The sequence below is a fragment of the Hibiscus syriacus genome, unplaced genomic scaffold (assembly GCF_006381635.1).
Source record: "Hibiscus syriacus cultivar Baekdansim isolate YM2019G1 unplaced genomic scaffold, ASM638163v2 tig00002338_pilon, whole genome shotgun sequence".
Lineage (NCBI taxonomy): Eukaryota > Viridiplantae > Streptophyta > Magnoliopsida > Malvales > Malvaceae > Hibiscus > Hibiscus syriacus.
Genome location: NW_024061926.1, coordinates 411,430 through 555,608, shown reverse-complemented (window position 1 = coordinate 555,608; position 144,179 = coordinate 411,430). Strand labels below are relative to the sequence as shown.

General features: G+C 34.1%; 2 protein-coding genes across 3 annotated transcripts; one reads left to right on the top strand and one right to left on the bottom strand.

The window, feature by feature from the left end:
* Window positions 1-27,328: 27,328 nt before the first annotated feature.
* On the bottom strand, window positions 27,329-27,889 carry LOC120144851. Its single transcript, XM_039158812.1, has one exon. The coding sequence runs from the start codon at window positions 27,887-27,889 to the stop codon at window positions 27,329-27,331; it is 561 nt and encodes a 186-aa protein (XP_039014743.1).
* Window positions 27,890-45,373: 17,484 nt separating this feature from the next.
* LOC120145086 (homeobox-leucine zipper protein HDG5-like) lies at window positions 45,374-134,531 on the top strand. 2 transcript variants are annotated; one of them, XM_039158995.1, is made up of 12 exons: window positions 45,374-45,520; window positions 45,601-45,770; window positions 45,866-45,983; window positions 46,330-46,512; window positions 46,585-47,028; window positions 47,128-47,226; window positions 47,307-47,525; window positions 47,609-47,777; window positions 47,858-48,126; window positions 48,202-48,297; window positions 48,366-48,848; window positions 48,879-48,998. In XM_039158995.1, exons 1-11 carry the CDS (start codon window positions 45,389-45,391, stop codon window positions 48,810-48,812), a joined length of 2,346 nt encoding a protein of 781 aa, XP_039014926.1. In that variant the 5' UTR covers window positions 45,374-45,388; the 3' UTR covers window positions 48,813-48,848; window positions 48,879-48,998. The 2 variants fall into 2 exon arrangements, with proteins under 2 accessions (XP_039014926.1, XP_039014921.1); XM_039158990.1 differs by lacking the exons at window positions 45,601-45,770; window positions 45,866-45,983; window positions 46,330-46,512; ... (6 more) ...; window positions 48,366-48,848; window positions 48,879-48,998 and adding exons at window positions 131,084-131,253; window positions 131,404-131,521; window positions 131,844-132,026; ... (5 more) ...; window positions 133,758-133,853; window positions 133,931-134,531.
* Window positions 134,532-144,179: the final 9,648 nt, after the last annotated feature.

The following is a 144,179-nucleotide window of genomic DNA, read 5'->3' as shown; positions in this document are numbered from 1 at the left end:
AGCCGCCTTTACTTTTTAAGTCTGAACATTTATTTGACAACAGTTATTTAAGGAAACTCCAAAAAAGCATGCAAAGCCTTAGGATATTTTTCCTTATAAAAAACCCGCCGTAGCCGCCAAAAAAAAAGAAGAAGGCAAGGAAGAAGAGAGAAGAGATTTATCCCAGGCGTGAGTAAGCAACTGCAGTTCTTCTTCACTGTCTACCCACCGACTTTCCTTGGTGTTCTTCATAGCCAGACTTTAGCAGAGCGATGATCAGGCATCGAGAGAGGGTGATCACCAAGGCAGGCGTAGTGCTGATAAGAATCGTCGCGACAGAGCCTCTGATTTTGGGAGTCGTTCTTCCTTTGTTTTAACTCTTTATCTATTCGGGGTTGTACTAAATGTTGAATTTTGGATGATCTTTGATAGCACCATGAATGTCTTACTTGGTGTTAAACTTTGTTTTGCCTGAACAATATTTTTATGTTCTATGAATGTTGAATTATGTTTGCTTATGACTGTTTTGTTCATGGTTTAAATATTTTACCTTACATGTAAGAGCATCGAGAGATCGCCTGGGGTATTGGTAAAACATGTATTGGCAATATAAGAGCATCAAGAGATAGCCTTTTATCTAGATAGTGATTCTTAGATTCGAGAGAATTAAGATAGATCCACGTGAGCAATAGAATGAATCTGGGATGGTGAAGTTCTAATTTGTTACCTTAGAGATAAGGAGTGAGTTTAAATCGACTAAAAGGGATAGACGCTAGTGTAGGATAGACAATGCCTATAGTTTACGCTGAGAGGTATTGCTACAACAACAGTTTGACAAACCAAGGGTTGTAGTTAACGCTGAGGAGTATTTCCATAGCAACCGTCTAAGAATACATAGTAATCTTGTCGGGCAGCTTGAGTGAGTCATAATAATTTATTCTAGACTTAGAAATAATTGTTGACAATGCAAGGATTTAGCATCAGTGCTCTGTGATATGTCTGAATATGTGAGGTTGTTTGCATTATATTTAAAGTAGCACTTGTCTTATTTTGTTTTATTATTCTACATATTTATTTTGCCTCGACTAAACTTTCTTGAACTCATTAAATCACTTCTTTGTTTTATTAATATTAGTTCTTAAGTTGAAAACTTAATAGGACTTAGTTTGTGACATTAGTTCTAGTTATGGTGAAAATATATTTCTCGATCAATCCCTGTGGAGATGATACTCACTTACCCTATATTACTTGAATCGATTGTGTATACTTGCACATATTTGCTTTCCTTAGCGTAGACATTTACAAGCGATCACACTCCCTTGTGACATTGTCAGCAACCCGTCAAGAAAATGATCACCCTATTCGAAGAGGCACATATCCCAATGCAGAGCAAGTGCTACCAGTCAAGAAGAAGATGATCGCCTCATTCGGAAGAGGCACATATCTCAGATCATATAAAAATGCAAGATATCTCTGTTAGAAGGATTGATCACTTCTTAAGTATCCATGGCAACACAAAGAGAAGCCCTCAAGTTACTCGACAACACTATTGTATAATGACACCAGTATGAGAACATTCAAGATTAAGAAATTTGGGGCAAGAAAATAGCCACGAGTACTCATATTGGGGCATTACCAAAACTAGACCTCGTGGGGATTTTAAGATCTATATCGATTAGACATTGAGAATGAGCCTTACAACTTGAAATATTGGGGCATTTTAAAGGCCTTTACCAGTATGAAATAATGTTGAGGCACTGTTGAAAGCTCATATCAGCAAGAAATAAATATTGGGGCATGTTGAAGGTCTGTATTATGTTGGGGTGTTTTGAAAGCCCATTTCAGTAAGAAGAATTAATATTGGGGCGTTTTGAAGGCCCGTTTCAGCCAAAGTATTAATGTGAGGCATTTTTGAAAGCCCATATCATCCTGTGGAAAGATCATTGAATTGGGAAAATATTTCCAATGAGACAGAAAGGTATAAAGAATAAAAATGGTAAAATATTGATAATAAAGTTCACCATATACAATCATTTTGTCCATCATACAGTTGCATTATTCTGGTGATTTTATATGCATTAATGCTGGTAAATCAAAGCATCCCACTTTAATTTCCACTGAGTTTTGGTGTCCTTGTAATACCATACAAAAGCTCTGAACACCATGCAAAGAGCTTCACTGGTTGAAAAATCTAGGCAGAAGAAGCAAGAAAGGATGAATGTGTTGTCAAATGTTTTATGAACTAGTAACCAGATGCTGAACCAATGTTGTGATCATGTAGTGTTTCCATTTTTTACCCAAGATGAAGGTTGTCTTCTATAAAAAGTTAGAAATGGTGAATATTTCTTTCTATGTAAAGGGAACTAGAATTTTAACAAGAAGAAACTGGTAGAGCCAACTAAGGTTGAAAGATGAGTTGTTGTTAATTGTCTTAACATGATATGATACAAATAGTCTTGTTCGAGATCTGATTAGATGTGGAGACATGAAAGGAATTAGGATAGATCCTATCTTAGATGTGTTTCAAGAGTCAGATTAGAACGTACGTTTTTCTCTCAATAGAGTAGATCATCCTTTCAAAGATAAGAACTTTATTGGATTTCCACACAAGTTCAAGTAAAGAATGCCAATCTTATCAGGGACGAGAATTTGCTGGGGCAAGAAGGAATTGACACAGCTCAAGAGTGCACATTAATGCAAATAAGGAAAAAAAATGAAAATCACTTTTGCAGCCATCCCTTCACAGATCAATGAAAAATGCATTTATACATAATACATGTCATTGCACCATACATCATTTCATACATACATGATAGAGTTTTTCTCTCTCATAATAATGTATGCAAAATCTGTTTTGAGAACTTTTTGTCTATCTTAAGATGATTTCCTAGAAACTTCAATTGTGGCTTTCTGGGGACATTTTTTTATATATATAGGAAACTCAAAATTCTTTCCTATAGTCAATACTTGATTTTCTCGTGAAGAGAAGTCAGTTTTTATTTCTGACTCCCCAGTAGAGTCAATCCTTGACTTCCTCGTGACGAGAAGTTAACTTTTGTTATTCCTGACTCCTAGTAGAGTTAATCTGTTGGGATCTTGAAGAAGCTTAATTAAATAATTGAAAAAGTGAAAAGGGGTTAATTGGCAATAATTTTGATAAGGGAGTAAGGAGAGCAAAAGATAGAAAGATATGACATAATGATTAAAAGTGGTTCGACTTATCAACCAAGTCTACATCCACTACCTTAGCTCCTCACTAAGGATTTTCTAACAAATTCACTAATTTGTTCTTTCTTTTTAAAGGATCAAGAGATAACCTTTACAACTCCCTATCTTTTCAATTGACTATGATAGAACCAAAAACCCTTTTACAAGGAAAAAAAATGTAAACAAGAAAACCCATACAAGGTAGGTGTTTACAAATTTAAGCTTACTAAAACATAATATTTACAAGAGAATAGAAAAATAAGAATGGAAAACTCTTCTCTTGTGTTTGATTGCTTGGATAGGTGTTCTAGCCCTTCTTCAAGTGTCCTCAACTTGTATTTATGTGTTGGAATGTTGTTGTGGTCGTTTCTAGCCGTTATAAGTGGTTTGGAGCTATTGGGGATCAATTTCCGTGCAAAATAAAGTTGCCCAGACCAAGGGGTATCGACACTCCTAAAGGGAATATTGATACTACCTTTGTTAATATTTAAATCAACTAGCCATTAATAGTCATTGGGGCTTGATGGTATCGATACTATGCTTATGGTATCGATACTACTATACATAGTAGTATCGGTACCCCTTTGGGTATCGTCTCATTCCAAGCTTTAAGGACTTTGAATTACTTTTGAAAACTTTGAAAACTTTTGAATAGATTCAATTCAAGTCCAAAAACATTTTTCCCTAATTGTTATATCAAAATATAGTTCAACAATCTCCCCTTTTTTGATATAACAAAACATTTGAAAATTTGTTTTTGGTAAAACTCCCCTTTAATAAAATGTTTAAATAAAAAGATACCAATTGTTGGAAAATATGTGAAAAAGTTCAGCTCCCCCTTTTTCATTAAGAAATTGAATTTTTCAAACCCATACTTCTCCCTCTTTTTGTTAAATAAAAAAGAATTCAACTTTAAAATTAAAAAATAACTTTGGAGAGTAAGTAGTAATATTTACATTAAAAACCATTTGAAAAATCAAATATCCCCCTCAAAAAGTGCATTCCAAACAAAATTTAACTTTAAAAGCTTGACACTTGAACAAAATTGAATTTCAACAAAGAATAACAAAAATATTAGTAACACTTTAAATTCAATTTATCCAAGTCTAAAATACTTTATGAAATATTCAAATGTTGAAATTAAGTGCATATGCATAAAAGCCTTAAAAAATGTCATGCATTTGAAGAATTTGATTTCAATTGTTAGAGAGATATCTTTAACATTTAAAACACATGCTTAAACATTTAAATTTAGGTAAAAAATTTAAAATTTGTAAAATCAAAGCATTTAAAAAAATTGATATCAATTGTTAGATGGATATCATTTGCATTAAAATCAATTTTGAGCAAAATTCATTATGATGAACTAAAAATTATGAAAATCATAAAAAAAACTAAAATGTTCATCATAAAGCTTTTTCAACATACTTGAGATGAAAAACAAAAACATAATCATTTAAGATCAAAAATGCATGCATGCATAAACAAAATAATCAACCAAATAACCAAAATCAAAAACAATAAGCTTAAAGGTTACTCATTCCTTTTCAAGTGTGGGTAGAGCATCTTGATTTCTTCATTCTCATCACCATTGCTCTCACACACCTAAAAGAGACATTTATTTGGATTTTGGTATCCAAATTGCTTTGGATCATTGGACATTAGTTTCAATGCCCCTTGTTCCCTTAGGAACCTATACTTGTTTAATTTTAAAAGATTTCCTTTTCTTTATGGGACAAGTATGTTCCAAATGACCATAAAAATTGCAATGTGAGCATTTTGCCATTTTTAAACATAATGAGTTGTTTTGAGAAATTAATTCTTTTTCTTTTGTTAAGCTTTCAAGCTTAATTTTCAAATCAAAATTTTCTTTTTCCAAATCATTGATTTTGACTTTTGAAAATTCTAATTTTTTTTTCAAAATTTCATTTTGATTTTCAAAATCAAATTTGGCTTTCAAAATAAATCATTTTCAACTTTAAATTTTGAAATTAATTTCTTATATTTGGAATTCATGGTCTCGAATTTCAAATACAACTCATTATAGGCATCTTGTAACTCATCAAAAGAACATGAATTAAATTCCTTTGAGTTAGAAGATACCTCGGAATCTTCTTCGATGACCATGAGGCATAGGTTGGCTACTTCATCATCATCATTGGAGTCATCTTCATCACTCCAAGCTGCCACAAATGTATTCTTCTTATATGATCCATTCTTCTTTAGGAGAGGGCATCCATACTTGACATGTTCATTTCTTTGACAATTGAAGCACACCGAATAACCCTTCTTCTTGGTTGATTAATGCTTCACTTCCTTGGAAGAGATGAATATCTTGAACGTTTTGAAGAGTTTGGCCATCTTTTCTTCTTCATCATCGTCTTCATCCACCTCTTCACTTGAATCTTAATCGCTCACATTGTTTTGCTTCTCTTCATCTACTTACTCTTCCTTCACCGTCAACTCATGAGTGAGAAGAGAACTAATAAATTTGTTCGAGAGTGAGAGACTTTAGGTCTTTAGCTTCGATAATCGTCATCTTCTTCGATTGTCAAGACTTTGGAAGAGAGTAGATCATCTTCCTCACTAGCTTCTCATTAGGGATTATTTCTCCAAATCCCTTGAGATCGTTGACAATCACGAAAAATCTATCTGTCATAGGTTTGATGTCTTCATCGGGTTTCATCTTGAAATTCTCTTAGCTATAGTTGAGAAGACTTATCTTTGTTTCCCCCACTTCATCGGTTCCTTCATGGGTAACTTGGAGCTTGTCCTATATCTTTTTGGCATTGGAACAAGAGGAGACTCTTCCATATTCATCCAGGCCTAATGCACAAAAAAGAATGCGCATAGCCTTAGCATTGAGTTGGAACTTCTTATTCTCTCCATCACTCCAATCGTTCATCTCACCGGTTAGAATGGTATAACCTTTCATGATAGAGTTCTAAGCTTCTAGATCATTAGCTTGAATAAAGAGCTTCATCATATTCTTCCAATAGGCATAATTTGCTCCATTGAAGAATGGTGGCTTGTTGAGCGGTTGTGAATATTCAACATAGTAGGCACCGGAGGTTGAAGCCATCTCTTTGTCAGTTGTGTATGGAATTGGTAGAGCTCTTCGAGGAACGACTCAAGGTGGTTAAACCTTCTAAAGAGTTAGCTTCTGATACCAATTATTGAGATCTTAAAGAGGCTCAATTGAACAGTGAAAAAGTGCAAAGGGGTTAATTGACAATAATTTTGATAAGGGAGTAAGGCGATCAAAAGATAGAAAGATACGGCACAATGATTTAAAGTGGTTTGACTTATCAACCAAGACTACATCCACTACCTTAGCTCCTCACTAAGGATTTTCTAACAAATTCACAAATTTGTTCTTTCTTTTTAAAGGATCAAGAGATAACCTGTTGAAAACATTTTGATGTTTCAATATAACAAATTAAGATAAATGAATTTTAAGATTTTACAATTGATTTTCTAAGTATATTCGATATAATTATCCGAATATCAAAATATTACTCAGAGTCTTTCAAAGTTCAAATTAAATCCTTACTAAAGTGTAAAATTGTGTTTTTTACTTAAAATATTTTTTGAAACAATTTTTCACAAAGTATTTCGAACAAAAAACGAGCCAAAAATCAATTTTATGAAGGAATGTACCGATGCACTCATTTGATGCATCGATGCACACCCATTTCGAATGCAATTTATGCACCGATGCACAACCATGCATCGATGCACTCTGGATTTTATTAAAACATCGAATTGATTTTGTGCACCGATGCACAAGTCATGCATCGATGCACCCCGGCTATTTTTGAAACATCGAAGCAAATTTGTGCACTGATACACAATCTATTGTACTGATGCACTAAGTCTTCCAATGGTCGAAATATTTGAATTTTACATATAGTGTACCGATGCACAAAGCCTATGCATCGATGCATCATACGCTCCCAATTGTTTTATTAATTGTTTTCACACACTAACGGCTCTATTGACTCCACTAATGATCCCCTACGCTCAGAAATGATCCAAGGAGTATTTAAACAAGCTTAGGAGCCATTGATCAATAACAATTATCAAGAATCAAGAGAGAATCAAAGAGAAAGCATCAAACCTCAAGTTTGAGCATTTTCAAGCCTATTCCATTCAATAATCATTTTTTATTTCAAGAACACTTGTTGTGCTCAATTGTATTATTCTTGAGTGTTCTTTCTTTGTTCTAGAATTGTGCAAACATCTTTCCTTGTGAGGATTTTCTTGTAAGTTTGCAAAATTTGTATTGTTCTCTTTGGGAGAGAGTGTTCTCAAGAATTTGGGGTATAATTCTTGAGGGATTTGTAAGGTTACTCTATGTCCTAAAAAATTAAAAAATTAGTGAATTTGTGGAAAATCCTTAGTGAGGATAGCTAAGGTTGTGGACGTAGACTTTGGTTGAGAAAGTCGAACCACTCTAAATCGCTGTGCAAATATTTTTAATTTTCTGCAAAAGCTTCCACCGAAATTTTTATTGCCAATTCACCCCCTCTTGGCCAATTCCTTCGATCGATTAACTCAACAATTGGTATCAGAGCCTCACTCATTTGAAGGTTTAATCGCCTCTTGAGTCGATTTGGGAAGATTTACATCGATAATCAAGTCATTAATGGCATCTACTTCAAACCATGACTTCGGTCTTGATTCATTGCCCGTCAACAAGCCTCCTTTCTTCAATGGAGATAATTATGCTTATTGGAAGAATAGAATGATGTATTTCATTCAAACAATTGACATGGGAGCATGGAATATCATAGAAGACATATATTTTAAACCTTCCACTCATCCAAGATTGTGGAGTGAAGGAGAGACAAGAATGTTCCAGCTGAACCCAAAGATATCCATATTATATTTTGTGCTCTTGGATCGGATGAATACGGGAGAGTATCATCTTGTACAACTGCCAAGGAAATATGGGATAAACTACAAGTCACTCATGAAGGCATAAACGAGGTAAAAAAATCCAAAATTAGTCTTCTAACTCATAGTTATAAAAATTTCAGGATGAAACCGGATGAAGATAACAAAGCTATGATGGATAGATTTTCCTCGATTGTCAATGGTCTCAAATCATTTGGAGAGATCATTCCAAATGAGAAGCTTATGAGAAAGTTAGTTTACTCTCTTCCAAAATCTTGGCAATCAAAGAAGACGGCGATCATCGAGGCTAAAAATTTAAAATTCTGAACTCTCGATGAGCTAATTGGTTCTCTTCTCACTCATGAAATGATGCTTCAAGATGAGGTAGACCTCTAAAAGACAGACGAGATAAAGAAAGAGACAGAGAAGAAGAAAAAAGTGGGAGTTGCTCTCAAATCCACAAAAGATGAGAGTGATTCAGATGAAGATGACGTGACTAGGAGATGGCATTATTTTCCAAACGGTTCAAAAAATTGATGAGACCCAACCGAGGAAGAAAACTCAAACAAAATCAAGGCTTCAAAAATGAACCGAATGAGAAAGACCCTATTATTTGCTATGAGTACAAAAAGCCAGGGCATGTCAAATATGATTGCCCTCTATTGAAGAAAAAGGGTCAATCAAAGAAGAAGCACAAGGCTCATGTGGCTACATGGAGCGATGAAAAAGGTTCCGATGAAGAGGAACAAGAAGTTGCAAACTTTTGCTTGATGGCCATCGGGGAAAACTCTCAGGTAACTTCTAACTCATTTGATTTAGATGATTTATCTTATGATGAGTTATTAGAGGATTACAATGGGTTGGCTTTGGATTATAAGACTTTATTTTCAAAATATAAAAATGATATTTCAAAATTGAAAAATGAAAATAGTCTTATGTCCAAAACAAACAATGATCTTGAAAGTAAGATCAAAGAATTGCAAATCAAATTAGATGAATTTGAAAAGAAAAATACCGATTTGCATAACTTACTTTCAAAAGTACATGATGATCATCAAAAGAAAATTGATAATCTTAAAACTTCCTTTAATAAAGTTGGAACAAAACATTTTGAAAATGGAGAAAATTCAAAATCCAACTTTGTTAGAAAAAAGTTTTAAAAACTACAATCATAGAGGTCCCCAAAGAACCTCTAATGGAAAAATCATTAGAAGTATATGGGTTCCTAAAGAAATCATTACTACTAAAGATAAGGATATCCTACACAAATGGATATCTAAGGGGACTAGAATTTTGGAACCTAATGAATATGGACCCAAAAGAAATTGAGTACCAAAAATAAAAAATTAATCTATGTCTGTAGGAAAAGGAGCATTGCTACAAGGCACGGGAAATAAATTCAAATTCATGGTACCTTAATAGTGGATGCTCAAGACACATGACCAGAGACAAGAATCGGTTCATAGAGCTTAACGCCAAAAATGGAGGAAAAGTGACTTTTGGTGATAATTCAAAAAGTCACATTGAAGGATTAGGCACTATAAGTAATACCTCTTCCATACAAATTCAAAATGTTTTATATGTGAATGGGTTAAAGAATAATCTATTAAGTATTAGTCCATTTTGTGATAAGGGATTCAATGTCATGTTTGAAACTAATGGTTGTAAAGTCATTGACATTGCATCTAATCAGATTATGCTTGTTGGTCATAAAATAGGAAACATATAAATGGTGTATTTAGATTCTATAGATATGATTAATTTATGTCTAGCTGCTAAGGATGAGCATGATAGTTGGTTATGGCATAGGAGACTAGGACATGCTATGTCATACCCCATAAATTGCCACAATAATATAAAAAATAAATATATCATATAGAACTAAGATTATAATAATGGGGGTCATGGGGTTTTGAACATTTAAAAATTTTAGTGGCAGACAATGGCTTAACCACCATGCCATATTGTATTTTTTTTATTCAAAATAATAGAGGGTTGTTTTATTTTTATAGATGGATGATTACCCATATTGGCAAATCCCTTTTCCCCGTGTTGTAAACTCAGTTTTCCCTCATTTAAGCTAGCTGCCGCCCCTCCTCCTCCTTGTTTCAACCAGCGGTGGATGTCACCGCCACCTCCATCAGGTGCGTCGGGCCTCCGTGAAACTACCCCGACCAACCTCGCTCCATAATTGGCCACCGTTTGGCCAAATCGAGAGCTGAAACTTCCTAAGGATATTTCAAAGCAGTATGTTTTTCATCTCGATCTAGTTCTTGCTACAGATACCGTGAGTTTTTATTAACAAAGGGTTGATCTGTGATGAGGGGTTTTCCAGGTTTGTTGACCGACCGGTGAAACTTCTTTGCTCGTTTTATCAATTGGGTTCTTGAATTATTTACTTAGCTTCTAATAATCATTTTTTCTTATCGCAAGGAGAATTATCTTGGATTCGAGTTCATATATTTGACGATCTGGGTTTATAAGAGGAAAATTTGAAAGCCCGACCCGACCCGTTAACCCGACCCGAACCGTTGACTCGACTTGTGAAATGTGTAAAAAAACTCGTGTGTTATTTTTGTAAATATTTTTAAAAGAGTGTCTAATACGTAATTAATTTCTTTTAAGGTGCTATTTTGTAAATATTTTTAAAAGGTTCCTAATACATAAATAATTTCTGTTAAGGTGCTATTTTTTTAAATAGTTTTAAAAAGGTGCCTAATACGTAATTAATTTCTGTGCAGAATAAATGTTTTAAATATATGTTTGAAATCTTATGTGCACATGATTGTTTTCTCTGATTTGAAATACAATGTTTGACTGATTTAACTTCTATATGATTTACCTGATTCTGGATACCGGTTTACTGAACTGATGATCTGTTTGAATTTTGAATTTTTGTTACTACTGCTTACCATCTGAAAACTGTTTTCTTCGGGTTACTTTGGGTTATGGTATGAAGACTCTGGCAGGTTCAGTCACTGTTGGTAATTCCTCTGATAGGTTCAACACCGATTGGTAATTCCTTATGGACCTAAGTCGAGCCTTGGGTAGGCTCTGTGGCCCTGAGAATTTTCTTGGAAAGCCTTAGTGTCCCCAGGAATTGTCTTGGGTAAGCTCGCAAGCCCCGATTTACTCCCTTAGGTTATGCAGTTTTGGGGATCTTCACATGGCGTTCGGTTGGAGGACGATGCAGAGTTTTTAAATTAAAAACTCCTATGATGTTTTAATGATTGTGATCTGTACAGGTTTTAAAAATTATAATTGCATGTTTTTATTTCTGCACTGTTGGGACACACTGAGCCTCTAGCTCACTTTTCAAACTGTTTTATCCCTTTCAGATACTCTCGGATAGACAATCCGTATCAGGTACTTGGAGGATTGGTGCATTTTGTTCAGAGTATTTTGTTGTAATATTCTGTTTTTTATTTCTGCACTGTTGGGACACTGAGCCTCTAGCTCACTTTTCAAACTGTTTTATCCCTTTCAGATACTCTCGGATAGACAATCCGTATCAGGTACTTGGAGGATTGGTGCATTTTGTTCAGAGTATTTTGTTGTAATATTCTGTCCTCCGAACTATTTTTAATTATGGTGATATGTACCTTATTTTTGAAGTATTTATCATTTTATGACGTTTTCTGCTTTTGTTACTGATACTTGATTTTCTATGCTCCGGATTTATTTCATGTAATATTTTATATTTTCGAATTTAGTTTTATCGTTACTTATTATATATTTTTATAAATGTCATTTATAATATGATATATATATTATCGAATAATGTTTTGGGAAAAATGTCTTTGAGAATCTTTAATGTAATTCACTAGACTTAGTCGAAACATATAGGTTGGGTCTATGGGGTTACATTTAATTGGTATCAGAACTTTTGGTTTTTAAACCTCAGACTGTGTATGAGTTCAAATTGAAAATAGGGTTTTGAAATGTTTTACAAAACAAGTCACTAAGATCATGTCACAAAATGTTTACAATTTTAATTGTGTTTGAGACTCCAAGTGCCAATCTAACCCTAGGTTTAATTTTATGTAGTAAACTCAAGATTCATCAAGATGAGTGCTAGACGTGGTCGTCAAACTAGATGTGGTCGTCGAACTAGCCGTGGTCGTGGCATAGTGGCTAGATTTGTAGACCCGGTAGATGAGATACGTGTAGATCTCCCACCTCTGATAGATGATTCTGCTCCTACGACCCCGACGAATTTACCTTCTGCCTCTGGTATCGGCATGACTGCTCCGATAAGAGGAGCGACTGGCACTGAGCCCGAGTCTACCAGAGTTGTATTAGATGATAATTTTGGTAGACAATTTCTTCAGATGATTTAGGGAGCTGTCAGAACTGCTGGCGTTGTACCCGAGGTTCCTATCTCTCAAACCCTTATTGCAAATAGAGTCAGGACGTATAGTGGCATTACTGGTGGAGATCCGACTGAGGTCGAGGATTGGCTTAGTCATACTGAGCGGCACATGAATCAGTTAGGTTTAGATCTACATCGACGTTATTTAGGAGTAATTTCTATGTTGGATGGGAATGCTCACACCTGGTGGGAGTCAGTGGTTAGTAGTGTTTAGACCGATCGTTTGACCTGGGATTTCTTTAGAGAGTGCTTTAGGAGTCGTTTCTTGGGAGAGCGTTATTTAACTCAGAGACGACAGTAGTTTTAAGACCTGGTTCAGGGAGATATGATCGTTTCTGAGTATGAGATTTAGCTCTTGAAATTCATGAAGTATGGATTCAGTCTGGTACCTACCGAGAGAGATAGATGTCGAAAGTTTGCTCAGGGACTTCGATTCGAGTTATGTCACCAGGTAGTTACTCATCAGGATGAGGTATTCGATATTGTGGTTGGAAGAGTAAAAGACGCGGAGAAAGTCGAGGCTTCTGCACCTGACAGTGATAGAGTATGTCTAGAACGATCTAGGAAGCCTTCTGGCCAGTCTGCACCTTTTGCACGCCCTGATAAAAGATCACGTATTGTTCCTCATCAGATGAGTCGGTCTGATTTGAGGCATGCATCTCCTCCACATACTGTATCTAGTCGAGAGTATTCTGCATATTCCACTCTGAAATTGAGTTGTGAGTTCTGTGGAAATCAACACGGAGGAGAGTGTCGTAAGAAGATGGGTACATGTTTTCATTGTGGATCTAGCAAGCATTTATTGAGAAATTGTCCATATCCAGCTCATGTCGATCTAACAGTTTTTCAGACTCCTATACGTTTCTTAGACCTTTGTTCAGACTTCAGATATTAGTCATAGGCAGGGTAAGAGTTCCAGATCTATTTCTAGGGTTGACAGTAGAGTCCGATCACAGAGTAGAGGACCATATGCTTCTGAAGCTCGACAACCTACTCTTGTTTTTGTTACCCAAAGTTCTGGTGATCGATTTCAATTCAATACTTCTGTAGGTATATTTATTGTTAATTATGTTTCATGCCATACATTTCTAACAACACTCTTTCTATACCCGAGTTTTGTAACATAAGACCCTAAGACTTTGGATTAAGGCACCAAGACCATGTTTCTGCTCCGAGTCTATTAAGATATTTTGATATTGTCAAATTAGCTTTGTCCAATAAAGGATCTATCAGAGACCTAATCTCGTTTTCTTATCCGATTCTGATAAATTTCGACGACGAAATTTCTTTTAGAGGGGGAGAATTGTCATACCCCATAAATTGCCACAATAATATAAAAAATAAATATATCACATAGCACTAAGATTATAATAATGGGGTCATGGGGTTTTGAACATTTAAAAATTTTAGTGGCAGACAATGGCTTAACCACCATGCCATATTGTATTTTTTATTGAAAATAATAGAGGGTTGTTTATTTTTATAGATAGATTATTACCCATGTTGGCAAATCCCTCTTCCCCGTGTTGTAAATTCAGTTTTCCCTCATTTAAGCTAGCTGCCTCCCCTCCTCCTCTTCCTTGTTCCAACCGGCAATGGACGTCACTGCCACCTCCATCAGGTGCGCTGGGCCTCCGTGAAATGACCTTGACCAACCTCGCTCCGTAATCGACAACCGTTTGGTCAAATCGAGAGCAGAAACTTCCTAAAGATATTTCAAAGCGGTATGTTTTTCATCTCGATCTAGTTCTTGCTACATATCTATGACAGTTTACCGTGAGTTTTTTATGAACGAAGGGTTGATCTGTGATGAGGTGTTTTCCGGGTTTGTTGACCGGTCGGTGAAACTTCTTTGCTCGTTTTATCAATTGGGTTCTTGAATTATTAACTTAGTTTCTAATAATCATTTTTTTCTTATCGCAAGGAGAATTATCTTGGATTCAAGTTCGGATATTTGATGATATGGGTTTATAAGAGGAAAATTTGAAATCCCGACCCGAACCATTGACTCTACTTGTGAAATGTGTAAAAAAAATTTGATGGGGTATGGGGTTTTGAACATTTAAAAATTTTAATGGCAGACAATGGCTTAACTACCATGTCATATTGTATTTTTTATATTATTATGGTAATTTATGGGGTATGACATGCTAGTATGAGTGTTTTTGGGCCATCTAGAACAACTAGCTTGGGTGAAAAACAATATGCATTTGTTGAGTAGATAAATTAGATATACTTGGTCTATTCTTAAGTACTAAAGATGAAGCATTAAAAAATTCATCATGTTTTCAAAAGTAAACCAAAATGAAAAATGTTACTCATAATAGTTTAGGGGATCATAGAAATGAATTTGAAAATCTTGGATTTACTGAGTTTTGTAATTCTAATGGTATTATCCATAATTTTTCAGCACTTAGAACCCCTCAACAAAATGGAGTTGTTGAGAGGAAAAATCGAACTTTAGAAGAAATCAGAAGCCACAATATCGCTTGTTATGTTGTAAATCGAGTAATGATTAGGCCTATTTTGAAGAAAACTCCATATGAACTTTTCAAAAATAAAAAGCCTAACATTAGTTATTTTTATCCTTTTGGATGTAAATATTTTGTTTTAAACAATGGTAAAGAAAATCTTGGCAAATTTGATGCTAAAAGTGATGAAGGAATTTTTCTGGGTTATTCCTTAAATTCTAAAGCTTATCGAGTATTTAATAAAAGAACTTTAGTTGTAGAAGAGTCTATACATTTTATTTTCGATGATAATCCCCTTTCGAGGAAGGATTCTTGTGTGAATGATGATATAGGTATTATAAACACAAATAACATTAGACATGACGGTGAAGAACTATCATCAAAGGAAGAAACGAAAAATGAGGAAACTCAAGATCCTCTCGAGAATCCAACCATTGAAGAAAGGGAAGTCTCTTACCCAAGGGAATACAACTATGTCAAGGATGGTGAAATAATAGGTGATCCATCCAAAAGGGTAACAACTCGATCTTCTCTTAGAAATATATGTAATTATGTTGCATTTATTTCATGCATAGAGCCTAAGAATATTAAAGAGGCATTAAATGATGAACTTTGGATTATGGCTATACAAGAAAAATTGAATCAATTCGAGAGAAGTAAAGTATGGACATTAGTTGAAAGGCCTATTAATAAATCTATTGTAGGTACTAGATGGGTATTTAGAAATAAGCTTGATGAAAGTGGTAATATAGTAAGAAACAAGGCTAGACTTTTTGCTCAAGGGTATACTCAAGAAGAAGGCATAGACTATGATGAAACATACGCTCCCATAGCTAGGATGGAAGCAATTAGAATGTTATTAGCATTTGCATGTTTCAATTAATTTAAATTATATAAAATGCATGTTAAAAGTGCATTTCTAAATGGTTTTATAAAAGAAGTGTATATGGAACAACCTCCTGGTTTTGAAGATTCAAAATTTCCAGATCATGTTTTTAAATTGACAAAATCGCTTTATGGTTTAAAACAAGCACCTAGAGCTTGGTATGAAAGATTGTCAAATTTTTTAATTAAAAAGGGTTTTTCAAAAGGGAAGGTTGACACTACATTATTTTTAAAGCATAAAGGTAAAGATTTATTAGTAGTTCAAATTTATGTTGGTGATATAATATTTGGTTCTACTAATGATGCTCTTTGTCAATAATTTTCTAAGCTAATGCAGAGTGAATTCGAGATGAGCATGATGGGGGAGCTCTCATTTTTCTTGGGACTCCAAATCAAGCAAAGAAAATTTGGCATCTACATCAATCAAGCTAAGTATGTCAAGGATATGCTCAAGAAATTTGGGATGGAAAATGGGAAACCTCGTGCCACTCCAATTAGCTCATCAACAAAACTTGACAAAGATGAAGATGGTAAATGTGTGGATGTTAAATTGTATAGGTCAATGATTGGCTCTTTGCTTTATCTAACCGCAAATAAACCAAACATTATGTTTAATGTTTGCTTATATGCTAGATTTCAATCATGCTCTAAGGAATCACATTTACTAGCTGTTAAGAGGATCTTTAGAAACCTTAAGGACACTCCTAGTTTAAGACTTTGGTGTCCTAGAGACTCTAGCTTTAGCTTGCATGCCTTCTCTGATGCGGATTATGGAGGATGCAAAATAGATAGGAAAAGCACCTCCGGTACTTGCCAATTCCTAGTAAATATGCTAATTTCTTGGTTTTCAAAGAAACAAAATTGTGTTGCATTATCTACCACTGAAGCGGAATACATTTCAGTCGGTAGTTGTTGTGCACAAGTTTTATGGATGAAACAACAACTATTTTATTATAGAATTGAAGTAAGTACCATACCTATCAAGTGTGACAATACTAGTGATATTTGTCTCACTAAAAATCCCATCCAACACTCTAGAACTAAGCACATTGAAATTAGACATCATTTTATTAGAGATAATGTCGCTAAAGAAGATATAGTTCTAGAATATGTTGATACTTTGCACCAATTAGCGGATATTTTTACAAAACCTTTAGATAAAGAAAGATTTTGGACACTTAGAAGAGAATTAGGTTTAACCAGCCTACCTTGACTTGGTGTTTAAAATAATTTTAGCTATTTTAATTAGTTTTGGAAAATGCTTATAAAAATAGCACTTTTGATTGCATTCTTTATTAGGGGGAGTTTATGATTCTTAGTGAGAATTAATGATATGTTCAAATGTAGTTTAAGAATTTGATTTGATTGTTTGAACATAGTTAATTTTCAATATATGAGTTACCAATACCACTAGAGCTAATTAATTTAGCATTTATAAATGTTTAAAACGGATTTTTAACAATTTTGTGCATAATGCATCGATACACTACCTAGTGCATCGATGCATCCCTTGAATGTGCATCGATTCACCATGTGTAACACCCACAACCCATATAATTATACCTATACAGATTATAGATGTCACCCGAATTTCGAAAACTATTTTCAATTCAAACCGTGATTTAAAATTTATTCTCTTTAAAATGATAATTGATATTATAAAAATATCATTTCATATAATTTATATTTTATTATAACAAATTTAATTCCAAATTTTTTTTAATGAACAGTGGCGATGAACAGTGGGGGAATCGGTTCCCTGTAGGGGGAATCGATACCCCAAAATCATTTGGAAAAATCTCTTAATTCTTGGTTATTGTTCATGCTACAGTAACGGCTACAATAACTTTCAAAAATACATATAAATTCAATAAAATTCCATTTCGTTTCCAAATTTGTTTAACAAAACAAATAAAACATTTATAATTACATGCCACTAATAAAACTAACATTACAACTTAAGATGTCTTACTGATATTGAAATATACTTCTCAAACTTTGATGACGCTTTAAACTCTTTATTCCATTACTGATTTTTTATCTACGCGTGAAAATCGTCGCACGCTAAGTATATACTTAGTGAGGCAATTAAAACAATAAACAGTGCAATACAATTCATGCATGAATTTAGATTTCAAATCCAATGACATAAAACCATGCTAATAGCATATTCAATATTTTACCATGATCAAAATAATATAAAATTTCTTACCATTTAACTCATAAGCTCATAAGCTTATTTTACCAATACACTTGCCATTATTCCATAACCATATACCATAGATAATAGCCATAAAAAATAGACAATAGCCCAATATACAACCCTGAGGACCCTTGGTACATGAGTCAAATACTTGCACCGTAGTGCAATCCCGAATATGACACATAAGGTCGTGTCCACCATCTGTACTAGGTATCCTTAAGTACAGTTCCCGAATATGACACATAAGGTCGTGCCCACCATATACACTAGGTATCCTTTAGTGTATTCCCAAATATGCAGCCTGCTGCTGGACTCTATGGCATGCCAACTATACCCTGTCCCTCAATGACTTACTTGGGCGTGCAGTCTATTTTATTTGATCCATCCATGGCAAAGTATATTATCAATATTTAACATTGGGCAGTTCATACCCGAAATAACATTCATGATAAAAATCATATGCAAAAATCAGTGATCAATGCATTTTATTTTCAACCTTTGACATATTTAGAATGTATCAAATATATGATAAATGACATAAATATCATGTCAATATAAACAAGGTCGACTTATTGCAAGTCTTCTTGATGATGTATAAAACATCCATGTATAATGTCATGCATGTATTGCACTCACCTTGACACTTTATAATTTTCCAAATTTGTGCCTCACTATGGTCCACAATAAACCCACTTGATTTGTTTCAATCGCAAATCAATCATAATCTGTATAATTCACAATTTCATAATGATATATATATTAGTATTTTACTAACATAAACATATCCCAAATAACTCCATAATATTTTTGATACTCATCATCTATCCAAATACTTAACTCTTAATAATTCCTTTTAACCTTGTAACCAACTCTTCAAATTTACCCAAAATGGTCCTTCACCATTTTACCACTTAGATTCTTAATACCAATAATTCCAGAAAAGTACATCAATTATACAACACTTACACAACAACTCATTAATTTTCCATATTCAGACAAATCGTACTACCTTTAAAGAATTAGTATTCTCTATTGATATACAAACTTGAATTCAATTCCGTTTATTCCGTTAAAAACTAGACTCGAATAAGAATCTATCAATATAAAGAACTCATTCTAATTCATTATGTACAATTTATGGTGAATTTTCAAAGTTGATCAACATAATCTGTTTTGCAGAATCTGATGTCCGAATTTTCTGACCTTTCCTTGGTTAAAAATTCATATCTTTTTGTATACACCTTGAAATTGATCCCGTTTGTTTTAAACGAAACTAGATCGATATATGAACACAAATATATAAAACTAACCTCCAAATTATTTTTATATAATTTCTGGTGAATTTTCGAACCTACTTCCAGATTCAAAATTCAAATTGTTTTCTTTAACTTCATTCTTAGGTTCTTCATCAATTCTTACAATCAATTCTTTAAAATCACTTAACTCTTTAAAACCCCTAAAACAGAAGAATCAAAATACCCTTCATCAACTCAAGATGAACTTGAACATGAAACCCTAGTAATATTCATGTCAAAATGTAGAGAATTGAATGTAGAACATTTTTCCTAATCACACCCAAGTCTAATTCTCAACAAGATTGCTTCAAAATTCAAAACAAGAATACCTACCTTGCAAGCTTGGGGGTGTCGGTCTTGGATGAAGAAGAAGCTGAAGATGCTTCATCATATTTGATATTTTACTATTAATTAAATCTAGCACATGCTTAATATAATATCATAATGGAATTTTTTTATTCAACACCATAGGAAATTCCATTTTTGCCCTTAATAAATCTCTATAATTACCATAAAACCAAACCATCTGATCCTTAACATATTACAAAGTCAAACATGAATTATTTTGACTTTTATTTTCGAAATTCACCTTGAATTTTCAAATCTTGCTTTTTAGTCACTAAATTTCACTGTTTCGGTTAAATCTGAAAAATTGCACAATTCCAAACCAAATTTCTCTGATCCAAAATATTAAAATAATATTTCCAACCATTTTATAACATCCTTCAATTTTTTGTAAAATTCCAATTCGATCTGAAATATCAATTTCCTTACTGGCTTTAACTCTTTTTTAGTTTTTCTATACTAAAATTCTAAATCAAAAAATATATATGATCTCTATAAAACCCCACTCTTAAGAGTAAACCATCTATTTATGGAATAAAATTATTTTTAGGAAATTATCACTTAATTCCCTAAACTTTTTCCCAATTTTCTATTTTGACCATCAAACTTTCCAAATTTTCATTTTGGTCATTGTCTAAATTTTTGGGGTATTACACCATGAAGGTGTACCGATGCAAGTTTTGAATGTGCATTGATTCACTCTATTGTGCATTGATACACTCATCGGGATTTTGGGTTTAAATCCCTAAAATTCTCTTATTTTCTCAAACCCCTCTTCAAACTCTCTAGCCGTCGTTCGTCCCTCTCTCACCCCAATCTCAAATTTGCCTCAAATACAACTGTTTCAAGTCAGAAATTACTGCATTTCAACTCCAAATCCTGCTACAATCATTAAATCATGCAAAACATCATCACATTCCTCTCAATCCTAAATTTTCAAGGTAATATTTCAAAAACCTCTATTTTATTAATTTTTGAACTTAGGACTAGTTTTGATTAGTTCTAGGGTGAACATTACATCGGGCATTGACTTAATATTGATTCTAAACTATATTTCACAACCAATTTCATCAAAAACACATAATTTTTCAAACCTTCTTTGAATTTCAAAATTAAAAAAAATATTTCGAAATTTATTGTTTTAATTAATGCTTTTGATTTAATTATGTTGTTTTCATGAAAACTATACATATTATGATCTTTAAACATTATTTTTCAAATAGTTTTCAAAACTTTGCCCATTAGGATTCGGTTTAGAGAACCTTGACTATTGCGGACTCAATTGAGTTTTGGGATTGATTATATTGCATACATGTTCTTAAATTTGCAGGTTACCTATTCTATTCCGATCTTAAACCATGTCTAATCCCAAACGACCTAGGACATCGTCTAGTCGCTCAAACCAAAACATACCAACTATTCCTCCACCTAATCCAAATCCAAATCCAAATGACCCAAATATAACCATTCTGAACTCATGTTTCAACGTCCTGGTCATAGACAGGATCTCTACCATAGGTACCACACTTGTTTTAAGTTATACAAAATTCGAGAAGAGCGTATCCCTTCGATCCAAGCTATGGAAGATATGGATTTCCAATATCTTCCAACTCTTAAATCCTTGAAGTTTGATAATCTCTTTAAACTCAAACCTATTGTTTATCAACAATTAGTCTGCATATTCTATTCCAATGCGGTATGTGTCCAAGATGAACATCGATCCGGAACCATAGGTATTCGTTCCTATCTTTTAGGACAATTCATAATTATTGATTCTGACACATTCGCTACCTATTTTGGACTAGATAACTTAGGTTTAGATAATGAAAAGGAGACTATGGAATCACCCTATAAGTCTAAGGATAGTGTTAGTACCTTACCATCTCATCACGATCGATTTCTACATTTGTTGATCTCTTGGTGGTTTCGACCATCCGGAGGTAGGTACTCCTCTCTTAGGAAAATGGATATATGGTGGATATATTGTATCCAATATAATAAGAAGATTAATCTGCTACATATCATCTTTAGTGAGTTAGTAGATACCGTAAACAATATCCCTTCTAAGAATATAGAAACCTTAGTTTACAGTTGTCTTCTCAGTAACTTGTTTATCAAACTTGGTCTTAGGGTCAATCTTGATATTCATACCCCTCTTCAAAACCAAATCAATTTCACTTCCTTAAAGAAAGTGGGATGAAAACATGATAAGGAAACTGGCCAATGGGTTTATCGTCCCACTCAGCAAACTCCGGGAGCTAGTTCTTCACGAGCTCCACCTCCTCCGGCACCGGCAGCTAATGAAGATCCAGAGCTTCAACAGCTTATGCAAGATATTGACGAGGTCGTACCCGACGATGATTCACCAGCACTGGAACCGACATAGCAAGAGGAACAAATACCTCCATATTTTCAAACATTTATGGAGTCATTTGATTTAAGGTTTTCTTCTATGGAGTCTCAGCTGACTGAGTTTCAACGGTAGATGCGTGAACGTATGGATGCTCTCACACTCGAAGTGCGAACACATTATCCTCCTCCTACCGATCCTCCTATGGACGACTAGACCTACCATGCTTTAGTTTGCTTGAATTGAAACCCAAACTCAAAACTTTGAATTGTTAAACATTTTGATGGATTGTTTTTATTTTGGATGTTTGAATTTATTGGATGATTGAATGTTTGAACTTAATATATATATTTGGTTTGGTTTAAATTTTCAATTTGAGCTGAATAATTGGTTAGTTTTGCATCATTTACGTATAAGTAGCATTATGACCAATTTTTCCATTTCACATTTTTTATGGATATTGAATTATGAAACTAATGGCTAATCTTTCTCTTGATATTTGATCTTAGTATTTTTGAACTTTAGAATTCTAAGTATCAGATGGCTATGTTTTTTCAAATACCTTGTTTAAAAATGTTTTTAGAGACTTTTTTATTTAACAAAAAGGGGGGAGAAGATATATTATAATAAGGGGGAGTAATTTCAAAATTGATTTTAAAAATTATTTTCATAGAAAATCTTAAAATTACTCAAATGTTTTATTATATCAAAAAGGGGAGATTGTTGAAAACATTTTGATGTTTCGATATAACAAATTAAGATAAATGAATTTTAAGATTTTACAAATGATTTTCTAAGTATATTCGATACAATTATACGAATATCAAAATATTACTCCGAGTCTTTCAAAGTTCAAATGCAATCCTTACTAAAGTGTAAAATTGTGTTTCATACTTACACCTATTTCGAATACAATTTATGCACCGATGCACAACCATGCATCGATGCACTCTGGATTTTATTAAAACATCGAATTGATTTTGTGCACCGATGCACAAGTCATACATCGATGCACCCCAGCTATTTTTTAAACATCGATGCAAATTTGTGTACTGATGCACAACCTAGTATACCGATGTACTAAGTCTTCCAAATGTCAAAATATTTGAATTTTACACATAGTGTACCGATGCACAAAGCCTACGTATCGATGCATCATACGCTCCCAACTGTTTTATTAATTGTTTTTACACACTAACGACTCTATTGACTCCACTAATGATCCCCAACATTCAAAAATGATCCAAGGAGTATTTAAACAAGCTTAGGAGCCATTGATCAATAAAAATTATCAAGAATCAAGAGAGAATCAAAGAGAAAGCATCAAACCTCAAGTTTGAGCATTTTCAAGCCTATTCCATTCAATATTCATTTTTGCTTTCAAGAACACTTATTATACTCAATTGTATTATCTTGAGTGTTCTTTCTTGTTCTAGATTGTGCAAACATATTTCATTGTGAGAATTTTCTTGTAAGTTTGCAAAATTTGTATTATTCTCTTTGGGAGAAAGTGTTCTTAAGAATTTAGGGTATAATTCTTGAGGGATTTGTAAGGTTACTCTTTGTCCTCAAAAGAAAGACAAATTAGTGAATTTGTGTAAAATCATTAGTGTGGATAGCTAAGGTAGTGGACGTAGACTTTGGTTGAGAAAGTTGAACCACTCTAAATCGCTGTGCAAATATTTTTAATTTTCTGCAAAAGCTTCCACCGAAATATTTATTGCCAATTCACCCCCACTCTTGGCCAATTCCATCGATCGATTAACTTAACATAACCTTTACAACTCCTTATCTTTTCAATTGCCTAAGATAGAACCAAAAACTCTTTTACAAGGAAAAGAAATGTAAACAAAAAAACCCTTACAAGGTAGGTGTTTACAAATTTAAGCTCACTAAAACACAATATTTACAAGAGAATAGAAAATAAGAATGAAAAATTCTTCTATTGTGATTGATTGTTTGGATAGATGTTATAACCCTTCTTCAAGTGTCCTCAACTTGTATTTATGTGTTGGAATGTTGTTGTGGTCGTTTCTAGCCGTTGGAATTGGTTTGGAGCCATTGGGGGTCAATTTTCGTGCAAAATAAAGTTGCCCAAACCAAGCGGTATCAATACTCCTAAAGGGATTATCGGTACTACCTTTGTTAATATTTAAATCAACTAGTTGTTAATAGCCGTTGGGGCCTAATGGTATCGATACTACTATACAGAGTAGTATCATTACCCCTTTGGGTATCGGTACCATTTTTGCATTCTGGAATTTGAGCAATGCTGGTAGTATCGGTACTACCTAGTGTGTATCGATACTTCCCTTACCTTTGGTATTGGTACCATAAGAACAGTATCGGTACTTGTTCATTTGGTATTGATACTATAAGAACAGTATCGGTACTGCTTGTCCAAAAAAATGTTTTGTGCTCAATTCCAAGCTTTAATGACTTTGAATTATTTTTGAAAACTTTTGAATAAATTCAATTCAAGTCCAAAAACATTTTGCCTTAATTGTTATATCAAAATATAGTTCAACACAATCCTTGACTTCCTCGTGAAGAGAAGTCAACCTTTGTTAATCTTGACTCCCCAATAGAGTCAATCCTTGATTTTCTCGAAAAGAAAAGTCAATTTTCTTTTTATTTTTGACTCCCCAATAGAGACAATCCTTGACTTCCTCATGAAGAGAAGTCAATATTACAGATTTGGTCTTCCTAGCAAAGTAGTGAATCAAATCAACCTCGAGTCTGATCTTCCTGGAAGTGTAGTGAAAGAGAAGTCAATATTTACCTATTATTATTATTATTATTATTATTATTATTATTAAATAATAATAATATTACAAGACCAATACAACAAATCTGTGGGCGCAATTGATAACAAAACCCGAAGCCCCATTTTACAAATCCAACCCTATCCAGGCCCAAAAAAATAACCCAAGGTCATTATAACCTAGTAGGTCCAAGACCTATTTAGGGTTTCTACTATGGTTTCCCATATCTTCAACCAGCCGCTAGCTCCCTTAACCATTGGATCTGGAAAGATCCAATGGCCCAGATGATGCCAGAGAAAGCCTAGGGTTTCATTGCTACCCTAGGGCTATCTGGCTGCTGCCTTAGATTGATGATGATCCCACCGTCGCCGCCTCCAAGTGCTCCAGTAAGCAGCCACACCTCTTCAGTCGGATCCAAAGGATCTGGGTGCATTTAATGCACCTAAAATATTCACTGCACACATCACCGGCCCTACGGTGAGTCACCACCATAGCTCTGGTGACTCACCGAGGGTTCATCATTACGAACGATACTCCAAGGGTTATATAAACTCTTACCTGAAAGAGAGAAGAAACCAACAAGAACGAAGGACACGAAAACAGAGGGAGAGGACCAACAACAAGCAACCAACAAATATTTGAAAGGAAAAATAACAAAAACAAGAGAAGAGACCAAGGGACTTACCCATGACCTTCGGAGGCTTCAAATGTCGTCGGAGAGCCGAAACATCGAAGGTAAAAAAAAACCTAGATTTATTGTGTATAGTTGGTTTTTAGGAGGAAAAGTGGTTGGATTCGGCTTTAGAGTTAAAAAAAGGTTGATTTGGGTAATTTTTCGATTTCTGGACACCGTGAGTGGTGGCTGGTGGCGACGGAGAATACCGGTATATGACAGCCAACGGTGGCCGACTATCCTTTAGTGGAGGGTTTTAGAGATAAGGTAGAGAGAAGTTTTAATTTTCTCTCTTAGAGATAGAGGAAATGAGAAAATGAATCTTAATGACCTTTTAGGTTGGTTTTGGGGGTATTTATATCCCTCCCCAAACGACGCCATTTTGGGGAGGGACTATCTGTGTATTTTTTGTATGGGTAAACCTCATCCGCAGTCCCTATGGTTGTGTAAAATTTCATTTTAGTCATAGAAATCATGTTTCTATGTATTTCAATTTGGTCTTAGAATTTTATTTATTTCTATTTTAATCACTAACTAATATATATATATGTTTTGGGTAAAATATCCAATTTAGTTCTATCATTTTAGTAAATTTTTTATTGATCCCTAATAAATGATTAAGGATAAATTACACTGCCAGTACCTAATATATTAAGTATTTACTATTATTGCCTTGATCTTTTGTAGTTTTATAATTCAATCACTAAATTTAACATATTTATTATCTTAATAATGTATTTATATATTTGTTAATATGTGTTAAGTGTAATATTTTTAAGTGTTATTTTACTCGAGTAATTTATAGAAATGCACCTTAATTAAAAATGAGTGTGTTTCTAATAATTATTTATATAAAATAATATCCAATTTTTATATTTTAAGTATCATAAGTTAAATATTATTTAAATTTACCAATTTTAATTATTAAGATGACGTATAATCCTGTAAGTACCAATTTTGGGCGTTGTGTGGGTGTTAATCCTTCCCCACACATAACCGACTCCCGAAGCCTTTTCAAAATGAATCTCTGGTCAATCGTAGATCGATTTTTTTTATCTTTTAAAATTATTTTAAAAGGTATTTTTTAGGTATTCAACTTACCTAACCCCAAAAGTCGATGGCAACTCCAAATTTGTATTTATTTAAAACCCGATATGTTACCAAAATTAAGTTAGATAGATTCTCGAAAAAACCGCTAAAAAGCCTGGCGAGGACCGTTTCGACAAAGGTTTTTTCGTATGTCAGGTACATACAACACATTTTGTAGCTTAAGTTCTTTTCCAGAGGTCATCTTCAAGACTACAATACCCTTCCCCTTGATTTTGGAACTTGCAGCATTGTCCATGTAGAGCTTCTCCCTATTGTCGCAAGTTGTTAATTTATAAAAAGAATCCTTGTCGCGACAAATATGATGTGTGGCTCCAGTATCAAGCTACCATTCTTTTGGATTAGTGTCAACCAAGTTAACTTTAGAGATCACATCACATAGATATATGTCCTCCATATCCTGAGTTATTCTTTCCACAACATTAGCCTCGTGAGCTTTGGCTTTCTTTGGATGTCTGCACTCAGTGGACTTGTGCCCCATCTTTCCACAGTTAAAGCACTTTCCTTGGAATTTCTCCTTCTTGGAAATTCCACCTTTAGGTCTCAACTTCGACCTATTTTTGGGTTGTTTTCCCTTCTTGAAGTTCTTGACTTCCATCAAGTTTGCCTTAGCCTCTTTGAAGGTTTCTTTATTGAACTTTTTTGTATTGACCCTATTGTCTTCTTCTATTTGAAGTCTGACAATTAGTTCTTCCATGGTCATTTCCTTCTTTTTGTGCTTCAGGTAATTCTTGAAGTCACTATATTCAGGAGGTAATTTTTCAATAAAAGCGGTTACTAAAAGGATTTGTCTATGACCATTCTTTCAGCAAGAATTCCACTAACAGTTAGTTGGAGTTCCTCCACTTGTTTCACCACTGGTTTAGAGGCAACCATAGTAAAATTCAAGAACTTGGCAACTAAAAACTTTTTAACTCCAACATCTTCAACTTTATATTTATGGTCCAATGCCTTGCACAACCTCTTAGTTGTTTCATAACCAACATATAACAGATATAGTGAATCTGATAGACTATTCAAAATTATGTTCCTACATATATAATCAATATGCTTCCAAGCATTAACAATATTGAAGGCAATAATATTGTCTACCTCTCCTTCTCCTTCTCCTTCTCCCTCTTTAAAAACAGAAGGATCTTCCTTCAAGAACTTAGAAAGATTCATCGTGGTCAGATAGAAAAGCATTTTCTGTTGCCACATCTTGAAATTCTCTCCAAAGAATTTTTTGGCTTTTAGTTGTGGTAAACTGCCACTGCCAATTGACCCACATTCAGATTTGGATTCTGAACCAGTACCAGCATCCAACTTGGGTAAACCTGTGGAGCTTCCTGTCTCCATTTTTTCTGTAAATAAATAGAATTGGAATCATTATTAATTCCAATAACCAAAAAATTAATTTTAGTTTATTTTCAGTTTGTTAACGGACATAATCAACATTCAGAAATAAAATCAGTAACAAATGTTACTTTCACGACAATTTCTGTTAAACTGATTTATCCATTATGATATTTTAACAAATATGTTAAGACGACTTGATAAATCATGGAACACATTTATTTGCTATCTCGTTTTCACCAAAATTTCCAAAACATCTCGGATAAAGAAAGGTAGAATAAAGAGTTTAAATATGTCTTAAGATTATTATCCAAAATAACAATTTGAGAGAAAATAAAAAAAAAGAAATCAAATTTATTAAATAATAAATAAAATAATATAGACAGAAAAAATACTCTTCTTTATTGATATTCTTTTTATTGATCCATCGATTGGAAACAGTTGAGGCTTGTCTCTACATAGTTTCCTTAAGATAGATTTTAAGCCACTCTTTTGGTGCTCTCTTAGATTATTATCCAAAATAACAATTTGAGAGAAAATAAAAAAAAAGAAATCAAATTTATTAAATAATAAATAAAATAATATAGACAGAAAAAATACTCTTCTTTATTGATATTCTTTTTTATTGATCCATCGATTGGAAACAGTTGAGGCTTGTCTCTACATAGTTTCCTTAAGATAGATTTTAAGCCACTCTTTTGGTGCTCGAAATCTTTTGGTCTTTTGTCTCCAGGATACAACAACTATATGATCTTCGAACAGCACCACAAACTTTCAAGATCACAAACTATTTCTTGACTTTGCCTATCACCGGAAAACTAAGTAGAGAAAAAGAATTTTTCAAGATTTATGAAGTTCTTGAATTCTGAGTTATGTAAAACCTACAAGATTAGCTCTCTATTTATAGGGGATTTTCATGAGAGCTTTACTCCAACTAAATATCTTTTAATATTCAAATTTAAACAGATAATAATATCTTTTAATTTGAAATATTCAAAATATTTAAACTCCTTTTATTATTCAATTTTAAATAGATATTGTTTTAATTTGAAATATTCAAAGTATATAATTATCTTTTAATATTCAAAGTTAAATAGTTAATAAATACATATTAATTTGACATATTTAAAAGAGTAGTTATCCTACTAATATTCAAATAAAAGAATATCTCTTAATTTGTAATATTTAAAAGGAATATGAATTTAATTTAAATATTAAATTCATCAATAAATTCACCCTTTTTCCAACATTATGTTCACTTATATGTCAGTTTCCTGCAACAGTCCTTTAAGTGTTGATAAATTATAAGTCAGATACATTACAAACGATATCGGCTCAAAAGTAATTCTTTTATGGAGGTAAAAATCATTAGCTTTGCGATAGCAAAATTAGAGTTTTTCATTTCCCATTAAACTTAAAGTAGACGACCAGAAGGTGGTTGCGGAGGTTCTTCTTGGAAGTGTTCCAATCACGCCACTTTTGGAATTCGGCTAAGAGTGAAAGAAGAAAAAGAATGAGAAGAGAAGGTGATTTTTTTTAATTTTCTAATTATAAACTTATACTTCTGTTAATGAGTAACATAGTTAACTATCGAATGACAAAAACTGAATGCATCGATAACGCAATAGATCAAAATCACTCTTTTTTAAAATCAATAATCAAAATCGAAATGACAAAAAAGACAAGGGAATATAAACACAGTTTATCCTTTTTCTTATGGGTTACGATTACAAGGGAAGATGAGTAGGGGAGAGTATTCCCAATCTTGGCGAGCAAGAAATTTAGAGATTTTGTTACAAGTACCTCAATTGGGTACCATAACTTAAACTTGACCTATTTCCTCAAATCTAGCTCATGTATAATCTAGATAATCAACACAAAATAGTGTACTAATGACCAATAGTGAAAATACTCCTCGTATATGTGGGTGTAACATATTTCATAGGCAAGATCATTCGATGACAAACGACGACGATCAAAGTAGTTTAAGTTTGAAGAAATCGAACGAATTTTCTTAGATTTATGGGGGTAGAGGATGTTTTAGGAAAAATAGATCCTAGAATCGTGATTGGGAGACCAACACTTGACATGCAACCTAATTTTCCCAGTTGAGGATTCGACATTTTTGTTGAAAATAGGTAATTACATTGCAATCCTTCTAATTTTAATCAGTATTTAATTTAGTCCTTAAATATCGAAATTAGATGCTATTTTAGCTACAATAGCTTTTAATTTTATAACTTGGACTCTTAAATTATTATTTTCTAATTGATGAATTATTTTGATGTTGAGAATGAATAATTAGAAGGATGTGTTCGTGAATCAGAGGCTAATAATGTCAAATTCTAGAACTTAAGGTCAGTACAACTTGAACTTGGAAGTATTTTATGACTTAGGTAAATATGATGCCTTGTCTATCATTTTGCATGCATGTTATGAGTTTAAGGTCAGAGGCTAATGGTGTCGAATTCTAGAGCTTAAGGCATCGTGTCTAGGGATGGGCATAAGTATGGTCGGGTCAGATTTTCGATCAATCTGACACGACCCGAAAATTATACACCCTCCATTCGAATCTAATCCGACCCAAAAAATATACACCCTCCACCTGACCCGACCTTTTGAGATAAAATCCGAATCCGACTAGACCCAAAATAATATATTTATTAAAAGAATATTATTTTTATTCATTAAGGAATTTAATTGAAAAAATAATATATAGCGGGGCATTATTGTAATTATCCTTAAATACAAAGGTAAAGTTATATATTTTTCTCGGGTCGGGTCGGGTATTTTTGACCCTAAACCCGAACTCAATTTTTTTTAAAAAAATGCAACCCGATCAGATCGGAACCCGTCTGATTCGAGTCTCATGGCCATCCCTAATCGTTTCAAGTAGTTAATTTCAACAATTCTGATATTATGTTCAGTTCCAGGACGAAGCTTGATGGTAGATTGTTGGCTTTGTCAATTCTGGGTGTCAATGATCCGCTTGATCATGGTCAATTCTGGGTGTCATTAGTTGGAAGAATAAATTTTTCCCTCAACCTGGAAAAGAAGTGATTCTGAATTTGTCTTTGAATTTTGTCTTCCACTACAACTATAGGATATTCATTATTGGAATCCATATTATTTATGTTGATACAAATTATAAATTTAAATATTTGATTCGGACATCGAATCACAAATAGAAGAATATGTTGGTCATTAAAAAGATTCGAACTTTGATCATCCAACTTTTAGTAGATTTAAACTCAAAATTGTGTAATGCAATATTCATATATTTAAAATATAATCTAAAATTTAAAAAAATGGATAAAGATATATGATATATAATTATATTTAATTCATATTCAAATAGTATACTCTTAATTTATGGATAAAAATGAAGTTATATTATTAGATATATTTACATAACTCAAACAATTTAAATATTAAATATATCTAACTTGTTCTTAAAGTTAAGTCTAGATATAATGGTAAACTAAACTTATTTACTTGAATTTAGTTAATTTTCCCTTACATATATTATTAAAATTTTGTTTTTATGAAATTATTAAGTCACCTTAGTAGTTGGTCGATAAAGTTGTTCATATTTGTTCACTTATATTCTCTTAAGTTATGAGTTCTAAACCCATTAGTAACATTTCCCTTCCGCTCCCTAGAGTCCCTTCTTCCCTTCTCCTCTAGGTAGGACTAAAAAAATTAAATTTAGAATGTTAAAAAAAAGTGACATCAATGGTTAAAGAAAGTGTTGTTCTCTTTAGAGATTTTGAGTTCAAGCAGTTGTATCTACAGGGTGTGTATGTATTGTCAATAGTTAAGAAATATTATGAACACGAGTTTTGTTATAGGTCCAAGACTTGAACCCTAAAGACGGGGTGTTGGGCCAATCGACAATAAAATTCTTCCAAAGCAAAGAGATTAATGCTTGTTCAATAAAGACTGGGAATTCATAATTGTAATAATAATTGACTTGAATACATACATGGCCTGAAAATGGTGGAGTGGGTGAGAAAAGCTGCCCCAAAGTAAATGAACCCTAATTGAATATGTAGGTGTTTGATGGAAGCAACTTTGGGGTGGACAGGGATATAACAAGCAAAGTCATCAGAATAGCTACAGCCCATGAAAACGTCACAGATGTGGGACTTTTATTGTTTACCACTTGGACCATCAATTAACGAACAAATTAATAATCAATTAACATAATGGGATGAGACATTAATACATTATATCCATAGGTGCTTAATGAGTTGAGTAATTCGAACACGACTCAATCAAAATTTGGTAAAAGTTTAACTGGGTTGACTCGACTCGAAACCATAATGAGTTGAGTCGAGCAAAATCTAACTCGACTTGATAAGTTTGTGAGCAACACATTAATTTTATAACTTTTTAGTAGTTATCTTAAAAAATATTTCATTCAAAAATTTACTAATTTACTAATAGATAATAGATGATATTATTAATATATTAATTTTCTAATAAACAATAAAAATATTAAATTATTAATTAATATTTTACGAGACCTAAAAGTCAAACTCTATTTACTATTTTAATGTATTTGTTGATTGTTACTTTGAAGTTTAGATTTTGAAATTGTTTCTTTGGAGTTTAGATTTTGAAATTGTTTCATACACTCTTTTGGTATTTTTTTTATTAAATTTATTAATTTATGTTTATATTAAGTTTTATATAGTATTAGTAGATTTTACCTATAGTTAAGAAAATAAGGTAAAAATTTCGATGGACTTAACGATAAACGAGCTTAATGAGAAACGAACTTAATGAGCAACGATTTGAGCAATAAATTTTTTTAACAAGTACGAGTCGAGCACTGCCCAACCTGTGATCGACTCACTCGATAAGCACCCCTAATTATACCCCTTGATTAAATAAAGTTAGAGGACTAAATCTTGACGTTACGAATGGAGCAAATTAGGTTAAAAATCGCTCTCATATTAATTTTTTACAATATTCGATCCAGATTAATCAATTAATAAATAGATATTTGTGTAACTATAAAAAGTTATCAATTAAGGAAGGAAATGGGGAGCAAAGCAAAGCAGCAAACGCTGTATTTGTACTGTTTCAAATTTATTGCATTGATTTGGTGTTTTTGTGTTAAAGGTCTTAATTAAGTGCACCTTATTAATTACTGCTCAATTCCTTGAAGTATCTTGTTTATGTTGAAAAGCACTAAAAATAGGATATAATGGTGTAGCTTTACATAAAAATTAACGAGGGTAGATTGTGATTTTGGTATCATAATTAGTATTATTTTCTTCTAAAAGTTTTGGATTCGAACAACTGTATCAAAATAGTATGTGTACCCTATAAATGACTAAGAAAAATTATAAATAAATATTATCTTATAATCATTTCAGACTATCTTATAATCATTTCATACAATCTTATAAATAGGTTAAATAATAAAATATAATTGAGTTCGGGGATCATCTTTAAAAGCTCGAGTGTTTTGAAAAATATTGATGAAAATAATAAATGTTTTAAAGACAAAAAGAAGAAGAAAAAACTAATTTAAAACATTAAATGAACTAGTAATTAGGTTAGAAAATATGTGTTTGCTTTGAATTGAAGATTGCATCTCCGATTTTGAAGAATGCTTAGAAATCTTGATTTCAAAACTATAAAAATGCAGAAAAAGAAGTAAGAAATCAAAGAAAATTGTGACAGCTTTAGTGATTAGAAGATTTCCTAGAGATACAATGTGTTTTAATTAAAAGAAAATGATAAGAATTTGAGAGAATTTTTAGAAAATGGAAGTTTGAAAATTAACAGACAAACCCCAAGGTTATTTTTAAAATTGATACATTTGTTACATAAAACACTCCAATTTAACCTATTTACAGTTTAGTCCATCGTCAAAAATTAATGCTTATTTTTTATTTTTTTAAATTTAATCGTCATTTTAAAATCATTTGATTTTTTTTTGAATAGTTTTGTGATGATTACAAACTAATATTTATTCATAATTTTTTTGATTAATTGATGATATATACACCTTATAAATATAATTACTTATAAATCTTTAAAAATAATAACATTCTATTTTACTACTTATTCGACTTATGAGTTCTAAAATCATTCCATTCTAATTAATATGAGTCTCTCTATTGATTATTTCTCCTCTATTATTATACTCGTTTTTGGTACACCTTTTTGCACCTTACCAAAATTTCCTCCTATCCGACAACTAATTTTCGATACCATGATGTGACACAACGTTAAAGCATGTATAAGAAATTTCCAAGTTACAATTTTTTGCATTATGGATTATAATGTGTATATCTAAAAGCAATGACCAAAAGAGGTTGGTTCAAGTGATAATCAATTTGATATCATTTAAATAAGGTTTTAAGTTTGAGTTTTTGTGTATGTAAAAAATCTCTCCTGAAAGATTTATCCACCTAAATCAAATGTGCGACATGAATCGATTCAAATTAATCAATGTGAAGTATTAAAACTGGAAATACTAACTAAAAAAATAAAAAGCAATTGATGAACAAATCTAATAATTAGCTGACCCTTATTCCCATATATAATGGGATAAGGGGAGGTAGACTAGTAGGCTGCTTGAGAGCAACTTCCGTGGAAGATTTTCGAATTATGAATTACCCACTATGATACTCGATTCGTAATCATTCATTTGCTAAACTTTTAAGCCAAAACCATTAATTAATAATTATAAAATGTGTAGGAGAGAGAGAGGTGGTCCCCCCTGGTGATGAAGACACGTCTGAATTTTTTTCCAAAAGGTTAAACCCTCATTTATTCTTGCACTTGTGCCAAAGTCGTTTCATGCCTCTAAATTTGATCATTTATGTCTTTTATATATTTCTATCATTTGTGTCACGCACTATATATTTATGATATGTTTATTGAATATGATATGTTGTTTGCTACATTATTTTGATGTCTTAAATGGATTTATATTTTAAGAAGATTGATATATTGTCAAAGTTTTATTGATTTTTTATCAGTGTAATATAGTTTGATATTTTACTCATATTAATTTCCTCGTATTTCCTTAATTTATGTGTTTTAGATCCACTCTCTAATTCCTTTTGCTAAGTCTTCCTTCCTCTTTCCTCTGAGTATGATTAAGATTATATTTAAGGTTTGTCAATATATGTATATATTACTATAAACTTATTGAGTGACATCAATGATTAAATTGTGTGTATGTGTGTTCGAACAAATGTATCTACCGGGTGTGCACGTGTTCTCAATGGTTAAGAAAACTTATGAATATATACTACCTTATAATTACCTTATATTATTATATATATATATTATGTTTTTAACAATTAATATCTTATAATTCATTAATAATGTGTGAATTTTATAAATAGTTAGTGTATTGAATTTGTTGACATTGTATCAACGAAACTCAATGGTTAAAGGGATTGTTGTTCTCCTTAGAGATCTCGAGTTCAAGTAGTTGTATTTGCAGGATGTATATATTATTAATTTCTAAGAAAGATTTTGAATATATATTATATACTACCTTATAATCACCCAGAACTATTCAAAATATAAATGTAAATCATTAATAGATATGTATTTAATACATTAACAGTATTTTCCATAATTACTCTAGAAAATTTTAAAAAAATATCAATAAATCATATCATTATATATTATCGATGAGTCATGGTATATAATTTAAAAATTATAATATTTTTATATTCTTCTACAATTAGTATTTTGTTATTTACAAACGATAAATTGAATATAAAGATGTGTAAATACTAATATTATAGGTGAATTTCCCGATAAATCACACTCACCCTCTTTTATTCCCTATCAGGCACCGTTCAAACTATATTTCCCGATCTAACATCCTTTACAGAAAGGTGCCCCCTGAAGCCTATTTTAAGCTGATCTAGCGCCACGTGGGGTAAGGCGCGCCCCCTGCAGTGCGCCTTATGCTGAGTTGGGATACACGTGGATAAAGCGCTGCCCCTAGGGTGCACCTTACGCCACGTAGGGCTATAACGCGGTGCAGGGGCCGCGCCTTAGCTTTAATGATGACACGCGCCAGAAAGGCGCGCCCCCTGTAGCGCGCCTTAGGTTTAAATACCCAACTACCCCGGCCGTTCACACCCCATCCCCTCCCTATAAATATTCTCATTCTCAATCACTTTCATCACAACAAATCCTCCCAACTTCTCTCAAATACTCTTATATTCCCTTATAACTGTTTAAAGTATATTTTATTATAATTAGCATTTTGTTAGTAATTTATATAAGTATTTAAATTTTTTAATATTTTATTTAATTAATTTTTTACATATATAAAATGGAAGGCGGTCTACTTCGCTTGGATGGAAATCATATATCTCGACATTTTGCTGATACGATAACATTTTAACATTTTAATTTAATTTAAATTATTAGTAATAATTTATTTATTTATTTAATACATGATTATTAGTTTAAAAATTAATTTTTGTAATTATTTAATTTTAGGAGAGGGACCGTATATTAGATCCTTTTATTAGAAATCTTAAGTTAGCGATACCTACCCGTATCTGACCGTATTTAGAAGAGGCTGGATTCGGTCACATAGGTAGATATGAAGGTCACTGTAAGATAGAACCAGACCTTATTTCTGCCTTAGTGGAGCGGTGGAGGCCGGAGACCCACACATTCTATCTTCTGTGCGAAGAGTGCACGATTACACTTGAGGATGTTTCTATGCACCTGGGGCTTCTAGTGGATGGAGATGTGATATCAGGGATGGCGCACGGTTCCTGGACTGCTTTGTTCCGGGATTATCTAGGACGTGTCCCGTAAAGTTTTAACGGTGGTCGGATAATGCTAAATTGGTTAGATGCCAATTTTCGGGAGTTGAGGGAGGACGCCTTTGATGATGAAGTTAAAATGTATGCACGGATATGCATACTGCAGTTGATAGGAGGGTTGTTGATGCCAGACAAATTGCTCAACCAAGTTCAATGTATGTGGTTGCGACATCTTGGCGACTTTCATCTGGCCGGATCACTCAGTTGGGGCTCGGCAGTTTTGGCTTTCCTATATAGGGAGATGTGTCGAGCGACTGACTACAGGAAAAATGCTATCGGCAAATGTCTCCTTCTGCTGCAGTCTTGGGCATGGTATCGATTACCCTTTTTATGTCCCGTTGTGAGGAACTCATTTGTATTTCCGCTACTATTGAGGTAATTATAAAACTGATTTCGTGTATTAATCATTTTATACAGTGCATAATAATTTTTTTCCTTGAATAAGTGGTCTACTGACAGGAAAAATCATTAGGAGCTACCTGATGATTTAGAAAAAATAGGATACTAATCGATCAGAAGGCTGTCACACATGTATGCATTTTAATGTTTAAAAATCGATTTTAGATTATAGTTATATAATTAGATTATTATTTTGATAAAAATTATATATATTTGTTTTAGTTTGAATGTGTGACATATTCTAATGATGATGTGAGGATGTCGATCTCACCTGAGTTGAGGGGCCCATAAGATGTTTAGATGGCGATGATCCATTTGATCTGTTATGCGGTCGTCGAGTGGCACTCCACTGATCGCATGCTCCGACAATTTGGTTGTTTTCAACCAATTCCGGAAGAACCTCGCAATATGGACGAGTTTCAGAGAACATATCTACGCGGTAAGTCGGATACAGATTGGCTGGTAAAGCATAATGCGTGGGTCGTGATGTGGGAGGATCGACATCGGCTACTTCCCCATAGAGAGCCCATTTATGATGACCTCTTGACAGTTGCTGATGATTATTATGAGTGGTTCAATAGTAACAATAAACCGTTTCTGTTTTCTGAGGCTGCACAAGGGCGAACCTTTCAACGACGTCGACAGAGACGTTCACCGTCACAGCACCATCGTCCCCTGACTCATAGATGGATAGCAGGTACTTTCGGTTCATCCTCAGCTGCACCAGCAGGACCTTCACAACAGCCACCGTCTGTAGCGACTTACATACTGCCACCACCATTCCCTTACATGATGTCACCGCCGCCACCATCACCTGGTTTTATGACCCCGCCACCGTCACAGAGTTATATGACCCCCTCCTGGAGGATATTATGGGTCTATGTTTATAGATCCAACTTGGGGTTCATATACTGGTTATTTGGTGAGTGCAGCCTTATCACCCATGGCTGCCGCGCAGACACCTCATGTACAGTTTTCACATAGCGCGATGTCTGGGTTTTATGAGTTTTCGCAGTTATCTATGAGCGGTGGGATAGTCGATCATACACCTCCAAGGTCCTTATTCTATGGAGGTGTTACATCGTCATCAACTTCTCATCAACAAAATGTATATGCTCATGACGATGACGACGATGACGATGATGGTGATGATGATGACATCAAGGACTCACAATCAGTTATACGAAGAAATCCTCCTCGAGACCGACAGCCACCGCCCTGCGGAACACATTCGTTCCGCAGACATCGATAGATTTTGTTTTTTTATTATATTTGTATTTAGTTGGTTATTGGAATTTTTTTATTGTAATTTTTTACTATTTATCATTAAATACTTACTTTATTTTGTTAATTTGGTTGGATAATTTTAAAATTTATTTTTTTAATTTGTTGGACTTTTTGTTAATTTATTTTGATAATTTTGTTTATTACCATTTAATACTTATTTTAAGTTTGTTGTATTTACCATTTAATATTTATCAGTTATTGTAATTTGGTTATTATTTACCATTTAATACTTATTTTAAGTTTGTTTTATTTAGAATTATATTCAAATACCAAATTATTATTAGTTTGATAAAATTAAATAATTTTGTTCGATAACTTTCTTAAGTTTGTCACTTGTTATCTCTTTTATTATAATCACATATAATGCCAACATCCAATATCGTTTTTTTTAATCTTTATCAGCGGTTATCGAATGACATTAACTTTAAGTAAATGCAAATTAAAGAAAAAGAATTATTATTTGATAAACAACTACATCAGTTCCTCGTTAATTGTTACTTGATGGCAACCGAATTGGACATGTTCTCCTAGTATACCCTGAGTTTCTACAATGCCCACATTTTTTGTCGTGTCTATATGTATCTCGAATATCCATATCACAATGAATTCGAGTGGATTTTGGACGACCACGTTCCCTCAATAAACTCATATTTGGTACAATCGGGACCTAATTCTGAACCTCATCAGGGTCTTTGTCATTACCTATGGGGGGAACTCAAATTTGTATACCTCAAAAACTTCTTATAGTAGGTATATGGGATCCACAAAATGGTTATAGTCTTGACGGGTATGTGAGCAAGCTGCTATCATATGAGAGCATGGATACTTCAGAGCTTGAAAAAATCCGCAGTCGCATGTTTTGTCTTTTAGATTTACTCTTAACGACACAACTTCAATCCCTTGAAGAGGTCGTGGCAACTCTGTCACACGAAACAATGCATGTGTTCTAGAGAAGCTTATTACAAACATTTCATTTGATGCAACAAATTTTTTTATAGATCTGCAACTAATCTAGGGTGATAGACATGACCGCCTTGCATCCAGGTTTGAGCTTGTCCCCTGAGCTTCGCAAAAAGTGCCCCCAAACGAAAATATGTAGCTTTTGCCAAAGCCGCTACAGGTAAGTGACGTGCACCCTTTAAGGTTGAATTAATTGCCTCAGCCAAGTTGGTCGTCATGTGTCCATATCGATATCCATCATCATATGCGTTTGTCCACATTTCTTTATCGATGAGGCTGATGTAATCGTATCCTTTATCTTTCTTCGCCCGCAAATCTTGAAGCTTTGATTCAAATGTTTGAGGAAGTAGTTCGTAACCTGATCAAAAAATGTAGAACTTACTAACTTTGTTTCTTTGCAAAATTAAAATGATCGAAAGATAACAAACTACATCAGTTTCACTTACCCATGTGCATAAGTAGTTGTCACTCATCATTCTTCTTGTACCTTCCATGATAGTTCGCAACAATGTGTCAGATACAATACCTATGTTGGACAAATGGTGGTTGCCACATTGGACCCAAAGACTCCATTGCTGCTTTGATCTCAGCTCCGCGATCTGAAATTACACAGATTTTTCCCTCATGATAACATGTGAACATAAGTTTCGAAGCAAAAGCAACTGGAAGAATGTTGTGATTACCATCTTGGACAACTGCCAATAATAAAACTTGCTTTTATTTTCTATACAAGAAAGTATCGTCGATCTGGACCACAGGCTTGCAGTATTTGACAATATTAACGCACTGTGGGTAAGTCCAAAAAACCCGATAGAATTGGCATCAATCGCGAAGAACTAGATCATTATGGTATGCATAGGAGGTTTCGAAGTCCACAATTGTCCCAGGATTCAACCTCTGCACCAGCCTAAACCAACTTGGAAGTTCATTGTAAGATGCATCCCATTCGCCATGAAGTTTGACAATGGCATTTTGTTTTTCCAACGAAGTTTTTTTATAGGAGACAATATACCCATATTGCGATTGTATAGCTGAAATCAACACAACAACAGCTATATGGGAGCTTGCTTTTACCATGGGCATGATGGTTTGGCAGATCACTTCAGAGTCCAAGTTGGGATGATCTTGGTTAATCCATCCAGCATAACATGTGTGAGGACCGCTGTATATTGTTTGTTCCCATATATTGTTTTTCCTCTTCCTCTTCGATACGCGAACCATCCAATTGCATCCGTTTTCACGTCGGGCACAGTGACATACATATTTTTCTGTCGTGGAGCAGTCGACTCTAGATTAAACAAAATTATGGATATTGTAATTTTTTATAGCCATCATCTCTTCCTCTTTGCTTGAAAACTCCATGCCTAAAAAACTCACCATTATTTATTGATGAGTAAAATCTATAGTCACCGAAATGAGGCATATCCGCAAATTCTGGCCCGCACATTGCACCATAATCAGCTTCATACATGTGAGTTGAAGGGTCATTTTGTGCCACATTTGAGTGAACTTCATCTACATCATCATCATCATCGGAGTTGAATTGTGGTGATTCTGGGTGCATGAATAGTCCAGTCTCAGCTCCATCCGCACCTGGCTCACAAAGCAGTTCTTCTGGTGGAGATGATGGTTACTCCATGCTCTTCACATTTAGGTCGAAGAACCTACTACTTGCAAGCATTCCCCTTGAACAAGAAGGCATATCAACATTGAGATCGAAAAAGCTCGTAGTCAAATGCCTCCCCCTTGAGCTTGAAGCCATCGTTTCAAATAGAAACTGCACAGATTGTTGCGCCGAGGGCATCTCCATATTAAGGTCAAATAAATTGGCAGATGAATGCATTCCCCTTGAACTGGACGTGATGTTGCCATACAGATTGTTCGTGGACCCACTTCGGTACATATCGTAAGGAGTTGCTGATGAAAGTCTCCCAATTGAAGTTGATGGGCCAGCACCATGATGCGGATTTCCCATTATGGCATTAAAATAATTACACATTACTGTAGTCGGGTTGTTAACTTGATCAACTTGTTCAGCCAGCCCATAGTGGGAGCTTAACGACTGACCCCGAATAGCATGCACTTGAACAAACTTTGCATACATCTCAATATCAACGTCTGAATAATTACTTTGAGAATCAACCATCATTTCAACATCATCATTGTTCGATAGTTCGAACGTTGTATAAGTTAATGACAACAATGATGTTAGAAATTTGTACTGTAACGACGACATTCTTCTACTACTTTCAACATAAACCTTCCTCGAAATCTTCGTTATCAGCTCCTCAAGAGTTATGTTTCTCTTGAATGATATTTTAACACGCTCAGTTGATACGAAAACAACGCCAATTTCATATTCTCTAATTTCTCCATCATAATAAATAATAGTTGAAAGTCGCATCATTCTTAGAGTTTAAAAGTGCGACAATATTATATCTGCAAAAAAACAACACAATAAAATTTTTACACAAAAATGTAAATAATTTAAATAATATAATTTTATATTATTACCTACACCGCAAAAATATTTCAACGTATGCTCCCGTTTTCCAATTTCACAAACACAGAAATTAATTGAAAACAATTAGTATAATAAGTTTTCAAATAATCATATATAATTATAAAAAAAATATTATAACAAAATTACCTTATAATGAAAGATTGAACGAACTTCTGAATCAAATATAAGAGGATTGTCGGATGTTATTTACTGATTGAAAGGATTATTGTATTAATTTCTCGATTGAGAGGGAGTTGTGAGAGAGTTTACGATGGAGAGGGCTATTTATAGCGGAGAGACGATGCTTTAAAGCCGAGAAGTGTGGATGAAATTATGTAAGGCGCGGTGCAGGGACTGCGCCTTGCATTATGCATGTGTGATAATTAAAAGGCGCGGCCCCTGTACCACGCTATAGCCCTACGTGGCGTAAGGCGTGCCCCAGGGGCCGTATTTTAGCCACGTGTATCCAACTCAACATAAAACGCGCTTTAGGGGGCACGCCTTACCCCCACGTGACGCCAGATCAGCGTGAAGCGCGCTTCAGGGGGCGCGCCTTTCTACAAAGGGTGTTAGATCGGGAAATATAGTCTGAACGGTGTCTGAAATTGAATAAAAGAGGATGAGGGTGATTTATCAGAAAAATCGCCAATATTATATGCACTAATATCAATAGAACTAAAGGTATAGTAGCCAAAGTATTTAATATAAAGCCTTCTAGAGTAGGGAAAGAGACAAAAATTTATTTTATGGGGGTAAAATCATAAAGTTTTAAGGGAGGTGTCAAAAATAATTTTTCAATAGAAAATATAAAAAATATTTAAAATAATAGGATTTTAAAATTTTTAGAGGGGACTATCCCATCTACTCTTCGGTCTATTCCTGTTCGAGAGAATGTTACTCTATTAATTTTTTTGGAATATTGGTTGATTGATGATGCAAATTCTTCTATGGATTTATTATATTTTGGTGTTTAATATTTTGTTTTACACTTCAATTCAAAGATTTATATTTTAATAAATTTAAATACCGCCAATACATGAATTTATTAAGCAAGTTCAATAATAAAAAAGGTTATTTTTTTTAGGTCTCGACTTCAAGCAATTGTATCTGTAGAGTTTGTGACTTTGTGTGCGTTACCAATATCTAAGATTCTGAACACATATTACATTATAAATACCCTCATACTATTCAAAGATAATATATGCTCATAATTTTCTTAATTAATTAATAAGGTACACACTTTACATGGACACAATTACTTAAATATAGTACTTCATCTCTTTTAATTTTTAAGGTGATTTGATAAATTCTTTATTAAAATTTATACATTTTAAGGCATAAATATTAACCTTTAAAAAGTTTATGGAATACACCAACAATCAATTGGTTTAGTGGGATGAGACATTATATTCTTTAAGCAATGTTAGATGTTCGAACCTTAGTGTTTAGGAATGGAGAAAACTAAGCTGAGAGATTCGTCTTTGACTCTATAGTACCAAATCTTGATTAGTATATCAATATATTGAATTCATGTAATTAATTAAAAAAATATGGAATACAAAATCTTCAATTATAAATGTTTATATCATAATTCAAAAGAAATATACTATCCAAAATTGAGGGGACCCACAATCAGTATTAAAAGGCTTTGATGGGTTTGACAACTTTTGACATTTCCCTCTGTAAAAAATGTGAACAAACAAAAATAACGCACCCGAAAAGAGCGCGTGAAAGTTAACAAGGAATCAAAATAAAATGAACTTTAACTTCACGCTGTCGTTATGCGCGTGAATTAAGGAAGAAATTAATTAAAAACGTTTGACTTCACTCCTCTCCCTTTTTACTTTTTCCTTAATTCACATTTGATCCCAAAATTATAACTATTTTCCACTTTGACAATTAAACTTGTACTTTTGCTTCATTTTCATACTAAACTACAGTCTACCCAAAAATTCTGTCAATAACAGCGAGACATGACATGTTTTTATGGCAAAACTTTCAAGATAATGTTCTGGAAAAAATTAATTCACGAGATAAAGCACTCCCAAGATTAATTGCTCAAATAAGGTGAAATCCACAGTGTTGGTCGTAGGTCGCCATGCCTTCCGGGCGACCTACTAGGTCGCCATGCCTTCTCGGCGAGCTACAAGAGATAGCATGTGTCATGCACGTCCCAACACGCTGGGCATCCGAGGCCATCCGACCGAGGCTATTCGAGAGCATCCGAACGAGCTATGCGAGGGCATCCGAGGGCAACCGAGCGAGCTATGTGAGGGAATCCGAGGGCAGCCGAGCGAGGGTAGGTCGCCCGGAGTGCATGGCGACCTACAAGGTCGCCCGGAGTGCATGGCGGCCTACAAGGTCGCCCGGAGGGCATGGCGACCTATGTGTTGGGACGTGCATGTGCCATGCAACACGTTCATTCTCTCTGTTTGAGCAAGGGTAGGTCGCCCAGAGTGCATGGCGACCTACAAGGTCGCCCGGAGTGCATGGCGACCTACAAGGTCGCCCGGAAGGCATGGCGACCTACGACCAACACTGTGGATTTCACTCTATTTGAGCAATTAATCTTGGGAGTGCATTAGCTCGTGAATTAATTTCTTTCAGAACATTATCTCGAAAGTTTTGCCTGTTTTTATTGAACAGCGATTATTTTATGAGTTAAAATAACATAAAAATGATAATTTAAATATTAAAATGGGATTAAAAAATTAGATATTAAACTGAAAAAACCAGCAAAATTCAAAGTTCAAATAGTAAACAAAACCTTTTGATATTGGGAAACGTATGGAAAGGAGATCAATTCAATCCCTTTTATTACCAAAACGGACAAGTAAAAAAAAAATACAATAAACGTAGTAACTGGCGTTGCCTGATTTCTATGAAACTGTAACTTTAGGTCAAAATATAAGATTAGTCCTTTAATTTGATAAAGTGTAAGCTTTTTTAAAACATTTATTTGAATTAAGGATTGCCATTGGAATTTCACCTAAAAGTTTATTACAAGAAGACATAGAGAGAGGGACATAGATGTGTGTGTCTATTTTAGGTATAGAAATCAAAGTAAAAAAGCAAAGGAAGAACTTGGAGAGTTGTCTTCTTTCTCTTCTTCCTCCTCCTCTTCTTCTCTGTGGAGGAAACACTGACAACATTGGCTGTGGTATTTACTCCTACATTAACTTCTTTAATTATTATTATCTTTATTATTCTCGGTTTCACTCAGTTTTTTACTTTATTTTCTGGTGCTTGGTTCATGGTGGATTTTCAGTCTACATGTCAAAATACCTTCGTTCAAAACCTTTTTTTTGGTAGAGTGGTTTAGAAGATGAAGTTATGGTCTTTCTTTCCTTTTTTTTTCTGGGAAAAGATCCCATCATTCATTTATCAAGTTTCACTACTTTAATCGCTTTGCATTTAATTTTAGAGTAAATTTCTCTTTGGTGAAGATGTTTTTGTCTTACACTATTTGATCGTTGCAGTGTCACCAAGAGATCCATTTTAGTTCAGTCCAAACGAAAAAAAATGTATGGAGATTATCAAGTCATTTCATCAATGGGAGGGAACGTGGTTTCTTCAGAAGCCTTGTTTACATCAACATTTCAAAACCCTAATTTCAACTTCTTGCCTTTCGAACCTTTACCTCTTATGATCCCTGTAAGTCATTCATCTTCCCTTGTTCTTGCTTAACTTGTACTACTATTTATTCATTTTACGTTATTTTCGAGGGGTTACAGAAAGAAGAAAATGGGTTATTTCTGAGAGGGAAAGAGGATATGGAAAGCGGGTCTGGTAGCGAACTACAAGCTGAAGACAAAACTGGGAATGAAGAAAATAGCAGTGATCAAGCCCTCAAGAAAAAACGTTACCATCGACATACTGCTCGCCAGATCCAAGAAATGGAAGCGTATTTGCACGTATCTTTAACTCTCTTTTTTTTCTACCTGTTCATAATTATAACATTGCCTTTGTTTATGGAGACCAATGCTTGGTTTTTTGCAGTGTTTTTAAGGAGTGTCCCCATCCTGATGACAAGCAAAGGATGAGACTCAGCCAAGAACTTGGCCTTAAGCCTCGGCAAGTCAAGTTTTGGTTCCAAAATCGCCGCACTCAGATGAAGGTGAAAATTAAACAACTTATTTACATCTCTCTCTCTCTCTCTCTCTCTCTGGTCTTTCTCTACGCATACTGAAAAATTAAACCCTAAAGTGAAAAAACTCAGCTCAAACCCTAAAGTAAAACGGAAGGATGGGATCATCTTGAATTTGGGGTCACTGCAACTACAGTCTGTATTCATAAATGTGGACTGGCATTAAACTCATTTACCTGCTCATGTGATCGCTAAAGGGTTCTTACAGTTAATGCAGATTATATAATTTATTATACTCATTAAGGCTGTTTAGGATGTAATTTATGTTTAATTTTGTATAATCTTTAATTGTTTGTTGGTTTAAATTAATTGTTAGGCTCAACAAGATCGATCTGAGAATGTGATACTTAGAGCTGAGAATGAGTCTCTCAAGAATGAGTTTTATCGCCTTCAAGCGGAACTATGCAAACTTGTTTGTCCAAATTGTGGTGATGCGCCTGTTCCCGGATGTGTTTCCTTCGATGAACTTCGTATGGAGAATGCACGACTTGCAGAAGAGGTTATTCATCACCATATTACTTTTATCTATTTATATATATTATCAGTAAGCATAATGTTGATATGTTAACAGTTGGAACGTGTCTGCGCCATTGCCTCACGATATATGGGGCGGCCAATCCAAACAATGGGTGCATTAATGCCACCTTCATTAGATTTGGACATGAACATTTATCCAAGGCAATTCCCTGAGCCTATTGCTCCAATACTGTCAGAAGCAGCCTCCTTTCCCGATAATAACAGTCTATCTTTTATGGAGGAGGAGAAGACTATTGCCATGGAGCTTGCTACGTCTGCCGTGGATGAACTGGTGAAGATGTGCCGATCAAATGAACCACTATGGATCCGAAGCAACGAAAACGGCAAGGAATTACTTAACACCCAAGAGCATGCCAGGGTGTTCCATTGGCCATTAAATGTCATGCAGCGCTCATGTGAGTTCAGGACTGAGGCTAGCCGTGATAGTGCAGTTGTTATAATGAATAGCATCACCTTGGTAGATGCATTCCTTGATGCCGTACGCTTCCTTTCCTTGAATTTTCTCTTATAATTTCCCACGATTGCCTTTGTTAATGGCATAAATCTCGTTTTTTAAGTGGTTTCTTTACAATTGTAGAACAAATGGACCGAGCTCTTTCCCTCTATAGTTGCTAGAGCCAAAAGTATTCAAGTTATATCACCAGGTGTTTCAGGGACTAATGGTTGCCTCCAGCTGGTATACACTCGAATTTCATTCAATGTCTACACTATATTCATTAAACTTATAATCGTCCATCTTATAAGTTGTTTGAGCAGATGTATGCAGAATTGCAAGTACTGTCTCCATTGGTGCCCACTCGAGAGGCATATTTCCTTCGTTATTGCCAACAGCAAAATCTGGACGATGAAACGTATTGGGCAATTGTTGACTTCCCACTGGATGGCTTTCATAATAACTTACAGTCTTCATTTCCCTTATACAAGAGAAGGCCATCTGGCTGTTTAATTCATGACATGCCTAACGGGTACTCAAGGGTGCGTGAAAAATATCTTTCTCTTGTGTACATAAAGGTTTCCAATTGAAGTTGCGCATGACTTGATATTAGACATAATTGCAGGTTACTTGGGTTGAACATGCAGAGATAGAGGATAAACCTATCCATCAGATACTTAGCCATTTCGTTCAGAGTGGGATGGCTTTTGGAGCAAATCGTTGGTTAGCTGTTCTAGAGAGACAATGTGAAAGGATTGCTAGCCTCCTAGCCAGAAATATCACTGACATAGGAGGTTCAAAAGAATCCACCTTTTATGATTTGGTTTCCATTATAATGAGCGTCACACATACCCATTGTTTCTTTCGCTTTCAGTGATACCTTCCCTTGAAGCAAGGAAGAATCTGATGAGACTTGCTCAAAGGATGATAAGATCATTCTGTGTCGACGTCAGCTGTTCCAGTGATCAGTTATGGACAGCTATTCCAGATTCCGATGATGATACTGTCAGAATCACGACAAGGAAAGTCACTGAACCAGGGCAACCCAATGGTCTCATTCTTTGTGCTGTTTCCTCTACTTGGCTGCCATATCCTCACCACCAAATCTTTGACCTTTTGAGGGATGAACGCCTCAGAGCTCAGGTTCCATTTTGTTTCGTCTGTTTGCATTTTTTAGCTTCCTCTTGGATTGCAGCACTCTAATGTAATATTTTGCAGCTGGAGGTGCTTTCAGATGGGAATGCTATACAAGAAGTGGCTCACATTGCTAATGGCGCCCATCCTGGAAACTGCATTTCACTTCTTAGAATCAATGTAAGTTTCCTTCTCGGCTTGTTAAAAGTTGTATTTCTGCATATAACTTCTAATTACACTAAATGTAGGTTCCCGGCAAGTCCTCACAGCACGTAGAGCTGATGCTGCAAGAGAGCTGCACCGATAGATCCGGCAGCCTCGTTGTGTACTCAACTGTCGATGTCGATTCCGTTCAGGTTGCAATGAGCGGGAACGACACATCTTGCATCCCATTGCTTCCGTTAGGCTTTTTCATAACCCCAATGGAACGTATCAAAGATGATGGCAACACAGAAGACGAAAATGGACATACGTCTGCAGGCAGTTTACTCACCGTTGGACTTCAAGTTCTTGCCAGCACAATTCCATTAGCAAAGATCAGTCTCTCGAGCATTGCCACCATCAATAACCATTTATGCAAAACCGTTCACCAAATCAGGGCGGCTCTGAGTAGTAGCGGTAGCACCCTTAGCTTCCCTGATAAAGGAAATGGTGCAGTCTCTTGCAGTGAGTCTGGTAATGCATCAGAAAAATAGGGTCTTGGTCCTTGGTGAATTACCCGTAACATCCTCATTTTTTTTTGGGATTGAAGATGGGATGATAAATTGGGGAAGTTATTGGTAATTTATTGAAAATCAAGTAGTGGAATTATCAGGGTAGTGCAGTTTTAGTAATTTTGTGGTTCAAAAATGTATTATTTTTTGTGGATATATGATGGGAGACTTTAAGGGCGATAGTGGAGGAAGTCAAGAGCGCACCGGTTGTGATCTTTGCTTACTGGTTCGGGTATCGACTTCTGGGTTTTTGCCCTTTGTTTTTCATTAATTTGAATGCTACTTTTAGTCTTTAATTTTTTTTGTATTCCTAGTTTCAAGGTTTGATCTTGACTAATTCGAATCGATCCGCGTCGCATACTTATATTGGTGGGTGAATCTCCTAATAGGGACTTTCTGCATACACAAGGACTTGAACTCAAGACCTTATGCGATATCAAGTTGCTTACTACTTGAACCAACCCCTATAGGTAGACTTTAATTAATTCAATTATATGATTGCCTCTAATTAATTATTAGGATAAACAACACATTTACCTAAATGATTAATTTTGTTCCATTTTGGTACCTAAACTTTATTGTTTTTCAAAACTATACGATTGCAAGAAAACATCAGTAACCAATTCATCTTTGAGAGGAAATCCCAGCTTTTCCAACGCTTGGATGTAGCCCATCATCTTGATGACATTAGCTCCTACAGGAGTTCCATCTGCCATTTTGCATTGAAATGGAGCTTTAGAGGTCTCATATCTCTCTTGACTTGCTTGCCCTTCATATATTTCTTTGAGATTTTGAATCATCTCATATGAAACCATGTCCTCATGTTGCTTCTGAAGCTCAGGAGTCATGGTGACACGCATTAGACATCCAACATCTAACATAGCATCCATATGTTTCTTGAATTTGTCTTTGTCAGCTCTTGAAGTAGTAGTTGTCGGTTCATCAGGAACAAGTTCCTCAATGACATATTCCTTCCGTTCCTGTTTGAGAAAAATTCTCAAATTATGAAACCAGTCAAGGAAGTTTATGCCATTAAGTTTATCCTTCTCAAGGAGTGATCGCAGTGATAAAGTGTTGTTTGCCATTAAATCTACAACAATGGAAATATTAAAGTAAGTACCAAATTAAAATTTATAAATAGGACTTTATTTACAAATTACTCCCACTATTTTATTCAAAATTAAAAACCCTCTCTGTTTTAATTTCGAAAAATTCAACGAAAAATTTTCTAGTGGGTGAGGATCCATAATACATCAATTTCCTAAACCAGCTTTGACTTTTCTTTTAGGATAATGATTATTTAGGTAAGTAACACTTTACTAGTTACATCTCATGTAACTCCTCATTTTGATGAACAACTTTTGTTCAAGTCATCTCATGACTTATCCAAATATTTAACCTCTAGGTTTCTAATCCTATTAGAATAACCTAACTAAGTTATTACCAAAATTTCAACCGGTGAATATCACTTGCTTATTTTTCGCGTTTAACCAATATAGATTTATGTGCCAATGCTTTGACAAAGCCCACACAATATCGATCGAAGCCTTAACGAGGGTAAATATTGGACGGTTAAGTTAACTTAGATTATAAATAGGGATTTGCGTAATTATCTCATCATTGTTCATTTTAATATTAGGCCCTTATTGATCTCATCAATATTCATTCTTATTTTATCATTTGATGCATTACAGACATAACAAATATAACAATAAATAAGATGCAATGGTTATATCCCAAAACAATGACTAAGGTGGCCCATCCCAAGCCAATAGGAGAACCAAGAACCCTAAAGCCTAAGACTGCTCTCTAGGTATCTTCTCGTCATTCTTCTTCTCTTTGAGAATCTTCATGGGTTTACAATTTTAAAAGAAACTCGTTTTACATACGAGGGAGTAAGATGAGAAGAGAAATACAACAGAGATATAGAAAGGCACTGCTCACAGACCGTATTTCAAATTAAGCCATTATAAAGTGAACAAGGGCTATAACCATGCATGTCAAACACCGTGCAAAACAAACATATCATATATATATATATATATATATATACACACACACACGTTCTTACGCCTTTGTTAAAAAAATTAATATGGGCCTTCAATTTGTACTGCTGATGAGGGGTTAAGAGGCGGAGCCCCTAGCGCACATCGGTCGTCGCGGTATGACTGGTGGGATTTTTTTTTGAAAAATAATACTTACGTTTTTATAGAAAAACCTCACGATTTGATAACATTTATCAACATAATCGTGCTTTTGGGATTTTCAATCCCGAAGGTTTTCTGCATCGGAACAACCTTTGTTCCACTGCCAAACACGATATGCTATCGCACTCCCACGGATCATCATGTCAACGATTGACATATGAATTTCGTAAAATCCTTGCAACAACAAATCGATTGAAAAAGATATTAACAAATTAACATATTAATCGTTGCGATTATCGATTCGAACAATGATATCAACATATTTACCGAAATGTTGACGTGACTTCTTTTCAATGATGATGTGACATTATTTTATGATGACATATTAATATCACTGTTATGTTTTTAATGGTGATATATCAATTTAAATCTAAACTAAACGTTAGATATAATTTTGAAACAAAATAAAGTTTATATACTAAAACGGAAAAAAATAAGATACTAAATAAAATTTCAATGATGATGTGACATTATTTTATGGCGATATGTCAACATCGATATTAAGTTCTTAACGTGGAATATCAATTTAAATCTAAAATAAATGTTATATATAATTTTGAAACAAAATAAAGTTTGGATATTAAAACAGAATATGTAGTTTACCCTAATTATTATTACTACAAATTTGGTGTTATATTATAAGTACTTTTGCGTAATTAACTCTATCTTCAAACAATAATGTGGAATCTTCCTTCTTCACCGCTAAAGTAAATGTTGTGCTTCAAACATTTAATTGCTAAATTAAATGTTGTATATATGTATTTTTTTTTACCATTTGAATCCTCAATACTTATTAAAATTTTAAATTAGCTATCCGTATAAAAATAAAAATCAAATATTCAATTCAAGTTAATTAAAGGCTTAAACTAAAAAGATCCTTAAATTATACCTTTTTTTCTTTAAGTCTCTAAACTATTTTTCGGTCACAATAATTCTTTAAAGTATAAAATGTAACCACTTTAAGTACTTAAACTATTTTTTGGACAAATTAAATCCCTAAACTATGTTGTTTTTCACATTAAGCCCTTAAACTATTTTTTTGGGTCAAAATAAATACCTAATTTTGTGTGACATGTAATATCTTATTGGTCCAAAGAAGGTTTTCTAATTAGAAAAATAATATGACTTAAATTGGTTACATATAATAGTTTAAGAATTTGTTTTGACAAAAAACAGTTTAGGAGCTGAGAGAAAAAAGGAATATAATTTGGAAGAACCTTTTAGTTTAAGCCTTAATTATATATCTATAACAGTTAGGGGGTGATTGGATCATGAAATTCAAGATTCCTGGTGGGAATTTTTTTTCCAGATTCAAATTCCCATGTTTGGATGGGAAATATTCCCAATAGGGAGTAATGATATATTCCCAACAGTAAAAAATTCTCTCTTTTTACCGGGAATGTTAATCCCTTGCTTTTCTTAGGTATTCTTTTATTCCTTGTTTTAAGGGCAAAAATACCCTTTTTCCCATTTGCCTCTGCTTCTTCTCCCAAGCGTTATTTGTTCTTGAACTCCACGACACAGATTGAACTCCATGGTATGGGATTTGACTTTTATCTGTTTGAACTCCACGGCACAGATTGAACTCCAGTTTTGATTTCTCTAAAACAATCTTTTTTTAAAGAACACTCTATTATATATGTGGTGTTTCTTCTCCATTTCCAGATCCGATTTTATTTTTGTACCGACACGAGAAGTTTCTAGTCCTTCAAGTCAAAGCCTTTTTCGTTTCCTTCGTTGAAGTTTCTCGGAAACTCAATCGTTCCTGGAATTCCCTAAAGTGTCCTCTGTTTGTTAGTTTGGGATCATTCGGATTCTGGGTAAGTCTCCATCAAAGCTCTCTCAATTTGATTTTCAAGTGTTGAAAATGGGTTTGCTTCGAAATGCAAGTTGTTACACTATTTCAGATTATATTTGCACTTTTGATCCTGCATTTTACTTCTCATAGCATGCATTTTATCATCTTGGTCAAATCTCTTAAATTAGCATTGGGTTTTTAATACAATGATTTTTGCTTGTTTGATCAAATTGTGGTACTAATTTAGTCTTTGAAGCTTGATAAACCTTGCTTATGTTCTTATGGTGCATAAAGAGTTGAAGGAGGTATAATGATGCTCACTGAGTCAAAATTTTTGTAACCTGGTAAACACTCAGAATGATGAGATGAACTAGTTGTTTCAGTCACAATCAGACAAAGCATAAACTGGAAAAGGCATAATTTATGATAAAATAAAATATTTAGACTTGAAACCTCCATATGATTACCAAGTCCTGAAGCTCCCTAAAGATATACTTCTCCTTTAGCTAAAGTTAAGCATCAAAGGTCTCAAATAAAACCTGCAATTGCACCTGCTCCAACTCCAGCCTCGTGTCCCTAACCTGAACAAGTAGTTTTCCATACCTACCCTTATTTAAGGCCTTCAAAATAGGTTTCAAGTCTTTTGAGCTTCAAAAATAAAACCTTTCAAGGATTTGACTAAGCAAGAGGGGCACACCAACAATTAAAATCCACATCAAGAAAATCAGGATCCTTTGCACAAAAGTTGAAGAAACGAAAAGGCTTGGGGGCTAAACCAATAACAACATCAAGAGAAACAAAGCCTGGACAATGATTCGAGACAGAAAGAGCCAAGAAGGAAACCACATCCCGAGGAAAAAAACCGTTCACAAAGGAGAAACAATAACTTGATCGAGCTTTCTAACAAGGAAAGAATCATCCTAATGATATAACCAAGTAAAGACGGGCCCTAAGAAAGTGTAATAAAAAAAACCCTGTACCCCTAAACAAGAATTGAACTCCTCCACATCCTTCATAAGGGCACTACAAACATGTTCAAAACTCTTAGAAGGATGAGCCACAATATTAAGATCACCCCAAAAGAAATCCTAGGTGATCACCAAAAGAGCTCTTGAGCTCAATTAGTGGTGTACTCTTCTCTACCTGTCGATAGTTAATGTTGATTGACCTGATCAAAAACTTCGGATTATCTATATGATTAGTTTTAATGATTTGATATTTTATTTTGTGCTCCTATTTTTTCGTGTTATTGTTTAAAGTGATGATGTCCATGGCTCATGCATTTTTACTATGATCAATTGATCTCGTGAGTACGATGCTTGTTTTGAAATTTTTGTCTATGGTGATGTACACTTATTTCATTTGGGGCGGGTTATAGCTGCTATAAATGGCAGTTTGGATTTTGGTCCGAGGCTTATTCCAAAAATTTCAGTTCATTAACTACGCGTTTTATTCTCCATACTGGTAACTAAACATGACTAGAATATGAAGCATAGCTCTTGTATGCATAGAGGTATATGGAGGGTTTATATGGCCTAATAATGCATACTTTACATGTAGTTCATTTACGTGGTTTGTTTGAATGTGGTGATTGCCTATTTATTTTTTCTGGCCTCCAGACTATTTATTGCTTTTTCTTTTCGTTGTTATTGCTTCTAAATATAATTTCTATCTTTTGGTAACATTCTATGAGCTTAAATTTTCTTGCCCCTTTGTTGACTTTGATTATGTTGCTTTGGACTAGCATAATAAGAGAATTGGTCTTCAAACATTTTAGTAGTAATGAATTGAATTCTTTGACCGAAAAGGTGGAATGAAATCTATATGTTCATCATCTTTATTACTGCAATGCTTTATTTTAGGAAAAGTGCAGAACCATGTTTAAGCTTTATTCTGGAGTTCTGTCCAGGTTTTTAGAATAGAACACCCCTTTTCATCCATTCAATTGTCATAGCACCTGTCCTGACATATTGTATGGGCTTAGATTAGATAAGATGCATTTAACAAAATTTGACAATCCGTTTCTCTCTCTAGAATACCGTTCCTCCAGTAAATTTTTGGACTTCCATAATAAATTAGTTATTTATATTACTATGGGTGCTGTTGTGCTCATAGATCTTCACGTGTTAAAACTTTTTGAGTGTATGTTATAATTCCTCAGCAACTCCTTTTTATCTGGCCTTTGAAATATATATAGTTTAAAGCCTAATACATGTTTACTTGTCATATCTATGTCTTTGTATTTTTATAATAAACTTTATTTGAATGCTTCGTTGCATGCTATCACCCCAAAAGAAATCCTAGGTGATCACCAAAAGAGCTCTTGAGCTCAATAAGATGGTCCCAAAGCAACTTCTTATCCCTCCCTAGATTAAAACAATAGATAACAAAAATATAGAAGCTATTAAAGCCAAATTTAACACTGTTGAAAACATTTTGATATTTCGATATAACAAACTAAGTTTAAATGAATTTTAAGATTTTACAAATGATTTTCTAAAGTATATTCGATTCAATTAATCAAATATCAAATTATTACTCCAAGTCTTTCAAGATCATTTCAAACCTTACTAAATGTGTAAAATTGTGTTTTATACTTAAACTATTTTTGAAACAATTTTCACAAAGTATTTTGAACCAAAATCAAGCCTAAAATCAAATTTTAAAAGTGATGCACCGATGCACCAATCCATGCATCGATGCACCATGGAATTAATTGAACATCGAATGCATTTTATGTATCGATGCACATACCATGCATCGATGCACTTAGTGCATTTGATGCATCGATGCACAAGACCATGCATCGATGCATTCAGGCTATTTCAAAACATCGAATGCATTTTATGCATCGATGCACTCTTAGTGCACCAATCACTGAGAGTCCAACGGTTAAAATATTTGAATTTTACACTTGATGCACCGATGCACCTAGGGTATGCATTGATGCATGAGACGCTCCCAACCACTAATATTAATTGTTTTCACACTTAAACGACTCTATTGACTCCACTAATCATCCCCAACGTTCAGAATCAATTGAAGGTGTATTTAAACAAGCTTAGAAGCAATTGCTCAAGAACAAGAAACAACAAGCAACTAGAATCAAGAGAGAATCAAAGAGAAAGCATCAAACCTCAAGTTTGAGCATTTCAAGCCTATTTTTCATTCAATATTCATTTTGCTTTCAAGAACACTACTTGTACTCAATTGTATTCATTTTTGAGTGTTATTTTCTTTGTTCTAGAATTGTGCAATCAATCTACCTTGTGAGGATTTCCTTGTAAGTTTGCAAATTTGTAATCTTCTCTTTGAGAAAGAGTGTTCTCAAGAATTGGGGTATATTCTTGAGGGTGTTGTAAGGTTATCTCTTTGGCCTCAAAAGAAAGAACAAATTAATGAATTTGTTGGAAAATCCTTAGTTTGGATAGCTAAGGTAGTGGACGTAGACTTTGGTTGAGAAAGTCGAACCACTCTAAATCGATGTACAAATCTTTTCAATTTTCTACAAAAGCTTCCACCATATTTTTATTTGCCAATTCACCCCCTCTTGGCCAATTCTGTCGATCAATTAACTCAACAATTGGTATCAGAGCCTAACTCATTTGAAGGTTTAATCACCTCTTGATTCGATTCGGGAAGAGTTACATCAATAATCAAAGTCATCAATGGCCTCCACTTTAAACGTCGACTCTGGTCTCGATTCGATGTCCGTCAACAAGCATCATTTCTTCAATGGGGCTAACTATGCCTATTGGAAGAATATGATGATGTATTTCATTCAAGCTAGTGACATGGGAGCATGGAATGTTGTAGAAGACGAATATATCAAGCATCTCACTCATCCAAGATTGTGGAGTGAAGGAGAGATAAGAATATTTTAGCTCAACTCCAAAGCCATCCATATCATATTTTGTGCTCTTGGACCAGATGAATATGGAAGAGTTTCATCTTGTACAACCGCCAAAGAAATATGGGATAAACTACAAGTCACTCATGAAGGCACCGACGAGGTAAAAGAATCTAAAATTAGTCTTCTAATACATAGCTATGAAAATTTCAAGATGAAACCAAATGAAGATATCAAAGCTATGACGAATAGATTCTCAATGATTGTCAATGGTCTCAAATCATATGGAGAGATCATACCAAACGAAAAGCTTGTGAGGAAGTTAGTTTACTCACTTCCAAAATCATGGCAATCCAAGAAGACTGCAATCATCGAGGCTAAGAACCTAAAGTCCTTAACACTTGAAGAGCTAATCGGTTCCCTCCTCACTCATGAAATGATGCTTGAAGATGAGGTGGACCTCGATAAGATTGACGAGATACCAAAGGAGAAGAAGAAAAACATTGGAGTTGCTCTCAAATCCACAAAAGATGAGAGTGATTCGGATGAAGATGACGATGACGAGGAAATGTCATTGTTTTCCAAACAGTTCAGAAAAATGATGAGACCTTACTGAGGAAGAAAATTCAAACAAAATGAAGGCCTAAAAAATGAACCAAAAGAGAAGGACCCTGTCATTTGCTATGAATGCAAAAAGTCGGGGCATGTTAAATTTGATTGCCCACAATTGAAAAGAAATGGTCAATCAAAAATTAAACACAAGGCTTATGTGGCTACATGGAGTGATGAAGAGGGTTCTGATGAAGAGGAACAAGAAGTAGCAAACTTGTGCTTGATGGCATTCGGGGAAGATTCTAAGGTAACCTCTAACTCTTCTGAATTTGATGATTTATCTTATGATGAGCTATTAGAGGAATATAATGGGTTGGCTTCGGATTATGAGAAATTGTTTTTAAAATATAAAAATGATGTTTCAAAATTGAAAAATGAAAATAAACACATATCCAAAACCAACAACGATCTTGAAAGTAAAATCAAAGATTTGCAAATCAAACTAGAAGAGTTTAAAAAGAAAAATTTGGATTTGCAAAATTTACTTTCAAAGGTCAATGATGATCATCAAAAGAAAATTGATGATCTTAAAACTTCTTTTGATAAAGTTGGAACAAAACGTTTTGAAAATGGAGAAAATTCAAAATCCAACTTTGTTAGAAAAAGTTTTAAAAACTACAATCATAGAGGTCCCCGAAGAACCTCTAATGGAAAAATCGTTAGAAGTATATAGGTTCCTAAAGGACTCATTACTACTAAAGATAAAGATATCCTACACAAATGGATACCTAAGGGGACTAGGATTCTGGAAACTAATGAATATGGACCCAAAAGAATTTGGGTACCAAAAATTAGAAATTAATCTATGTTTGTAGGAAAAGGAGCATTACTACAAGGCACGAGAAACAAATTCAAATTCATGGTACCTTGATAGTTGATGCCCGGGACACATGACTGGGGACAAAAGTCGGTTTATTGAGCTTAACGCCAAAAATGGAGGAGAAGTTATAAGCACTATAGGTAATACCTCTTCCATACAAATTAAGAATGATTTATATGTGAATGGATTAAAGCATAATCTTTTGAGTATTAGTCAATTATGTGATAAAGGATTCAATGTCATGTTTGAAACTAATGGTTGTAAAGTTATTGATATTGCATCTAATCGAATTATGCTTGTTGGTCATATATATATATATATATATAAAAAAGAATTTAAAATTCTTACAAGTTTTGTATAATAATTTACTTTTTAAATTAAAATAATATAGGGTGTTACTACTTATATGATGCCAGATACACGAATGGAGAGGGATTTCTTGCACCATATAGAAGCCAAAGATACCACTTGAATGATTGGAGAGAAGGACACCTACCTACCACCCCTCAAGAATATTTCAACATGAAACATTCTCAAGCTAGGAATTGCATTGAGAGATGCTTTGGCATATTGAAAGCGAGATGGGCAATTTTAAGGGAAAAATCATTTTATCCAGTGAAAACACAATGTAGACTCATTTTTGCTTGTTGTCTTCCTGAGATGCCAATCGATCCTAATGAATCTGACTATACTGAAGATAATAGGCATGCTGAAGAGATTAATGAAGTAGAAATGATCAGACATTGTGAGCCAAGCAGTGCTTGGACTGAGTGGAGAGACAAATTAGCAGAAGATATGTTTACTAGTTGGTTGGTGTCACGTACTTTAGGATAGATGTTATTTTATGTTATGTATGACTTTCACCTTATATTTTATCTAATGTTAGTGGTCATTACTTTCATGTATTTGACATCTTTATATTTTATGGCATAAACTTTATTAAAATTTATGTATTTCTCTTCTATAAAATTCAAATTTTATTGTTATGGCCATTCATTACTTATGTCATTCACTACATTTGATTTATATTATGTTACTATTTTAAATTTCATTTATGATTAGTATTGACAATGATGACATGTTTTATGTTATGTTATACATTTTTTATATACATCTTCTTAGATTGTTTCGAAGAGCAATATGTCAACATCAAATATGGAATCTCAAAGGGGGAAAACCGACAGCTAGAAAGGTTAAGTCTTTAGTAACTAAAAGGACATGGACTAAAGAGGAGGATGTTGCACTTGTTGAATGTTTACACATTTTGGCTGAAGACCCAAATTGGAAAGCTGATAATGGAACATTTAGATTAGGTTATCTATCTAACCTTGAAAAGATGTTAGAAATCAAGCTTCCAACATCATAAATTAGGGCTTATCCACATATTGAATCTAGAGTGAAGCTACTCAAAAGACAATACAATGCTTTATCTGAAATGCTGAATATTGGAAGTGGATTCGGTTAGAATGAAAAAGAAAAATGTTTAACTGCAACAAAGGATGTGTTTGATGATTGGGTTAGAGTAAGTATTTTAATTGAATTTATCTTCTTTCTATACTCTTTGTTATCTACTTAGCTTTGTAAGATTTATTAAATTTGCGATTTTATTAAATTGTAGAGTCATCCAACTGCTGCTGGATTGAGAAACAAGTCATTTTCATTCTTTGATGACTTTGTTCATATATTTGGAAAATAAAGAGCTACAGGAACAGTAGTGGAGACAGCAGCTGATGCAGTGGAACATATTGATGTTGAAGACAATGCATTTATAGATGCATTACTTGAAGAAGAGGGAGTAAGAGATTCTGAATCAAGAGAGGATGTTGGTGCTTCAACTTGCCAAACATCAGATGCTACTGGCTCTACCCTTACAATAAAAAAAGTAGCTAGCAATAAAAGGTCTCGAAGTGATGATGGGTTAACCGAGCTTGTACAGGAGATAAGTAAGTTCGGTGCTGCATACCGAGAAAATGCCAAAGAAATTAAGGATATTACTTCTTTATTGAAAAAAGAGGCAAAAGGAAATGATCGAAGAATGTCGATTTTCACTGAAATCATGAAAATTAAAGGACTGTCCACTGATGAAATGATTACTGAAGGAGAGTATATTAGCAAAGATGCGTACAAGGTAGATTTCTTCTTTTCTTTGCCAAAAGAATTCAAGCAAGATTATGTGATTAAGAAATTGGTTGAATGCCTTCAATTTAGACCATCATTTTGACTGTCATCCTTCTACAATTATGTCGATCTCTTTTTGATTGTGACTTTAGAATATGGTCCCAACTTTTTTGTGTAGCTTAGCCAAGTATATATCAATCTTTTGACTTGAAGAATTTTGTGTGTATATAATATAGCCAACATATATGATTACGCTAAGAATGTCATGGCTATTATCTTTTTTAAGTCTGAACATTGTACAATCTTTTGATGGTTAATGTTATACTTCTTTTTGTTATGTAGTATATGAGTTGCAAGTAATGTGCTAGTTTTCGAATATGTTAATTACTTAGTTGGAATCTTCTTTTCGAATCGTCTTGTTGGAATCTTCTTCTTTGAAGTAGGGGAAATGGAATACTTAGTTGGAATCTTCTTTTCGAATTGTCTTGTTGGAATCTTCTTCTTTGAAGTAGGGGAAATGGAAATGTGCTATTGTTTGATGGCTGAACCATTTTGATATTTCATCTCCAGGTAGAACACCATCAAAACTTTTTTTTAAAAATGCAACTCGCTGCAAAATAGTTCCAACCTTAGCAGTGTTAATGCAACGCGCTGCAAAATATGGGATTTCAGCATTGTTAATGCATTGATATTCTCAACCTTAGCAGTGAAGACCATTAAACCGTTCCACTGAATTGCAAAGCTTTGATGGAGTTGAAAATAGTTCGAGAGAAGCATCATGACTAGGAAAATATTTAAGCTCCCTGCAATTTGACAATCATGACTAGGAAAATATTTAAGACTATTGTTTAAGCATTGCAAAAAAATAATGGATTTTAAAGCACAATGAGAAGACAACAATATTTTATTAAAATATTAACAAAGATAATGATGAATGACGGTGAAATATAAAATTATAGATAATATGATTTTTAGTGTTATATTTTCTTACTTATTTGAATTATGTTTTTGTAATATAAATTAATGAGATAAATAATAATGATAAAGTATGCATAATTAAATATAAATGTAAAAGATAAATAAATAAATTATTGTATATAGAAGATATAATAAATATTATATCTTAGATAACAAAAATAATTTACATCTTTTTATTATTATGAATATCTATGAAGAATTTTCACAATGTAAACATTTAGTTAAATGTTGATGTAAAATTTTAATATATTTTTACATAAATTATGTAAAATTTAATATTAATTAAAATTAAAATAATACATGATATATTTAAATACTCAAGTAATATATTATTAACAAATAGAATTTTTATATAAATAATTTTTATTTAAATATTTAGAATTTCACTTGCTAAAAAAAATATAGAATAAGGACAATTTGGTAAAATATACATTTCAGTAATCTTTTATTCCTCCAACCAAACACTGTAATCTTACATTCCTGCCAAACCAACCAAACACAGTAATGTAACATTCACAGTAATCCTATTCCCTGGTAATCTTTTATTCCCATTGGTAATCTTATATTCCGTGAACCAAACGCACCCTTAGTAAGTTTTAAAGGTAAACTAAAAGTTCAAAAATCTGATAATGGTTTGGATACATAATCTAAATAGCATATCGTTAAAAGTTTACTTAATATTTAATTAAATAGTCATTTTTATATATTTTTTGAAATTTTTTGATGTATTTTTTTTGTCCTTCTAGTTTTCAAGGATTTATCTTGACTAATTCAGACCTATCCATGTCGCACAATGGCTGTGGTGGGTGAGCCTCACAGCGAAAATTTTCTGCAAACAAAAAAATTTGAACTCAAGACCTACATACTTGGGTCGCACACCTGGTTATGGCGAGTGAGTCTCCCAATGAGTATTTTGGCCCATTGTTTTTTTTTGTCCTTTCAGTTCCCAAGGCTTTGTCTTGACTAATTCGAATAGACCCGAGTCGCACACCTGACTGTGGTGAGTAAGTTTTCCAACGAAGAATTTCTACATATACATTTGACTAAATAGTCACTTTAACATTTATTTTTTTAAGTAATTTGACCCTCAATTTTTTATTTTAGAGAGAAATACCTATTTTTTTAATGTTAATAATTTTTCGACTAATAATTTTCATTCATGTAGAAGTCTTTTCTCTTCAAAATAAAATGTTGGATGCCAAAATACTTTTAAAAAAATTAAATATTAAAGTGACTATTTGAGTATTAAGTTTAATAGTTCCAAGTAATTGTAATATAATAATATTTAATTTTTTTTAATGATTGATAATGCTAGACGACTTCAACATACGGTTATGATCGTCTGACAACTTTTGACATTTCCATCTTGGAAACTTTCCTTCGACTTCTTTTCAAACCGAAGTAAAAGAGTTGCAGACACAAACATAAGGCACGCGAAAAGAGAGCGTGAACGTACAAAAACAGAGTCAAAATCAAATGAGCTTTTTTAATTTCACCATTTTATGCACGCGCGCGTGTTGAAGGAAGAAATAAACTTCAAATGTTTGACTTTTTTATACTTTTTATATTTAATTAGGGAAACGTATGAAGAGTGGATCACAATCCCTTTATTACCAAAAAAGGGCACGTGGTTGAAACGAAACGACAATAAACGAGTGTGAGCATGGTTATCAGAACCGGATCGGTTAGCGAACCGATCATACTATCGGTTCACTGATTTAATCGGTTGAACCGGTCTGATCGGTCGGAATAACCGGACGACATCATAATTATTTAAAAAATTAAATAAAAATACCAAAAATACTTAATAAAAAATAATTTTTTATATCACAATTCATATTTAAAGCGAGTCATAATATATATAAGTTAAAAACCATAAAATCAAATGAAACAAAATGATTCAAATTAACTACAACATAATATTTAAGGTAAAATATATTAAATAATAAATATAATTATATAACTATAATTAAAAAATAAATTTGGGGCTAAAAAAATCATAACAAAATGATATTGTTTGGTTTAATTTTTTTTTAAAAACAATTTCACATGGCTAAGAAACATTGAATATCATCTCAACTAACTTCTATAAATAATAGATGTAATTTGGCATTCAAAATCATGAAGCATTTTGGTAAGCATTGAGTGAACTATTCTTTCACTTTAATCAAGCTCGAATTTTAGGCTTCAATCGAGCTTCTAAATTTTTTTTGAGTTCAAGCCTTTTCGAGTTCAAGTTTCAATATTATATTTCGAGTTCGAGTTAAACTTCATAATTTTTAGCTCATGAGTTTGAATCGAGTTGAACTTATTTTTAATTTTTTCATGTTCGAGTTGAGCTCAGCAATACTCGAGTTCGACTTGGCTCGTTTAACAAACGACGTCGTTTGGTTTAATTTAAAAAAAAACAAAATTGGCGGTTTTTTCCGGTTTTCAGCCGGTCCGGTTTGAACGGTTCAGCGGTTCTGGCCGGTTCACTAGTAGCGGTTCAACCGATCTAGATTGAACCGGACTAGGCAACGGTTCACGATTGAACCGGTTGAACCGGCCGGTCCGGTCCGGTTTTCAAAACAATGAGTGTGATTGTCGTAGTCTGATTTCTATGAAACCGCAGTTACAATCGTTGTAAAAGAAAATTGATTTATTTTTGGGTAAAAAATAAAAATAGTCCCGACTATACCATAATGTTTTATTGTGTCTCATGAATATTAAAGTTATAAAATCATTTTTTGACTGTAAGGTGTTGTTTTGTTAAATCTATCAACTATTCATATATTTTAAAAGTTACAAAATGTACATCAAACTATTCATATATTTTAAACTCATCCCTCTCCGTTAAAAAATTGATGGTCGACCGAGTTGAACGTTAACCTGATGAGCACTATTGATTCTTCAAAGCCCTGGATCGACATTATAATCTTTCAAGCATTGACTTGACGTTATAATGTAAATAGTGATTCAATCAATAAAATACAACTCAAATGGTTATAAGATCATATTTTATCATATCTCAATCAACATGTTAATGTCCAATTCAGACGACTGCCAATTTTTTAACGGAAAAGCACGAGTTTGGAACATATGATTAGTCCGATAACCATTTTATAACTTTTAATAGTCGAAACATTCAAAAAAATAATGCCCTATAGTTAGGGGATTCATTTTATAACTTTTAATAGTAGGAGACTCAATAAAGTGGTGCCCTATAGTTGGGGGATTCATTTTATAACTTTTATTAGTAGGAGACTCAATAAAGTGGTGCCCAATAATTGGAGGACTAAATAAAGTAGTACCTTATAGTCGGAGGATCATTTATGTACTTCAACCTTTTTTTTCATACCATAAATGGATTTATTTACAACTGCGTAGCTGTGACTGTGAGTGTGTATTTTAGGTATAGAAACCAAAGTAAAAAGCAAATAAAAGGAAAAAAAAAAAAAGAAAAAAAAAAGGGTTTTTGTTTTTTAATTCTACTGTTGCTGCGAATAAAATACCGACAACATTGGTTGCGTAAAAAAAAGCGGGTCTGGTAGTGAACGTGCTGAAGACAAGCCCGGAAATGAAGAAATTAGTACTGAGCAGCCCCTCAAGAGGAAACGTTACCATCGACACACTGCTCTCCAGATCCAAGAATTGGAATCGTATTCCCACTTATCTTCAACCTCTTCATAATCATATCTTTGCCTTTGTTTATAGAGAGCAATGTTTGGTTTTTTGCAGTGTTTTTAAGGATTGTCCCCATCCTGATGACAAGCAAAGGATGAGACTTAGCCAAGAACTTGGCCTTAAGACGAGCCAAGTCAAATTTTGGTTCCAAAATCGCCGCACTCAGATGAAGGTGAAATCAAAACAACTTACTTTCATCAATAAAACCCGAGTCCCAAGGCAAGGCGTTAATGGCTTTGCATGAAAACCAGCTCAAACCCTAAGGTCAAAACTGGTGAAAAAGAAGGATCTTCTTTGTTTTTGGGGTCACTACGAGTCTGCGACCACAGTCTGTATTCATAGATGTGGAGTACTGAGTTTAGCATTAAACTCATTTACCTGCTCATGTGCTTCCCATAGGGTTCGCACAGTTAATGCAAAATATGATACTACATACATATACACAAATTATGGCTCTTAACGGATATAGTTAATGTTTTGAATCTTGTTGGTTTAAATTGATTGCCAGGCACAACAAGATCGATCTGAGAATGCCATACTTAGAGCTGAGAATGAGTCTCTCAAGAATGACTTCTACCTTCTTCAAGCTGAACTCAGCAAACTTGTTTGTCCGAATTGTAACGGTCCACCTGTGCCTGGAGGGGTTTCCTTTGCAGAATTTCGTATAGAGAATGCACTACTTGGAGAAGAGGTTATACTTTTGAATTGAAAAAGTAACGAGATTAATTAATATTTAGTGTTATAATTTTGATATGTTAACAGTTGGAACTGTTTTGCGCCATTGCTTCACGATATATGGGGCGACCAATGCAAACAATGGTTGCATCGATGCCTCCTTCATTAGATTTGGACAATTAGACATGAACATTTATCTAAGGCAATTCCCTGAGCCTATGGCTCCTGTACTGACTGAAGCAGCTTCCTTTCCCGACAATGACAATATATTTTTAATGGAGGAGGAGAAAGCTACTGCAATGAAGCTTGCTATGTCTTCAATGGATGAACTGGTTAAGATGTTCCGATCAAATGAACCTCTTTGGATCCGAAACAAAGAAAATGGCAAGGAATTACTTAACCTCGAAGAGAATGCCAAGGTGTTCCATAACCATTGGCCATTAAATCTCAAGCAGCACTCAAGTGAGTTCAGGAGGACTGAAGCTAGTCGTAATAGTGCAGTTATAATGAATAGCATCACTTGGTACACGCATTCTTTATGCCGTAAGCTTCCTTTCCTTAATTTTCTCTTACAATTTCTCACGATATCCATAGTTAATGGCATACTCTCGTTTTTGAAATGGTTTCTTTACAATTGTAGAACAAATGGACCGAGCTCTTTCCCTCTATAGTTGCTGGAGCCAAAAGTATTCAAGTAATATCACCAGGTTTTTCAGGAACTAATGGTTGCCTCCAGCTGGTATACACTCACATTTCATGCAATGTCTACACTATATTCATTAAACTAATAGTCGTCCACCTTATGAGGTTGCTTTTGGTACTTTGTTTATTTGAGCAGATGTATGCAGAATTGCAAGTTCTATCTCCATTGGTGCTCACTCGAGAAGCATATTTCCTTCGTTATTGCAAACAAGAAAATCTGAACGACGAAACGTATTGGGCAATTGTTGATTTACCAGTGGATGGCTTTCATAATAACTTACAGTCTTCATTTCCCTAATACAAGAGAAGGCCCTCTGGCTGTTTGATTCAAGATATGCCTAATGGGTACTCAAGGGCGAGTGAATAATACCTTTCTCATGCATACAAATGATAAAGTTGCACATACATGCATGAGATATTTATAAAAAAGAGCAGGTTACCTGGGTTGAACATGCAGAGATTGAAGAGAAACCCATACATGAGATATTTAGATTTTTAGCCATTTCGTTCAGAGTGGGATGGCTTTTGGAGCGAGTCGTTAGTTAGCTTTTTTAAAGAGACAATGTGAAAATATTGCTAGCCTCGTGACCAGAAATATCACTGACATAGGATGTTCCTAAATTTCTCATCTTTCCCAAACCCTAACTTTTTCTTATAATGATTTGGTTTTCATTATAATGAGATTTACACTCACTAATTCTCATTTCCAGTGATACATTCTCCGGAAGAATGAGACTTGTTCAAAGGATGAAAAGAACATTCTGTGTCAACATCATCAGTTCCAGGTCAGTTATGGATAGCTATTCTAGATTCCTCCAATGATACTGTCAGAATCACGACAAGGAAAGTCATTCAACCATGCCAACCCAATGGTCTAATCCTTTGTGCTGTTTCCACTGCTTGGCTGTCATATCCTCACCACCAAGTCTTTGATCTTTTGAGGGATGAAAAACGCATAGCTCAGGTTCCATTTAGTTTTATATATACACAAACCAATCTTTATCTTCCTCTCGAATGCAGCATCTTAATGGAATTACTATGCAGCTGGAGGTGCTTTCAAATGGGAATGCTTTACATGAGGTGGCTGACATTGCTAATGGCGCACATCCTGGAAACTGCATTTCACTTCTTAGAATCGATGTACTAAACTTTAATTTCTGGAATTTTCCCCCTTCTTCGACTTGAAATGACCACGCTTCAAACTATTTACATGCAGGTCACGAGCAACTCCTCACAGTACGTAGAGCTGATGCTGCAAGAAACTCAACAGTCGATGTTGATTCTGTTCAGCTTGCAATGAGCGGGGAGGACCCATCTTGCATCCCATTGCTTCCCTTAGGCTTTTGTATAGCCCCAATGGAACTCATCAAAGACGCTGGCAGTACGGAAGAGGCAAATGGGCATAGGTCAGCAGGCGGTTTACTCACTGTTGGACTTCAAGTTCTTGCTAGAACAGTTCCATCAGCAAAGTTAAATCTCTCTAGTATTGCCACCATCGATAACCATTTACGCACAATCGTTCATCGAATCATTGCGGCTCTGAGTAGTAGCAGTAGGACCCTTAGCTGCCCTGATATAGAAAATGATGCAGGCTCTTGCAGCGAGTCTGCTAATGCACCAGAAGATGAGAAAATAAATTGGGGAAGTTATTGTGTATATGTGGAGGAAGTCAAGAGCGCACCAGATGAGAAAATTAATTGAACTATAAGTTTGTCTCTAACTAATTTTCATTCATTTATTACAAATTTAGAGACAGGGATCTGATTATTTATTAGTTTATTATCATACAATAACCATGATGACAAGTAAAGACACGGAAGATCAAAGATAACATCAATGGCACCATTAATATTAATACTAAAATTTATTTAGTATCAAGTATGTTTATGAGTACATAATGTCTCAACCTTATCGATAGGACATGGAAAATTTTAGTATGAATAATCTCTTCGGATTTTATATTTCTAAAGACTTGTAGAATATTGTGTTTCATTATTTTTAGATTTGTGTGTATAGAACGATCACACTTTTCAAAATTCATTTTTATATTAGAGGTGCTTGCTTTAATGAGAGGTGTAAGTTGTTTTTTATTTAGTGCAAGGTCTACGTCCATACAACCAAACACTCTTAGTAAACCATCAGTAGAGGTTTCTTTTTTTGTTGGAGCTGAGTTCTCTTTGTCTTGAATTCCTCCTTCTTGCACATGTATTGTATTTTGTTCTCTAGATTCAAATTCAACATGGCGCCAATCACTGTTGGCTTCATATATTCTCTCCATGGTCTTACTCTTGTGTGGACAAAATAAGTGTTTAAAAATCATGTCAAGTGGTTTGTTAAAGTAATCCATTAAGTCTCCAAAGTGTGATTCATGAACGAAGAATTCTAGTGAGGAGCTTTATGGAGTACATAACATGTTCACTTGAAAAGGCAACCTATCTACAAAATAAAACTCATTAAAAGCACTTTTAAACGAATGGATATATATATTAGAAATCTCAAAGTCATCTTGATATAAATCCTTGATATATTCAAATCTCGAAATAATAGTATGCTTTTGAGAGATAAGGGTATACCTTCGGGATAGTGCATCTGCTACTATATTTTTCTTACCTCGGTCTTTTAACCACTAACCACTTGAAGTATTCGTGGTTAGTATGGATGAAAACTTCAAGTGCCTTTACCTTTTTCACAAGAAAAGAAACAGATAATAACATCATCAAAATGGATAACAACATACTTACCTGTGAAAACGTGATTGATCATTGAAATGACATAATGACATAATGACTAAAGCTTTCCTAAATGTAGCCTTTTTGCAGCAAATCTAACTCTTTGGTTTCTTTGGGATTGCTTATCTGATGATGTAACATCCTCAATATCGGGTTAGTGACCAAATTGTGAGATTTTAAAATTCAGTGACCAAATTAAATAAGTTGAAAAGTTCAAGGACTTAATTAAAATATTTTGTGTATGATGATTTAGCAAATGAATGAGAAGTAAAGGGGCAAATAGGACAATGAACAAGGGGAAATAATTAAAAAATTTGGTTATGGGTCTTTTAATACCCACGTGGGGCATGTGTAGGAAATAAAAGTTTCCATACTTCTCTTCTTCAACTTTCTTCTTCTCCACCGTGAAGCACTTAAGCAAAGGTAAGTTGGCATTCTTTTGGTTAATCCTTAAGATTCAAGTATGGTTTTGGTTAATGAAGCTTTAGGAAAGATGATGGAGAGAAAAAGGGACTTGGAAACTCAAAGAATTGTAAGTTATGAAGGATTGAATATAAGAAGTGTATAAGTGAAAATTTGAGTAAGAAGGTTTAAATGAATTTAGGAGCTGAATTTGACTTGCCATAGGAGTGAATAAGAAATAACAAGTGTTAAAACTGAGTTTGGATTATATGGAAAATTTAGTAAGATTCTTAGTTTTAAGAATGTGGATGAGATATGGGAGATAATAAGGTGTTGGAATGATAGAAGTTAGTTAAAATGGTTGTAGTTGAGTTTGGTGGTATGAAAGAAGCTTTATATATGGAAATTGGGTGAAGTGTTGCTGATTTTTTGGGTGACAAGAGCATGTTCTGGGCATGAGGTACCGATACCCTATGAATGGGTACCAATTTTGAAGAACATCTTCATGAGGTATCGATACCTAAAGGGGTAGTATCGATACCTGGGTAACGATATCCACATGCAGGTATCAATACCTGTAAATGTCGAATTTAATTTGGGTATTGATACCTCAGTAGTGTACTGATACCCTCCTAAAGGGAAAATATGAATTTTTCTCATTAAATTAGCTTAAGTTGTTAGCATCGAATTATAATGTTTAGGCTTATGATAATCGTCTTGGAAATTATATTTATGTAGATACATAGCCTAAACGAGTTCCGGAACAATTGACAAGTAAGATCGATCGAGGGAAAGACAAGGAGATATAGGTGAGTGCATATGCATATCATGATTATAGTAGCATATTCAGCTTTAGACTTGTGATAAGTCTAGTTCCAATACCATTACTACATGTTTGCATTTCATAATTTGATACATGATCTGAATTCATATGATATGTTTTATATGGTAAGGATCTATGTGAATATGTATGAAAATTTATATGAGCTATGTGATAAAGGTAAAAATTTTATTATCTATGAGATATAAACTACGTGAAATGTAAAAACCCATGTTATGTAAATGAGAGTTATAAGTATAATTGGCATGCCAAGAGTCGAGGGTCTACGTGGTCCTTCGGGACATATATGTATTCTTTGGAACATTTATGAGGTCCTTTGAGACACATACTTGGTCCTTGGCATATGTATATGATTCTTAAGGAATTTCTATGTGGTCCTTATGGACATTATATATGGCACTATAGCGCATTTCTACGCGGTACTTCAGTGCAATTCTACGTGGCACTTCGGGGCATTTATACAAGCTGTGGTGACATCATAGTGCACAACCTCATGGTAATCACATACCTTAGGTTCTCAATATTGTATCATGGGCTAATGACTTAATTAATATGAATGCATAATTGTTAAATTGATAAGTTTATATATGAATTGCATAAGTAAATAAGTTGCATTGCATGGATACTTTATATTTTATGTCATTATAATATTATTACATATTATGCCTCACTAAGTCGATGACTTAGTGTGTGAGTGTTTCACACGTAGGATCCGAGCAGGAAGATAAGCAAGGTTAGACAGCTGGGACAACATTACTCCTACAACTATCAGATCAGAAGCAACTTAAACAGTAGGTCATTGTTTTATGTAAATCAATGTTGGCATGTAATCCAAGGTTTAAGTTGTGTATGCTCTGAGTATTTTTTTGAAACTTGTATAAACCTATGTAAAATATTGTGTTTTCTTAATATAAGCCCAAATGTTTTATTATTTGGTATAACTATATTGTTTTAAAAAGTCAATGTGACATCTCGGACTTGTATTTGGATCGAATATGGGTTGGGGTTGTTACATTTAATGGTATTAGAGCTACGGTTTAGCTGATTCTAGGTATAAATTAGAGTCCAGAGTGTCCTTAAATGAATACATGCCAACATTTAGTGATAACTTCTGATTTGATATAGTAATGAGTATGTTGTCTCGCTAATAGAATGATATGTTTATTTATTAGATTTCCGGACATAATAGCTCCTGAATTGAAGCAGAAAGGATAGGTCAGCTGAAAGTAGTAATTCACATGCCTTGGTCTGGCAAGGTGAAGGACAAAGATCTTAGGGAGTGCTTGTACAAGACCAGTAAATGTTCTTCAGGACGTTGGACGCTATTCTGACACGTCTCCAACCTACTGCACCATCAACTCCAAGAGTGAATATAGCAAAAGAGTTGAGAGGATTAGGAGCTCCTAAATTTAAGGGAGAAGTCGAAGAAGGTACGGTTGTGGCGGATCTTTGGCTAAATGATTTAAAGATCATGCTAGATAGTCTCCACTATTCTGAAGTAGAGAAGTTGGATGTAGCTGTGTCTTTGCTAAGGGGGCAAGCTAGAATATCGTGGACGAATGTCACCATAAGGATGGCAAGTGATCAATTAACTTGATCTCTGTTCTTCTAGGAGTTTAAACATAAGTATATTGGAGATCAATTAAATAGACAAATTGTTGAGTTAATTGATTGACGGAATCGGCCAAGAGGGGGGTGAATTGGCAATTAAAATTTTGTGGAAGCTGTTGCAGAAAATTAAAAGTAATTGCACAGCGATTTAGAGTAGTTTGACTTTCTCAATCAAAGTCTACATCCACTACCTTAGCTATCCACACAAAGGATTTTCTAACAAATTCACTAATTTGTTCTTTGTTTTGAGGCCAAAGAGATAACCTTACAACACCCTCAAGAATATACCCCAATTCTTGAGAACACTCTTTCCCAAAGAGAAGATTACAAATTTGCAAACTTACAAGGAAATCCTCACAAGGTATATTGTTTGCACAATTCTAGAACAAAGAAAAGAACACTCAAGAATGAATACAATTGAGTACAAGTAGTGTTCTTGAAAGCAAAATGAATATTGAATGAAAAATAGGCTTTAAATGCTCAAACTTGAGGTTTGATGCTTTCTCTTTGATTCTCTCTTGATTCTAGTTGCTTGATGTTTCTTGTTATTGATCAATGGCTTCTAAGCTTGTTTAAATACACCTTGAATCACTTCTGAACGTTGGGGATCATTAATGAAGTTATTGGAGATGTTTAAGTGTGAAAACAATTAATATTTCTGCTTGGAGCGTGGGGTGAATCGGTACCCCCTCATGGGGAATCGGTTCCCTAAGTGTAAAATTGAAATATTCGACTGTTAAACAGTAGGGGGAATCGATACCCCCTGGGAGGAATCAGTTCCCTCCGAGCACACTGTTATTTCTCGGAGCAAAATCATTCAGGGGGAATCGGTACCCCCTTGGGGGGAATCGGTTCCCTCTGGACAAACTGCAATTTTTGGCATTGAAACGGTTCAAAATACTTTGTAAAATTGTTTTGAAATTATTTTAAGATTAAAACTTAATTTTACACTTTAGTAAGGATTTAAAATGAACTTTGAAATACTTTGAGTAATATTTTGATATTCGATTTAATATATCGAATATGCTTAGAAAAATCATTTTCAAAATTAAAATTCTTTTAATTTAAATTGTTATATCGAAATATCAAAATGTTTTCAACAATCTCCCCCTTTTTGATATAACAAAACATTTTAAGATTTTCTAATTTCCAAATGAATTTTGATTTTGAAAAATACTACTCCCCCTTACTTTAACTCTTTCTCCCCCTTTTTGTTAAATCAAAAAGACCCTATAAAAATGTTTTAAACAAGAATTTTGAAAAACATAAGCCAATTGATTTATTAATATAAAGCTTAAACTGCTAAGATCACAATCAAAAGAGAGGTTAGCCATTAGTTTCATAATCAATATTCATAAACATGTAATGGATAATTGGTCATATATGTCTAAAGATGCAAAATAAACACGAAATCCAAATCAAATGTATTAAACATAAGTTCGAACAACCAAAAATAAACAATCCAAAAACATTCAAAATGTTTTAACAATAATGCAAATATCCAAGTTCAATCCAAACAAGAAAAGCAAAGATCAAAGTTCAAGCATCTGTATGAGGATCGAGAGGAGGAAAAAGAGCTCACATAGCTGCCATTTCATGAGTGAGTGCATTAATACGAGCGTTGGTTGCTTCATTGTTTGCACGCATCTCCCTCGAGAAGTGAGATTCTATGGAAGTGAAGCGAGAATCCATGGAAGCATATCGGAAATCGAATGTCTCCATAAAGGATTGAAAGTATGGAGGCATTTTATCCTCTGGCTATGCTTGTTCCTCTGCCCGTTCTTGTTCCTCATGCTACTCTGGTTCATCGTCGGAGTCGTCAACTTCATGCGGTTGCTCACCGGTACGAACCCAAAGACCAGTTTCTTCATTGATCTTCCATCCTGATTTAGTTAAAGAGAATAGATTGATTTGGTTTTTGAGGGGAAAGGAATCATCAAGACCTACTCTAAGCCCATCATTCTTAAATAGATTACTAAGAATACAACCGTAAACTAAAGAAGAACACAATTTCTTTTTGGGAACAATATTTACGGTTTTGACAAGTTCAGCAAAAGTAATATGTGGAAGGTTAATTTTGTGATTATTTTGGACACAATGAAGCCAAAATAGATCTAAGGCTCGAAGAGTAGAGTAACGGCCTCCGGATGGTCAAAACCACCAAGAGATCATGAGGTGAAGAAAATGATCATGAAGGTCTAGAACACTTTCACTATCCCTTCGCTTCTACTGAGATCCTACCGTAAGTTTTTCATTGTCTAACCCTTCATTATCTAATCCTAATGCTTTGGCAATGGATTCCGAATCAAGATGAAAAAATCGTCCTAGAAGATAGGATCAGATCCCTATGGTTAAGGTTTTCTCTATTTTTAATGCAAACAACATTAGAGTAGAAGATATGAACAAGTTGATAGTAGACAATGGGTTCAAGCTCAAAGAGTTTGTCAAATTTTCACTCGTGAAGAGTAAGAAGATGACGAAAATTGATGTCTAACATGGCTTGAAGAGATGGGATACGTTCTTCCCGGATTTTGTAGGACTCAAAGTATTGAAAAAACCTATACTAGAGATTTTGTTTACGACCAGTTTCATTAAAACAAGAATTGAGAATGGTCATGTTTGGATCATCGGGATTAGGAATAGGAATTTGTGGGATAGGTGGAGGATTTGGAGGTGAGTTTGGAGGTTGGCTAGAACGACTAGAGGAGGCCCTAGAACGTTTATGAGACATGGTTTAAGATAATCGGAATGGAAAGATAACCTGCATTTTTAAAAAAAACATATGTATGCAAAATAATCAATCCCAAAATTGAATTGAGTCCTCAATATTTCAAGGTTCTCTAAACCAATCCTAATGGGCAAAGTTTTTGAAAAACTTATTGAAAAATAAGGTTTTGAAAATCAATATATGTATAGTTTTCATAACAACAACGTAATTCAATCAAAACACAATAAATTGAAAAACATTTTTTTTTATTTCAAATATTTCAAAGAATTTTGGAAAATTCTTGTGTTTTTGATGAAATTAGTTGTAAAATCTAGTTTCTAATCACTAAACAATCAATGCTCGATCTAAAGTTCAACCTAGAAGTAATTAAAACTAGTTCTAAAATCAAAAATTGATGAAATAGAGGTTTTAGAAAAATACCTTGAAGAATTTCGGATTTGAGTGAGATTAGATGAAGTTTGCACGTTTTTTATGATTCCAACAGGTTTAGGAGATGATATTTGAAGAGAATTCTGATTAAAAATAATGTTTTGATGAAATATGGAGATAAGGTGAGTGTAGAGAGGAGAAACGACGTGAAGATAATATTTGAGGGTTTGAGTTTTTGGTTGTTCTGTCCGTGTTAAAAACCAGAACCCCAGGGGGGGTATCGATTCCCCTACAGGGGGAATCGGTTCCCCTTCAAAGGGGGAATCGGTTCCCCTTCAAGGGGGTATCGATTCCCTCTGCCCTATAATTCAAAAATCTATATTTTAAACACTCAAAATGCTAAATTAATCTTCTCTAGTGGTATTGACAACTCATATATCAAAAATTAATTATGTTCAATCAATCAAATTAATCCTTACATTTGAACATAAAGTTAATTTTTCATCAAGAATCATAAACTCCCCCTAACTAATAGCAATGAATGTAATCAGAAATTACTATTATAAGCATTTTTTATTTATTCTTTAAAGTGCTAAAATTATTTTAACACTTAGTGAAGATAGGTTAGTTAAACCTAATTCTCTCCTAAGTGTCCAAAAACGTTCCTTGTCTAAAGGTTTTGTAAAGATATCTGCTAATTGATGCAAAGTATCAACAAATTCTAGAACTACATCTTCCTTAGTGACATGGTCTCTAATGAAGTGATGTCTTATTTCAATGTGCTTAGTTCTAGAGCGTTGGATGGGATTTTTAGTGAGACAAATATCACTAGTATTGTCACACTTGATAGGAATAGTACCTACTTCAATTCCATAATCAAAAAGTTGTTGTTGCATCCATAAAACTTATGCACAACAATTACCAACTGAAATGTATTCGACTTTAGTGGTAGATAATGCAACACAATTTTGTTTCTTTGAAAACCAAGAAATCGACATATTTCCAAGGAATTGGCAAGTACCGGAGGTGCTTTTCCTATATAATTTGCATCCTCCATAATCCGCATCAGAAAAGGCATGCAAGCTAAAGCTAGAGTCTCTGGGATACCAAAGTCCTAAACTAGGAGTGTCCTTAAGGTATCTAAAGATTCTCTTAACAGCTAGTAAATGTGATTCCTTAGGGCATGATTGAAATCTAGCACATAAGCAAACACTAAACATAATGTCCGGTCTACTTGCAGTTAGATAAAGTAAAGATCCAATCATTGACCTATATAATTTAACATCTACACATTTATCTCCTTCATCTAAGTCAAGCTTTGTTGAAGAGCTCATTGGAGTGTCATGAGGCTTGCCATTTTCCAGTCCAAATTTCTTGAGCATATCTTTGGCGTACTTAGCTTGATTGATGAAGATGCCATCTTTTCTTTGCTTGATTTGGAGTCCCAAGAAAAATGAGAGCTCCCCCATCATGCTCATTTCGAATTCGCTTTGCATTAGCTTAGAAAATTCTTGGCAAAGAACATCATTAGTAAAACCAAATATTATATCATCAACATAAATTTGAACTACTAATAAATCTTTACCTTTATGCTTTAAAAATAATGTAGTGTCAACCTTCCCCTTTGAAAAACCTTTTTCAATTAAAAATTTTGACAATCTTTCATACCAAGCTCTAGGAGCTTGTTTTAAACCATAAAGTGCTTTTGTCAATTTAAGAACATGATCCGGAAATTTTGAATCTTCAAAACCTGGAGGTTGTTCCACATACACTTCTTCTTTTATAAAACCATTTAAAAATGCACTTTTAACATCCATTTGATATAATTTAAATTCATGAAAACATGCAAATGCTAATAACATTCTAATTGCTTCCATCCTAGCTACGGGAGCGTATGTTTCATCATAGTCTATGCCCTCTTCTTGAGTATACCCTTGAGCAACAAGTCTAGCCTTGTTTCTCACTATATTACCACTCTCATCAAGCTTATTCCTAAATACCCATCTAGTACCTACAATAGATTTATTACTAGGCCTTTCAACTAATGTCCATACTTTACTTATCTCAAATTGATTTAACTCTTTTTGCATAGCCATAACCAATGTTCATCATTTAATGCTTCTTTAATATTCTTAGGCTCTATGCATGAGATAAATGCAACATAATTACAAATATTTCTAAGAGAAGATCGAGTAGTTACCCCTTTGGATGGATCACCTATAATCTCACCATCCTTGACATAGTTTTACTCTCTTGGATAAGATACTTCCCTTTCTTCAATGGTTGGATTCTCAAGAGGATCATGAGTTTCCTCATCTTTCGTTTCTTCCTTTGATGATGATTCTCCAACGTCATGTCTAACGTCATTTGCTTGTACAATACCTACATCATCATTAACACAAGAATCCTTCCTCGAAAGGAGATTATCATCGAAAACAACATGTATAGACTATTCTACAACTAAATTTCTTTTATTAAATACTCGATAAGCTTTAGAATTTAAGGAATAACCCAGAAAAATTCCTTCATCACTTTTAGCATCAAATTTGCCAAGGTTTTCTTTACCGTTGTTTAAAACAAAACATTTACATCCAAAAGGATGAAAATAGATAATGTTAGGCTTTTTATTTTTGAAAATTTCATATGGAGTTTTCTTTAAAATTGGCCTAATCATTACTCGATTTACAACATAACAAGTGGTATTTGTGGCTTCTGTCCAAAAATATTTTGGCAAATTATTTTTACAAAGCATGGTTCTAGCCATTTCTTCTAAAGTTTGATTTTTCCTCTCAACAACTCCATTTTGTTCTAGGTGCTGAAAAATTATGGCTAATACCATTAGAATTACAAAACTGATTAAATCTAAGATTTTCAAATTCAGTGCCATGATCACTTCTAACACTAGTGATAGAGTAACCTTTTTCGTTTTGGATTACTTTTGAAAATGTGATGAAATTTTCTAATGCTTCATCTTTAGTACTTAAGAATAGACCCCAAGTATATCTAGAATAGTCATCTACCAAGACAAATGCATATTATTTTCCACCCAAGCTAGTAGTCCTAGTTGGCCCAAAAAGATCCATATGGATCAATTGTAATACTCTACTAGTTGATACACCATTAATGGATTTAAAAAAAATTCGCTTTTATTTTCCTTTAGCACAAGCATCACAGATTTTATCATTATCAAATTTTAGTTTAGGCAGCCCTCGAACCAATTCTCCTTGAACTAACCATTGCAAAACACTCATACTAGCTTGTCCTAGTCTCCTATGCCATAACCAATTATCATGCTCATCCTTAGCAACTAGGCATAAATTAGTCACATTAATAGAATCTAAATGTAACATGTAAATGTTTCCTATTCTATGACCAACAAGCATAATCCGATTAGATACAATGTTAATAACTTTACAACCATTAGTTTCAAACATGACATTGAATTCTTCATCACAAAATTGACTAATACTCAAACGATTATGCTTTAATCCATTCACATATAAAACATTCTTAATTTGTATGGAAGAGGTATTACCTATAGTACATATACCTTCAATGTGACCTTTAGAATCATCACCAAAAGTCACTTCTCCTCCATTTTTGGCATTAAGCTCAATGAACCGGCTTTTGTCACCGGTCATGTGTCTCAAGCATCCACTATCAAGGTGCCATGAATTTGAATTTGTTTCCCGTGCCTTGTAGCAATGCTCCTTTTCCTACAAACATAGATTAATTTTTGATTTTTGGTACCCAAATTCTTTTGGGTCCATATTCATTAGTTTCCAAAATCCTAGTCCCATTAGGTATCCATTTGTGTAGGATATCTTTATCTTTAGTAGTAATGAGTTCTTTAGGAACCCACATATTTCTAACGAATTTTTCATTAGAGGTTATTCGGAGACCTCTATGATTGTAGTTTTTAAAACTTTTTCTAACAGAGTTGGATTTTGAATTTTCTCAGTTTTCAAAACGTTTTGTTCCAACTTTATCAAAAGAAGCTTTAAGATCATCAATTTTCTTTTGATGATCATCATTGACCTTTGAAAGTAAATTTTGCAAATCCGAATTTTTCTTTTCAACTCTTCTAGTTTGATTTGCAAATCTTTGATTTTACTTTCAAGATCGTTGTTGGTTTTGGATATGAGTTTATTTTCATTTTTAAATTTTGAAATATCATTTTTATGTTTTAAAAACAATTTCTCATAATCCGAAGCCAACCCATTATATTCCTCTAATAGCTCATCATAAGATAAATCATCAAAATCAGATGAGTTAGAGGTTACCTTAGAATCATCCCCGAATGCCATCAAGCACAAGTTTATTACTTCTTGTTCCTCTTCATCGGAACCTTCTTCATTGCTCCATGTAGCCACATGAGCCTTGTGCTTATTCTTTGATTGACCATTTCTCTTCAATTGTGGGTAATCATATTTTACATACCATGGATTTTTGCATTCATATCAAATGATCGGGTCCTTCTCTTTTGGTTATTTTTTGAGGCCTTCATTTCGTTTGAATTTTCTTCCTCGGTAAGGTCTCATCATTTTTCTGAACCGTTTGGCAAACAATGCAATTTCCTCATCATCGTCATCTTTATTCGAATCACTCTCATCTTTTGTGGATTTGAGAGCAACTCCAATATTTTTCTTCTTCTCCTTCTCCTTTGGTGTCTCGTCAATCTTATCGAGGTCCACCTCATCTTCAAGCATCGTTTCATGAGTGAGGAGGGAACCGATTAGTTCTTCAAGAGTTAAGGATGTTAAGTCCTTAGACTCGATGATTGCCGTCTTCTTTGATTGCCATGATTTTGGAAGAGAGTAAACTAACTTCCTCACAAGCTTTTCATTTGAAATGATCTCTCCATATGATTTGAGACCATTGACAATCATTGAGAATCTATCCGTCATAGCTTTGATATCTTCATTTGGTTTCATCCTGAAATTTTCATAGTTATGCGTTAGAATATTAATTTTAGATTTCTTTACCTCATCGGTACCTTCATGAGTGACTTGAAGTTTGTCCCATATTTCTTTGGCGGTTGTACAAGATGAAACTCTTCCGTATTCATCTGGTCCAAGAGAACAAAATATGATATGGATGGCTTTAGAGTTGAGCTGGAACATTCTTGTCTCTCCTTCACTCCACAATCTTGGATGAGTGAGAGGCTTGATGTATCCTTCTTCTACAACATTCCATGATCCCATGTCACTTGCTTGAATGACGTACATCATCCTATTCTTCCAATAGGGATAGTTAGCTCCATTGAAGAAAAGAGGTTTGTTGACAGGCGTCAAATTGAGACCGGAGTCGAAATTTGAAGTGGAGGCCATTGATGACTTTGATTATCGATGTAACTCTTCCCGAATCGACTCAAGAGGCGATTAAACCTTCAAATGAGTTAGGCTCTGATGCCAATTGTTGAGTTAATCAATTGATGGAATCGACCAAGAGGGGGGTGAATTTGCAATTAAAATTTTGTGGAAGCTGTTGCAGAAAATTGAAAGTAATTGTACAACGATTTAGAGTGGTTCGACTTTCTCAATCAAAGTCTACGTCCACTACCTTAGCTATCCACACTAAGGATTTTCCAACAAATTCACTGATTTGTTATTTCTTTTGAGGCCAAAGAGATAACCTTACAACACCCTCAAGAATATACCCCAATTCTTGAGAACACTCTTTTCCAAAGAGAATATTACAAATTTGCAAACTTACAAGGAAATCCTCACAAGGTAGATTGTTTGCACAATTCTAGAACAAAAAAAAGAACACTCAAGAATGAATACAATTGAGTACAAGTAGTGTTCTTGAAAGAAAAATGAATATTGAATGAAAAATAGGCTTGAAATGCTCAAACTTGAGGTTTGATGCTTTCTCTTTGATTCTCTCTTGATTCTAGTTGCTTGATGTTTCTTGTTATTGATCAATGACTTCTAAGCTTGTTTAAATACACATTGAATCACTTCTGAACGTTGGGGATCATTAATGAAGTTATTGGAGCAGTTTAAGTGTGAAAACAATTAATATTTCTGCTTGGAGCGTGGGGGGAATCGGTACCCCCTCATGGGGAATCGGTTCCCTAAGTGTAAAATTCAAATATTCGACCGTTGAACAGTGGGGGGAATCGATACCCCTTGGGGGGAATCAGTTCCCTCCGAGCACACTGTTATTTCTCTGAGCAAAACCATTCAGGGGGAATCGGTATCTCCTTGGGGGGAATCGATTCCCTCTGGACAAACTGTAATTTTTGGCTTTGAAACGGTTCGAAATACTTTGTAAAATTGTTTTGAAATTATTTTAAGATTAAAACTTAATTTTACACTTTAGTAAGGATTTAAAATAAACTTTGAAATACTTTGAGTAATATTTTGATATTCGATTTAATATATCGAATATGCTTAGAAAAATCATTTTCAAAATTAAAATTCTTTTAATTTAATTTGTTATATCGAAACATCAAAATATTTTCAACACAAATGAAGTAGGAGTTTATGAATCTGAAGCAGATAAATCGCTCGATATATGAATATGAGTGTGAATATAATAAACTAAGTTGATTTGTAAATGAGCTCGTTCCTACTGAAAAAGACGCTTGTGAATGGTTTGTGGAGGGCTTGTGCCCTAGATTGAAGGAGATGTTGATAGTATTGAACTTATCCTCGTTCCAGGAGGTGATTAATCATACTAAAGCTCTTGAAAGAGCTTAGAATGAGAGATTTGGGGATTCAAGAGTTCAAACACCAAAGAGGACTAATTCTTCTTCAAGCTCAGCACCATCGAAAAGAGGAAGAGAATCGGGATTCCGACCTCAAGGTAGATCTAAATCTGTTGCATCTTCTACTAGAGGAGCAAGTCAGATGAGAGCTAGACGGATATAGTCGGTGGGATCTGGTGCTGGGAGATCCAATCAGGGCCAAGTAAGATAGTGTCAGCATTGTGGAAAGAATTATTTTGGGACATGTCAGATGGCTTCCGGAGCTTGTTTCCGATGCGGAGATGCCAGACATTTTATCCGGGATTATCCGTTGATGGCCGGTGAGTTTGCACCATCAGAGAGAATTGTTTCTGCCTCACAACGAGGACGAGGAAGAGGTAGAGGGATGAACCAGTCTGAATCCTCTGCACATCATGAAGTCCGCTCAATCACACTGGTATACAATTTAAAGACAAGTGAAGACCGTGATGATCCTGATATTATAGCAGGTACTTTCCAGTTATTTGATAAACTGGTATTGGTATTGATTGATACGGGTTCTACTTATTCGTATATTAGCAGTAAATTAGTAAAAGAATTGAGAATTCCATTAGAAGCTACGAGTAATAAGGTGATAGTAACTAACCCTTTAGGGTACAGTGCTCGGGTAAATAAGGTCTGTAAGGGGTGTCCCATAAGGATTTAGGGAATTGAATTCTCTGTTAATCTGATGGAACTACCCTTTGATGAGTTTGAAGTAATTCTGGGGATGGATTGGTTTTTCCGTTATTATGGAAATGTTGATTGAAAAATGTAACTTTGAGAAGTCTAGAAGTGAATAGAAGTGAATGTGATTAGTGAACGAATTAATCCCTTAGCAAATGTAATATCAACGATGGCAGCAAAAAAGTTGATGCTACAAGGATGTTAAGGTTTTCTTGCAAATGTGGTAGATACAAGAGCTAAAGAGAAAAGGTTAGATGAGATTCCGATAGCCAGTGAATTCCTTGATGTTTTCCCTACGGAGTTACCAGGATTACCTTCGGATATGGATGTACAATTTCAGATTAAAGTGATGCCGAGAACAACTCTTATTGCAATGGTACCTTATCGTATGGCTCCGAAAGAATTGCAAGAGTTGAAGAATCAATTGCAAGAGTTGCTAGAGAAGGGATTTATTCGACCAAGTGTATCGCCTTGGGGAGCTTCAGTGTTATTTGTTAAGAAGAATGATGGTTCAATACGTCCCTGCATCGATTATAGACAGCTCAATAAGGTGACTATCAAGAACAAGTATCCTCTCCCAAGGATCAATGACTTGATTGATCAGTTAAAAGAAGCTTCAGTATTCTCGAAGATTGATTTACATTCTGATTATCATCAATTGAAGATTAAGGAGAAATACATTTCGAAAACAACTTTTAGAACGAGATATGGTCACTACGAGTTCATTGTAATGCCATTTGGAGTAATGAATGCACCTGCTGCTTTTATGGATCTCATGAATAGAATATTTTAACCATAGTTGGACCAGTTCATGATCTATTGAAGAACCATGCAAGTTTTGGTTTTGGTTATGGGTCTTTTGAAGACCAGTCCAATAAAAACACCATATTTCAACCACCTGCTGCAAATTGATATCTTCTATTACAATACTGCTAGCATCGTATTTATCATTTTCATTATCCAATTCATTATCTATTGAAACATTCTCTTTAGGGTCGAGACATTTAGTTTTCGATTCCGATAAAGAAATATCATCGTAATGTGAATCGGGACATTCAAGAATATGGTCGTATCCTTTACATGTAAGGTAATAGATATATCTTGTTTAGGGCTTTCTAGGGTTTTCGACCATATCTTCTTTTTTCATTTTAGGATTTTCTATTTCGATATCCCTTGGTTCCATTATCGCGACATAAGGAGTAGAAGAAGTGTAAGAAAATGATGTACCTTGATACTGTTCTTTGAAACCAGGTTTTCTTAGAAGGTGACCTTCGATTGTGATAGCTTTTTGTAGTGCATCCTAAAGATCTATGTAGAATTGTTTATCAACTTCATCACGGATGTCTAGATTGAGACCTTTCACGAATCGATAGCAGTGGTAATATTTGTCACAAATCTTTGCTCGTCGCACTAAGGACTCCATCTCTTCATAATAATCCTCCACCAATTTATTATCTTGTCATAGTCTTCAAAGTTTTTGTCGGTTTTCCTGGGTGTAGTAACTTGGAACAAATTGTTCTTTCATCTTAAATTTGAGTTCATCCCATGAATTGATTAGATGTTCTTTGCATATAACTTGTACACTCCAAAATAGTGCCTTGTTACTGAGTTCATGTATAGCTACAAATACTTTTTCTTTTTCAGAACACTTGTAGTCGTGGAATATAAACTCCATCTTGGTTTCCCACTCATAGTAGTCGTGTGGATCTTTCAAGCCATCGTGGAATATATCATCCTAGCAATATACATAATATCTAGACTCATACATACTCGAGCATACATTAAACTCACAATAACTTAAGTATAGGAGATCTTTTTCATTTCTTGAATTTCAAGGTTACTTTTCAAGAATTAGGTAAGATGAATTTTTTCTCCTTTAAAAGCAGAGGTGTCACATGGTCTATGACTTTCCATGTCAAACCTTTGAAGTATTTTATCGATATAAATCTTTTGTGACAATCCAAGAATACTCCAAGACCAGTCTTTATGTAACCAATTTCCTATAAAAAAAAAAGAGGCGTCCCTAAGATCTTTCAAGTTTCAACTCAAAATTCGATAAAAATAGATTGGTTTTATGCAATAGGCCTATTGTAGATAGTAGATGTGTGACTTCTTAGTTAAAGATTAAAGTTTATTTTATATTTATCTCTTAGTAGTTAAGTATTACTCTAGGTCTTATCCTAAGTATAAATAAAGATAATATTTAATATATAGTGTAATCCTAGTTAAAGTGAAACACTGTGTATTAAGTCTTTATAAAAGACTTATGTAGTAATTAAAAATTTCAACTGAAAATAGAAGAAAATGTTATAATTTATGTAAATTCTCAAATTGTTGTTTGTTGAAGATGACAAACTGATAAGATCATAGAACCAACATTATAACTTATTTCACATGTTACACTCAAACTAATACCTATGTTACATTCATGTTTTAATCTACTCAAAATTCTTTAAAATTCTAAAACCCGACGGCTTGAGGAAAAAGTACTTAGAGTCTACAAAAGAAAGAAAAAGCTCATTTCTAAGATCACTCTGCAACTTAAAATTTACCAAGAATTTGACCTTAGTCCAATTGCTCCTCGGAGTTTGGAAGGTAATGAATCACCTATTAAGAAATTACTTCTAGATGAAAATTGTGTTTCTTTTATTAATGCTACTAATCTGCCTATTGCTCAAAGGAAAGGCATGAAAAAATGTAGAAACCACCCAATCCAACAATTTGTTATGTATAAGAAATTAAAATTGTCTTTTTGAACATTTACTATAAAAGGTATATAGTATTGGTATTTCAAAAATAGTGGATGATATTATGAAAAAGCCTAGGCGGAGAAAAGTTTTCAAGGAGGAGATTGATACATTCTAAAGTAACAAGATTTGGATTACCACAAGAAAAAAAAATCAGTGGGCTGCAAGTGGATTTTTACTATAAAATACAATATTGGAGGGAGTGTGGAGATATTCAAGGTAAGGATAATAGCTAAAGTTTACACAATCTTATGTGATAGACTACCAAGTAACATTTTCACCAATGGCGAAACTAATTCAATAAGGGTGATGATGTCTTTGACAATTAATAAAAACTAGAAATTGAATCCTTTGGACATAAAAAATGTCATCTTGACTGAAAAGTTGGAATAAAAGATTTATATAAAAACTCTCTATTAATAAGAAAGAAGTAAGAAATAAAAATGTATGCCAATTGGAAAATCATTGTATAGCCTTAAACAGTTTATGAGGATCTGGTTTCAGTAATTCACCAAGATGATTATTAAGAATGATTATATATAATGTCAAACATACCACACATTATTTGTAAACATAAAACCTTGTAAAAAGAGTCATCCTAATTGTTTATATAGATGATATTGTTTTCATTAAAGATGATACAACTGAAATTAGAGAATTAAAGAAACAATTGACTATAGAATTTGAAATTAAGGATCTTGGAAGCCTTAGATATTTCTTAGGCATGTACGTGGCATGATCTGGTGTTGATATTGTTATTAACCAAAGAAAGTATATCCTTGATTTACTTTCAGAAACGAGAATGATGGGATACATACCAGTAGACACTCCTAAAGAAGCCAATTTGAAGTTAAGAAAAGATGAGATGTGCATCTTTTCGACAAAGAACAATACCAAAAGATGGTAAAAATTAATATATTTTTCACTTACACTGACTTTTCTAGTCGACGTTTTAAGCCAAAACATGTGTGATTCTAGGGATAAAATTCTTGATGTGATTCATAAAATTCTAAGATACTTAGAGAAGACTCTTGGACATGGCTGAATTTTAAGAAAAATGAAAATAAAACTATAAAAATCTTTACTGATTCTAGTTGGGTAGTAGAATTAACAAGCATGAAATCCACGAGTGGATACTATTTTATTTAGGATAACTTGGTTACATAGAGGAGAAAGAAGCGGCCAATTGTGACAAATGTTAATGTTGAAAATGAGTACAGAACTCTAACACTTGAAATTTGTGAATGTATATGATCGAAGAGGTTGCTTACAGAATTGGAACTTAATCATTGTGAAGATATTAAACTCTACAGTGATAGCTAGACAACCATTAGTATTGTCAAGAACCCAATCCATTGTGATAGAACTATGTAAAAATCGATCAACATTTCATCTTAGAGAATGTCAATCATAAATGAGTGAAATTGTTTTTGTTCATATTAGAGATCAGCTAACTAATGTTCTTACTAAGGCATTACCAAGAGATAGCTTTGAAAAGATAACATCCTAACTGGAACTTTACGATTTATACTTTATACTCACAAGCTTGAGGGAGAGTATAAATTCTAGACATGTGACTTATTAGTTAAAGATTAAAGTTTATTTTGTATTTATATCTTAGTAGCTTATTATTACTCTAAGTCTTATTATAAGTGTAGACAAATATAATATATAATATTTAGTGTAATCCTATTTAAAGTGAAATACTATGTACCAAATTTTATAAAAGACTTATGTTATAGTCAACTTTTTAAAGTGAAAATAGAAAAAAATTATTGTTTTCTCTTTATTAGATTCTCTATATTCTAGACCTATATCATAGGTGGTAAGCACAATGCCATCAATATATAGAATAAAATATATATATTTAGTCTCACTGAATTTTTGATGCACACAATTATCAACAATATATATCTTAAAATCAAACAAGATAATTTCTTGATGAAACTTATGGTATCATTAACAAGAAGCTTGTTTGAGTCCATAGATGTATTTCGTTAATTTGCAAATTATTTTCATTGGATCTCTCGACTCAAAGTTTTATGGTTGCACTATATAAATTATTTCTTTGATATCATCGTTAAGAAACATAATCTTAACATCCACCTAATGTAACTTAATATTAAAATGAGCATTAAGTGTCATGATTATCCTAAAAAGTCTATTAATGAAAGTAAAAAGAAGCTTTTTGTAAAAGTAATACCTTTTTTTCGTGTATATGCTTTAGTTATAAGACACCTTATACCTATCTACACTATCATTTACATCCCTCTTAGTTTAAATATCCATTTACAACCAATTTATTTTGTACTTTCAAGTAATGGAAGAAGTTCTCACACTTAATTGTATTGCATAAACTTGTATACTCTTCTTGTATAATATCAGTCCATTTTTTAGAGTTAGTACTTTTTATAAAATAATGAAAATTGATTGGATCATCCTCTATCATTTTATTATCATCATCAACATTTTCTTGAATAAATATAATATAATAATCTAAAATAGCATTTCTCATTTCTTTTGTGGACCTCCTTAATAGCATTTGCTTTTGAGGTTGTTGAGTTTATTATTTTGGAACAATTACCTCATCATGAATAGAGATTTGTTCAACGAGATTTTGTATTCACTTTTTGATTAACAATAGGTATAAAAATCTAAACATCATCAAAAGTGATATTAATAACTGAGTTAGAATTCAATTTCTCCTCAAAAGTAATATTTCTAACATTATTTCTCAACCCAAACTCAACATTATAAAAATCTTATTATTTCTGTAGCCAAAAATTTATTAATTATGAGTTCTTAAAATTTATAACCCTTATATTGCTTACAATATCCAATAAAATAGTTGCCCACTACATTTTAGTCTAATTTCTTTTTATGTGAACTATAAGGCCTTGCCTCAATTGGATATCCTCAAATATAAAAGTACTTTATATTAAGTTTTTTAACTTGTCCAAAGCTCATAAAGTATTTTTACAACTGTTTTAATAGGCACTCTATTTAGAATATAAGTTGATGTCTTTAATGCTTCTCCCTAGAGGGACTTAAGTAAGATAGAATAAGAAATCATCATTCTTAATATATCCTTAACATTTCTATTAAATCTTCAAGTTACATCATTTATACTAGGAAATCCTATCATGGTGTATAGTGGAAAATTTTCACATTTCTAAAAAAAATTCAAATGTTCTTATGAATTGTTCATGTAAAAAAATTTCAAATAGTCTTATGATTTGTTCATGTAATCTATCATATCAATCGTAGTATTCATCAGTAGGATCAAATCTAACATTTTAAATATTTTTTTGTTAAGTTTATTTTCAACTTCAGCGGTATAAGCTTTGGAACACCTTTAGAGACGATTCTCTCATTAATGAGATATAGATACCCATAACGTAAGTAGTCTTCTATGAATGTTATGAAATATTATTAACCATTTTAGGATATTGTAGGAAAAGATCCATAAATATCAATATGAATTAGTTCTAAGACATCTTTAGATCTATTGACGTTTAATATTTTAATTTTGGTTTGTTTTCTCTTAATGCAACCGATATAGACATAAAAAAAATATGTGAAGAGACCCTAAAATGACATCAAACATGAGGCACACAACTTTTTCTTTTAAGATATGACCTAAGAGCATATGTCATAATTATGCTTAATTTTACTTATTTAATTTTCTTTAGTGCCACTTGATTTCACATGCATGATTTTATTATAAAGTGCAATTACATCCAGTAAATAAAAGTTAACATAACTATTTAAATAACCATTTCTATCAGCATTTTAATTTAAAGAGAAACTAAATTGATTATTTACAAATGAACAACATTATTCAAATTTATCTAACAAAGAAACAAGAATTAAATTCTGTCTAAAAGATTATATAGCAAAAGTATCTTTTAAATCTAAATAAAAATCAGTTCCTAATAACAACCTAAAATGCTCAATTGTTTTCACTTTTACCGATTTCACATCTACAAAGATATTCCTTTTACCATTATTTGGCTTTCGATAGTTCATGAAACCTTGCATAGAAATACTTATATGAGTAGTAGTACCTAAATATATTCACCAAGTGTTTTTGACAGTAAAATTATATTAACATCAAAATAGACCAAAATAAGAATCATACATTTTTAATGTCAAGCATGATACGTGCACTATAGCAAAACTAGTCTATAGCGGCATTTTTTGTCCTATAGCGGCGTTTAAAAGCACCGTTAAAAATGCTACCAGCGCAAAAAAAAACATCACAAAAAACATTGCTAATACAAACGCCGCAACTGTTAGTGGCATTTTCTACTAATAAACGCCGCTAAAAGTCACGTTATGTAGCAGCATTTGTATACTAAAATGACGCTAAAGGTCAATTTATATAGCGGCGTTTTAGTTACAAACGCCGCAACAAGTTCGCCATATAGCATCGTTTTTGGGCACAAACGCCACAATAGGTTTGATATTTATAGGTGTTTTCCTGCAATAGGTTCACTATTTAGTGGCGTTTTTAGTCACAAACATCGCAACATATTTGATATTTAGCGACGTTTCGGGCATAAACGCCGCAATAGGTTGGTCATTTAGCGGTGTTTCCCCCTAAAAACGCCACTAATCGAAACTCATTTTCAACATATCTTCTTCATATTTTGTAATACCCAAATTTAACCTGTAACAATATCCAATAACCATCTTAAATATAATTACGATTTGAATTAAGTAATATTACATAAAAACATAAATAAATCAAAGTTTACAAACATCCAAGTTAAATATAATGTAGTTCAACATTTTTCAATAACATAAACAAAACATTAACCTAAGAAAACACATAGGATGATAAATTCTTCGTTTGATTCTGCTGCATCATCTTCTTCACATCTTCATTTTGATTTTGAAGTTCTTCATATTTGTTCTAAAATGTTGTTTCTCTCTCTGTTTCTCTCGCTGCTCTCTCTGCAATAAACAAACAACAATATTAGTAACTACCAACAATAATACTATTAATATATATATTTGATGACATCAACATATATAAATGATAAAATTAAAAATTAATCAATTAAGATATAAAATCTAACTACATTGTTATGTCATACCAATTTTCATAAATATCTTCATCCATGTCATCCCGAACCCATTGGAATTGTGAACTAGTACCAGTAATATGTTCATCTAAATTTTGTGCTAGAAAAGGAAAAATTTATGATCTTGTTTCAATGTCATCTCTACTTCCATCCCCGATGTCTATCAAGTCTCTAGGGGTGTTACGAAGTACAACATACCAACCTTTATCCATTGGATCGTGGAAGTAAAAAACTTGTTTGACTTGAGAAGAAAATACATATGGCTCGTCTATTAATTGCTGACCAGTGTGAATTAATCGAGAAAAGTTCACCATTGTAAAGCCTAATTGATCTCTTTTAATACCTTGAGTAGTATTTACATCAGCCCAATCACACCGAAATAACACAACCTTTCGTTTTCCATAATAATCCAACTCAATGATATCTGTAAGGATTCCATAATATTCTACATCTCCCTTCACATGATTATTATCTCTAGCAGTAGCATAACTTGTAGTTGAAGAAGTAACAACTACTCTATAATTTTATGTCCTCCTTAATCTTTCACGAGATTTTGTGTGGAACCTGAACCCATTAATGATGATAGCATTATATTTTTTAACAATTTTATTCTGACCTTGAGAAATCCATTTAACCTCTTCACTAACTTCTCTCCCACTCCAAACATATTACGGATGAAAGGTGAATCGATTAATATTTATATAAATATATTAAAACAAGAAGAGTTATACATAATTTACGTGTCGTGCAAGGATTTATTTGCTTACCATATGCCTTAACCATTAATGAAAAGTTTTTGTGAATAACTTTTGAATGTGTCACTGATGTATTCTTTTGAAGCGTGACTAAGATCTTAAGACTTCTTTAAACTCACTATAAAGAAGATTATGTGGTTAAAGAACGAGAAATATGAAAGTTCATGAGAAAGTACATTAGGATTTTTATTGTTAAACTTACGTGCGTAAAAGATCTAATGAATCATGATGGAAAATAACATATCATGTGCTTGTACCCAAGACTTCTCATCTAATTGTGCAATTTCAACTTTGCTAAGTGGTTCACCATAATTTCCAAACAAATAAGTCTCATCTAAGTATGGAATATTGGACGCTTCATTTCTATTTGGTATATTCAATCTTGTTTCAACATCTTCAAAATATCGAGAGCAAAAAGTCATACACTCCTCTACTAAATACCCTTCAGCAATTGATCCTTATGGATAACGCTTATTACAACATTAAGACTTCAACTTGCACAAAAACCTAGAAATGAAACACAACATTATATTAATAGTTTTCATTAAAAGATACGTTCAATATAGATTGAATACATATAAGTCAATTATCACCTCTCTATAGGATACATCCACTGATAGAAAACTGGTCCACAATTTTAGCTTTATGAGGGAGATGAACTAGCAAATGCACCATAATTGTGAAGAATGAAGGTGAAAATATCTTCCCCAGATCGCATAAAGTCAAGGCGACTCGATCTTGCATTTTCTCAAGTTATTCAACCATCAGAACTTTCCCACAAATAGCCTTTATTATATTGGAAAGTTCAATTATACAAGATGTCACCTTATTCAACATGCAACCACGTAAAGCAACTGGCAGTAAATCTTATGTAACACCCATATCTCGTATACGTTTCAGTATATGAAATACCGATGTCACATAACTTTAAAAATGTTTACTCATTTGTAAACCCTTTAAAATTTTGTTTCAAACTTAATTCCACATAAATTAACATAATAAGTAAGTATTGATTGTAGACACATTACAAAATATTTTGATAAATTTAATTACATGCCATATAAGTTTCCAAAATGATCACTATTGTCCTAATGTTACTGGTGAGTCAACCTTAATGGATGATATCTGCTGCTACGACTGCACTCCTTACTTGATTAGTCTCCACTTTTACCTACGCGTGAAAGTAACACACGTTAAGTATTTACTTAGTGAGACATAATATTGTAAAATAACCTTTGTGTATACGTAAGTATATCATATTATTTAGTTTACATCGAATTGTATATTCTTTATTTTCATTAATAACATTCATTCATGTTTATAATGCAACATTATGTGTTTTCAATTATGACATACTTTTATGCTGATAGTGCACTCATATGCATTTCAACTATGGCATCCTTTTCTGCCGATAATGCACCCATATGCATTATTGTTTTGGCATCCTTTCATGCCAATAATGCACCCATATGCATTATTATTTTAGCATTCATTCATGTCGATAATGCACCATTACGCATTATTATTTTGGCATCTTTTCATACCAATAATGCACCTATATGCATTATTATTTTTGGCATCATTTCATGCCGATAATGCATCCATATGCATTATTATTTTGGTATCCTTTCATGCTGATAATACACCCATATAGATTATTATTTTGGCATCATTTCATGCCGATAATACACTCATATGCATTATTATTTTGTTCATTCATTTTAGAGCAGTTCCTACTCTAAAACAAATTCACAATATCCTTTCCATACATTAAATAAAAACATATTAACTACTATAAAACATGGATTACAATTTAAATATTCTAACTTAACTCATTGCGAATCATCTTCATCTAGATTGCATACAATAAATGTACTCATCTGGTAATCCCCGGTAATAAAGTGTAGAGACGTGTGACTAATCAACAATTTTATCTTTCCCCCTTTTCTGGCTAGATTCAGAAGCTTGATTATGATCTACACAATTATCCAATACGTACATATATCTTACAAATGTTACTCCTTATCATTATACTTTAAGAATGTACAAAACATCATTAATTCAATTTCTATAACAGTTTCAGTCAATTTGTCATTCCAAGCTCAATAGTATCAGTACGACTACGATGGTACCGATACTTCTATACTATGGTACCGATACCCCTTTCAGTATCAATATCATTTCTATATTCTGTGTTGCTTGGTATCAATAACCTTCTCTTAGTATCGATACCATTATACTATGGTACCGATACTCATTTTCAGTATCGATACCATTTTGACATTCTAGATCCATGGTATCGATACTTCCATTCGATAGTATCGATACCTTATCAGTATCGATACCCCTTGTATTGGTACCGATATTGTTCTTCCCATTTCTACCTATTTACACCTATAGATCGGTACTGTTCTATCAGTACCAATACCATTGCCCAGAACTACCATTTTTCAGCTCGAATTTCACTAAAATTTTCCCTCAAATCTTATACTTTATCTCCAACAATACTATTTAACTCCTCTATACTTAACCCAACTAATTTTACTTCATTTTTCCAACTTTAACATCTAACATCTTCATGGAACATCTCAATTCAAGAATCATACCATTTTTCTAAACATGTTTTTACTCCTATCTCATGCTTCTAATCTCTTATTCAATCCTTTAACAAGTCAATTCTACTCATAATCCTTAATAAAAACACATATATCAATATATCATTCAAAAACCCATTTCTTTAAATCTCCTATAAAACACTCACCACTTAGTTTTAATCTTCTTTACTCCTTCCTTCAGTATATATATCACTTAATGCTACCAAAGGAAACACTAGCTAATGAAAGTTTACCTTATGCTAGAGAGGAGAGCACAACAACGTGAAGAAGAAGAAGAATAGTAGGAAATGCTTTACTTTCGTCTTTCTTTCTATTTAAAATCCCTAATATATATTTAAATTCATTTTCCCTCTTAAAAGACTAAAGTACCCTCTTAACTTATCTATTGGTACAATTTAGTCTAAACATTATTCCAAACCATTTTTCTCATCTTTTACCACTTATTCAATTAAATCTTAAATTTTCAAATCTTTTCAATATAGTCCCTGATCTAATATTTAGGATATTACAATTCTCCCCTTTAAGAAAATTCATCCTCAAATTTAAATAAATACCTGGAGCGAAAAGGTATTTAAACTGCATCATCATGTCATTCTCTCTTTCCCAAGTAGCTTCTTCAACCTTATGATTTTTCCAGACTTTAACTAAAGGAATCTTTTTGTTGTGCAATTCCTTGATTTCTCTAGCCAGGATCCGTACTGATTCTTCTTCATAAGTTAAATCCGTTAGGACCTCTATTTTCTCTGGTTTAATAATGTAGATGGATCTGATCGGTATCTTCGGAGCATCTATACATGAAAAGCATTGTGGATTTTGTCCATATCTGAAGGCAAAGCTAACTGATATGCTACTGGTCCGACTCTTTTCAAGATTTCATAAGGTGTCCAATGAATCTCGGACTTAGATTTCCCTTGCGTCCAAATCTCAAGACTTTCTTCCAAGGCGACACCTTTAGGAACACTTTATCTCCCACTTGAAATTCGATTTCTTTTCTTTTCAAATCAACATAAGATTTCTGTCGATCGGAGGCTATCTTAAGATTTCCCTGAATAATTGACAACTGTCATTTTCTATGTCAAAATAAATTCCTTCTTCTCGGTTAATAAATAAGGAAATTTCGCAGTATAGAGAAGTAAGGGTCGAATCCACAAGGACTTAGAAAATCACAAATTAATGTTTGAATGGTTTTAACCAAGTGAAAAATAGTAAAATGGGGGGTTTGGTAAAATGAAATTAAAATGGTAAAAACAAATAAAAGCAATTTAAATAAAAAAATAAGAGAATAAAGTTTGTGAATAAATACGGTAAAATAGCCTCAAGCTTCGCTTTGACTCAATTTGCATTAGATCATCGAATAAGATTTTCTCTTCGGGATTCACGTCGGTTATTTTGTCTGCAAGGGCTATCCCCGTGACTTTATCTTGTATACCAAATACCCAAGGCAACCTTTTATTCCGGCTTCGGGAATTGATTCTATCAACATCAATTGTCGTAGATCAAATACCGTTTAAGTTCGTGGCGACCTATTGCTTCTATAAATGTCAATTCTGATTTCAATTGCCTCTTGGCGAAGCCATCTCGCCAAGTGTGTTCACAGGAAGTCGAATTTACTTTCTATAAGCTGAATCTTCCTCCCACACATTTAATCGCAAAAACCTCTTGACCAAAATCGATCTTTGATTTTGAAAACTGTTTTGATTTTGAAAAATAAGCGCAGAGATTGAGAGAGATATTCCAAAGATATTAAGAGTATGTTTCAATTCTCCCGTTGGAATTGAGTTATTGCGTCAGCTCTCGGCTTATGAAAAATTTAGCCAAGCATGATAAAAGTCATACTTAGCATTTTAAAAACAAAACTTGAAAATAAAAAAAATTAAAAGAACTTGAAAAGTAAAAAGGAGAAAGTTTTTATAAAACTAGAGAGAAAAGAAGATTGTAATTTGAGTGATGAGTTTAGGCTTACCCCAAGTGGGTATTTATAGCCTCTCAAAGCCTAAAGGATAAGCAAAGAAAACAAATAAAATAATCCTAAAGATAATTGTTTTTTAATTTAAATTCAAACTTAAACTAGTCTCCTAATGCAACTCTGCTTGTTAATCTTTCAGAAGGCGTGCGGAGAAAGTCTTCTAGAAACCGTTGCTGACTGGACCTTCTAGAAACTGCCATGTCAGACCGCGTCATGCCCAGAGTCATGCCCATGTCTCCAGCCGTGACCAAATAATGAAAAAAATGCAGAATGCACCCGTTTTGTCACTAATTCTAGAAAGTAAGGACCTGCACAAAAACAAACATAACACGACCAATTTAGCAGTAATAATTCCTCAAAACCGAATAAATAACGAGCAAAGATGAATGATTCTGAACACTCATCAAATTCCCCCTCAATTATCTCATGCTTTTCCTCATGTATGATTAATTAAAATAGTCAAAAATTTCATTTACCATTCTTTGTCAAGTTTCACATTCAAGGAAGCAAGGTAGAGACCACAATAACTATTCAAGTCAAGAAATCAATCAATTGAACATCACCAATTGGAACAAGTCAAGTGCAATTGTAATATCCATTCATTCATTAATCTCAATGCTCATAACTCAACACCTTACCGGGATTCACTCAAATCACTCAATGTGTTTGGGGTAAAGAAACACTCAATGTCAGAATCGACACGATATTACCATAAGCCTGCAAGTAAATCAAATCTCCACTACTAATAAGAACAAGATATATAAATCAAAGGGTCTTTTATTGGTTGTAACGAGGCTTAGGTAAAGGTGGGGAAAAAGGCTAAATATATGGCTAAATATTCAAGGCAAGGAACTAGCAAATGATAATCTTAACTCCATCAAAACATTAAGCACACCAAGATAAAAAGATAATATATCAAACAACAAATTTCTTTCCGAAATGCAATTTTTTTCTCTTTGTTGTTGTTTTGTTTTCTTTTTTCACGTATTTTTTTTCTTTTTTTCCTTTTTTTTCCGAACAGTTGCTATTTTGTTTTTCTTTTTTTTTTCTCTTTTTTTTGGAGCATACATCATATAATTACTCACTTGCCCTGAAAAAGGTACAAAAGAGGGTTAAAACAAAAAGGCTCGGGTTTATGAATATGGTGAAAACAAAGAAGCGGGAATAAGCTCAAAAGTGGTTAACTAAGGGGAAAATGCATGGGTAGGCTATTTAGTGGGGGAAACGGGATGGTTAATCCTAAGGTGCCCAAATCATTTTTAAGCATCATGTTCATGTGTAATCTCGATAGTATTCAACATGCATGTTCTAGAATATCAATGCCAAATTCAACACACTCAATCAAACAAAATGAGAGCGAAAATGATATGATCGTAAAGGCTCAAATCTCACCAAATTGTTTCATGCATTGAGCTAATCACATTTCAACCAATAAAGGCATGGAATATCACAAATATACCAAATTGATCACAATTCATGCTATTCGCTATAAAAAAAATATCATAACCTAAACAATTATGTGTTCCCAAACAAGCATGGCATTCCAAAAATTTTCTATAAGACAAAGACAATCAATGAAATTTTCGACAAATCCAACCAACACATACTAACATCGAAACATAAAGACAAGCAAAGGTAAATTCAATCATACACTCTACTTCCCCTCACTTAAAGCGTTTTGCCTCAAAACAAAAAATTAAAGTGCAAGAAAAGGAATAGAGTACTCCCCGGATTTCATGTCAGTTTTGCTAACGTGCGCCATTTAATGAAATGGTACGCACGGTTGGGGCATTATTTTTTTCTGCTTTGTTCGACTGCTCACTGCTCAGTAGTCTCCAAAATTATCACTGTTCGAATCATAATTTCATAAATCTTCGTCTTCAAGTTTGAATAAAAAAAATTCAATTCCTTCAAAATAAAAATAAAATAAAATAAAACATGCTCGATAGAAATGAAAAATAAAAAAAAAATAAAAAAAATGTGATGGAATTAAAAACAATGGGTTGACTCCCATGAAGCGCTTTTGTTTAACGTCGTTAGCTCGATGACCTGATTCAGACTACAGGTTCCGTGATAGACACTTTCACTTCATTCTCTTTTTCCAACTAAGAAATTTCTTATGAGAAATTCAAAAATTCTTATTAAGATTTCTTCGGATATTTCCCAAATTAAGAATCTTGTTGAAAAGAATGGTCGTCAAAACATATTTTTTTACCAAAAATTGATTTCTTCAAATGATTCCTCGATGGTTTCGACTTAATTTTTGGTGCCTGCAAAAGGGAAGGTAAATATTTAGTTTTTAAAGGAGTTAATATCAAATTTGAATCAACAACTGAAATATTTTTCAACTCCCTTATGTCGTCTTTTTTATCATCTGATTCCTTGCATAAATCATCAACAAAGTTAGATTCATCATCAATAAGTTTAATAACACCAACAAAATTAATTCTATGCACGTTATCCGGATATCTCATTGCTTTATAAACATCAAATTTTAAGATCTCACAATCAAACTCCATAGTAAGAATACCGCTTCGAATGTCAATTTTTTCATTTGTCGGGCTAAAAAAGGGACGACCGAGGAGGATTTCAGAACCAATTTCGCTATGATCATTTTCCATATTAATCACATAAAAATCAACAGGGAAAATTAAGTTTTCTACCTCTACTAGAACATTTTCTATCAGTCATTCAGGATAAATAATTAATTTTTCGGCTAGCTGAAGTGTAACTCTCGTCTCCTTTAAAGGCTTGGTGGAAATTAAATTATAGACGGAGAGAGGCATTATATTGATAGAGGCACCTAGATCACACATGGCTCGCTTGATTTTAACCTCACCGATTGCACAAGGTACTGAAAGCATACCATGGTCTTTATACTTTGGTAGAAGCGGTCGTTGGAAAACTACTGAGACGTTCGCACCTAAATCCACTTTCTCGACCCCGGTAAGCTTCCTTTTAGTCGTATAGAGATCCTTCAAAAACTGATAATACCTTGGAACTTTCCGGATAACCTTAACTTCCACCTTTAAGAAGAGGTATATTAACTTTCACCTTTCGAAGTACGTCTAATATTTCATTTTCCTCGGTTTTTTATCCTTTTTAACTAACCTTGATGGAAAAGGTGGTGGCACGTCATAGGGAGATGGTGTTGGATCTTCTATTTGTTCTTTATCATTCTCTTTCAAAAATCATGCGTCAGTTGTTTCTTCTTTCCTTTTGGAGTTCGAAGTTTCTTCTTTCTTCTGGGATCTTGTATTTACTTCCTTTGGGTCTGGTTGTTCAACAATTGTACCGCTTCGATGGGTGATGGCGCTAACATTCTCTAATAGATTCAGCTCAGTTTGTGATGATAGCCTCCTTTGTGACTCTAATCTCCCTACGGCTTGAGTCAGTTGGCTTATCTGTTTGTCCATCTCTTGGAAGTGGGCTTCAGTTCGAGTCTGGAATTTTTCCTGGGATAGTGCTAGCCTCTCGAAAATCGATTCTAATGATGACTTATGCGGTTGTTGTGGTGGTAGAGGTCTCGCTTGATAGCCTTGATTCGGTCTTGGATTCTAAGCATAACTGATGTTCGGATGATCCCTCCATCCTTGGTTGTATGTATTACCGTAATGATTATAAGCTCTTTGGGGAGGTCCCAGAAAGTTTTCGACTGTGTTGACTTGAGTTGCTGCGTCGTCTTGATTTAGTGGACAACCGTCTGTTGGATGATCAAGTAATGCATATATTCCACATAATCGGTTTTGTCTTGTTTTCCTACAACAAGAGAGCTTACGACTTCAGTTAACTTGTCTATTTTATTTTCTAAGGAAGATGAACTTATCTCTTGAACCCTTCGAGAAGGTTCATTTTTTGTGCGAAATTATTGGGAATTTGCAGCCATCGTCGATATTAAGTCTCTAGCTTCAGTAGGAGTCATATTCACCAAGGCTCCACCGCTGGCAGCATCGATCATCTTCATTTCCAGGGGAGATAATCCTCCATAAAAGTATTGAAAGAGTGTTTGTTCAGTTAACCCATGCTGTGGGAAACTAGAACATAACTTCTTAAACCGCTCCCAGTAGTCATAAAGTGACTCTCCATCAAGCTGCTTGATTCCAAGTATTCTCCTTCATAGTTTACTTACTTTTTCCGCAGGGAAAAACCTGTCAAGAAAAAAACGAGTCAGTTGAGCCCATGTAGTAACAGAATTAAGAGGAAGATAAAATAATCACTCCTTAGTTGAATCGACTAAGGAAAAAGGAAAAGCTCTAAGTTTTATTTGGTCCTCGGTTACTCCCCGTTGTCTCATGCTGGAGCAGCCCATATGAAATTCCTTGAGATGTTTGTGTGGATCCTCATTTGGCAATCCGCGGAATGTAGGGAGGAGATGAATAAGGCCGGTTTTCAACTGGTACAGAGTTTTGCCTTGGGGAAAATCAATGCACATAGGCTCGTACTTAGTAGGAGCCGCTACTAACTCCCGGATAGTAAGATCGGCCATCGGATTTATATTACCTGAATTCAATTCTTCTTCTGGACTTGTTTGTTGTCTTCTTCTTTCCCGAAGTGTCTGTGGGTGGAGTCTCCTAGCTTTGGCTTCAATCTTCGGGTCGTACTCCACTAATGCTCCCGGATTAGACCTGGTCATAAATAAAAAACAAACAAAAATTAGTAACTTTGGCGAAGTCCCCGATAACGGCGTCAATTTGACAACTGTCGTTTTCGATGTCAAAATAAATTCCTTCTTCTCGGTTAATAAATAAGGAAATTGCGCAGTATAGAGAAGTAAGGGTCGAATCCACAGGGACTTAGAAAATCACAAATTAATATTTGAATGGTTTTAACCAAGTGACAAATAGTAAAATGGGGGGGTTTGATAAAATGAAATTAAAATGGTAAAAATAAATAAAATTAATTTAAATAAAAAAAATAAGAGAATAAAGTTTGTGAATAAATACGGTAAAAATAGCCTCAAGCTTCGCTTTGACTCAATTTCCTTTAGATCATCGAATAAGATTTTCTCTTCGGGATTCACGTCGGTTACTTTGTCTACAAGGGCTATCCCCGTGACTCTATCTTGTATACCGAATACCCAAGGCAACCTTTGATTCCGGCTTTGGGAATTGATTTTATCAACATCAATTGTCGTAGATCAATTACCGTTTAAGTTTGTGGCGGTCGACTCGAATTGTTGCTTCAATAAATGTCAATTCTGATCTCAATTCCCTCTTGGCGAAGCCATCTCGCCAAGTGTGTTCCAGGAAGTCAAATTTCCTTTCTATAAGCCGAATCTTCCTCCCACACATTTAATCGCAACAACCTCTTGACCAAAATTGATCTTTGATTTTGAAAACTATTTTGATTTTGAAAAATAACCACAGAGATTGAGAAAGATATTCCGAAGATATTAAGGGCTTGTTTCAATTCTCCCATTGGAATTTAGTCATTGCGTCAGCTCTCGGCTTATGAAAAATTTAGCTAAAAATTGACAAAAGTCATACTTAGAATTTTAAAAACAAAACTTGAAAATAAAGAAAAATGAAAAGAACTTGAAAAGTAAAAAAGGGAAAGTTTTTATAAAACTAGAGAGAAAAGAAGATTGTAATTTGAGTGATGAGTTTAGGCTTACCCAAAGTGGGTATTTATAGCCTCTCAAAGCCTAAAGGATAAACAAAGAAAACAAATAAAATAATCCTAAAGATAATTGTTTTTAAATTTAAATTCAAACTTAAACTAGTTTCCAAATGCAACTCTGCTCGTTAATCTTCCAGAAGGCGTACGGAGAAAGTCTTCTAGAAACCGTCACTGACTGGACCTTCTAGAAACTGCCACGTCAGACCGCGTTATGCCCAGAGTTGTGCCCATGTCTCCAGCCGTGACCAAATAATGAAAAAAATGCAGAATGCGCCCGTTTTGTCACTAATTCTGGAAAGTAAGTACCTGCACAAAAATAAACTTAACACGACCAATTTAGCAGTAATAATTCCTCAAAACCGAAGAAATAACGAGCAAAGATTAACGATTCTGAACACTCATCAGTAATCTTTACTTTCTCATCCATTTCTTTAATCAACTCCAGCCCAGTTAGGTCTCAGTCTTTCAATTCAAACCAATTTAATGGTGTACGACACTTTTTTCCATATAAAGCTTCATACAGGGTCATCTTAATACTCGACTGGTAGCTGTTATTATACGTAAATTTGACTAAAGGAAAATACTTTTCCCATGATCCTTTAAACTCAATCACACATGCCCTTAGCATATACTCAAGTATTTGGATGGTTCGCTCTGACTGCCCATCTGTCTGCGAATGAAAAGTTGTACTGAAGTTCAATCGAGTACCCAATGCCTCATGCAACAACTTCCAAAATCTTAAAGTAAACCTTGGGTCTTGATTGGACACAATTAATATATCTTGATTGGACACAATCGATATAGGTACTCCATGCAGTCTAACTATTTCTTTAATATACAACTCCGCATACTTATCCATCGAGTAATCTACTCGAACTGGAATAAAATGAGTTGTCTTGGTCAATCGATCTACAATAACCCATATGAAGTCCTTTTTACCTGGAGATAAAGGTAGCCCTGAAACAAAATCCATGGTAACTCGCTCCCATTTCCACTCTGGAATAGATATCGGTTGAAGTAATCCAGAGGGTACTTGATGTTTAGCTTTCACTTGCTGACATGTCAAATATTTTGCTACAAACTTGGATACATCTCTTTTCATACTAGTCCACCAATAACAACTTTTTAAATCCTGATACAACTTATTACCTCCTGGATGCATCGTCAATGGGATATAATGTGTTTCATAAATAATATCTTTCTTCAAGTCATCATTATCGGGAATGCAAAGTCTTCCCCTATAATATAAACATCTATCCACTCTTATTTCGAAATCTTTGGTCTCATTCTTTTCGACTTTTTCCATTCTCGCCAAGCATTTCTCATCTTGACTTGTTAGTTCTTTAATTCGATCCAAAAACATTGGCTTTAACTTAAGCTCATCAATTAAGGCACCATCTTCCTTTAATGACATATGGCATCCAAAGCCCATAAAGAGGTAAAAATCTTTCGACTTAGTGCATCTGCTACCACATTCGCCTTTCTGTGATGATAATCGATAATTAGATCGTAATCCTTTAGAAGTTCAATCCATCTTCTTTTCCTCAAGTTCAATTCTTTTCAAGTCAATAAATACTTTAGACTCTTGTGATCTGTATAAATATAGCACCGCTCACCATACAGATAATGACACCAGATTTTCAATGTAAACACGACTTCTGCCAATTCTAAATCTTACGTCGAATAATTTTTCTCATGAGTCTTCAACTGTCTTGAAGCATAAGCCACAAACTTTCCATCTTGCATCAGCACACACCCTAATCCATTATGAGATGCATTACTAAACACAACATAGTCTTTTCCCGACTCTGGTTGTATAAGTACATGGGCCTCTATTACTATTCTCTTGAGCCTTTCAAAGCTTTCTTGACATTTCTTTATCTAGACAAATGGCATATCCTTTCATAACAATTTAGTTAGCGGCAAAGCTAACATTGAAAAGTTCTTCACAAACTATCTATAATAACCCGCAAGTCCCAAGAAACTATGAACCTCAGAAATATTCTTTGGAGGTTGGCAATCCACTATAGCTTGGATCTTTCTTGGATCTACTCTTATGCCTTCTGTAGAGACTATATGACCCAGGAAAACAACTTCGGCTAACCAAAATTCATATTTTGACAATTTGGCATACAACTTCTTCTCGCAGAGTGTCTTAAGAACTACTCGAAGATAAGCATCATGTTCTTCTCTTGACTTGGAATATACCAAGATATCATCTATAAATATCACCACGAATTGATCCAGATACGGTTGAAATACTCGGTTTATCAAGTGCATGAATGTCGCTGGTGCATTAGTCAAACCAAATGGCATCACTACAAATTCATAGTGCCCATACCGAGTCTGAAAAGTTGTCTTTGAGATATCATCCTCTTTATTCTTTAAATGATGGTACCTCGACCTTAGATCTATCTTAGAAAAAACCGCTGCTCCTTTCAATTGATCGAACAAATCATCAATCCTCGGAAGAGGATCTTGTTCTTTATTGTGACTTTATTTATCTGACAGTAATCAATACATAATCGCATAGACCCATCCTTCTTTTTCACAAATAGCACCGGTGCTCCCCAAGGAGAAACACTAGGTCTTACAAAGCCCTTATCGAGTAATTCTTGCAGTTGGACTTTTAATTCTCTCAATTCAGTCGGATCCATTCTATATGGAGCCACAGAAACAGGTTCGGTACCCCGGTAAATCTTAATCCTGAACTCTACCTCACGATCTGGAGGTAATCCCGGTAACTCCTCCAGAAAAACGTCTGAAAATTCTCTAACCGTGGGAATATCATTTACTTTAACTTCCAGAATTCGAGTATCTATCACATTAGCTAGAAAAGCTATATATCCCTTCGACATCATCTTTCTGGCAGTCATGGCTGATATCATAATTGATGGTGATTTCATTCTTTCGTCGATCACTACGATTTCTGAACCTTCAACATCCTTTAAAAACAAATGTTTCTTACGAAAATTGACCCATCCATAATGTGAAGATAACCAATCCATACCTAAAATAATTTCAAATTCATCGAAGGGTAACTCTATCAAGTTTTCCATAAACATAATCTCTTAGATCTTTACAGGGAATTTTCTACATATTCTAGTTACTCTCGCACTGTGACCCATGGGGTTTACCGCTATCATCTCACTCATAATTAGTTCTAAAGGAATTCCTCTAGCTCTAACCAACTTTGTACTAATGTCTGAATGTGTAGAACCATGGTCAAAAAGATGGAAAATACCTGTTATGATTTCAGGGTCATCATGATCCTCATTGGTCTTAATGTTGTAAATTATAACGACTCCCTGAGTCTCTTGTCTCTGCATTGAATCTTATTTCCCCCTGGATCTACATCTTCCTCTACTTCTATTTGAGGCTGCCACCGATCTTTCAGACTGTGCCGAATTATCTCCAGATTTCTTAGGGTAGTTTCGGGCAAAGTGACCAATCTCGTCACATTGAAAACAAGATCCACTGATAAATCTACACACTTCACGGTGCAATTTGCCACAGGTTTGATATAGAGTCCTATCCCCAGATGTTCTACCTGAGCTAACAGCAAAAGACTGAGTTTGTCTATTTTTCTGTGAAGCTGCTGCAGAACTATCTCTATTAGAATATTTGGAACTCGAGCCTTTGACTCTTTTAGCATAATGAGGAGTTAAAGACATTCCCGTTCTTTTCCCCGTATGTAAACTCTGCTCTACAACTAATGTCTCCTCATGAGCTCTTTCAATAGCTTTGGCTCGATTTATGACTTATTGTAAACTCGACAAGTTCAAAGCCAACATCATTTCTTTCAACTTTGGTATTAAACCCTCTATAAACCAATCTCGTCCTGCTTTATCATTTGGAAATACTCCTGTATTAAAACATCTCAACTTGTTATATTCAGCCTCAAACTCATGTACAACTCGATCTCCTTGCTTCAAATTAAGGAACTTTAATAGCATTGCATGTATGAACTGTTCACCCACATACATGTTCTTGAATTCTTCCATGAAGAATTGCCAGATCACTTGTTCCGGGGGTGCATACATTGTAGTATTGGACCACCATACTCGAGCTGATCCTCTAAGTAAAGATATAACTCCTCTTAACTTTTCCGAATCCAAGTATCGCAGACTTTCGAGCATCAACATAACATCATTTAACCACAGATCAACCTCCATAGGACCCTCACCCTCATCTCTTCAGAACTCTGGAGCTCCCAAACTCTTCAGTTCTTTTGGGATCAACATTCTAGGTACTAGAGCAGCAGGTGAAGGTTGAAACCGAGTCAGTGTGGCATCAAGGGCTTGCATAAAAATTCCAAACTCAGGCACCAGAATCCCTTGAGGTGTAGGTGCACTTGTATTTTCAAAGGGAAGAGGTTGTGCACTATTATCCTCATAACTTTCACTACCCATTCCTTCTTGTATTTCTTATTCCCCCGCTCTTCGTGAGTTCGAGGATTCTGAAATCTATTAAAACATACATAATAATAAAAATACAATTAGTAAGGAGTGTCATCAATCACCATCTAATGACACCATATCAGTAATATTGAAAATCTTAATGGCATGCAATCCGTTTTCTATTTTAAAATAGAAGTAGTTTTGGCTGAGAATCGGCTAAACCTGTAGCTTTGATACTAATAAATGTAACACTCATATCCCATATACATTTCAGTATATGAAATACCGATGTCACAAAACTTTAAAAATGTTTACTCATTTGAAAACCCTTTAAAATTTTGTTTCAAACTTAATTCCACCTGAATTAACATAATAAGTAAGTATTCATTATACACACATTACAAAATATTTTGATAAATTTAATTACATGCCATATAAGTTTCCAAAATGATCACTATTATCCTAATGTTACTGATGAGTCAATCTTAATGGATTATATCTGCTGCTACGGATGCACTCCTTACTTGATTAGTTTCCGCTTTTACCTACACATGAAAGCAACACACGTTAAGTATTTACTTAGTGAGACATAATATTGTAGAATAAACTTTGTGTATACATAAGTATATCATATTATTTAGTTTACATCGAGTTGTATATTCTTTATTTTCATTAATACCATCCATTCATGTTTATAATGCACCATTATGCATTTTCATTTATGACATACTTTTATGTTGATAATTCACCCATATGCATTTCAACTATGGCATCCTTTCCTGTCGATAATGCACCCATATGCATTATTATTTTGGCATCCTTTCATGTCAATAATGCACTTATATGCATTATTATTTTCGCATCCTTTCATGTCGATAATGCACCCATATGCAATATTATTTTGGCATCCTTTCATACCGATAATGCACCCATATGCATTATTATTTTGGCATTATTTCATGTCGTAATGCACCCATATGCATTACTATTTTGGTATCCTTTCATGCCAATAATGCACCCACATGGATTATTATTTTGGCATCCTTTCATGCCGATAATGCACCCATATGCATTATTATTTTGCTCATTCATTTTAGAGCAGTTCCTACTCTAAAACTCATTCACAATATCATTTCCATACATTAAATAAAAACATACTAACTATTGTAAAACATACATTACAATTTAAATATTCTAACTTTACTCATTGCGAATCATCTTCATCTAGATTGCATACAATAAATGTACTCACCTGGTAATCCCTGCTAATAAAGTGTAGAGACGTATGGCTAATCAGTAATTTTATCTTTCCCCCTTTTCTGGCTAGATTTAGGAGCTTGATTACGATCTACACAATCATCCAATACCAATGTTAGTATATTCCTTATCATTATACTTTAAGAATGTTCAAAACATCATTATTCAATTTCTATAACAATTTCAATCAATTTGCCGTTCCAAGCTCAATAGTAACGGTACTACTACCCTGGTACCGATACTTCTATACTATGGTACTGATACCCTTTTCAGTATCGATACCATTTCTATATTCTGTGTTGCTTGGTATCGATACCCTTCTCTTAGTATCGATACAACTATACTATGGTATCGATACTCCTTTTCAGTATCGATACCATTTTAACATTCTAGATCCATGGTATCGATACTTCCAATCGATAGTATCGATACCTTATCAGAATTGATACCCCTTGCATCGGTACCGATACTGTTTTTCCCATTTCTACCTATTTACACCTATAGTATCGGTACTGTTCTATCAGTACCGATACCATTTCCCATAATTACCATTTTTCAGCTCGAATTTCACTAATTTTCCCCTCAAATCTTATACTTTACCTCCGACAATACTATTTAACTCCTCTATACGTAACCCAACTAACTTTATTTCATTTTTCCACCTTTAACATCTAACATCTTCATGGAACATCTCAATTCAAGAATCATACCATTTTTCTAAACTTGTTTTTACTCCTATCTCATGATTCTAATCTCTTATTCAATCCTTTGACAAGTCAAATCTACTCATAATCCTTGATAAAAACACATATATCAATATAACATTCATAAACCCATTTCTTTAAATCTCCTATAAAACATTCTCCACTTAGTTTTAATCTTCTTTACTCATTCTTTAAGCATATATATCACTTAATGCTACCAAAGCAACCTATAATTTAAAGGAAACACTAGCTAATGGAAGTTTACCTTATGCTAGAGAGGAGAGCACACCAACGTGAAGAAGAGGAAGAATAGTAGGAAATGCTTTACTTTGCTCTTTACTACTATTTAAAATCCATAATATATATTTAAATTCATTTTCCTTCTTAAAAGACTAAAGTACCCTCTTAACTTATCTATTGGTACAATTTAGTCTAAACATTATTCTAAATCATTTTTCTCATCTTTTACCACTTATTCAATTAAATCTTAATTTTTCAAAATTTTTCAATATAGTCCCTGATATGATATTTGGGATATTACATCTTGCATCAATATATGATAATCATGTGATTAGGAAGTAATTGAAGATGAAGATCAGGCCAAATTCCGATGTTAACTAAGTCAAGTCGACTCTTTAGATTATCTTTATATTTACTATCGACATTGAGAGTGGTCCCGATAATATTCTCACAAACATTCTTCTAAATGTGCATGACATCAAGATTATGTCTTAAAATAAGATCCTCCCAATAAGGTAACTCGAAGAAAATACTTCTCTTTTTCCACAAGTCTACCTCATTTGGATCATTTTCTTCATCAGACTCGTCATCACTATGTTGTTCAACATCACAATCATAAACATGTTTTGCCTTTTTCTTTGATCGTGTATTTGGTAGTTGATTCATTGATAGGGAAGCGGTGGTGGACTAATGAACGTTGCTCTTGTTGAAGAATCAAACCTAGATAGCTCTAGACTCGATGAAGAACAAAGGAGGATGACTAGTAGAAGATGGCCCCCTTATGAAGGTGAACGGTAAAGATGATGATAGTGAGGATGGATTTGTGAAAAATAGATGGATAAGTGTCCTATCGAACCCTCCTATTCGCAATGAAAAAGCAAACTCAATAATATGGCTCTAAGTGTCCTATCAAACCCTTTAGTCGCAATAAAAAGGCAAACTCGATCATATGGCTCTAACCAACCCTCCTAGTCGTGATGAAAAGGAAAATTGGTGTGTGAAGATTAATCTCCCTCACAAGAACTTGAAAGAACTCCAGGAGAAGAAGCTTCGAAGAGTCAATCATCACTTGCAAAAATGAAATCTCGTTGTATTATTAATCAAAGAAATCTTCTTTACAAAGTTGAATGAAACCTTCTTTATATAGGGGATGAGTTCTAAAGGTCCTAAATAACTAATGAATAAAATAATAACAAACTAAGAAGTTCTTAACTCTAATTTCTAATAAAAATAATAATAAACTTAAAAATAATATTTTAACTCAACCTTAATTCCTAATAAAATAATAAATCTAATCATAAAAGATAATGCATCATCCTATATTAAATTATATTACAAATAATCAATAAAAATATTGAAAATTCGTAATATTTACAAAATCTCGAATTAATCTCATATAGGATTTTCTGCATGCATCGTCTTCACTAAAATGACCGCTATATATTTAAAGTTAGTGGCGTTTACCCTCAAAACGTCGCTCTATAGAACAATTTTGTTGTAGTGGTGGTCTCGAAACGATTTTTTCTTAAAAAGTGAAAAGGTGAGATTTTGAAAACCACATTAATTCTTAATTATCCTCTTTTTAATTTAAAAACAAATATGATTTAAAAGAGCTCTCGTTTCGAAAAAAATTGGATTTCCTTTACGATAAAAAAAAATACGGTTCAAAGAGTCGCCACCAATCTTTGATTAGGGTGTGATTGGGCACCCAAAAATGTTTGTTATTTTAAATAAAAATTAATTTTAATTAAAACAACAAATTAAGGTCTGCATTACCAAAAAATGAGTTCGGGAGTCGATTACGTATGGGGAAGGATTAGCACCCCCACAACGCCCTAAATCGGTACCTAGTCGATTAATTAACATCTTTGCAATGAACTTTACAAATTCGAACTTAATTTGATTTTTGATCCCATAAAACAAAGATGTGAATTTAATAATATTCAAAAGCACCCAAATAAATTAAATTAAAATTACCTAGTCGTTTTAGAAAGATAAATAATGTTTGATTATTTACAAATATCGAAACCAGATCTTAAAAGCTATAACAACCTTTTTCTCGATAAATTTAAATAGTCGAACATTTATTTTTCTTCCATTCCCAAATTTTAAAGCGATGGATCAATTTTTAGGCGTCACTAATGGGATACACTTTTATTTTAAAATCATTAAAAGTGGACCTCAAATGCATTATGACAATCCACTTAAAACAATTTTAAATTAAAAGTGTATTACCCTTAATCCAATTATGTAATATGTCAAGTTATGCAAATGAGGTTACCATGCGAATCGTACAAAAAATGTCATGCAAAAATTAATTAAAAAATGCCATATATTTGAATAAATGCTTGAACCTAAAAAAAACATTGAAAAGCATATATACACATGTGCATATTAATATATACATATATATTTTATAAATATACTACTGAATTCTCAATATTCTAAAATGATTAAACCTACACCTCTATTACCATCACATTAACATAACATATTAAGAATGACTATCACGTTAAAACAATTAATAATTAAAGTTTTATCTTATTAATGGCAATGTACAAGAACGTTAATGCTGAAATTACAGTTTAATGATGTGGTACATACATACATACAAGAAAATGAGTATTTCACGTACATAAAAATATAAACATCAATAATTATGAACCAAACAAAATATATTGTATATAAAACATGCTTATGGGTATCCAGTACTACCATTGAGTATGAAAACAACAACTATTAAAACTAGGCATACAGAGTGCAAGTCAGTCGGCAGATTAAACAAGTCGGTTATGGGGCTAAATTATCAAGTAACAAAATTATAGGTTAAAGGTGAAAACAATCATAAAATGAGGGTAACAAAAATTGAGGACTAAAAAGAAAGTCGCTTAAAATATGAAGGCTAAACTAAAAAACGTAAAAGACAAATTTAAGGACCCAAACACAACATGTCAAACGATAATGGACTACGCATATAATTACTCCACTTATCAGACACGGGTTCACCTAAGGCTAAACGTTGTTGTTTCAATGAATTTATATATATATATATTATTCTATGTGAAAACTAAACCTAATCTCACTTCTCCATTTTCACGATTTTCTCTCCTCTCCCCTTGTCTGTCCAACAAACTGCGGTGCTATAAAAAGCCCACAGTTCCTCCACATTCGGTAGGCCACCATGTTGGTGGCTTTCTTCACTCCGACCACCATAGGATTCGACCAGGTAAGTCCTCTCGGGTCATCATTCTAGCCTTCACTCTTTCTTATATAAAAACCCCAATCTAGAAACTAACCCTTAACTCATATACAAGGTTTCTCGAGCAACTCTCAATGCTTCGGTCTCAACTCGGTGACTCAAATCGGTAAGCTTCTAACCCTTATTTTCTTTCCAAACAAATAACACACACATTCACAAATATTAGAAAGTAAAAAGGAAAAAAATACGATAAATACCTTCGTTGTTAACACTTTTTGTGTTTGGTGTTGTTTTTGGCTTGAGAAGATGATACTACCCTTTGTGAACTTTCCTTTAGTTGGGAGGATAATATAAAACAAAACTTGCTTCTATTGCCTTTCGGAAAATAAAAATTTACACATTGTTTTTCGTTCTTGCTCTATTATGTAAAAAACAAATAAAAATGGTCTATGTTCTTCTCGTAACGGTGATGGGTTGCTGATATCTCTCTGTTTTTTTTTTGTTTTTCTGCGTGTAATATCTCTTATCGTCTCGGTTAAATTTTTTTTCGTCTCCTCCCATTTTCAGTGGTTAATCCCTCTTTCTAGTAGTTAATTCTCAAATAAAACCGACCCCCATTTACAGTTTCTTTATACAATTATGGACCCCAATATTTGGGTAACTTCTAATAACCATTTTTTTTCCAAGGCTTCACGTGGGTTGGAAGCTGCTCTGCTGGGTCGTTGGGCTTGAGTTGGGCCTTCAATTGGTTTGGTGTCGGGTTAGGTTGCCATTGCTTCGAGTCTACTCCGACATAACCCCGGACAAATCGAGAATCTACAGATGCCCTCTTTTCTCATTATCGTGTAATGAGAATAGAGCAAAGATCAAAAGATGATCGAGTTTGTCCAGTCCTGAGAACTTCAAAAGATTAAAGCACTCCACTGTTACTTCGGGATAAATGAAACTTGAAAAATCTTCGAATGACGGGTCTGCTCCCTATTCCTTCAGGGACTATAAGACTCGAACAATCTTCAGCAAATGTGTCTGCTCCCTATTCGTTAAGGGAGTATAAGACTCGAACACTTTTCAGCAAACGTGTATGCTCCCTATTCGTTCAGGAAGTATAAGACTCGAACAATCTTCAATAAACGGGTCCGCTCCCTATTCGTTTAGGGAGCATAGAACTTGAACAATCTTCATAAAACGGTTCCGCTCTCTATTCCTTCAGAGAGTATAGAACTCGAACAATCTTCATGAAACGGGTCCGCTCTCCTTTCCTTCAGAGAGTATAGAACTCGAATAATCTTCAACAAACGGGTCCGCTCCCTATTCCTTCAGAGAGTATAAGACTTGATCTTCAAAAAGCATGTCTGGTCCCTATTCCTTCAGAGAGTATAAGACTCAATCTTCAACAAACATGTTTGCTCCGTATTCATTCAGAGAGTATAAGACTCGATCTTCAACAAACGTGTCTACTCCCTATTCCTTCAGAGAGTATAGGACTCGATCTTCATAAAATGAGTTTGCTTCACTACTCTTCCGTGAAGGCTTATTGATGATTTTCTTCACTACTCTTCCGTGAAGGCTTAAGATTGAATTGCTTTGCTGCTCTTTCGTGAAGGCTTAAGATTGACTTGTTTCGAAGGTCAAACCTGAAAATCAAACATTTTCAATCATGAGCATATGCTTGAAAATATTATATTCAAAAATTTAGAATTTGAGAAAATTTCTAAAAATCCATCTCCATCATGAAAACTTGTCCGGAATCCATTGGATATGTGAATCTACTTTGGCTCAATTTTCGTATAAACATCATTCTTTTCAATATCTCAAAACTTGTTATCTTTATCTTGATGCTTCAATATCTTCAATCTCCAACTATCTTTGGGAAACATGTAAATGCTTAAGTCATCATGCAATTATGAATGTCATGATCCTATTCATGCCTAAAATGTATGCAATTATGCAATTTAATGCATTTTCTTCTTCGAAGGAACACCATCTCCTTTGATCTCGATGGAACTCAGTTTCGTCTTGGGCACAGAACATTTGACCAGTCCATCCCAGTTAACAATCTCAATTCTATATCTTTCAGTTTAACAGAACCTTGACTTCTTCCTTTCCTGAAAACCTACTAGTACCCATAACCAACTTCTTAATTAATGACAATATCCTTGGGTCATCTTTTAATGGCTGAGATTTTCTATGAACTTCAAGGTTTTAGTTTCCCGTAGCCACACAAGCTTACATGTAAAAACAATTGTCAGCTTTAGAATACCTGCATTTTCCAAAACCTTTTGCACAATAATACAAAATGATTTCATGTACTTCAAGTTAAGCTATGTGTTTTAACTTTTCAAAATAAGATGTTTGCAAAAGGGAAATTAACAAGAAAATACATCTTTTTATTTATATAAATGTAGAGAATATTTAGGTAATTACATGGAAAACGTTTAACTAAAAAATGCAAAAGAACAAAAGAGTAGGCGTCTTCAAATATCAATAATGCAAATGCTTTTGAACTGGCACGCCGTTAGAATGACTCGAGTGTAGCTTCTGTCGAAAGGATCTCCAAAATTGTGATAATGCTTAAGAGTGTGAAACTACTTCAAAACTCCCAAATCTTCCATTATTGGATGCCCTAAACCAGTATTGAATCTTGTGTGCATTCAATTTCTCTCCTGGTTATTTCCATCGAGACTCATTAATCTTTAGTCTCAACCCTGATCGCCAACTGTCATTGTTACTACCCACATCAGGAGCTCTTTCTACGTCCAGAATCAATTCAGAACCTCCACCACGCAAGAATTCTGAATTTAAACAAAACTCAAGTCGCCCTTTGTGGGTTTTCAACTTGAGACCTCCTTTGGTTCCAAGACACCCTTTTCGGGTTTTTCATCTTAAACCCCCTTTTATTTTTCTCTTTTTTTTCATTTTTCATTTTTCTCTTTCTTCTTTTCATTATTTTTATTTTTTTCATCATTTTTCATTTTTTCTTCAAGCGAAATATCTCTTAACAGCGTCAGAATTCACTCGATAGGGTAATTCTGATCCGTCCATTTCAGTTAAGACTAGAGCTCCCCCAGAAAAGGCTTTCTTGACAACATAAGGTCCTTCCCAATTGGGTAATCATTTTCCTCGGAAATCTTTCTGAGTAGGCAAAATCCTTCTAAGCACCAAATATCCTTCATGGAATTCTCGAAGGTGAACTTTCTTACCATGTGCCCGTATCATATGTTTTTGGTACATCTGACCATGAAAAATAGCTTTCAATCTCTTTCCTTCAATCAAATTCAATTGGTCATACATAGCTTGTACCCATTCTGCCTCATTTAGCTTCACCTCTGAAAAAATCCGAACTGAGGGAATTTCCACCTCATTAGGTAAGACAGCTTCCATCCATATACCAGAGAAAATGGAGTTGCCCCAGTTGACGTCCATACTGAAGTTCGATAAGCAAACATAGCAAATGGCAACTTCTCATGCCAATCCTTATAGGTATCGATCATCTTCCCTATGAGACTTTTGATGTTCTTATTAGCCGCCTCTATTACCCTATTCATCTGTGGACGATAAGTGGTGGAATTATGATGCTTTATTTTGAATTGCTTACAGATCGAAACCATCATCTTATTATTTAAATTTAATGCATTATCAGAGATAATTCTCTCTAGTAAACCATATCTACAAATGATCTCCTTCTTTAAAAATTTGCATACTGTCGACTGGGTAACAATTGCATAAGAAGCTGCTTCTACCCACTTGGTGAAGTAATCTATGGCTACCAGAATGAAGCAATGACCATTTGAAGCTTTGGGTGAAATTTTTCCAATAACATCCATGCCCCACATTGAGAATGGCCACGGAGCTGTCATTACATGCAAGGGATGAGGAGAAGTATGTATATTATCTCCATAAATATGACATTTGTGACATTTTCGGGCATAATTAATGCAGTCTGTTTCCATAGTTGACCAATAATACCCAAATCTCATAATCTGCCTAGCCATAACATGTCCATTAGCATGGGTACCACATATTCCTTCATGCACTTCTTCGAGAATCATTTTCGCTTTTTTCGTATCAACACACCTTAACAAGACCTTATCCAGGATTTTCTTGTACAGAATCTCACCATCAAGCGCATATCCTGATGTCATTCTTCTAATGGTTCTCTTATCATTCTTAGTGGCTTGTTCATGATAACTCTGATACCTTATATATTGCATGATATCATAATACCATGGGTTTCCATCTTCTTCTTCTTAAATATTAAAACAATGGGTTGGATACTCATAAGCCTTCATTTCAATGGGCATCATATTTGAATGCTCGTCCATCTTAAATGTTGCTACCAGTGTGGCCAAGGAATCTGCCATTTGATTCTCTTCTTTGGGGAGGTAATTGAAAGTTACTTCTTCAAATTCTTCAACAAGTTCCATAACCAACTTACGGTATTCTACAAGCTTAGGATCTTTTGTCTCCCATTCTTCTCTTAGTTGGTATATTACCAAAGCTGGATCTCCATACACCTTGAGCATTTTTACTTTGCGTTTAACAGTATCTCTAAGACCCAGAACATAAGCTTCATTCTCGGCCATATTGTTTGTACAATCAAAATTAAGCCGACTGGTGAAAAGATAATGCTCTCCCTCTGGTGAGACCAAAATTGCCCCGATTCCATATCCCATGGCATTTGAAGCACCATCGAAGTTCAACTTCCAATGTTTACTAGTGGACGTAACTGCTTCTTCCACTGAAATAGCCATTAAATCCTCATCTGGGAAATCAAAGCTCAACGACTCATATTCTTCCAAAGCCCTGCTTGCAATGAATTCCGCTATAGCACTTCCTTTAATTGGTGTCTGGTTTACATACTGGATGTCAAATTCGAACAATAGGATCTACCAACGAGCTAATCTTCCAGATAACGCAGGCACACCCATAAGATACTTCAAGGGATCCAGATTGGATATAAGCCAAGTAGTATGATACAACATATATTGCCTAAGCCTTCAGGTAGCCCATACTAAAGCGCAACACAACTTTTCAATTGGTGAGTATCTTGTCTCACATTCAGTGACCTTCTTGCTAACATAATAGATAACCCTTTCTTTCTTCTTAGTTTGGTCACGTTGCCCTAGCACACACCCCATTGAATTTTCATAAATTGACAAATAAAGGATCAATGGTTTGCCTGAGATGGGTGGGGCTAATATTGGAGTACTCGTCAAATATCTTTTCACTGTTTCAAAAGCTTTTTGACAGTCCTCACTCCATTCTCCTGAGTTATTCTTGCGAAGAAGGAGAAATATGGGATCGCACTTTTCAATCAAATGCGAAATAAACCGAGCTATATAATTCAATCTCCCTAAAAATCCTCTGACTTGTTTTTATGTTCGTGGGGGTGACAAGTCTTGAATAACTTTTATTTTATCTGGGTCTATTTCAATTCCTTTTCGGCTTACTACGAATGCCAAAAGATTCCCATATGTCACCCCAAAAGTACATTTATTTGGGTTGAGTTTTAGCTGACATCTTCTTAGTCTTTTAAAGAGCTTTCTCAAACTCACAATGTGTTCTTCCTCTGTCTTGGTGTTGACAATCATATCATTGACATAAACTTCTATTTCTTTATGCATTATGTCGTGAAATAATGTCACCATGGCCCTTTGATATGTTTCCCCTACATTCTTCAATCCAAACAATATTACTTTATAACAAAACGTTCCCCACATGGTAATAAACGTCGTTTTTTCCATATCTTTAGGGTTCATCTTAATTTGATTGTATCCAGAGAAACCATCCATAAAAGAGAACAAAGAATTTCCAACAGTATTATCCACTAAAGTGTCTATATGTGGCAAAGGAAAATTATCTTTTGGACTTACTCGGTTGAGATCTCTGTAGTCGACACATATTCGAACTTTCCCATCCTTCTTTGGTACTGGGACAATATTCGCCACCCATTTAGGATATTTAGCCACTTTTAGAAACCCGACATCAAATTGTTTCTTCACTTCCTCTTTAATCTTGAGCATCATCGTAGGTCTCATTCTTCTCAGTTTTTGTTGTACCGGGTTACATTCAGGCTTTATTGGCAGTTTGTGAACAACCAATTCTGTATCTAAACCCGGCATATCTTCGTATGACCAAGCAAACACATCCTTGTATTCTCGAAGCAATTCTATCAAATCATGTCATCCTCCAACTGACATAGTGGTTCCAATCTTTACTTCTCTTTTATCCTCATCCGTTCCCAAATTCAAAATCTTAGTAGGTTCTTTATAAGGCACAATCTTCTTATCTTCATTCTCCACCATTTTCAGTAATTCAGAAGGTAGTTCACATCCCTCATCATCATCACAATCCTCGATTTCCCCTTGACATATAGGCTTCTCGAAATCAATCTTTGGGTCAGGGTCATTAGCATTCATATTATTGATATCTGAGATCCTGAAAAATAATGAAAGAGAAGATATATATACATATATACATATGGGAGGATCTTTTCCCATATAAATAAATAGAAAAGAATAAATACATATATACAACAAAGAATAAAAAAAATGCATGAGAGAATGTTTGCCATTTTGAACTAACAGAATGCATCTTTTATTGAAAACGAGCGAAAACAAACAGCTTAACCCTTTACATAAAATCATCTATTTCCCCAAGGTATGAACAACAGGGAGAAAGTTCCAGTGAATTACTCTGTAAAAGATTTGTAAACTACAGGCAGTTCTTCTGCGGTCCAATTGTTCAGCACGAATCCTGGTGGTGCAGGATAAATGCATGTGGCTCTCATTTCTCCAAACTCATCATCAGCTATAACATTAATGCCTAGATCTCCTAAGGCATTCTCAACCATCACTTCATTACCACTTGAATTCCCTTGAAACATATGCCCCCCAGATATGAAAATGCTGCTCAACGGCAGGAATGCCATGGGTTCCCAGCTAAGGTCTTCACCAGCCAATCTGGCATTTCTCATTTCCTGACCCTTCTTAATTCGCCTCGGCTTATCCCTCAAAGTTGGCTGATACCCCAAACCAAACTGATCTCTTTTAGTGATGAGACATATCGAATTCACCGATCCTTGTAACTGACTTCCTAACCCTTTACCAACTTTTCCTCCTCTTCCAAGGGTCAGCTTGAGTCCCATTTTGGTACAATTTGACAATCTAGGCTTTGGTATCTTCCTGCCTTCGGCCACAAACGTGGCATTGACAAACTCTAATGATGTGAAAGAATACCCCACCGCTTGCTCATCTACTTCAATATACGGAGCAGTAGTAGAAGCAGAAGCAATAATGTCCTCTTCAGCGTGAATACATACCAACCTTCCATCAATTACAAATTTTAGTCTCTGGTGCAATGTGGACGGAACTGCACTGGCCTGATGAATCCAAGGCCTTCCCAATAAACAGTTATACGTAGGCATAATATCTATTACGAGAAATTCCACTTCATAAGTTACTGGACCAATAGTCATAGGAACATCAATCTTGCCCAAGAATTCTCTTTTAGTCCCATCGAAAGCTCAGACCACACTTTGACAGGTTCTCATAAGCGTACTATCTAATGGAAGCTTCTTCAGAGTCACTAAGGGCATCACATTCAAAGTATAACCATTATCAACCAAAACCCGGGACAACACATGCCCTTTACACTTAACTGTGATGTGCAAAGCCTTCTGACTACCAATCATCCCAGAAGGGATCTTATCCTCAGAAAAAGATAAAAAAAATTATCAGCTTGTATATTGGAAACTAACCGGTCTAACTTTTCAATGGGCAACTCTTTCAAAACAAAAGTCTGGTTTAAAACTTTTAACAGAGCATTTCTATGGCCTCTGAACTCAAAAGTAATGATAAAACATAAATACGTGCAAGGAGCTTGTGTATCTGTTAAACAACACTGTACTCACTGTGCTTCAAAAACTTCAAAAATTTCATTGCTTCACTCTCAGTTACAGGTTCATTGATAACAGGCTCATCTTCTTTTATTTGCACATCAACCCTTTTCCCCTTATCAATAACAACCTTCTTCTCAGAATCTTTAGCTAGATTAAGAGAATAACACCTACCGCTTCTGGTAAAGTGTCCGATCTCCTCTACTTCCTCATTCTCTTTTGTTACATCTTCCATCTGGCAATCATATCTCCAAGGCACTTGTTTATTATCCAGATATGATAATGAAGATGGAGGTGTAATAACCACTTTTGAAGCTACCTTTTCAGGAAATCGATTCTTGGGAGTAATAATTAGGGGACAACTAGCAATATATACCCCTTTAGACGATCCTTCTGAAGCGCAAACTTTCGCTTCCTCTTCTTCAGCAATCTCTTTAAAGAACTCAATTTCTTTACTATCCATCATGTCTTGTACCAAAGATAGAAAGTCAGGACATTGCTAAATATTGTGTCCTTCACTGTTATGATATTGGCATACCTCTCCACTATTAAACTGTTCACCCACCAAACTGGGTTTCAATAATCCTACCTTAACCATCTGGCACCATACCCAACTCATGGATGATACCACCTCACTAACCTTCCTTACAATTCTCTTTCTTTTCTCTTCAGTAATTGCGTTAACTCCTGCCCCTGCATCGCTTGGCAACGGATTATGAGCTATATTCGGTTGTTCACTGTCACCAAAGTTGATGACATTCCTTGTTCTCAAAGCTTGGACAACCTTCTTAAACGCAGTACAATTCTCAATGGAATGCCTGGGATTCCTCGCATGGTACTCACACTAAACACTAGCATCATACCATTTGGGAAAAGGAGGTTGTATTGGTGTCACGTGATACGGTGAAACTATAAGCCGATCATACAAAAACTGAAACAATTCCTTATAAGTTATCGGGATGGGGTCAAATTGAGGTCTCTCTCTCCTCTGGTCTCTTGCCCCTTGTCTATTGTCATTTTGTGTTGAAGACCATACTCCTTGAGGTTGGGAAACGGTGATGTTATTAGAATCATACTGCTTCACGTTACTAACTTCGTTTTTCTTTTTCCTCATTGGTGGCCTCTTACTAGACTCTCCTCCCTCGAGCTTTCCACTCTTAACTGCCATTTCAATCATTTCTCCCGTCATAACCATATCAGTAAAACTTCGATAAGGATTACCGATAAGATACGAGAAAAAAGGTGCCCTTAAGGTATTGACAAAAAGCATATTTGTTTATTTCTCTTCCAATGATGGATGTACTTGCACCGCTACATCTCTCCATCTTTGAGAATATTGTCTAAAACTCTTGTTAGACTTCTTTTCCATTCCTTGCAACATTATCCTATTGGGCCTAACATCTTTTACATGTTTGTATTGCTCAAGAAATGACTTAGCCAAGTCTTTCCACTATTTAAAATTAGCTCTACTCAGCTGGTTATACCACCGGATTGCCGAACCAGTTAAGCTTTCCTGAAAGTAGTGTATCAATAATTGATTGTCCCCTATGTATCCGGTCATCTTCCTACAGAACATTGTGATATGCGCAGAGGGACACCTGGTACCATCAAACTTCTCAAAGTCAGGAACCTTGAACTTTGGAGGCAAAACCAAATCATGAACTAGACTTAATTCATTTGCGTCGAATCCATAGACACCGGTATCTTCCTTCATGGCTCTGACTTCTCTTTTTAACTATTTCCATTTCTCTTCCAGTGGATTGTTTTGGTCTTTCTTGGCTTCTTCATCAAGGTATAGAACTTGATGATATTGATGTTCTTCCTGATACGAACTAGACCCAGGTTGTACGTTAACAGAAGCATCGACTGGATTAATGTGCACCTTCCCGACATGAACATGAGTCCCTTGAACGTTCTGAGATTGTTCTGGGGTGAACCCTGGAGGATAAAGTGGGTCCTCAGTTACTGCTCATGGCATAGGGTTTTTCCCATGTTCTGGATTTCTTCCTTCCAACAGACTCGCAAACTTGGTAAATATCTCCTTCTGGGCATTCATCATATCTTCTTTCATTTTCTTTATATTTTCTTGTAACTCCAGTTGAGTTTTCTTAAGTTGAGCAATTTTATCATCCATAACCTTCTTCCGTGTATTATAGGGATGCCTAGAAGTTCCCAGTATTACTCTGTCACACAGACCTTTTATTAATGTTGATGTTTATTAATGAATATGAAATATATGATTATGAATGAATAAAATGCGATGCAAAAATTTAAATGCATAAAAAATGTATATGTTAAATGTAGGGTGTTGATCCTGGAATGACTCCTTAGAACAACTCTTTATATTAGAACGACGTTCAATTACAAAGTTGAAATATATCACAAATAAATCTGCACCATCTCTCCTATTTGTTGTACATGTGCTAATAACTCCACAATCTTATGGTTTTCTTCAACCTCTGGATCCAGTTCTTCAGTCACATCAGCAGCTTCCTCATATAGAATGACCAAATATTGAGTTATTCCCCGTGTGTTTCCTAGGTAACAAGCAATAAGGTCCTCTCTTTGCTTAACTCTCGCCTGAGCTTGCTCCCATCGAAAACGCCATTGTATAGCCCCCTCATAAGGAACTATCGATAACTCACTTGCTCGCCTCTGAAAATCTTTAACCATGGCTTCAAGCTCACTCACTTGTTTCTTTAGACTCTCAACCTCCCCATGACTCGAGCTACCTTCCCTGCTTCGGTATCGTCGTAATACAGTCTCTAAACTTGAAATCTTCCCCTTCAACTTCTCATTCTAGGCTTGACTCTCTTGTAACTAATGCTCTAAAGAACTCTTTTCTTTCGATAAAATCTTAACTTGGTGTCTGCTTTGCTTGAGCTCTTCTTGACTCTCTCCGGCTACTCTCTTGAGGCTCGCCACTTCTTGCCTCCATTCAACGGATGACTTACTTGAGCTATAACTTGTCTGAGCTTTTACCATTCGCTGATAAGTTGACTGAAAATCGTCAAAGTCTACTCGAAGTTGCTTCTCCACTTTTTCAATTTGATCTGCTCTACTCTTCTGAATGTCAATCTCCAATCCCTTTTGATACACTTCATCTTCTAGCTTCTGCAAAGTCATTCTCCATTGTCTCCATTATGCTTCAAAATCGCGTTTAGCTAACTCTAATGGAGATGGCACCACTCTCAACTGTTCTTCCATAGGCTGAATGTTTTCAGGATTAACCATCGGGATGTTGTCATTTACTCGACCGCTTCTCCACTGCTCGTACTCTTGAGATAACTCGAGATCATAAGTGAACAGATTCACATGACAAGTTTGCTTCCAGGCCTCAATAACCCCTTTAACTTTACCCTTATATTGATCTCCTTTGAATGCAAAATCCGACCCTACCAAGTCCCATATGGCTGGAATGAACTGCCTTAACCCATACTGTCTGGAAACTAGTAGCGGTGCATACCCGACAGAACCCCATATACCTGGCAAAGGAACTCAATCTCGCTCTCCACATCTGTAAAACATATCCGAAGAGACATTCCATGAAGCTCGCCATAAAATGTCACCATCCCTGATATCTTTGAAGATGACTATCCATTTTTCTTCTGTGAAATCCCCAGGCCATTCTTTAGAAAGGAAATCCTTCAAAGGTAAAAATCCATCTAGAAATACTCCTCTTGGTGCCCTTTCAACATGTTTGAAATGACTAAGAATCTACACTAGCAACAAAGGCGCACATCCTATAGAGCTTCCTTCTCCCTCGCGCCTATAAGAACTCAAAGACCGGAACGTCTCAGCTAGAATGGCTGGAATATGATCCACATGCTTGTCTAATCATTCAAACATGTCAACGACTGATACGTCTACATATCCTAGCACATTTAGAAAAATAATGAGCCCATAATCCCTAAAGCAAACAAGTCAAGCTTCTTTCTCTTATCAGGGTGATGATCAATTACTTCTTTCAAAGCAGCCCAAGAGATGCACTCACTGTCTTCTTTCTTCTTAATGTTTCTAACTACCCAATATTCAATCATTCCGGTCATCAATAGTAATTTCTTCTTAAATGAATGAGTGATTGGCATCTTTGTATATATTTTATCCATTTGGGACCTCGGACAACAGACCAAAGCTTGATACTCCTCTATTGTTGGTGTCATATCCACTCTACCAAATGTGAAATAACTATAAGCGGGATTCCAGAATTGTGCCAAGGCTCTAAAAAAATTTTGGTCAATAGGAACATCCAGAAGATAAGGTATATCGCCATACAACTGATAAAACATCTCCTTATCGGCTGCTTCCCATCTTCCCCATACCTCTTTTAGCTCACTCAGATCATTCTGACGTATATTGATGTGAGTGTAACCAAATAACTCTGACACGTATCTAGGCATCACGCTGTCCCCGTTGGTCAGTTGGGACTGTTCCGACAACCTCAAAACATCTACATTATCCTCAACCTCTTTCTGAACCATTCGTTCCATATTACTGGCCTTCTATATGGACATCGATCCCAAATCAATACCATGTAATGGATATTGTAATGCAAACCAAAAAGAAATAAAGCAAAGACAACAAAAGATCGGTTAATAAACATAAAGCAATTAAGTCGGGATAATAATTTGTTAAAGAATCCTACCCACATGCTGGCTACCCAATCATGCTTTATCAGATCCTACCCAATATGATATCTACTCCCATGCTTTGTTATTCATAAAAAGAAATCCTAACCGCATGATATCTAATTCGCATGCTTGTTCGAAAAATAAACCTAACCGCATGATATCTAGTTCCTATGCATTTATTCGAAAAATGAAAATAAACGACTCAAAAAAAAGCTTTTCCTTGTGTACCCTCCTCATGAGATTCTTAAGGTTCGGGTTAGGCTCGACCTAAATTCAGGCTCTATGTTCACTATATGCTGGGTTCGGTTCTAAAGTAATAGGTTCTCGAATTTTCCTTGTCGGTGCCCCCTTGGGCTACCGAACCCTCAATCCTGACCCATTATAGGCTTTAGGGGATCGAGTTCAATTTCGAGGGAACACACCTCCTTATGTCCATGCGGAGGTGATTACCATCATGAGGACCATAAGACGTGAGCTCCAGGAGCGATCCACTATCCCATGTAAAGGTGAAAACCACACGAGGGCATGGTCTCTCACTCCTACTTAAATAGGACGGAGCAGGGTTTTAGCTCATGTCATGATAATGTAGTTGTGCAGTGTGTGAGGAAAAGCGAAAAAAAACACACAATAAAAACACTCAAAATTTCTGAAATTCACACAATTAATCTGAAACCATTAGCAAACAAATTAGTACAACTATTTATTAGTTAATTAAATGAAACATCAAAATGCAAACAAAAATTCATTTAAAACCAAACAAAACCAAATTAAAACAAATTTATAACCTTCAATTGCAAAGACAATAACTAATCGACTATCGGCTTGACTCTCTAAAAAAATGTCCCTAGTGGAGTCGCCAAGCTGTCGAAACGGTTTTTTCTTAAAAAGTGAAAAGGTGAGATTTTGAAAACCACATTAATTCTTAATTATACTCTTTTTAATTTAAAAATAAATGCGATTTAAAAGACCTCTCATTTCGAAAAATTTTGAATTTCCTTTACGATCGAAAAAATACAGTTCAAAGAGTCGCCACCAATCTTTGATTAGGGTGTGATTGGGCACCCAAAAATATTTGTTATTTTAAATAAAAATTAATTTTAATTAAAACAACAAATTAAGGTATGTGTTACCAAAAAATGAGTTCGGGAGTCGATTACGTATGGGGAAGGATTAGCACCCCCAAAATGCCCTAAATCGGTACCTAGTCGATTAATTAATGTCTTTGCAATGAACTTTACAAATTCGAACTTAATTTGATTTTTGATCCCATAAAACAAAGATGTGAATTTAATAATATTCAAAAACACCCAAATAAATTAAATTAAAATTACCTAGTCGTTTTAGAAAGATAAATAATGTTCGATTATTTACAAATATCGAGATCATATCTTAAAAGCTATAACAACCTTTTCCGATAAATTTAAATAGCCGAACATTTCTTTTTCTTCTATTCCCAAATTTTAAAGTGATGGATCAATTTTTAGGCGTCACTAATGGGATACACTTTTATTTTAAAATCATTAAAAGCGGACCTCAAATGCGTTATGACAACCCACTTAAAACAATTTTAAATTAAAAGTGTATTACCCTTAATCCAATTATGTAATATATTGAGTTATGCAAATGAGGTTACGTGCAAAAAAAATGTAATTCAAAAATTAATTAAAAAAATGTCATATATTTGAATAAATGCTTGAACCTAAAAAAACATTGAAAAGCATACATGCACATGTGAATATTAATATATATATATATATATATATATATATATATATATATATATATCTATTTTATAAACATACTAGTGAATTCTCAATATTCTAAAATGATTAAACCTACACCTCTATTACCATCACATTAACATAACATATGAAGAATGACTATCACGTTAAAACAATTAATAATTAAAGTTTTATCTTATTAATGGCAATGTACAAGAACGTTAATGCTGAAATTACAGTTTAATGATGTGGTACATACATACATACAAGAAAATGAGTATTTCACATACATAAAAATATAAACATCATTAATTATGAACCAAACAAAATATATTATATATAATACATGCTTATGGGTATCCAATACTACCATTGAGTATAAAAACAACAACTATTAAAACTAGGCATACAAAGTGTAAGTCAGTCAACAGATTAAACAAGTCGGTTATGGGGTTAAATTATCAAGTAACAAAATTATAGGTTAAAGGTGAAAACAATCATAAAATGAGGGTAACAGAAATTGAGGACTAAAAAGAAAGTCGCTTAAAATATGAAGGCTAAATTAAAAATCGTAAAAGACTGATTTAAGGACCCAAACACAACATGTCAAACGATAATGGACTACGCATATAATTACTCCACTTATCAGACACGGGTTCACCTAAGGTAAACGTTGCCGTTTCAATGAATTTATATATATATATTCTATTTGAAAACTAAACCTAATCTCACTTCTCCATTTTTCACGATTTGCTCTACTCTCCCCTTGTCTCTCAATAAACTGCGGTGCTATAAAAAGCCCACAGTTCCTCCACATTCGGCAAGCCACCATGTTGATGGCTTTCTTCACTCCGAACACCATAGGATTCGACCAGGTAAGTCCTCTCGAGTTATCACTCTAGCCTTCACTCTTTCTTATTTAAAAACCCCAATCTAGAAACTAACCCCTAACTCATATGCAAGGTTTCCCGAGCAACTCTCAATGCTTCGATCTCAACCCGGTGACTCAAATCGGTAAGCTTCTAACCCTTATTTTCTTTCCAAACAAATACCACACACATTCACGAATATTAGAAAGTAAAAAGGGAAAAAATACAATAAATACCTCCCTGTTAACACTTTCTGTGTTTGGTGTTGTGTTTGGCTTGAGAATATGATATTGCCCTTTGCGAACTTTCCTTCGGTTGGGAGAATAATATAAAACAAAACTTGCTTCTATTGCCTTTCGGAAAATAAAACTTTACACATTGTTTTTCGTTCTTGCTCTATTATGTAAAAAAACAAATAAAAATGGTCTCTGTTCTTCTCATAATGGTGATGGGTTATTGATATCTCTCTGATTTTTCTTTGTTTTTCTGCGTGTAATCTCTCTGATCGTCTCGGTTAATTTTTTTTGTTTTCGTCTCCTCTCGTTTTCAGTGGTTAATCCCTCTTTCTAGTAGTTAATTCTCAAATAAAACCAACCCCTATTTACAGTTTCTTTATGCGATTATGAACCCTAATATTTGGATAACTTCTAATAACCACTTTTGTTTTCCAAGGCTTCACGTGGGTTGGAAGCTGCTCTGCTGGGTCGTTGGGCTTGAGTTGGGCCTTCAACTGGTTTGGCGTCGAGTTAGGTTGCCATTGCTTCGGGTCTGCTCCGACATAACCCCGGACAAATCGAGTATCTACAGGTGGTACATTCTTTCTTCATGTGCCCAGATTTGTTACAAAGAAATAATTTTCTATAAATTATTGTTGTCACTTTTAAATTGGACCCAAACGACTTTATTTTGATGTTTTCTTTTCTTTTCTTTCTCTTGTTTTTAGATGCACTAGCCAAATGACCACTTTTAAATTTGTCATGCTTCAACCTTTCTTCCTTTAGCATACAATGAGAAACGAGATCATTTAAAGTTAAATTCTCCAATTGACAGTTATAATTAATTTTGAATTGACTGAATTATGAAGGAAACAACACCAATACCATTAGAACATGCAATTCTTTTGAAATCTTAATTTTAAGTGACTTAAAGGTTTGAAACAATATGGAACATTTCCATAACAACGAAAAAACTTAAAAATTTCTTTAAGGACTCACTTGTAATTAAAATGGAAGACTTTGATATGTTTACCCTTTACATTTTTCTATGATATATTAGCTTAATTGGTACTTTGAAGTGTTAATTTTTCTTAAATAGATACTTGATATTTTATATCGATGAAAGAATTCTTAAATTGATACATATCACCTCAACAACCAATTAAGCTGCTGACATGAACAAAATATTAACGTTTATAAGAGTTTTTTTTAACCTAAATATACCTCAAATATTTTTCTATCAAAATAACACTCATTCACGATTAATTCCTAATATAACATTCATTCAGCCAAAACGCTTAATGCCTACGTGGCAAGCACTTTTTGCTGAAGTGGACAAATGCCTCAAAGACACTTACAGTAGGAATCGCTTTATAAACCCTATAATAACCTCAATTTTCTAAATTAGATAGTGATTTAGGGTTTTATTTTATTGTTATTAAATTTAGGCATAAAGTTCAAAACATTTCCTAAAGTATTCTATTTTGTTCATTAAGTCCTTAATTTTTTTTTGTCAAAACAAGTCCTTAAATTATTATATCGGACATATACTATAGCCTAAATTGCTTTATATCCTAAGCATAAGTTTATTCAATTAGATCCATTCTAGAGACTTCTTTCAAAACATTACCCATGATATTGACATATATACAATACTTGGGAAAACTCTATATTATACATTCCAGATTTTTTTTTGAACAGTAAGCATTCAAAACGATCCAAAGATTTCAAGGTATATCCACACAATCGAACATTTTCAAATATACACATTAAATTTGAAGCCAAATAAAAGTTTTAACAAGTTAAGCGAAGATGTGATAAATTTTCAATATAATTCTCAGTAGTATATCGTAAAATCTCATACAATATATCATTTAGGAGATCATACAATAATATTTTAGATGTCATTGAAGAAGTGAGGAAGTGATTTATTGAGTGGGGTCCACAACAAAGGTTCTCTATGGCATAATGAAAATGATGGATAACAAATAGGGATGTGAGGGCTACAATTATATATATCATGCTTCAAACATAGAGACATATTTGAATAGTTCTCTACAAAGGTCTATGACTTGTACCCATAGTGAATAGATAATGCAGAGATTCTTTGTACAATGAGAAGACTCGTTTCACAAGAAACTCTTTCCATTTGTAACAAATTTTTTTTACATGATCATCTTGTCTAGTCATTTTCTGACAATTATGTTTTATGCTATCAAACATACAACCAAATAGGCCAATAATTTTCTACAGAGGTCCATTATTTGTATCTCATAGTGAAAAAACGCTCCAAAATTTTAAGATTTATTTTGACCAAAAAATAATAATTTAGGAACATAATATACAAAATAAGAATATTTTAGGGATTTTTTTAAAACTTTAAGTTTAAATTTTTTTTTTATATAACTTTAAGTTTAAATTTAATAATAAAAGAATAAAACACTAAACCAATATTCAGTTTTAAAATTGGGATTGTATTGGGGTTTATAAAAGGGTTCATATATGAAGATTTTTTAAATATTTGTTCATCTCAGCAAAAGACATTTTTCACGTAAAGCGATTTTATCACGTATGAATTAATCGCTTTCGCTTTGAATAAAAGAGTGTTATATCGATAATTAACTGTAAATGAGTATTAGTAAAAAGTATTTATTTAAGATATATATTTTTTGAATAATTTGGATGATTACAATGTAATATATATATTTATAATCTCTCGTAATCATTGATAAAACACATATTCTCCAAACGTAATTGTCCGAATCCAGGCCCTCTAGAGAGAACAACACTCTCATTGATCACCGAAATCACTTATAAATTCTTATTTAAAATATATTTGGATAAAAATTATTAATAAGTATTATATATCATAATCCGATTAATTATTTAAATGTCACGTCAAAACTAAATATCAATTTGATAATTATTTCCAAATGCACAAATTTGAAAAAGAAAAATTATCAACTCTACATAGTAAGCCTTTTTCAACGATGGATCCCACCATCCCTAATGGACGGCTTTGATCACTCGACTACTTTTAAACATTTCCTTCTTAAATTTTTCCTTTTGACTTCTTTTCAAACCCAAGTAAAAGATTCACAGAAAAAAAAAACATAACGCACACGCGAAAAGAGAGCGTGAAAGTACATAAGGAATCACAATCAAACGAACTTCAACTTCACGGTATTAGCCATGCGCGTGTAATAAGGAAGGTTGACCTTATATTTTTTTTTATTTAATTAGGGAAACGTATAAAGAGTGGATCACAATCCTTTTATTACCAAAACGGGCACGTGGTTGGAATAAAAAGGACAGTAACGGAGTAAGCGGCGTTGCTTGGTTTCTATGAAACTGCAGTACAATCCTTGGTAATTAATTTTTTTTTTGGTAAAATTATGAGGGAAGTATTTAAACTATCAGTTTTGATCTGTTTTAATATCTAAACTTTAAGTTTTTTAAAAAATTAAATATGATTTAAGTACTAAACGTGTTTAGTTTTTGAAAATTTTAAATTTTAAAATTTCATTTTTTTCATAACTTAAGCTTTTTGTACTAAAATGAAACAAAAACTTAACTTTAGTTATGGTTTTGAAAAAATTTAAAGTTTAGGGTACTAAAATAAACCAAAATTTGATAATTTATGTACTAAACGCGTAGTTTACCCAATTTCCTTTATATTTATTGGTGTAAATAAATGTATGAGTAAACTACACATTTAGTATTTAAATTATCACCTTTGTTTAAGTTTTAATTTATACATGACGACAGTTTAGTTTAAGTTTCAATTTTGTACTCGCCGTTAAAAACTTAATGTCACTGATGATCTGATGATGTGGAATTATATTTCCTTTTCTGATATTCCACGTGTTCTGTAATGTTAATTCCATATCATCGGTGCCATTAAATTTTTAACAAATGATACCAAATTGAAATTTAAACTAAATTTTAGGTATGAGTTTAAAAAAATAAAGTTTAGGTATTAAAGCAGAACAAAGGTTATAGTTTATATACTAAACATGTAATTTACCCTAAATATATTTACAAAGGGCGTATCTGTAAGTGTTATTTTAGGTATAAAGAAAAGAAAAAAAAGGTAGTGTTTTTGTTCTCCTCTTACTCTTATTCTTCTGCAAAGAAAAACCGACAACATTGGTCGTGGTATTATTATTTAACTTTAATATTCTCGGTTTAACTCTTATGGTGCTTGAACTAATTTGTCAAACTCTTGTTCATGGAGTGTTTTCATTTTATCAATTTTCATTTTTGTTTTTGGTTGAGCTACAGTGGTTTTGAAGGTGAAGCTGTGGTCTTTTTCTTTTCTTTTTCGGAAAGGATCACATCATCCGTCTTCAATTTTACAGTGATTTTCTCTTTTCTGATATATTACAGCCTGCTTCTTCACAATTTTTTTCACATGTACATTTGGGTTAAAGTAGTTTCTTCTATGGTTCAACCAGTGCATGTTTACTTTCCCTTGAAGGGTGTTTTTTCTTCTTTTTCATGTGAAAATGTTTCTGTCTTACACTATTTGATTGTTGCAGGTGCACCAAGAGCACTACTTTAGTGAAGTTAAAAAAATGTATGAAGATTATCAAGTCATTTCATCAATGGCAAGGAACGTGATCGCTTCAGAAACCTTGTTTTCATTCAACATTTCAAAACCCTAATTTCAACTTCTTGCCTCTCGAACCTTTCCCTCCTATGATCCCTGTAAGTCATTCAAATTATCATCTTCCCTTGTTCTTGCTTAACTTGTAGCACTATTTGTTCATTTTATTTTATCTTTTTTGGGGTTAAACCAGAAAGAAGAAAATGGGTTATTGCTGGGAGGGAAAGAGGATATGGAAAGCGGGTCTGGGAATGAACTACAGGCTGAAGACAAGACTGGGAATGAAGAGAATAGCAGCGAGCAACCCCTCAAGAAAAAACGTTACCATCGACACACTGCTCGCCAGATCCAAGAATTGGAAGCGTATTTCCCACTTATCTTTAACTCTTTTTATTACAAGCAAAGAACATGCAGAAAAAGCTATGAAAGATCAAGTTTGAGATCCAAAATTCGTCTGATTCTTTTTTTTGTTTTGTTTTTTGTTTTGTTTTGTTTTTTTTTTTTTTTTTGCAGTGTTTTCAGGGAGAGTCCCCATCCTGATGACAAGCAAAGGATGAGACTAAGCCAAGAACTTGGCCTTAAGCCTCGCCAAGTCAAGTTTTGGTTCCAAAATCGCCGCACTCAGATGAAGGTGAAATGAAAATAACTTAATAGTTTCATCTCTTCTCTGCACATACTGAAAAACAAAATAGCCCGAGTCCCAAGGAAACGCGTTGATGGGTTTGCATGAAAAACCATCTCAAACCCTAAACCACTGAAAATGAAGCATCTTCTTTTATTTGGGGCCACTGCAACTACAGTCTGTATTCATAAATGTTGACTGGGTTCAGCATTAAACTCATTTACCTGCTCCTTTGCTTCCCAAAGGGTTCTCAAAGTTAATGCAGATTATATAATTTATGTATACTCATTATGGCTCTTAAGGATATAATTTATGTTAAATTGATTGTCAGGCTCAACAACATCGATCTGAGAATGCCATACTTAGAGCTGAGAATGAGTCTCTCAAGAATGAGTTCTTCCTGCTTCAAGCTGAACTCAGCAAACTTATTTGTCCGAATTGTGACGGTCCACCTGTGCCTGGAGGGGTTTCCTTTGAAGAGCTTCGTATAGAGAACGCTCGTCTTGGAGAAGAGGTTATACATATTATCTGTCAATAATTGATCATATTAGGTTCAAAGCAATGATAAAGTCTACTCAATTTTAACAATACCTAACTCCATTGTCAATGTTGATATGTTTTAACAGTTGGAACGTGTCTGCGCCATTGCCTCACGATATATGGGGCGACCAATCCAAACAATGGGTGCATTGATGCCACCTTCATTAGATTTGGACATGAACATGTATCCAAGGCATTTCCCTGAGCCTATGGCTCCTATACTGTCTGAAGCAGCCTCTTTTCCCGAGAATAATAATCTATTTTTAATGGCGGAGGAGAAAACTATTGCCATGGAGCTTGCTATGTCTGCCGTGGATGAACTTGTGAAGATGTGCCGAACAAATGAACCTCTTTGGATCCGAAACATAGAAAATGGTAAGGAATTACTTAACCTCGAAGAGCATGCCAAGGTGTTCCATTGGCCCTTAAATCTCGAGCAGCGCTCAAGTGAGTTCAGGATTGAAGCTAGCCGTGATAGAGCAGTCGTTATAATGAATAGCATGACTTTAGTAGATGCGTTCCTTGATGCCGTACGCTGCCTTTCCTTGAATTTTCTTTGAAAATTTCGTATGATGGCCATAGTTGATAGTATAAATTAGTCTCTTTTTAAAATGTGTTATTGTAGAACAAATGGACCGAGCTCTTCCCCTCTATAGTTGCTAGAGCCAAAAGTGTTCAAGTCATATCACCAGGTGTTTCGGGAACAGATGGTTGCCTTCAGCTGGTATACACTCGCATTTCATGCTATGTCTACATTTTATTCTTTAAACTTGTAGTAGTCCACCTAATAAGTTGTTTGAACAGATGTATGCAGAATTGCAAGTACTATCTCCATTGCTGCCCACTCGAGAGGCGTATTTCCTTCGTTATTGCCAACAGCAAAATCTGGACGATGAAACGTACTGGGCAATTGTTGACTTCCCACTGGATGGCTTTCATAATAACTTACAGTCTTCATTTCCCTTATACAAGAGAAGACCATCTGGCTGTTTAATTCATGACATGCCTAACGGGTACTCAAGGGTGCGTGAATAATATCTTTCTCTTGTGTACATAATTGTTTCCAATTGAAGTTGTGCATGACTTGATATTCGACATAATTTCAGGTTACATGGGTTGAACGTGCAGAGATAGAGGAGAAACCTATCCATCAGATATTTAGCCATTTCGTTCAGAGTGGGATGGCTTTTGGAGCAAATCGTTGGTTAGCTGTTCTAGAGAGGCAATGCGAAAGGATTGCAAGCCTCCTGGCCAGAAATATCACTGACATAGGAGGTTCAAAAAATAATATTTTTTTAATGATTTGGTTTCCATTTTAATGAGATATACACCCCTTAGTTCTTTCACTTTCAGTGATTCCATCACCTGAAGCAAGGAAGAATCTAATGAGACTTGCTCAAAGGATGATAAGGACATTCTGTGTCAACATCAGCAGCTCCGGCGGTCAGTTATGGACTGCTATTCCAGACTCCTCCGATGATGATACTGTTAGAATCACGACAAGGGAAGTCACTGAACCAGGCCAACCAAATGGTCTCATTCTTTGTGTTGTTTCCACTACCTGGCTGCCATATCCTCACCACCATGTCTTTGATCTTTTGAGGGATGAACGACGCAGAGCTCAGGTTCCATTTAGTTTTATATATATACATATCAATCTATCACTTCCTCTCAAAATGCATCATTTTAATGGAATGTTATGCAGCTGGAGGTACTTTCAAATGGGAATGCTTTACATGAGGTGGCTCACATTGCTAATGGCGCACATCCCGGAAACTGCATTTCACTTCTTAGAATCGATGTAATAAACTTTAATTTCTGAATTCTTTTTCCTTTCTTCGACTTGAAATGACCAAGCTGCAAACTATTTACATGCAGGTCGCGAGCAACTCTTCACAACAAGTAGGGCTAATGCTGCAAGAGAGCTGCACGGACCGATCCGGTAGCCTCGTTGTGTACTCAACTGTCGATGTTGATTCCGTTCACCTTGCTATGAATGGGGAGGACCAATCTTGCATCCCATTGCTTCCCTTGGGCTTTTTTGTAACCCCAATGGAACTCATCAAAGAAGCTGGCAGTACTGAAGAGGCCAATGGGCATAGGTCTGCAGGCAGTTTACTCACTGTTGGACTTCAAGTTCTTGCCAGCACAGTTCCATCAGCAAAGATCAATCTCTCGAGCATTGCCGCCATCAACAACCATTTATGCACAGCCGTTCACCAAATCAGAGCAGCTCTGAGTAGCAGTAGTAGTAACCCTAGCTGCCTTGTAAAAGGAAATGCTTCAGGCTCTTGCAGTGAGGCTGCTGATGCCCTAGAAAAATAAGGTCTAGGTTCTTCGTGAATTACCCACAACATCCTCATTTCTTTATGAATTTGAAGATGGGATGATAAAATTGGGGAAGTTATTGGTAATTTATTGAAAATAAAGTAGTGGAATTTTCAAAGTTATATAGGAGTTGCAGTGATCTTATGTGGTAAATAAGAGTGTAAATATTAGCTGTGGACTATCGATGGACTACCTTGGGTACAGGTGGAGTCAAGAGCGCACCAGTTGTGACCCATGCTTTCTGTTAAGGCCTAAAATTGTGTCCTTACCAATTAGCAAGGGTGGTGGTACTGGTTCGGGTATTGACTTTAGCGTTATGTTTATCCCCTTCTAATTTGAATGTTATTTTTAGTTAATTCAATTATGTGTTTATCTCTACGCTTTTCTATTTGAATTCTTAGAAAATTATTTTTTTATAAAATGTATGTATTATAATCTAAAAGAAACAAGAAGTTACAGATAAATAATACAAATGAATCTACAAAGAATGAAATTCAATCCTTAACACCTCATGGTATACGCAGTTGTGGGTTTAGGTTCGATTTCACTATATCTTTGCTAAAGATTTTCGCTACAACCTCCCTAGCAGAGCTAATAACCTCTGACACGTGTCGTTTTTGCGTCAAAGTAGTTCTTTAATCCCAAAAGAATTATAAAGAAAATATGACAAGCGGAAAGTAAGTGTCGATCCCACAGAAACTATTCAGTTTCTAATTTAGTTATCCTTTTATTTTTGAACAGTAGAGTTTGGATAGGGAATAAATTAATTATTAAAAAAATATAAAAATATAAAAATAAAGGTAAGATAAGAATAAAATAGGGGATTTTAAAAGACTGTTTGAAAATAAGATAAAGACAAATAATAATAAATAGAATAAAATAGTAATTTGAGTTTGAAAAGATAACTTATTGTGAAAAGTAGCTTCAGACTTTCAACTTTGACTCAATTTCCTTAGATCATCGAAATAGATCTTTACTTCAGGATTCACGTCAGTTACTTGTCTACAAAGACAAATCCTTATGAATGTTTTTTGTATACCGAATACCCAAGTGCAATCTTCAATATTGGTTTGTGAATTGATCTAAGAACAAAAAATGTTGTAGATATAAAAACGTTGAGGCTCGAAAAGCTGCCGACTCGGATTATGTTGTTTCAACAATAACTTATTCCGATCTTAGTTTCCTCTTAACAAACAATTTTGCTAAGTGTGTTCTCAGGAAGTCGAATGTGCTTCAATAAGCCGATCATTCCTCCCACGCTAACCATAACAACATCCAGACCAACGTCAACTTTTGGTTTTGAAAATTGTTTTGATTTGAAAATAAGCCCATAAAACAAAGAGAGATATCCGAAGCGATTTAAGTGTTTTACAATTCTCACGTTTAGAATTGACTCATCGCTTTAGCCTTCGGCTTAAAAGAAAATTAGCTAAGCATGACAAAAGTCATGCTTAGCATATTTAAAACAAAACTTTAAAATAAAATAAAAACTTGAAAGAAAATAAAAGAGAGAATTTTATAAAGCTAGAGAGAAGAAAAAAAAGTAAATTCTCAGTTGTTGAGATATATGTTTCTAGGCTTACCTTGATAGGGTATTTATTGCCTTCAAAATTCTAAAAACAAGGTAAATATAATCCTAAAATAAAGAAAATAAATCATAATTAAAATACTTAAAACTATTTAAACTAAAATACCTAAAACAAAGATAATATAAAATATAATATAATATTTAAAATAATATCATAAAACATGAGTTTAATTCAAATTTGAATTGTTGTGGCTGATCCATTCGTTCTTCTAGAAGCGCTAACTGGACCTTCTAGAAGGAGTTGATGTCATCGCCTCGTCAGATGTTTCATGCCCAAAGTCACGCCCATTAATCCAACTTTGATTCCGAAAATAAAAAAACTGCAGAATTCTGTCATTTTAGTGCAATTTCCAAAATCTGGAGTCCTACACAAAAAATGAATCAAAACGAACAATTAAGCTACAAAAACTAATTATTTTTGGAGCAATTTAAAAGCAAAATAATTACTAAATAAAGCACTTATCAAATTCCCCTTCACTTATTCAATGCTTGTCCTCAAGCATTCCTCAATTACCATATCAAAATCACAAGTTTCCATCTTCAATTTCAATTTATTTCTCAAACTTCCAATCGAACTAAGTCCATGACAATTGCCGAATTCAATGTACAATCAAGCTAAGACACATCTAAGAAAATTTAAAGCAATCAAGATATCCCAATTAATTGCCAACTTCAATGAAACATGACTCAATACCTCACATAGATTCACACATATCCGCTCAAAGTGTTTGGGGTAAATGAAATCGCTCAAACCGAAACTAACCAGAATATTACCATAGGCTTGGAATCTAATCAAGTCTCCACTACTAAAAATGAACATATTGCATTAATAAAGGGGTCTTTAAACAAGGTGTAATGGGGCTTAGGTTAGGGTAGGGAAAAGGTCATGATGATCGGTTTAAGTACCAAGACAAGAGATTAAATCAATTAGGAACAATCCACGAACTAACATGAAGCACAATGAAAAATAAAACAAGCAAAAAGAATAAATGAAAGGCAATTGAAACGATCGATTTTCCTTATTTTTTCCTTTTTTTTTCATTTGAACAATGTCTCTTTTTTCTTCTTTTTTTCTGTTGTTCGAAACAGTGAACAATTTTTTTTTGACTTTTTTCGTGGAACAAGAGTGATAAAAAATCTCAATTCTCGGCAAGGGTGTGAAAAGAGAGTAAAAATAAAAAGAAAGGCTTCAGGTTTAATTATGAGGTATAAAAAAAAGAAAGGAAATAGGCTCAAATGTGGTTCACTAGTGGATATATAAATGGGTAGGCTTTTTGGAAAAAGTGGGTTTATCCTAAGTGCCCCTATCACATTTAAACATTACATTCAACATATAGTCTCGATGTGCATTGTGATTACAAGTTTTAGAATATCCTAATTAGTCTGGCACACTCAATTCAAACAATGAGAATGAAAGAAAACGTATACTCGTTAGGCTCAAATCTCACAAGAAAAGTTTATATGCACTGAGTCAAATTCATCTCTATCAACAAAAGCATGAAATAACTATACTTAACAAAAAATTCACCAGCTATACCAATCACCATCATGCAAATTAAATTCAATAAAAACATGGACACAATCCAAAAGGAAGCAAGAATATAAAGTGAAGTTCAAGAATAGAAACCAACGATCCCAACACATCAATATCAGAATAACTTAATTTCAAACAATCAAACAAGTCAAGGAAAATTTTGACATGCTTATCATTCCCCCCTCACTTAATCCGTTTTTGTCTCAAAACATATATCAAATTTAAAAACAAAGAGAGAGAAATGGATTACTCCCCGATCTAGTGGCGACTGCGGCAACGACCACGTCGAGACGAGCCCAGACGAAGGTAAGAAAGAACCTCGGCAATGTTGGCTTGGTTGCGTGTTCTCACCATCTTGGATTAAAGAAAAACAAGTAGGCTGATGTGGGGGAAGTGGCGCAATGATTCGCCGGTGGTGGCGTAATTAGCATGGAGGCAAATTGGTGAAAGAAAAAGAAGAAGAATAAGTGTTGCTTGTCGTACGGCTGGGGAAAAGATGGGGCTAACGTGCGCCACATGGGGTTGGGCTATGCTAACGTGCGTCTTCTTTTTGTCTCTAGACGTGAGACACTGCTCCTTCATTATATATTCGATCGGAATTTGAACCTATTCAGAGAAAAATAAAATAAAATTGAGCATCTCATAAAACAAAACAAAATAAATGGAATGAAATAAAGTTTGCTAAAAATAAAACAAAATAAAATGAAATGGGTTGCCTCCCATTAAACGTCTTTATTTAACGTCGTTAGCTCGACGACCTGATTTTTTAAATTGTGGGTTCCTCTAAATTGATTTCTTCTATTAGACCAACCAGAACATTTTCATAATACAACTTCAATCTTTGACCATTAATTTTAAACCGAACTCCTGAGTTATTTTCAACTTCAAGAGCACCGTGAGGAAATACTTGAGTTACTATAAACGGTCCGAGCTGCTTTGATTTGAGTTTTCCTGCAAAAAGTTTAAATTTAGAGTTAAATAACAGAACCTTTTGACTGACAGAAAATGTTTTAAAAGAAAATCGATTATCATGAAATCCTTTTGTTTTTTCTTTAAATATTCTAGCACTGTCATAGGCATTTTTTCGGATTTCCTCAAGTTATTGAATATGTAATTTTTGAGCTTCACCAATCGCATCCATGTCCATGTTACACTTTTAGCAGCCCAATAGGCCTGATGTTCCAATTCAACTAGCAAGTCACACGGTTTATCGAAAACAAGTCAGTATTGTGACATCCCAATGGGACCTTTATAAGTGGTTCGCTATGCCCAAAGTGCGTCAGTTAATTTTAAACTCCAATCTTTTCGGTCTAGTTTACCAATTTTTCAAGAATTATTTTAATTTCCTGATTCGATACTTCTGTCTTTCCATTTGTTTATGGATGGTAAGAAGTAGCAATTCTTTGAGTTACTACAAATTTCTTCATCAGTGATTCGATCACTCGGTTTATGAAATATGTTCCTCTATAGCTTATTATATCATGTGGCGTGCCAAACCTGGAAAAAATAAAATTTTCAAAAAATTAATTGTAGTTTTAGCATCATTGTTCCAAGTGGCCTTAGCTTCCACCCTTTTAGAAACATAATCTACAGCTAGAATAATATAAGCATTTCCAAATGATGAAATAAAAGGACCCATATAATCGATTCCCCAAACATAAAAAATTTCACAAACTTGTACCGGATTTAGTAGCATCTCATTTCTACGGCTTAAATTACTTGTACATTAACATCTCTCACAAGTTTTACAGAACAAATAAGAATCCCAAAAGATGTGAGGCCAAAAGAAACCACATTCAAGAATTTTATGAGGTGTACGTTTTGGCCCAAAATGACCACACAAGAGTAAGAGTGACAAAATTGTAAAATTGATTATTTTAGACAATACATCACCGAATTACTTGATCTGAGCAGTGCTTCCATAAATAAGGATCATCCCAAATATAATATCGGGATTCTCGCTTAATTCGATTGATTTCAACTCTAAAAAAATACAATGATAACTTATATGTGGTCAAATAATTAACCATATCCGTAAACCATAGAGTTATGCTTTGTGCCACCATTGGATTTTCTTCAAGAAATTCTTCTCTAAGTGGTGGGTCAGATGTAGAAAGGGGAATTCGACTCAAGTGATCCGCTACCAGATTTTCGCACCCCTTTTGTCTTTGATTTCCAAGTTAAACTCATGTAAAAGCAAGATTAATCGGATAAGCCTCGATTTTGTCTCCTTTTTGCTCATCAAATATCTTAAAGCTGCATGATCTGAATAAACAATAATTTTAGTTCCAAGCAAATAAAATCTAAATTTTTCTAAAGCAAAAATTATAGAAAAAAATTCTTTTTCCGTAGTTGAATAATTTTTCTAAGTCGAGTCCAAAGTTCGGGATGCATAGGCTAGGACATGTGGCTCTTTACCTATTTTTTTGGCCGAGAACGGCTGCAACGCTAGTATCCGATGCGTCACACATAAGTTCAAAGGGGTAATTCCAATATGGTGGCTGAACAATTGGGGTTGTAATAAGCCTTTCCTTTAATGAATCGAAAGACACCTTGCATTTTGAATTAAAATCAAAGTCTTGATCCTTTTGGAGAAGATTTCATAAAGGTTATGCTATCTTCGAAAAGTCTTTAATAAACCTGCAATAAAACCCTGCATGACCAAGAGAAGAACGAATTTCCCTCACAATTGTGGGGTAAGGAAGTGAGCGTATAATATCTATTTTAGTTTTATCAACCGTAATCCCTTTTGAGGAAACAATATAACCTAAAATTAACCATTTATCAACCATAAAATGGAACTTTTCATAGTTTAAAACAAGGTTATATTATGTTGAGTTAATCGATTGACGGAAATTGGCCAAGAGGGGGTGAATTGGCAATTAAAAATTTGTTGGAAGCTTTTGCAGAAAATTGAAAGTAATTGCACAGCGATTTATAGTGGTTCGACTTTCTCAATCAAAGTCTACGTCCACTACCTTAGCTATCCACACTAAGGATTTTCCAACAAATTCACTAATTTGTTCTTTCTTTTGAGGCCAAAGAGATAACCTTACAACACTCTCAAGAATATACCCCAATTCTTGAGAACACTCTTTCTCAAAGAGAAGATTACAAATTTGCAAACTTACAAGGAAAACCTCACAAGGTAAGATGTTTGCACAATTCTATAACAAGAAAAGAACACTCACAAATAATTACAAATGAGCACAAATGGTGTTCTTTGAAAGCAAGATGAATATTGAAAGGAAAATTGGCTTGATTTGCACAAACTTGGTGTTTTAAGCTTTCTCTCTTGTTTCTCTATAATTTCTTATTGATCAAGGGCTTCAGAACTTGTTTAAATACACCTTGAATCACTTATGAACGTTGGGGATGATTAGTGAAGATCATATAGCCGTTTTAGTGTGAAAACAATTAATAAAAAACAGCTTGGAGCGTGGGGGGAATTGGTTCCCCCTCATAGGGAATCGGTTCCCTAAGTGTAAAATTCAAATATTTTTGACCGTTGAATAGGGTGGAATCGATACCCCCTATGGGGGAATCGGTTCCCTCCGAGCATTCTGGAAATCTCGGAGCCAAACCATTCAGAGGGGAATCGTTACCCCCTTGGGGGGGAATCGGTTCCCTCTGAGCAATCTGGAATTTTTGGCTTTGAAATGGTTCGAAATACTTTGAAAGATTATTTTGAAATTGTTTTAAGATTAAAACTTAATTTTACACTTAAGTAAGGATTAAAAATGATTTTTGAAATATTTGGAGTAAAGTTTTGATATTCGAATAATTATATCGAATATACTTAGAAAATCATTTGGAAAATCTTAAAATTCATTTAACTTAATTTGTTATATAGAAATATCAAAATGTTTTCAACAATCTCCCCCTTTTTGATATAACAAAACATTTTAGTAATTTTAAGATTTTGAAATCAAGTTTTGAAATTACTCCCCCTTACTTTAACACTTCTCCCATTTATCATTTTTAAAAACACACACTTCTCCCCCTTTTTGTTAAATCAAAAAGATTCAAAGAAACGTGAAAATCATTTAGCCAATTGATTAGGTATATGTATGCATAAGCTGCTAAGATCACAATCAAGAGAAACGTTAGCCATTAGTTCCATAATCAATATTCATAAACAATGTGATATGGCAAAATTGGTCATATTGCTAATAATGATGTAAATGATGCAATAATGAATAAATCACACCAAACATATAAGTTCACACCATCCATAAATCCAAACAAATTCACAATCCACAAATTCAAACATTCCAAAATATTCAAAATGTTAAAACAATAAGTTTGGAGTTCAAAAGCAAAATATAGAATCAAACATCCGTAAGAGGATCGGGAGGAGGAAAATGAGCTCGCATAGCGGCCATCTCGTGTGAGAGTGCATCAATACGTTCATTCATTGAAGCGTTGTTTGTGTGCATCTCTCGGAGAATCTCTAATTGTTGAGCTCCCATTGTGGATAAATGGGACTCTATAGAAGTAAAGCGCGAATCCATGGTCGCATATCGGAAATCAAATGTCTCCATAAAGGATTAAAAATATGGAGGCATTTGAGTCGATTGTTGTGCATGCTCCTCGGGTTGCTCAGGCTCATCTTCGGCTTCATCGATATCCCTCATCAATTGTTCAAACTCTGGATCTTCGTCAGCTTCGAGTAGAGCTTGTGAAGAACTAGCTCCCGGAGTAGTTACAGAAGATCGAACCCATTCACCGGTTTCTTTATCTTTGACCCATCCCGCTCTTGTTAAAGAAAGAAGATTGATTTGTTTCTTAAGAGGAAAGGAGGCATCTAAACCAACTCGAAGCTCAGCTTTAGAAAAGAGATTACTAAGGATACAACCGTAAACTAGTGAAGAACAAAGTTTCTTATTTGGCACTAGGTTAACGGTTTCAACAATCTCATCAAAGATAATCTCGGAAAGGTTTATTTTTATATTGTGTTCAAAACAATACAACCACCAAAGATCTAAAGCTCTAAGAGTAGAATATCAACCCCCGGATGGTCGAAACCACCAAGTGATCATGAGATGAAGAAAATGCTCATGAAGATCTAGAACACTTGCACTATCATTTCGTTTATATCGAGAGCCTAAAACTTGTTTTTCATTTGATAAACCTTCATTATCCAAGCCTAAGGCATTGGCTATTTAAGCCGGATCAAGATGGAAATATTGACCTAGGAGGTAGGAACGTACTCATATGGTTTTGGTTTTGGTTTTGTCACGATTTTTGATACAAACGGCATTACAATAGAATATACAAACAAGTTGATGATAGACAATAGGTTCAAGTTCGAAAAGTTTATCAAATTTCCTTTCGTGCAAGATAGGGAGATATTTAAAGTTAATAGCAACCATAGCTTGAAGAGATGGGATACGTTCTTCCCTAATCTTATACGAGTCAAAATATTGGTAAAACCAAAAACGATAATCTTTAGGACCCGGTTGATTGAAACAAGAATTTTGGATAGTCAAGTTAGGATCAAGATTTGGAATAGGATTTTGAGGAATAGGAGGAGGATTTGGAGGTGAATTTGGTTGATGACTAGAACGACTAGATGAAGACCTAGCACGTTTAGGATTGGACATGGTAAAGGAAATCAGAATAGATTGGATAACCTGCAATTTTAAAAACAAATGTATACAATTCAATTAATCCCAAAACTCAATTGAGTCCTTAATATTTCAAGGTTTGCTAAATCAATCCTATTGGGCAAAGTTTTTGAAAAACTTTTGACAAATATGGTTTTGAGAAACAATATATATATATATATATATATATATATATATATATATAGTTTTCATAACACCATAATTTAATCAAAACACAATAATTTGAAAATTAACATTTTTTTTAATTTCGAAAATTTTAAAATTTTGTAAAATTCTTGTGTTTTTGATGAAATTAGTTGTAACATCTAGTTTCTAATCATTAAACAATCAATGCCCGATCACTATTTCAACCTAGAACTAATTAAAACTAATCCTATGTTCAAAATTAATGAAATAGAGAGTTTAGAAAAATTTACCTTGAAAAATGAAGATTGAGGGGATTTAGTTGTTGTTTGCACGATTTTAAATATTCCAACAGGTTTAGAAGATGATATTTGATTCGAATTCCGATTAATATTGTTGATTTGAGGCAAGACTGGAGATAGGGAAAGAGTTGAGATGGAACGGCGGTAAGAAGAAAAATAAGAGGGTTTTGGGGTTTTGGGGTGTTCTGCCCGATTTTAACAGAACCTAGGGGGTATCGATTCCCCTGTGTGGGGAATCGGTTCCCCTTCAAAGGGGGAATCGGTTCCCTCATGGGGGGATCGATTCCCTCTGCACCAAAATGCTAAAATCCGATTTTTAAGCACACAAAATGCTAAATTAATCTTCTCTAGTGGTATAGGCAACTCATATATTGAAAAATAATTATGTTCAAACAATTAAATTAATCTTTAATCGATATTTGAACATAAAATTAATTTTTCATCAAGAATCATAAACTCCCCCTAACTAATAGCAATGAATGCAATCAAAAATTACTATTATGAGCATTTTTCAGTATTTATTAAAAGTGCTGAATTATTTTAAACACTAAGTGAAGATAGGTCAGTTAAACCTAATTCTCTCCTAAATGTCCAAAACCTTTCCTTATCTAAGGGTTTTGTA

Excerpts from the sequence above, each read along its gene's own strand:
- LOC120144851 (XM_039158812.1), bottom strand. The coding sequence starts at position 27,889 with ATGGAGACAGGAAGCTCCACAGGTTTACCCAAGTTGGATGCTGGTACT.
- LOC120145086 (XM_039158990.1), top strand. The coding sequence starts at position 45,389 with ATGTATGGAGATTATCAAGTCATTTCATCAATGGGAGGGAACGTGGTT. Across the intron at positions 132,583-132,677 it reads TAGATGCGTTCCTTGATGCC|AACAAATGGACCGAGCTCTT; the intron begins GTACGCTGCCTT and ends GTGTTATTGTAG. Across the intron at positions 133,854-133,930 it reads TTTCACTTCTTAGAATCGAT|GTCGCGAGCAACTCTTCACA; the intron begins GTAATAAACTTT and ends ATTTACATGCAG.